At 47.5% G+C, this 136,614-nt stretch overlaps 2 protein-coding genes and 1 long non-coding RNA gene across 5 annotated transcripts in view; 2 read left to right on the plus strand and 1 right to left on the minus strand.

Moving 5' to 3' along the window:
- The window catches only part of LDLRAD3 (low density lipoprotein receptor class A domain containing 3), a 241,193-nt gene extending 227,960 nt beyond the window's left edge, over positions 1 to 13,233 (plus strand). For all 3 annotated transcript variants that reach the window (XM_043580969.1, XM_043580970.1, XM_043580972.1), the window contains 2 exons: positions 10,754 to 11,099; positions 12,783 to 13,233. In XM_043580969.1, coding sequence (XP_043436904.1) covers positions 10,754 to 11,099; positions 12,783 to 13,020 — 584 coding nt within the window. In that variant the 3' untranslated portion in view covers positions 13,021 to 13,233. The remainder of the gene's footprint in view (positions 1 to 10,753; positions 11,100 to 12,782) is intronic.
- Positions 13,234 to 49,555: 36,322 nt separating this feature from the next.
- Positions 49,556 to 65,173, minus strand: COMMD9 (COMM domain containing 9). Its single transcript, XM_043580973.1, has 6 exons — positions 65,088 to 65,173; positions 55,653 to 55,778; positions 53,825 to 53,964; positions 52,421 to 52,455; positions 51,414 to 51,517; positions 49,556 to 50,344 (listed from the first exon to the last, which is right to left on the minus strand). Exons 1-6 carry the CDS (start codon positions 65,136 to 65,138, stop codon positions 50,204 to 50,206), a joined length of 597 nt encoding a protein of 198 aa, XP_043436908.1. The 5' UTR covers positions 65,139 to 65,173; the 3' UTR covers positions 49,556 to 50,203.
- A 4,609-nt stretch (positions 65,174 to 69,782) lies between these two features.
- On the plus strand, positions 69,783 to 121,662 carry LOC122483710. Its single transcript, XR_006297454.1, has 2 exons — positions 69,783 to 70,073; positions 121,574 to 121,662. It is a non-coding gene; the product is annotated as an uncharacterized LOC122483710 (long non-coding RNA).
- The last annotated feature ends 14,952 nt before the right edge of the window (positions 121,663 to 136,614 follow it).

Raw genomic sequence — 136,614 nt, forward strand, 5'->3', positions numbered from 1 at the left:
CGGCATACAGAGCAGAGGGCATAGCAAGGGCAAAGGCCCTGGGGCAGGTGCGTGCTTGGTGTGTTCTGAAACCACAGAAAGGAGGCCACTGAGTCTGTAGCATAGAAGCTGGGAAGGGGCAAGAGTGGAGGCCATGGGGGAGATTCGGACTTTGTACTGAGTATGTGGGAAGCTGCTGGAAGGTATTGAGCAGAGGATTCACATGAACAAAGGCATTTAGCTTCTAGAAGGACCGCTGTGCAGCTAAGGGGGAAAAGGCTAGAGGGTAAGTGGGGGTGGGGCAGGGATGCCTGTGGCTGGGACAGGGGTGGCCGTGGTGGAAGGTATGAGACTAGGACCAGGACAAGGACCTGCCAGGGGCTGCTCTGTGCTTGTGAGGATCAGCTGTGTCTTGTGCTCCCCTTTGAGGAGTCCTTGTCCTGCCGGCTGGGACGCTGGGGTGGGAGCATCAGCCCCCCAGTTTATGCAAAACAGGTCTCCCTTCCCCCTGGGGTGTGGGGGCCCAAGTTGTTAGGATTTTCGGGAAATCTCCGGAAGTGGTGAACTCGTTCATGGTCAATAAAGCTCCTTCTTGGGAGCCCCTCTTGTAATGCTTCCGTTAGCAGCCATTTCCCCTAAATTATTCAGAAAGTTGTCTGCATTCGGAAGCTCCAAGGGCACACACTCAGCAGTTCCCTGGGTGATAAGGCCTCACGGGCAGGCGTAGCACCAGCGAGCTGATTTTGCGTGCAGACCCGGAGAGCAGACCCGGGGCGGCCCTGGGCCTTGTGCGCATTTGAATACGATCAGCTCCGGCAGACTTGTCTCCCTAGGTGTCAAGATGCCGGGGCGTCATATACCCCTCTGGACGTAAGCTCGCATTTCACGCTCAGCAGCAGCTGCACAGTCGAGGCTCCTGGTGCTTGGCCGGCATCAGTCAGTGATTGTGCTGCTGGGCCCCAACCAGCTGCGGCCTGGAGGTGGCGGCCACTGCTGCAGGAAGAGGGACCGGGGGCGGGGGGCCGGGGGCGGGGGGGGCGGCTAGGCGTTTGCTTTTCAGCTTCCACCTCTTAAGTTGGCAGCTGCAGCCACAGAACTTACCCCCGCCCGGCAACAGGGCCAGGGATGCCCCTATCTGATTTGTGAAGAGACAACTTCCAGAATGTTGGGAATGTGCTGTTTTGGAATACAATGAGTGTTCTGTCCATCCCAGGTAGCACCGAAGCTGATGAAGTGGTCACAGCCTCTTGTGGAGCATCGCGGTGAACGTTTGCCTAATAAGAAAGCCTCTGAGAAGTCCTATGCTATAATGACCAATCATAACTAGGGTTTGCTGAGTACTTACTGTGTGCCAGATACTGTTTTAAACTTTTTAAATGTATTTTCTCTTTGTGTCCCTAGTCAACCCTACGAGGTGGATTCTACTATGACCCTGTTTCACAGATGAGGGTTTTGAGGTGCAGAGAGGAGAAGTAACTTGACCTAGGTCGCACAGCTCAGAAGTGACAGAGCTGAGAATTGAATGTAAGCACTTGGGTTCCAGAGCCTGCGCTCTGAACAGCTGCCAAGAGACTAGTTGGATTTGTTCGATCCACTCACACCTGTTTGACCAAGGTCCCCGTTTTCACGGACTGTCTCTCGCCATCTCACTTACTCTGGAAGACTCTCCAGAATATGTGGACCAGAGTGTAGGGTGCAGTCTACATGGGAGCTCTTGGAGAAGGAAGACAACCCCACTGCTGGAGCACTGTGGTGGGGTGGCAAACGGGCAGGCGAAATGTGATGGATTTGGGCCTCAGACTCCTGAGTGCAAATGCTGGTTGTGCCAGCTGTTTGCTGTGTGACCCTCAGTACGTTACTTAACCCCTCTGGGCTTCAGTTTTCCCCTCTTGAAGATTGGCAAGCCCAGGCTTCACTCAGCTTCAGAGTTCCCCTCGTCGTCTTATTCACTGTTTGAGTCTCTCTATTAATGAGGAGATTGTGAATGATCGTGTTCCAACGTTAGTTTCCAGATAGGAAAAGGTACTCGGGGAGTACCTACTTCTTTACAAGATTGTGTGGCCCTGAGGAGGACTCCCAGGAGAGAGCCTGGCCCTGGGCCACCAGGACTGCCTCTTGAGAGCGTGTGAAAAATGAAAACGAGTCACGGGTGAAGAGCAGGGGTTTCGGACCCAGACGCCTGGGCTCTTCCCGGTTTCTCTGCTGGGAAGCTGTAATGGTAGTCGTGAATGATAACTGAAGCTTTGGACCAGTGGGCACGTTCCTTGACATCCCCGTGTTCCCATTTCCTCATCTATAAAATGGCCTGCTTCATAGGATGGCATACTTGTTTCCTGTGTTCACCGTAACAGACCCCCACAGACTGGATGGCTTAAAACAACAGAAATGCGTTCTCTCACTGTTCTGGAGGCCAGGGGCCTGGGGTTAAAGGATTGGCAGTGTTGGCTCTTTGTGGAGGCTCTGAGGGGAGTCTGTCCACGCCTCTCTCCTGGCTCCTGGTGGCTGCTGCAATTCCAGTCTGTCCTCGGCTGGGGCAACAGTGACTTCAGTCTCTGCCTCCATCTGTCCATGGCCTTCTCCCTTGTCTTGTTTTGTGTCGTCTCCTTTTCTCTGCTTATAAGGACACTCATCGTGGGATGAGAGCCCTTCTAATTCGGGATGATCTCATCTTGGGAGCTTTACCTTAATTATATCTACAGAGACCCTTATAGGGTCTCTAACTTACTCAACACTGTGTTGGGCACCAACTGTAGCATGGGGGACAGAAGCAAGCCTGGGCCCACCCTTGCAGCTCTCACGGTCTGCTCCGTCTACCTGAATGTTGTTGTTGCATCTTTGGTAATAGAAAAAAAAAAAAAAAGGCAGCCTAAATGTACATCTCATCAGCAGAGTGTTAAGTAAGTTGTGATGCGTGTATATAGTGGGATACTTCACAGCTACTCTTTAACAAAGGTGTGGGTGGGTGAGGAGAGATGCCCACATGCAGAAATATCTGGACAGCAGGAACGAAAGTATGTGTGGGCATCCAGAGAGAAGTTCTGAAGGATTTACACTGTGGGTCAAGAAACTAACAGCCAGGGGCGCCTGGGTGGCTCAGTGGGTTGAGCGACCGACTTCGGCTCAGGTCATGATCTCGCGGTCCGTGGGTTCGAGCCCCACGTCAGGCTCTGTGCCTGGAGCCTGCTTCAGATTCTGTGCCTCCCTCTCTCTCTGCCCCTGCCCCACTCATGCGCTGTCTCTCCCTGTCTCAGAAATAAATAAACATTAAAAAAAAAAAAAAAAAGGAAAGAAAGAAAAAGAAACTAACAGCCAGGGAGCGAAGTCCGAGCTGCTGCCTGTTTATGTAAATAAAATGTGATTGGGACACAACCGTCCTTATTCACCAGTGTATCCTCAGCGCTTTTGTGCTACACCAGTAGAGTAGTTGTGACTGAAACTATATGACCCACAAAGCATGAAATACTACTGTCCAGCCCTTGACAGAAAAAGTTTGCCAAGCCCTGGTTTACACCAAACTCTTCAACTGTTTTGTCCTAGTAGGTTTGGAGGGTGGGGGGTGTGTGTGTGAATATTTCCATTTTGCTTTTAATTTTAATGGATTTTTATAATCAGAAATAAAGCTCAGTTTAGAAGAAAAAGAAAAAAGCATAAGGGACACACCCTACCTGATTTTGAGACTCACTATAAAGCTCCAGTTATCAACATACTTAGTGGCATAAAGATTGGTATATGGTTCAGTCAAACAGAATAGAGAATCTAGAAGGAGACCTCGGCTTGTATGGCCAATTGATTTGCAACAAAGGTGCCAAGGTAATTCAGTTGGAAAGGGTAGGCTTTCAACAAATGGTTCTGGAACAATTGAATATCCAGAGGGAGGGGGGAAAAGAACATTGAACCATAAACAAAAATTAAGTTGCAGTGGATCAGAGATGTAAATGTGGGAGCTAAAGCTGTAAAATTTCTTCCCAGGCAAAGATTTCTTGGAGAGCACACAAAAAGCAGGAAACTTAAGAGAAATAATTAATACGGTAGACTTCATAAGACAAATTTTAAACACTTTCTCTTCAGAAAGGCACTGTAAAGGAAGAGACAAGCCACAGACGGGGGGAGAAAATATTTGCAAAACACATTTCTGGAAAAGGGATTGTGTCCCAAAATGGACAAAGGATTCTTACTCCTCACCAAGTAGCCAAACGACCAAATTTTAAAATAGGCAAGAGATGTAAATAGACACTTCAGCAAAGAAGAGCTGCATATGGTGAATCAGCACGGGAACAGAGGCTCAGCGGCGTCATTAGTCCCTGGGAAATGCAACCTAAAACCTCCGTGAGCTATAACTACACGCCTATCGGAATGGCTACAATTCAAGACTAGCCACATTAAGTCCTGGTGAGGATGCAGAGTGGCTGGGGGAAGGGAAAATGCTGTAGCCGCCCGGAGGAAACAGTGTGAGTTTCTTCTAAGAAGCCTACACTCCCCGTAGGACCCAGCAGCCTTACCCCTCAGGTATAAACCCAAGAAATACGAAAATATTTGTCAGCACAAAGACCTGCATTCCAGAAACCGGAAACCACCCAGTTCCCGCTCTCAACACAAATTGTGATCCCTGCGTGCAACAGAATGCTACTTGCATTTAAAAACATTTTTTTAATGTGTATTTATTTTTGAGAGAAAATCTCAGACAAAATCTGAAGCAGGCTCCAGGCTCTGAGCTGTCAGCACAGAGCCCGACGCGGGGCTCGATCTCAGGAACGGCGAGATCATGATCTGAGCTGAAGTCGGACGTTTAACTGACTGAGCCACCCAGGCACCCCAACTCCGCATTTTCAAAGAGGGAAGTACTAATACCCAGGAATATGGATGAATCTCAGAAGCATCATGCCAAGTGAAGGGAGCCAGATACAGCGGGCTATGTACTGTATAATTCCAGTTACATGACTTTCTGGAAAAAGCGAATCTCTTTGGACAGAACACAGATGCGTGTTTTCCAAGGGCGGTGAATTGACAACAGAGGAGCACAGAGAACTGGAGGGATGGAAAGATTCTGTATCTTGTTTGTGGTCGTGGTTATGCAGCTGTTTCACTTTGTTCAACTCTAACTGCACGTTTTGAAAGGGTGCATCTGAGTGTGTGTAAATTATATATACTTCGATCAACCTGACTTTTTAAAATATATAATCTGGAGGAAAGTATACTTTAAAAATAATTTTTTTTTATAAAAGGCACACAGGAGTTGATTTTTCAGGGGAGTGATAAAGAGTCGGCTTGAACAGGGCAGTGAACATTCCAACAGGGACTCTGGACTCCCGGGGGGTCAGGCGTGGATGCCATTCTCAGGGCGTGGTGAGCCAGTCAGGGGTCTCAAGTGAGGGAACAATGGTGAGGCATGAACCCCGAGGGGTCCGTACGTTACAGGGAGAGAAGGAAGGGAAACCAAGACGTACAGTCAGCGTAGGCAGTGACAAAGTTGGTTGACGGTAGGCATGGTTTTAGAACGGATAATAAATACAATACAAAGAGGAAGAAAGGGGTGAACAAATCTCTCTCACCTCTGCCCTCCATGCTGGGAGCTCCCAGCATTACCAATTCTGTGTGTCCTAGAAACGTTCCACACAGTCTTGCTCCTGGGTGGCTCAGTCGGTTGAACGTCCGACTTCGGCTCAGGTCATGATCTCATGGTTCTTGAGTTCGAGCCCCACATCAGGCTCTGTACTGACAGCTCAGAGCCTGCAGCCTGCTTCGGATTCTGTGTCTCCCTTCTCTCTCGACCCCTTCTCCGCTCATTCTCTGTCTCTGTCTCTGTCTCTCTCTCTCTCTCTCTCAAGAATGAAAATTTAAAAAAAAAAAATGTCCCATGCATTTTTTTTAAATGTGTATTTATTTTAGAGACAGAGTGTGAGCAGGGGAGGGGCAGAAAGAGAGGGAGACGCAGAATCCGAAGCAGGCTCCAGGCTCTGAGCTGTCGGCACAGAGTCCGACGAGGGGCTCGAACCCACGAACTGCGAGATCGTGACCTGAGCCGAAGTCGGCCCCTTAACCGACTGAGCCACCCAGGAGCCCCTCCATGCATTCTTTATTGAACTTTGCTTCTTTTCACGTATCAAGATATCTTTCAGATGGTTCCATATCAGTGTATGTAGAGCTGCCATGATCTTTTCTAGAGGTGTGGTATTGTATGGATATCACAACTAATGGTTCATTTAGCCCGGCCACAATTGATAGACATTTAGATCATTTCCGATATGTGTGCTATTACAAATGATGCATCCGTGAACACTCACATTAAAAAGTCATTTCTCATCTGTGTGAGTGTATCTGTCAGATAGACCCTAGAGAGCGGAATGGTTGCACCAAAGAATAAGTACGTTTTTATTTTGCTGTGTATTGCGAGCCCTGTCTCCACCTGGGATGCACCAGTTCACCCTCCCATCAACCGTGCATGGATAATTACACCTGTTTTCCCCAGACCTGGCCAGCAAAACGTGAAATCAGACTTTGCGTTGGCCAGTGTGCTAGGTGAGAAATTGCGTCTCCTGGGAAATCTGATTTGCGTCTGGAGGAAGGAATAGTTTAGAAGCAAAGAGACACCCAGTCACGAGCACCGGCTGCTTTCGTGCCTCCCTCAGGCCAGACAGCGCCTCTCCGTGAATTAGAAAGAGGCCCTCCTCCTCCGGACACCTGAGTGCCATCTGCCAGAAGACGGTGGTGATAACCGTACAAATCTGAGATGACTCTGCGGCGGAGACACCCCCTGGCGCTGGGGACAACACAGCCTGCTCTACCCCAGGCATGACGGGAGCTGCTGGCGGTTTTGAGAGCACCGTGGTCTCCGGGTAGTAACCAGATTGCCTGCAATTAATGTAGTGGAAACAGCGGATGCAGGACAGGAATTCCAGCTGACAGCGGAGCAGAGGGCATTGGCTTGAGGGACAGCCAGAATAAATGGAAACTTCATTATCCATGGATTATGCACTTAGAACTCAGGTCCCAGGCAACTCTGATATTAGTAATTTGGCCAGCGGGCTCATTAAGCTCTTAAGAAAAGTGAATCTAGTTAATGAATTAAAACAAGATGACATTTTACACACCGAGCAGAAACGAGACCGGGCACCACTGAGTTATGTAACATCGTAATTTCTCGAGTGAACGTGATTGCTGCTTCTCGCCTGCCAAAGTGGGCAGATCTGGAGAGAGCCTGCTTTCGGAGACACAAATGAGCCTAAGATCTGCAGTCTTTTCCCATTCATTTTAAAGCGCTCCCTCTTGTGTTCTTAAAACTTCAAGTGGTTACACGCAAGGTAGTGTTTTATTTATTTTTTTTTTAATTTTTTTTCAACGTTTTTTATTTATTTTTGGGACAGAGAGAGACAGAGCATGAACGGGGGAGGGGCAGAGAGAGAGGGAGACACAGAAGCGGAAACAGGCTCCAGGCTCCGAGCCGTCAGCCCAGAGCCTGACGCGGGGCTCGAACTCACGGACCGCGAGATCGTGACCTGGCTGAAGTCGGACGCTTAACCGACTGCGCCACCCAGGCGCCCCAAGGTAGTGTTTTAAAATCTCTGGACCCGTTTGCTTTCCTGAGGAAAATCCACCTGCTTTCGTGTTTTAGGAGACATATCGCCCTAAAAAGGAGCTCATTCAATTCTTACCCTCTCTTCCATTCTTACTGCCCCCCACACACACACACCCCTGCCAGAGCGAGGCTTCTCCAGCCTCTGCCTCTGGTCCAGAGAAGCTGGTGAGGAGAATGGAAAGAATCTGAACACTCAGAGTTAGCATTATCCAGTTGGGGATGATGACAAGTTCTGGGGGTGGATGGTGGTGAGAGTTGCACAGCTATGTGAATGTACTTAGTGCCAGTGAACGATGCCCTTGAAAAGGGTGAGAATGGCAAATTTTATAAGTTACATGCATATTTTACACAATAAAGAAGCAAGAAGAACTGGCATTAACTGAGGGCAAACACTTGCCAGGCACTTTACCTATATGTTGTATTTTACCTTCCCAGTAATCCAAGGATGTGGCTACTCTTTTTCCCACCACTGCCACTGCCGCCGTTTTAAACATGGAGGCAGCTGGGGCTCATGAAAGTGCAGTCAGTTGCTTCAGCAGCAGCCAGAAGTGATGTCCCCAGAGGGGCACCTGGGTGGCTCAGTCGGTTAAGCGTCCGACTTCGGCTCAGGTCATCATCTCACAGTTTGTGAGTTCAAGCCCCACGTCAGGCTCTGTGCTGACGGCTCAGAGCCTGGAGCCTGCTTCGGATTCTGTGTCTCCCTCTCTGTCTCTGCCCCTCCCCTGCTCAGGTTCTGTCTCTCTCTCACTCTCAAAAATAAATAAACATTAGAAAAAAAAATGTTAGAAGTGATGGCCCCAGGATTCAACCCCTCAGCTCTGTGCTTGACATCACAGAATGAAGAAGATATTTTCTTTCAAGCCTGAATTCTGAAACATACACACATAGAAGCCCCCACCCGGCTTTTAGTTATCTAAACTGAGAGCAGACAGTACTCCAGCAGCACCCCAGATGGTCACAGCTAATAGACTCGAGAAAAATCCCAAACTGCCTCCTTCCCTCAACTGTCTGCAGCACACGTCTGCGTGTCGTCTAGCGTGTTACTCGCATCTTTCTGTATAGTTAATCGTTGAAACAGCGACCTACAGGAACATCGTAGCTTTTCGTTCACGTTTGAGTGTGGCCAGAAAGATATGAACATAAAGCCTGGAGCTTGAGGAGGAAAATCTTCGTGTGTCTCAGATTAGGATTGTTTGGGGGAATCGAGACGTTTATATCAGGAAAGGAGAGAAGGTAGTGTGTTCCCCAGCACATGGTTGTTTTTGTTTTTTGTTTTTTTGTTTTCTTAATGTTCGTTTTTGAGAGAGAGAGGGAGACACAGAATCCGAAGCAGGCTCCAGGCTCCGAGCCGTCAGCACAGAGCCCGACGCGGGGCTCGAACCCACAAACTGCAAGGTCATGACCTGAGCCGAAGTCGGACGCTTAACCGACTGAGCCCTCCCACCCAGCGTGTGGTTTTTTGATGGAGAAGTATCTGGGTTCTAGGCCTGGACTCTTCTACTTGCATCGTATGTGAACTTAGACAAGTTAAATCACCTCTGAGCCACTCTGCCGTCTGGAAAATAGGAATCATAAAATACTGACAGCACCTGCCTTACCAGGGTGTGTGAATACACGTTTTTTTTCCGCTGAGCTGAAGGCATTTATTGAGTGCCTGCTCCGTGCCCGGCACCATCCCGCACACTGGGGATGCTGTGATGAACAGGACGGGCGTACATCTAGTGACAAGGGATTGGGAACGCTTGGCCCAGCTCCAGGACACAGGGCCCGGGCCACTGGGGTTGCTGCTCCCGCTGCTACTTTACGTCTACGTTTTGGCGCCTGTGGACCCACCAAAACCTCACTGCTTCAGAGGTTGGACGCGCACAGGGGGTGGTCACCAGATTTGCTCACTTGGGCTGTATTTAGACTATTCTTCCAGCTGGGCCACAACAGTGGTAGTCGTGGTTCTTCTGCAGAGACGAGGAGTCCCCAGCTTGAGACACCACTCTGGCTTCCTAGGGCCAGCCTGGACCTTGTCTTGTTGCCACATGTGTTCTGCTGACCGGAAAGCCCCTTACCTGAGAGTGTGAAGCATGGCTTGTTATACACTTGGAAAGGTGGCGGGGTGGGCCACCTGCCGGGGGTAGGACATGTACCAGACCGTTGTTTGCAGACTCCGAGGAAGTGTTTGCAGATTGCCTAGCGAGTCTGGTTAGGGGGCCACAGGACAGAGCTTTAGGGACAGGGCTCTGATGTCAGATCACTGGGCTCAGATCACACACTGCTGTCTTTTCCTAACCCTGTGACCCTCATTAGGGGACCCAACCCCTCTGAGCTTCCCTTTCCTCATCTGAAAAAGAAGGCGGTTACAGCATCTAATTCATGGACTTGCTGTGGAGGCAACTAGATAGAATAAAGCATGTGTCTGTATGTCTCGAACACGCACCCCCGTAGCACAATGTGTCACCTGTTCTGAGTGCTCGATCATTATTCACACATTCCGTGCTCCCGATTGCCCAGGGGATTGGTCACTCTTACTATCCCCATTTCACAGACGAGGAAATTACAGCACAGAGAGGTTGGCCACTTTCCAAGGGGCACATAGACAGTGAGTTCATTCATTTGTTGAATGAACGAACGAATGAGTTCCAAAGGGCACAGAGGCTGGGACCTGAACCTAGTCTGGCCCCAGGGTGCATGATGTCGGCCTGCGCCGTGCTGGCTCTCTATCTTGAAAGCTCCAGATACGGCCTGGTGTAAAATAAGCGCTCTGCAGACAGAGGGAACCCCAGCCAAACCGACCCCTGTTCCTCGTAGACGTGATGCTTCAAATTCCCAGGGGATTTCCAGCCCTGGGCAACCATTCATCTGTTTTCTGTCTCTATAAATTTGCCATTCCTGGACATCTCCTATAAATGGAATGATACGGCACGTGTGCGTCTGGCCTCTTTCGTCTGGCATAACGGTTTCGAGGTTCACCCGTGGTGTCACATGCATCAGTCCTTTTTATGGCCAAACAGTACCCCGTCGTGTGGGCATCCCGCATTTTGTTTATCCATTCGCCAGTCACTGGACACGATGGGGCGGTTTCCACGTTCCGGCTGTTGCGAATCGTGTTGCTCTGAACGTTTGCGTGCGCTTCCTGGGACTGACTCCGAAGCAGAAGGTGAGCCAGGTTGGTAACCTCCCTCCTCTTTTCTCCCCTCTGGGGTTTCGCAGAACCAGGCAGTGGGCAGGTGTTTGTGACCTCAGAGAACCAGCTCGTGTACTACCCCAGCATCACCTACGCCATCATCGGCAGCTCTGTCATCTTCGTGCTGGTGGTGGCCCTGCTGGCCCTGGTCCTGCACCACCAGCGGAAGAGGAACAACCTCATGACGCTTCCGGTGCACCGGCTGCAGCATCCCGTGCTGCTCTCCCGCCTGGTGGTCCTAGACCACCCCCACCACTGCAACGTCACCTACAACGTCAACAACGGCATCCAGTACGTGGCCAGCCAGGCCGAGCAGAACGCGTCGGAAGTGGGCTCCCCGCCCTCCTACTCAGAGGCCCTGCTGGACCAAAGGTGCGTGCTGGGTGGCAGAGCCTGGGGGAGGGAGGTCAGCGTGGGGAACGCGGGACAGGCGCACATACCTGGGTTCCGGGTGCCTGCCACGAGCCCGCGCTCAGCAGCAGACGCGACAGGAGTGTCTGGCCTTTACCGGGTCCTGGCAAGACAGTATCATCTCATTTACTCCTCTCTGCAAGCCACTGGGGGAGATTCATTATTTGCCTTAGTTTTACAGACGAGCACACGGAGCCTCTGGGATGTTAAGTTACTTGTCCGAGGACATAGATCTAGGATCCTGGCCAACTCAGCCACACCGATACATGTTCAGACCATGGGGCCTCACCCGCTACTCCAGAACAGGGCCAGTGGCCATATTAGAGGTGGTTCATACTGTTGACCCAATGAACGAACGGATGAATGAATGAATGAATGAGTTCCTTGCTTGCCTTCATTTATAAAATGAAAGGAGTAGAATAGAGCACTCTCAAGCTTTTTAAAACAACAGGACCCTCATTTCAAATGGAGTTGGACTAGAAAGCCCAACAGAGAAAGTCAAAAAGCAGAATTCTGTATGGAAGCAGGTGGTAGGCCTCCCCACCCTCCCTTCCCTTCTTGGGTGACCTCCAGGGTGTCCCCAAGAACCCATTTGGGAAGTTCACTTTGGCTCTCAGAGTCAAAGAAAGAAGAGTGCCCTCTTCCTCTGAGCCCAGGACTTACCCGGTGCGGCGAGAGGCCTTTTCAAGCTCTTGTGCCCGGGCTGACTGGGCTCCTCTCAGACCCACTCCAGTGGCAGCTCTCGTATTTTTTAAACTTTGTTTCTCCTTCTCATAAAAGATAACCGTCACTATAGCGGGCTGTGCTTAAGGACGTCGTTGCAAATAAGCGTCCGAGCCCAGGACCTCACTCACCACTCATAACCTCTTTATTTGGACCCTCCAATGCAGAGTAAAGTTTAAATTGCAGAATCTGGAGTCGGAACACCTGGGTTTCAATCCCAGAACTGCTGCTTACTAGTTATTTGTGGTCCTCTGCAAGTCACTTAATGCCCCCTTGCCTCAGTTTCCTCCCCAGTACAATGGCCTGTCCTTAGTGCGCTTGTGAGCACTAAATAAGGTAATGAAGGTAAGGCAGGGGGGCATGGTGTCTGACTCCCAGTGAGCACTGCAAAATAGACTCTTCCCTTAAGTTATCGCCCTGCAAGCTAGGTGTCATTATTACCCCTTCTGCAGAGCACCGAGCCATTGAGAAGATACCCTCTCGCCCAAGTCCACATCGCCAGTTCTTGACTTTCAGTAAGAACCCCAAATTCTGTGGACCGTCAGAGGTTCAGTCCTGGACCGCAGGGCCCCTCGCTGGTGGAGCCTAGTGTCCCCGCCAGGCCGCCCAGGACAAGGCAAGGGGATGCTTGGCATCCTCGGCCCCGGGGCCACCCAGAGGATGTGGCTTGGACACCTGCCCATGCAGCACGAGCCAGCCAGAGCACACTGACCTTTGTCCGTTCCCTTCGTCTTGTCGCAGACCAGGGGTCCTCCCAGAGCCCGGAGAGCCGCCCCACCTGAGGGACACATCAGCATCCCACAGACCGGGGTGGGGGGGGGGGGGGAAGGTGGGGCGACTGCCTTGCCTTGGCTCCTGACACGTCGCCCTCCCTCCCCTGTCCCCTGCCTCTCCCGCCCCATCCTGCCTTCTTCTTTGCAGACCCGCATGGTACGACCTTCCTCCGCCGCCCTACTCCTCCGACACTGAGTCTCTGAACCAAGCGGACCTGCCCCCTTACCGCTCGCGCTCCGGGAGTGCCGACAGCGCCAGCTCCCAGGCGGCCAGCAGCCTCCTGAGCACGGCAGACAGCGGCCACGGCCCGGGGCAGCCCGGCCCCCCGGAGAGCGCCGCGGGGCCCAGGGACTCCCCGCCCAGCCAGGGCACCGCAGAAGTATAAATCTGGCGCTTCCAAAGTCCATGTGGGTTAATCTGCTCTGACTTGGTACCATCCTAACAACTCAGCTCATGGGGAGCTCCTCAGGGTGCCTCGAGGAGGGATTTCGGGTGTCAGTGGTCTCTCCGTCCCCTTCCTACCCCCTCCCCCCACCCCACCCCAGATTTCAGGGATGTTCTTTAGAAGGAGACCTGGTGTTTTTCTGGCCTCTCGGGCTACACGATGTGTTGTGCCATCTTTTCTGGGAGGTCACTCGTCCTGCGGGGCCCAGGAGCGTGAGCTCACTTGCCACGTCATTGTGTCATTGTTGGAATGTTGCGGACAAGGCAACGTAAGTTTGCAGGCGGCCGGATAAAGCGGCGTTTGAGGAGTCCTGGGGAACGCAGCGCTCCTGTGCCGTGTTGGATGTCCAGAAGGGTGGGAGACACCAGCCCGAGTTCCCCGTGGCTGCTACCATATGGCTCCGTGGGAGGTTTGGGTCGGATGATCCTCCAGGAGGCCGTCGTGGATGGCTGCCCTGGGAAGAATCCAGGTGAGCACCAAAGCCTGCCTCACACTCTCCTGCGCGGCGCCCTAGGTTCGGCCGAGGCCGCGGCCAGAGGAAACAGCCATGAGTTACACCCTTCCGCAATCACCAGTGGCCTTTTGGTTCTCCGAGTGACTCTGAACCATTTACTTGATAGATTCAGGCTTTAAAACCTTCCCCAGGAATCCTCGTGTTGAGGGTTTTTCTCTGCAACGTCTGTCATCAGCCTCATCCCGGAACGGGCAGGGGGCCTCTGCCGTGAGTTCGTCCGAGTTCCCAGCTCTTCAAATGCAAGCTGCCGAGAGCCTGGGCCTGCTGAGGGCCACAGCCCTTCTCTGGCTTCTGGACCATCCCCTTCCTGGCTGTGACCTTCCCAGAGCCAAGGGCTGAGGACCCCAACTTGAATTGGCCAAAAATCTGATCTGGTCCCTGTAAACCACGCCCATCTGTGCCCATCCATGCAACTTTCAACACTAGCTTCCGACGTCACCTTAACACCCAGAAGTCATCTTACCTGTGCGTTTGGACTTGAGGACACTGTGGTTGATGACACACGTGAGAATGTTCAGGACCTCCCACCAGAGCTCCTGAGTCCCTGTGTTGCACACACTCCCCTTCCCAAGGCCCAGATACCAGCGTCCTGACTTAGGATTAGGGCTAGGGTCAGAGTCAGGGTCGGGCTTCTTCTGACTTGCCATAGTTTCTCCTCTAAAAGACGTGGACGGTAGATAATTTGGAGTCACGATTTGCCATTCGGACTTTTTTTGTTGTTTTTTAATCTCTTAGAAATGCATTTGAAACAGTGTGTTTGTTTTTTCCCTTCTAGTTAAGGGATTATTTATATGTGTATAGGAAAGCTGTCTCTTTGTTTCTTTTGTTTTTCCTTTAGTGAGGTCCAAAGAAAGATACAAAAAGGAGATCCCACCTTTGTCCCGCTGAGCCCTGACACCGGGTCACTGCAGACTGACCTGTGTGCCTGGCGTTCGTGCATTGTTGCACTTTGAGTTATTATTTATCAAGTTCTTGAAGGTTGCAGAAGGAGGGATGTCTTTCTCCCTCAGTTCAGAGTCTCTGTGTTTCTGCTAGTGTTTCTCTTTCTCTGTGCCCAGCTAGCTGCAGGGCCCACTCCCTGGAGATACAGTGGGTAGAAATGTAGGCGTTATTTGGCAAGAAACCACCCTGATGGGGCACAAAACTGGAACCAGGCGGAACCACTCCAGGCAGCGCTCACCCATTCAGGACTTCTTCCCGCAGCGGAAGAAATTTTCGGTAACCTCTTTGATGCTAATTTAAATGGAGCCTGCAGGAGTGGGGGACGAAGTAGCATTTAGTGATCCTGTTCTGTGGACTTTTTTGGGTTTTTTTTTTTTTTTTAACCATATCCAAAATATGTTACAGGAAAGCTAGCGACTTGGTGATTTCTTTCTTTCTAAGTTCAAGAAAAGGAGGCTAGTCGTTTCTGTCTTTCATTTTTTAAATAACACTTGAGTTACTTTCCAAGTACTCTGATAAAGAAAGAACTGGGGCGCCTGGGTGGCGCAGTCGGTTAAGCGTCCGACTTCAGCCAGGTCACGATCTCGCGGTCCGTGAGTTCGAGCCCCACGTCGGGCTCTGGGCTGATGGCTCAGAGCCTGGAGCCTGTTTCCGATTCTGTGTTTCCCTCTCTCTCTGCCTCTCCCCCGTTCATGCTCTGTCTCTCTCTGTCCCAAAAATAAACAAACGTTGAAAAAAAAAAAATTTAAAAAAAAAAAAAAAAAAAAAAAGAAAGAACTTAATGATGGTATCCAGAGTGTGGTAGGAACTCTGGCCGAACATTTCATCTCCTGTGAGTCAGAATGGCTTTATTTCTTCTCCCTTTGATGGGTCCATGCTCCTTTCTGGTATTTTGGAAGTTGTTTAGAAGAAAGGATTCTAATTTTAATTAATTGTGCAGTGAATTAATCTCACTCGCTTTTCTGCTTCCAGGCATCTTAGGAAAAACAAATGGTCTTAGTAGATAAGAAAACCTATTAATGTTGTTGTTTTTTTAAATAAACACAGGGACATTTTTATTATAGATTTGATTTTTTTAATGAATCTTTTTAAAAATATATAAATAGGGCACCAAAGCTACAGGGGTTTTTCCTGTTTTTCCCCCTACTCAAAATGGCAAATAAGTGGCCAGCAATATTTTTTAACTCATTTCCGTCCAGAATATTTTTTTATACATTGCCTAAATCTACACCAACCAGGAAACCGTCTCTGTGCTTTTTTCTCAGATGAGAGCAGCGAATTCTTTTTATTTTAGCATTAAAATTAGTGGCACTGTAATTGATAGCTTACCCCCTGATTCAGCCCCTACTCTGAAACTGACATCTTTTTCAAACATGCAGCAAAGTGGTTGATAAATAGTGTGTGATGTTCAGAGTTGATGCAAACTGGAAAGTTTGTGTGTGGTTGCCTTTTGTGTTTTGGTTACGTTTTGGTTTGGGTTTTTGTTTTTGTTTCTTAATTTTTATACTTTTAAATAAACTTGCAGTTTCATTCTTTCTGTTGGTGTGAATGGTTCTTAATCCACGTTTCTCCTCCATGGCAATATAACAAGTGCACGGTCACTTCTTTTGGCTTCTGCAGTGAATTTATGCCATAATAAAATGAGAAAAAAAGGAAGAGTATAGTGATGGGACCTCAAAATGTGATGTGGTTTATGGATTCCATAGCCCGTGTGGCTAAGGTGCAGAAGTGAAGTCATGGACACCGGTTAGTATCATCGGCCCATCAGAAGATGGGCATTAATTGCCATCACTGTGGTGCTGTTTGAGGGAAAAGGGCAAGTGACTGGGACAGCTGTAACAGAGGTTGACCGCATATTCAAGGGCACGCCACAGTTCTTGCACAGGTAGGCTGGTTGTTAGTTTTGAACCCCAAATGGCTCAGACTGGCCCTACCAGTGATGGTAACATCTTTGTGCTCTTTTAAAAAATTTTTTTTCTTAACATTTATTTATCTTTGAGAGAGAGAGAGGGAGACAGAGTGCAAGTGGAGGAGGGACAGAGAGAGAGGGAGACACAGAACCCAAAGCAGGCTTCAGGCTCTGAGCTTGACAGAGCCCAACGCAGGGCACAGAGCCCAACGCAGGGCTCAAACCCACGAACTGCTGAAGTCAAGACGCTTACCTGACTGAGCCACCCAGGCGCCCCATCTTTGTGCTTATCTAAGTCTCATTGTGGAACCCTGCGTTGATTGATTCTGCAGGGACAGTTTCCATGAGAAGTCAGGATGTCCAGGAGATCACCACCACCCAGGAACAGGAGTAACCCTGGCCTTGGCCATGATTGAAATCCACATGGATTTCTAAACACAGAATGTACAGAACCAAGCTTCAGATCACATATTGCGCCCCCCCCCCCAGGTGTCTCAAAAAGAAGACTAGGCTATCAGACAGTGATATCCCAAATATAGGCCAGGCCATATCCTGCCACACGTGATCTAGAGTAGACCTTCCCAAGCAGTATGCTCCAAAGATTTGTCAAGTTATTAACTCCTTCATCTCTCAGAGTACCATTGCTTATGGGTGCCAGGATGAAGAAATGATCGAGAAGCACTAAAATCTAGAGCAAAGATCAGGAAACTTGTGTGTGTAGGGCCAGATCACTAAATATTTCTGGCTCTGCATCCATATGGTCTTTGTAGGAATGACAAGAGCAGCCATAGACAACAAATAAGCAAATGGACATGGCTGTGTTCTAGGAAAACGATTTATGAAAATAGGTGGCTGGCTGGCTTTGGTCCATGGGCTGGAGTTTCCCAACCCCTGATATAAAAGAACATTCCCACACTGGGCTCATGGGTCCAAAGCACTGTAGAAAAGAAACAGTATGTTCATGGCCTGGACTGTTAGAATCCCCCAAATGGAACCAATCTTTAAAAAACTTAAAAAGAGGAGAACTTATGAAGCAGACAATTCAAGGACCTGTGAAATTAATGGTAATTGGCCCTGTAGGCTCTTTTCCAGTGAATAAGAAAATACGGGATTAAGGTGAGTACAGGCTTTCCCAATGAGGTCGGGGTGAATGCAGGGGTCCTGGTCAAAAAACAACTCTCGCTAGGGATTCTCTAACATGATCAGCTGACACAACTGTCTGTCTTTTAGAGAAAAGTCCATGAGAACAAGAAGTATTGTCCGTATTCACTACTTAGCTTGCCGCCCTGAGGCAGAGCAGTAGATTCAAAGGGAAAACTATAAAATAGAAGGGGCTTCAGATGACTTCAGTGGAGGTGTGGTAAGTGCATCCCGTGAGACCTTAGGAAGAACGTCAATGAGAAAATATGCTGAGTTGGGTAAGATCACGGGTTCACCTCCAGTAACCCCCAAGTGATAGAAATCCAATTCAGAGCAAGCTTAATTTTGTTACGTTTTAGAAGATACGTTAGTTAATGTAACTAAGTCCAAGGGTGTGGAACTGTTGGTTTCAGGCAGGGCTGGATCTCGTAACTCAACAGCTGTAATTAAGAATCAGTTTCTCCCTCTCAACTTCTGAACCCTGCCTTGCCCAGAATTGGCAGGCATCATGGCTTTACGTGAAAATTAGGGTCCCGGATGATCCAAGTTCGAAATCTCAGAAGAGATACTGTTTCTCCTAGAGTCTATAGAAATTCCCTTAAGTGGAGTTATGATTGGTCATCCTTGGTTGGTCGTAGGGCCACTAACGTGGGTGGAAATCAGTCTCTTGATTTATAGCCCTGCCAGAATTCCGTGAAACAGGAAAGGGATGATTCCCATACAGAAGGGGCTGGTAGTAAACAAAATACCAATATGTCTACTGTGAGCCTCGCTGACACAATTTCTAGTACACATAAGAAAATGCCTGTAACTACAAGCTTCGGGCAACATAGGAGCAGAGGTGGGTTTACAGTGAAAATTTCAGAACACAGCAGCCTTTCTCTAAACATAGGAGGCAAGGACAGCGTCAAGCTACAGGTATATTGGGCTTGGGTTAGGTGTGCTTTCTATGAGATGTTCTTCTGGAGTGGGTCACACGGATACAGCCGTGTAGGAGGGATTCTTCCCTAAAGAAGCCTGAGCGGTCTCATGGGCTCCAGAACTGTCCCCCAGACCACTGGAAGTACAGAAATGGTGCAATTACCCCTACCCAAGACTCCGCAACTTGCACAGGATTTTTAAGTTGATGGGTCAGAGATAACATCCCCGTTTTCCACCCTTGTTACGCGCCACAAAGACTCGGACTCCACTACACGTGCTGTTAACTGGGCTTTCCAGATTAATGCTTTTGTGTGCCTCCCTAAGAGCGAGGATGCATCCCATCTGGAGAACCACAGCTTGGACATCCTGGGACAGCTGGTGTTGCCGGAGCGGAGGGGCTGAATTCCCGTCGCAGTGGGGGCTTGAAGGGATGGCCGTGGGAGACTGGGATACAATATCGGGGGAAGCTTGTTTATTTTATCATGACCGATGCTTCACTTGGGCTGGGTTTGGGTCTGTGGGCTGCGCAAGGGTGATTCATGCTAAATTCCAGTACCAGGCAGTTACTGGGCTTTCAAGTTCATCCCGATAAATCATCCCGGCGAGCCAGCAGAGGAAAAGGCACATGAAGAAATCCTATGGACTTTTCACTAAAATGGAGCACACGTGAGCAGCATTTATGGGCCAGGCGTGGAAGTAATCACACCCCCCAGCTCACACCCCATTGCCCAGAGTTTGCTGGTCAGTCACACGACCACACCTACCCGTGGGGAGGCTGGGAAGGTAGATTGACTATGTGTCCTGGGAGAACCGGAAGTGGAATTTGGTGCCAAAGGTCACCAAAGGTACGTCTGTACACTTCCTTCTTCCCATAAAATACACTCACCCCTTCCCCAAAGAAGAAACCCAACCAGATTCTGAACCTGATCAGATTCAGTGTCCAGGATTAGTGAGAATTTCCGTTAGATCCAAATGTGGCTCCCCTGTTAGGACAGTTTCTCAACCCCACGTATCTTTTGTCATCTGACTTCTTAGACTGCCTCCCTTCAGCCTAAGGGTCAAAGTGCTTGAATAACTTTTTTTTAATGTTTGTTTATTTATTTTGAGAGAGAGCGTGAGTGGAGGAGGGACAGAGAGAGACACAGAATCCGAAGCAGGCTCCAGGCTCCGAGCCGTCAGCACAGAGCCCGACGCGGGGCTCGAACTCATGAACTGCGAGATCATGACCTGAGCCTGAAGTTGGACGCTTAACCGAACAGGCCACCCAGGTGCCCCTCAAAATGCTTGAATAACTTTCTTTTTTTTTTTTTTAATTTGTTAATGTTTTTATTTATTTTTGAGACAGAGAGACACAGAGCATGAGCAGGGGAGGGGCAGAGAGAGAGGGAGGCACAGAATCCGAAGCAGGCTCCATCAAAATGCTTGAATAACTTTCAAGTCACTTGGAATAAAAATAAAAACTGTGCTTTGCGGGCACCTTCGGCGGCCATTACCTATGTAACCTCATTTTCCACTATTCTCCGCTCTCTCACTCTGTTCCAGCTGCCTCGGCCCCTTTGCTGGCTCTTGAGCCCACCAGCCACACTCCCAGCTCAAGCCCTTTGCTCTTATGGTTCCCACTACCCGAAACACCCACCTCCAGATACGTGGCATATTGTTCCTCGTCAGTGTGACCTCATCCACTTACATTCTTAGTCTTGCCGTCTTGGGAACGTCAGCTGTGGCATTTTGAGACCCTTGGAAGAAAAATACCAGAGCTCTCTCCTGACCAAAATCTAGTTACCACCCAGTTGAGAGATTCCTAGGCCAAAACAGTACTTGGGAACCTGGGAAGGAGAATCGGGGAGTGTGTTTGAAAATTGTGGTATAGAAATGTAATTTGGGCCAATGCTAATGTGACCCAAGGGCCAAGAGGCGAGCCCATTTAAGAAAAACCTTGAAATGAGAAATAATGCACGGGACCGTGCAGAAGACTGTGCAGAACAGGACCTAGGGATTGAGATAGTACGTGAACGCATGGCCACAGGGGGCCTGCTCTTTCAGTGACCCCTGCATGATGTGTGACTCCTTTGCCAAGGAACTTGAACCAGACCTTCAGCTTGGAGTGTGTTCCAGTGTATCAGTCTGTGAATCAGCTAAAGGGCACGCAGATGTGCCTGGAAACTTCCTAGGACCACCATTTCCTGTTTGAAAATGAGGGCATCCTCAGTTCAGAGATGAGGAATTGACATCGAGCTCAAACAGGGAAAGGAGTTATAGAGATATTATAGAACGAAAAGAAGGAGATGGCTTCCTTCTAAGTGGAAAATAAACTACTTAAATAACTCATCCCTCCAGTTGGAAATCAGTTGCCAGGAAATGACTGAATGTGAGTGTTTTGACCCCACTTGCTGACTCGGCTTAAATCTAATAAGTGGCTCGTTCATGAAGATGATGTTTGTGTTTGCCCAATGCATATCAGCTGGGATCAGTCAGAGCCACCACAAGCATTATGGGAATAAGGGATTGAATATGGAAATTAGTGGTTTCACTGATGTGGGAAGAGCTGGCCGAACGGTGGCCTGGAAGGACCTCAGACATTTACTAGCGACCCCAGCCTCATCCAAGGACAGGTGCAGAAACCAGATCTTGCAAGGCAGGCCAAGAAGCCTCACATTAACTCCAAAATGGTCCTGCAACGAGTGAGCTCACAGAAGGACTGTAAAGCCGTGTGTCTGGTCACCCCAAGCCCCCAAGAATGATGATTCCTCTGTACTTCTGCCTTTCACACCTCACATGATCTCCTATCGTCCCCACATTTGCCCTGGAACCCGTTCAGGGAAGGGGATTCTGGGAAACATTCCCAGCCTTAGGTCAGAATGAAATCAACAAGCACTCAGCCCACTGGGGGGACCAGGATGTCAGGCCATGCATCGAGTTCCAGAACAGATCCTCCGTCCCCCCCGGTGAAATTTCTTATTATGTAGCAAATTGGTCCAATGAGTGCTGGACCTTAAGTTCTTTGTAATATATGAGGGAAGGGAATTTCACTTTTGCCCCTTAATTTTTCTAGGTATATCCAATCAGTGGAGTGTGTAGTTTTGAACAATGGCATGTAATTCCATCGTATTTTGGTATAATTTCTGGTAAGCTGTTTGGACAATTTGTGTTGGGAAATAGAAAAGGCTTTGCTTTGGAGTTACTGTTACTAATGATCTGTTTTTTTGTTTTTTGGTTTTTTTTAATTTTTTTTTTAATGTTTATTTATGTTTGAGACAGAGAGAGACAGAGCATGAGCAGGGAAGGGGCAGAGAGAGAGGGAGACACAGAATGTGAAGCAGGCTCCGGGCTCTGAGCTGTCAGCACAGAGCCCGACGTGGGGCTCGAACTCACGAACTGTGAAATCATGACCTGAGCTGAAGTCAGACGCCTAACTGACTGAGCCACCCAGGCGCCCCACTAATGATCTGTTTTGACCCTGAACAGAACTTCCTCCTGCCCACCGTGGGTACCAAGGAGACTCAAAACGGGACAGTTGTGAGTACTGGGTGAGCAGCTTCCTGCAGATGGGAGGAAGGTGCAATGCTTTCTCCCCTCAGGGCAATGGCTGATAGATTGACCACAGGTTTGGCTGTGAAGTCAGATGAGTTAGAAACAAAACAAAAACACACAAACAAACAAGTTGGAAAGGGGCTTCTGGCCCCTCCACGCCATGGTTTTCCCCTCTCCTGCTCACTAACACCTTCTCACTGAAGCAAACTTACTAGGTACGAGTCAGTCAGGTAAAAATATCAATTGGGCCATGTCAGCCAGGGGGCAGATTCCTCAAAGTGGGAACAAGAATTCAGAGGTTCCAGAAGGAAGAGTCAGCCTTGAAAAGGGAATGAACACCTACTCTCCCCCACCTTTCCTCTCCCCTCCTCCTCGTCCGTCTCTCTCCCTCCTTCTCTCTCCTTCCGGTCGTCTCTCCCACCCTCTGTCTTACTGAGTTTTGATGACAGGCCTCCTCATGCTCCTTGGAACAAGGAGGGTGGCTACGAGCCCTCAGAGCTTAACCCGCGGTCCCAGTCCACCCCCCGAAGGTCTGAGGTTTACATTTCCAGAATAGAATGTAACAGGGGGCTCTCGTTTGCGTTTTAGTTAATAGCCATGTTTTACTGTATCCCCCGTTTACGGGGGGAGCCTACACTTTGAAAAACTACCAGGCAGCTTGCATGGACTGTCAAAACTTCTATCCTGCTTTTATCTGGGGTCCTTGCCTCTGCGCTCAACCCTGAGTTTGCAAACCACAAGTCCGAGAGCAGTATTCAACCCATACGTATATTTTCATCGGCCTATAGGCTATTTTTTGTTTGTTTGTTTGTTTGCTTGTTTGACTCTGTTGCCCGTGATTAAGGTTCAGGCACTTGCACACAAATATCTGGAAGTGTGGCTTCTTTGAAAGAACCATAAGCTATGATAGCACTGGGCTCTCTTCCCACACGTCGAACCCGCCAGAGCCGAGGAGCGGCGGCCCCGATCACGCGGTCCCCACTTCTCATTAGTGTCTCCCATCCAACCCACTTCACTTGTTTAATCGCTTGCCTGGCCCGTGTCCTACTTGTTAGATCCTGGAGGGAGCGGGGCTGAGGAGCCGGCATCCAAATTTCTACCAGCAGTTTCTTTCTGGAAAGAGCAAGTGCCGGAGATTCAGACAATTGCCAGCTTTGCCACTAATTAGTCTTGTCACTTTCTGGGCCTCTGTTTTCCCTTCTGGAAAATGAAAGCCTAAGTTCCTACAAGGGACATTTGCCAAGCCCAGCACCTCTTCTTGTGTGGGTGGTAAAATATACATCACGTAATTTACCACTGTAACCGTTTCTAAACGCGCACTCCGGTGGCATTGTGTTCACATTGTTGTGAGGCCGTCACCACCGTCCGTCTCCAGAAAATCTCCGTTACCTCAAACTGAAACTCTGTATTCATTAAACTATAAGGACCCCTTCCCTGTTTTACCTTCTTCTCTGTGAATTTGACTATGTTAGGGACCTCATATATGTGGAATTGTACAGTATTTATCTTGCTGTGTCTAGTTTATTTCAGTCAATATAATGTCCTGAAGTGAAGGTTTACCCGTGTGGCAGCACGTGGCAGGATTTCCGACTTTTTACAAAATACTGATTTATTGGGGCGCCTGGGTGGCGCAGTCGGTTGAGCGTCCGACTTCAGCCAGGTCACGATCTCGCGGTCCGTGAGTTCGAGCCCCGCGTCGGGCTCTGGGCTGATGGCCCGGAGCCTGGAGCCTGCTTCCGATTCTGTGTCTCCCTCTCTCTCTGCCCCTCCCCCGTTCATGCTCTGTCTCTCTCTGTCTCAAAAATAAATAAATGTTAAAAAAAAAAATACTGATTTATTTATTGGGAAGTGCAAGTGGGGGAGGGGCAGAGAGAGAGGAGGACGGAGGATCCAAAGCAGGCTCCGTGCTGACAGCCGGGAGCCCGACGTGGGGCTTGAACTCACGCACCACGAGATCATGGCCTGAGCTGAAGTCGGACCGCTCAACCGATTCAGCGCCCCAGGTGCCCCTGGATTTCCAACATTTCAAGGCTCATTAGGATACCGTTCTATGGATCTACCACAGTTAGTTTATCATTCATCCGTCGACGGGCATTTGAGTTGTTTCCACCTTTTGGCTCTGGTGGCTGATGCTGTGTTCAGGGGAGTACGGGCGTATCTTTGAGTCACTGCCTTCATTTCTTTGGGGTATGTACCCACAGGTAGGGTTGGCCCACACCTTTTGCACATCCTTCCTGGGTTTGGGGAATTCCCTTCCTACGAGCCCCCTGCTTCCCCAGGGGAGAAGTGACTCATTTTCCCAAGCTCCTTGAGAACGAGGGCCCAGGCACGTGACCGAGTCTCAGCTACTAGGACCTTCGCTTGAAGACTTAAATTTGAACGAGAATAATGTGGGGGCACCTGGGTGGCTCAGTTGGTTAAGCGTCCAACTCTTAATTTCAGCTCAAGTCATGATCTCATGACCTCATGGGACTGAGCCCCACATCAGTCAGGCTGTGCTCTGGAATCTTTCTCTCCCTCTCTCTCTGCCTCTCCCCCACTAGCACTCTCTATCTCTTTTTCTCTGGAAATAAATAAATGAACATAAAAGAAAGAAGAAAGAAAGAAAGAAAGAAAGAAAGAAAGAAAGAAAGAAAGAAAGAATAATGTGCGAAGGAGGCATCATGCAGACAGAATCGGTTCTGAGGGTCACTGAAGCATGTCGGGCTTCAGGCCACAGCTGGAGCGAACATCTTAAAAGTGCTCAGTGTCACTGGCTCAGGCTGTGTTTCCTGGGCCAGAAGCCTCTGCAACAAAGCACTAGCATTATCGTTGGGGTGTTGTTCCCCTCCACAGCCCCAACCCTGATTTCGGTTCCTCCCCAAAACTCTCTAAGCCACGTACTCCGTGAATTCCTTTTCTCTTTAAACCAGCAAATGTATTATTTGCAGCTGCAATGGCAGGGAAGGAGCACTGGGTTTAGAGTCCACGGACCCGACCAGGTCAAATTTCAGCCCAGCTCCCACCCCTCAGCATGACTTGCCACAAGTCAACCTAACCAAAGCTCAGTTTCTTGTCTACAAAATGGCTGTAATCGTCTGTACTTCCTCAAGCAGCAGTGGAAAACCATGCCATCTTGCGAATGAAATCCCTCGTGAAGGGCAATAGTAACTTTAAATGGGAAGTCTTATCAATGGGACTTCGGTGGGCATCCAAGCTGCCCTTGCTTTTAAATGCTGGAGATTAGGGAAACCGCATGAAGCAGGCAACTTCAGGGCAAAGTCCTGAATGCATTTGCACCCGGGAGTCTGAATCAATCCGCTTAAGTGCCCTTTTGGAAACTGATTTAACAAGTTGGTAAAGGCAGGGAGAGGAGAGGTTTTTATTAGGCAGCACCTGATGATCCAAATGACCAAATGCAGAGCAATAGTGCCGAAGAGCATGATCATGAGCATGGTCATGATGATAGTTACATTTATGGGTCAGCAGTTTTGTGCCAGGCACTTTTGCTGTCGTTTACATTGGCTCATATAATCCTCTGAGTCAGGGGTTGGCATGCTGTAACCCACAGGCCATGTCTGGCCCACCATTTGTTGTGTAAATAAAGTTTTATTGGGACACAGCTACACCCATTCATTTGCCGTCTGTACGGCAGAGTGGAGTAGCTGCAACAGAGTTCATCTGGCCCCAGAGCCTTACAATATTTGCCATCTGGCTCTTCAGGGAAAAACGTGAGGATCCTTGCTCTAAATGAAGACCGAGAGATGGATATTCTTATTCCGCCCACTTTCCAGATTGGGAAACTGAGGGCCAGAGACATAAAGAGCTTGTTCTAAACCCCTAGACCCAGTAAGTCCTCAATTTCAGGTTTGAGTTCGAAGGCCAGGCTGCAACCATTAAGTTTTAAACTTCCAGTCACTTTATGGCAGTGATGTCTCCTTCCCATTCCCCATTCTGTCTTGGGGAAACTGGTGCATGACAGTCCCTGCCCGCCTCCTTCAAATAATGGCATCAGGCCTGGATTGAAATGTCCACTTTCTGCCTCCAGGCTCTCAATCAGAACTAGATGCTCCTTCCCCAGGGATCGCTCGCTGCATTACTGCTTTCAGAATCAATCCGTTCCCCGAAGGCACTGTTCTGCTAAATGGTAGGAAGTCTGTGTTAGTCCGGGGGCTGAATCCAAGAACCGGGAGAAACCCAGCTTTGCCAGGCAAGGCTGGCTTTGTGGCAAGTCTTCCTTCCAGAACGCACGTGGGCCAGGTTTCAGCGCATGTCACTTTGGTGTCCCTGCAGCACACCCTGCACGTTAGGGAACCGTGAGCCCCAGAGTCTGTTTTGGCATCTTGCTCTCATTCCCGCCTGAGTGCACAGCTTACTCGGGAGGGATCAGTCTCTGGCCACGAACTGTTGATGGCCACGACCATGTGCTGCCCTGGAGGGGGGCTCTCCGGCCTGGGCGCCCGGCCGCTGCCGGTCAGCCCAGGACCGAACAAGGACGGAGCCAGTGTGCAGCCGTGCACGGGGCTGAGCAGTCGCTGGCTGGTACCTACTCATTTCGGTGGCTTCCTCACCTCTGTGCTTTCCCGTCGACTTTGTCATGTCCGCTCTGGTGTCTGTGTGACTCATGAAACGTTTCAGGGGAGACAGGTGATAGGCAGCCGTGGGGGAAACCCTGGCAGCCGACTCTGCCTGGAAGGGGTGGGCCCATCCGTATGAAGCCCGCGAGAGTGGGCTTCCGGCTGCGCTCTGCTCAGGAGCCTCTTGCAGGCAAACGGACGCTGATGGGATGATTCGGTTTTCCAAATGAGATTCCCCCGGCCCTCGCCAGGGCTCAGGATTGGCTCATTTGTCAATGAGCCAGAGGGTGTGCCAGAGAGACACTTTGTCATGCACAATTCCCAAAGACAGACGAGCCCCATGCGGGTGCTGGCCTCCGCGTGCCCAGGGCGATTTCCACGTGCGAGACCCTCCTCTGTGCCTCAGCAACCCCGTCTGTAAAATGGGAAGGCAGCTGGCCGCCGGGGAGAATCCTCATTCCAGGGAGCCTGGGGCCCAGGAGACACGCATGGGCCGTGGCAGCACGGGCAGCAGGAAACTTCTGCCTCCAAAAGAGGGGCGGGGCCTTCTGCAGAGTCTCTCAATGGGCCTTGCATCTTGAATAAATTGCATGTTGGAATTTAATTTGGAATCCCTGCTGTTTCCTTGATGAACGCAAACCACACGGCAATTAGGGTGATGAAGCAGGCCGCTGCCCCTCCTGACAGGATCATCTGTCTGAGCAAGGAGGGAGGGGACGGCGGTTGGCAGGTCGCTGGCGGACCTGTGCCAGGTGAGTTCTGTGCATCTCCTCCCCAACCCCGCCGCCCCGAGAGAAAGGTCCCCGGGACCAGGGTTGTGTCTGCTGTCACGCAGCTCTGGGGACAGAGTAGAAGGAGGGGCTCGGGGGGACGTTCTTGGTTTGCGGCTCACGACCGCACTGTGGCCCCCTGCTAACACTGGAACAGTGGACTCTGCTCCTAACCCAAGTCTCAGACTCTCCCCTCCTCAGCCATCCCGGTGCGGCAGGAAAGGAGCACGTAGCCAGCACCTGGGATGTTCCAGGCCCTGGGCTGAGTGCTCCGAAGGCGTGATCTCGTTTAATCCGCTCGGCAACTACCTGAGATAGGCTCTCTCATCATCTTCATGTCACAGATGAGAATCCCGTGAGGCAGAAAGATTAAATATTGCACACAGCTCACAAGCGATGGTGGGAGGAAGGATTTGAACCTGATGGTCTCGGTCCAAGTTCACTTCCCACCCATGCATTCCCAAGGCTTCGGTCTTCCAGAGACTGGCCTGGTGTCCCCCAATCATTTGCTACTGCCTCCTGGATCCCTGCACCCCCGAGTGGCCCATTGAAAGAGGAATCTGCTCTCTCCCCACCCTCTTCACTGGTTCTTCCCCACAGGAGGAGGACTGCCTTACCTCATGGGTGAGTTCAGGAGACCCGGCCATCCAGGGAACCATGTGGAGCAGGTGCAGGGAGCATGCCCTGCCTTCCCCATCTTCAGGTGGAAAGCAGACTGTGCAAGGGTCAGTTCTAGAAGCCTGAGCCAGCGTTTGCTCCCCTGCTCCAGCTCCTTCAGCTTGGACCAGATGGAATATTTTGCCGAGGGATAGCAGGTCGAAGTGGTAGAAAGTCTCGTTTTGGCCTCAGGTCCGGGCTGCACCCTCTCAAAGCTGATTTTTGAGCCCCCTGTGCTCAGTTCTTTGTACCGATACAATACAGGCCAGAATTCAGGAAGGGAAGAGAGGGAGCGTCACCCTAAACCTAACCCCCACCTCACAGGCACCAGAGCTAACCACCCAGCTCCTAGGCTGGGGGTGCTACGGTACAGGAGCCTAGCCCAGAAACTGTCCCATGGGACCTAAGTAAAGCATATTAATCTGCTGAGTTCCCAGCATGCTCTGCTCCCTGATACTTCAAGCCCAAACCGTCAGCGGGAGGTGCAAGAAGGCGCAGGGAGCTCCCAGAGCTGGAAGCAGGGGGGGAACAGAAGAGATTCCACTGGAAAGGCCACATGTAGGCAATGGGTCCAGAGCAGTAGAACAAGTCGGTGGACCCCAGTTCAAATCCTGCCTCAACGCCTAGCTTGCCATGTGGCCTTTCGGAATTTAACTACCAGCTGGGTAAAGTGAGAATGCCAAGTAAGTAGCTCTCGTGGCATTAGGATTCTGTGAGTCTAGTGTGACTAATGGACATATGAGAGCCCAAAGCAATGGGTCAAGGGATCCTGAATGCTATGGATCCAGAAACAAATGGCAAGCATGTCTTGGGGCTCGCATTCAATCATTCCTTCCACAAACACACAGTAGAGGCCTGCAGTGTGCTGTCAGTGCCAGGAGGTTATGTGACGTCATGGAGCAAGAAAACTCCTGTTCCCACGAGACCACGGTTGAAGGGAGGAGACGGACAGGACACTGCATAGCCCGCCAGGCGTAGTCCAGGACGGGGAGCGCCACAAGAGCGTAAACGTGCATGGCTGGCTACGTGCAAATGCCAACCCTCTTGATTTTGCGGTGGTGATGAGGGTGGAGGCTTGACTGCTTGACTGAGACCAAAATACCACTTGCTCAAACAAGATGGATGTTTATTTCTCCCTGTGTGACAGTCCAAACATGAGGCCTCCGGGGCTGTTACGAACACTCCACGATTTCAGGGACTAGATGTTTTCTGTCTCGTGGCTCTGCCATCCCTGTGTGTTGCCCTCATCCACGTGGCTGAAGGCAATTTGCCACCATATCCGCTTCCCGGCCCACAGGGGGCAGGAAGAGGAGGAAAGGAGGGTGTGACCCAGAGGACACATCACTTCTGTTCACATTCTCTTGAGCAGAGCTTAATTGTAGGGACATACCCAGCTGTGAAAGAGTTTGGGGAGGGTCGTCTTCCTCTGGGCAGCCATGTGAAGAATGCAGCTAAAGGTCTGGATTCTACTACTATGTAGGGGAGAATGAAAAATGGAGAACAAGACATGGCTGCCATACTTGCTTTCCCTTCTTTTAAACCATGACCGAAACCACATGGAGGTGGCTTAGCCCAGCACGGGGTCATAGTCTCAGAAGACAGACCCCACACCGTCAGAGCCTGTAGACCGATTGGAAACCAGAGAACCTAGGACTGTCTTCGGTGCCTTTGTAGAAATAGGGAAGTCGGGAAATTAGCCACTCTGGGGATTTCAAACAAAGGGCAGTTAGCACAGGGAACTGGTTATATGGGTGATGGTAGAGCTGAGAAGCCAAACAACCCAGAGATTAGCAACTACTAGGAAGTCATTTCACTCCCAGGCTAGAAGGGAACAAGGGAGGGGCCCAATATCAGGAACCAACTGGCAGGAGACAAAGTCATGGTGGATGATGCCCAGTGGGACTTGGAACCACAGAAGGAAGGACTCTCCATCAAGAACTGGACCCAAGAGGAGTTGCAGCCACAGCTGGAGATGCCCCCTGGGGCAGAGTGAGAAAGGGAACTATGGCTTTTCCCCTTTTCCCACCTGTCAGTGCTGCCCACTGGCCAAAATTAGCTGGAAGACATTTGCAAGGAGGTTCTTGAAAATGTAATTCTGCACAGCATGGTGGGGAACAAGGGAAGAGTGGTGGATAGATTGGAGCATGAACATGTTTACACAGACTAGCACAAGGCCAGAAACACCTGAGGGACAGGCCTTAGAGTGCATTATTGGAACATCGTATTTTCTCCAGGCTAGAACTAATGAATATAGCAAAGTGGGTTTTGATTTCTATGGAATAAAATAGAAGCTGAAGTCCTGATTTCAGAAAGGGATACAGTGAAAGCAGAGGCTGATGGGCTTAGTGGCTTATCTCACAGATCTGGAGATCAGAGTCTTAGTCTTACTGAAGTGGTCTTACCAGGCTAAAGTCAAGGTGTTGAGAGGACCGCATTTCTGCTCGTGGCTCCAGAGGACAGTCTCTTCCTGGCCTTTTCTAGCTCCCTAGAGGTTGCTGCATTGTTCGTCTCATGGCTGCATTGCTCTGACCTCTGCTTCCATTGTCTTTGGAAAAGCTCATGCCCTCTCTGTCCATCCTTGGTGGAATCAGCGGCCTGGCAGGCCAGGGTTGGACAGGGGGAGCTCCCTAGAGACCCAAAGTGTGGATGGGATGATTGATGAAGGTGGTGCTCATGATAAAAATAGCTATGTGAGGTGAGTTCTGTTATTACCCCCAATTTTACAGAGGAGGGGACTGGGACTTAGTAAATATGGCCTGTCTCAAAGTGATACCACTACTAAGAGCCTGTTTGGTCACAACGCCTTCCCACCTCCTGGAATTCACTCTCCAAGACAAGAACATCAAAGAGCAACATACCTCCAAGGACTACAAAAGCCAGAGGAGGAATGTTCTGGGACCATTGATCCAAGTGATGCCTCCCGTGTCTAAAATCTGCTGCCTGTCCAGTCTCAGTGCAGTTAGAATGAGCTCAGGAGAGTCAACAGGCACACCACACACTTAACTTTGTCTCATAGTTCATTGATCACCCCCAATTCAAAAGCATTTATCATTATTAGATCCAGCCCTACCCCTGTGGTAATGGATTTTTTTTTTAAATAATGCAAATAGAAAACTACATCTTCCCCGTGGCTTCAACAGGTCAAAATCTGGAGGTCAGGGCCATTCATTTAACAAATATTTATTGTGCACCTACTGTGTATCAGGTACAGTTCTAGCTGCTGGAAATCCAGTACGAATATAAAAAAAAAAAAAAAGAAAAGAAATCCTTGCTCTCATGATCTGTATATTTATGGGAGACAAGATGTCATGATTCTAAAGGAACACAGGACCTGCTCAGTACATGGTTGTGAACGTTAGCGACCTTTAAGAGATGCTCCGAGAAGACTGGAGAAGCGGGTCGTAGCGAAACGAGCCTCTGTTGGCCAGCTCAAGCCCAAGTTCAAGTGGGCCATGCTGGTTTCCTCAATCTAGTGCAGTGGTTAGACATCCACACATCCGGATCCGAGTCCTGTCTTTCCTACGTACCCACGTACCCACTTTGAGAGCTTGGGTCCGTTACTTCACTCCGAATCTCATTTTCCTCACGTGTGACACAGGGATAATGATAGTGTCCCCACCAAACGGTTGTTGTAATGCAGGACACCTGACCCCATAGGAACCACTCAGCCACAGTGGTTGTCATTGTGGCATCTTTTTTTTTTTTTTTAATGTTTATTTATGTTGGAGAGAGAGTGCGAGCAGGGGAGGGGCAGAGAGAGGGAGACACAGAATCCGAAGCAGGCTCCAGGCTCTGAGCCGTCAGCACAGAGCCCGATGCCGGGCTTGAACTCGTGAACTGCGAGATCATGACCTGAGCCGAAGTCAGACGCTCAACCGACTGAGCCAGCCAGGCGCCCCTGGAGTCACTTAACACACATCAGAAGCAACGTGAGAAACTCCCCCCGGCTGGACTGGGACTCAGACACGCTGGCATTTTGCGGCTGCCCACGCGCCGCCTTCATGAGCCCTCCGGATGCGCTGTGCGCTGTGCCTGCCCGGCTCTCTTGTTAACCAAATACACAGCTGGCCCGGGAGCTGCCTGCCTGGAGCTGCCTTTCCCGCGGAGTCTGCTTCCATCTGGATAGCACAGGGAGCACAGAGAAGGGGCCACTTGCCAAGGCAGGAACAGCTGGGGCGGAGGCCGGGAGAGTCCTGGGCTGCAATCTGTTTGCCGCACGGTCGTTCGAGATGCATGGCTTTTGGCCGGGAACAAAATAGCTTCTCAGGATACAGCCAGCCACTCTCTGCCCTCCCTCCTCCTTGACACTCAGGGAGCGTGGAGCACGAGCCCAGTTTTGGCCAGTGAGCGGATCCGATGGCTGGGTTGTCCAGTTGGAGGAGAACTCAGAGTACAGAGGCCCCAACAGGACAAGGAGGGCCATTTCCACTTGCGGTGCATGGTTTCCTCCTGGTGCTTCTGACACCAGATGCTGGAAGACAGTGAACAGGAGGTGAGTGGGTGACGGCGTTCATTCGTTCCTTTAGTAAACGGCAGGCCCTCCTCTGAGCACCAGAACTAACTGCAGAAGAGGGAAGCTGCATAAGAGCACAGCCCAGGGGTCGCAAACTTCAAAGCGGCTCAGAACCACCTGGAGAGTTCTGATTCTGTAGGTCTGAGGGCAGCCCAAGAAGTGGCGTTTCCAACACGTTCCCAGGTGCTGCTGCCCCGGTACCACACGTTCAGAACCACTGACGCCCTGGAGAACTGCTGCCTGGGTTTGAGTGGAAACCAACTCGTCTGCTTAGCAGCTGTGAGACCTTTGACAGCTCGGCTTCTCAGGGAATCAGTTCCCTCACCTGCAGGGACATATGGGACGGTGACGACATTGGCCACCGCACAGGGTCCATGTGAGGGGTAAACAAGTTATGCACACAAAGCACTCAGAGCGGAGCCTGCCTTGTAGGAAGCAATTAACACAGATTAGCTTTTACGATCTGTAATGTTTAAACAACACTTTACATGGAGAGCTATCCCGTGTGCTTTTTGTAAGCAAAGAGAAGGTGAGTTAGGGAAGGTCCCTATGTATTTATGCGCATACATGTTTGCATATGATTTCGAGGGGCTCACACACCCCAGGAAGCTCATCCTCCTTAAAGCCCCTAGTGGACTAGAGGACAAGAACCACCAGCTTTTGAATCTCACAATGTTGCATGAAGCGTGGCAGGTAATTTATGTTCTAAATTACTTCATTTGGTCCCCCAGTCACTCTGTAAGGCAGCCGTCATTCCTGTTTTACAGGCGACGTAATCGAGGCTTAGAAAATGTGCCAAGGCAGCGTTGGAGACAGAATTTGCACCCAGACCTATCACACCGTCTGTCACAGCGCCACTCTTCACTTCCTTAGAGCTATTGTATCACCAATTTCTGCACAAGAAGATATTTAGTAACGTCCAAGCGCTCCGCCCTATAGGGTAGAAATTAAAGGTTGCTCTTGACCTCCGAGGAATCTAACCGAGGAACGAAGAAGAACATATCAACATGCAAAAGAGCACGTAATTAAAGGCTGAACAATGGACGTTCCGGAGGGTTTATGCGGTTCAGCAGATACTCGCTTGCTCTTCCCATTTCCCAGTCTCCCTTACAGTTCCAGCCAGCGAATGTGTTCGATATAAGTTCCTTCCAGGCTTGACCCGTCTAAACACGTCACATGATCGCTCCTTTTCCTCTTGTCTTGCAGCAGTGATTTCGGAAGCCACGTGTTCCAGGTGACATAGCTCAAGTTGGAAGAGGACCACCCAACTGGTGTCAGATTGAGATGGGAGGGAGAAATGGAACTCTGTGGGTTAAGCCACTGAAATTTCTGGTCACTGCTGTGTAAGCTAGTGTCCCCTAACTAGCCGAATGGGAGAGCCATAGCTGTATGCTGAAGAGTTGTGGGAATATTTGTGAGTCCTGAAATATTCGGGTGTTAAATTGGATGAAGGTCCCGTTCTAGACCAAGTGAGCCAGGATTTAGGGAACGGTCTTAGGAGTCTTTATTTTTAATAAGGTGACACTGCAGATTGGCCAATTTGGGGAGCCTGGCCCTATGGTCTGCTCAACATCCCCCAGTTAATCCCCCACAACAGAAGCAGCATCAGGTGACCATCCAGAAGGCAAGTTTTGGGGGGAGAAGGGCGTGCCTGGGAAAAATCCTGCCTCCACCTCCTTCTGGCTCTATCACTTTGGGCGATTAAAGTATCTACTTCAGGGGCACCTGGGTGGCTCAGTTGGTTGAGCAACCGACTTCGGTTCAGGTCCTGATCTCACAGTTCATGAGTTTGAGCCCCGCGTCAGGCTCTGTGCTGACAGCTCGGACCCTGGAGCCTGCCTCAGATTCTGTGTCTCCCCCTCTCTCTGCCCCTCCCCTGCTCATGCTCTGTGTCTCTCGGTCTCTCAATAATAAATAGACATTAAAAAAAATTTTTTTTAAGTACTTCATAGAGTTCTTGTGACAATTAAATGAATATTAGTCATCTATTACTGCACAACAAATTACCCCAAAATTTAGTGGTATGAAGCAACCACCATATCATCTCTCACAGTTTCCATGAGTCAGGAATTCAGAGGCGTTCCCCTGGGGATTTCCGGCTCAAGATCTCTCCTGAGGGTGCAGTCAGATGTTGGCTCACAATGCAAAATGTGGAGACTTGTGTGGCGCCAGAGGATCCAAGATGGCGCCCTCCTGGAGCTGCTTTCCACATAGTGATCCAGGACACCAAAGAGGAAGCTGCAATTCCTTCCTATATGGTCCCTTCCATCGTATGATTTCCTGGTCACACAGGTCAGCCCTGATCCGACGTGGGCGGGGGCTAAACAAGGGTAAGAATATCAGGAGATGAGGCTCACTGGGGGCCATGTGTAAGACTGAACAGCATGAGCATTTCAATTACTATCCAAAATGTCCCCAAAGGATGCCTGCCGTGTGAGTAGCATGCAATAAGCATTAGCTATTTTGTATTATTAACAGAATGATCAGTAACCTAGAACTTGCAGCCCCAGCTTCTCCTGCCATCTTACCGTTCTTCACTCATTCCTCAACAGCCCTCCAGAGTGAACCTCAACTGCATACCTGTCTGTGTGGCTGTCATGCCAGGCTAAGTGCTGAGCACTGGGCTCCCAGAGGGCAGGACTCCCATCTGGGTCCCTTGGGATCCCTGGGGTAGAAGTCCTGTCCTGGAGACATGGAGAGATGCTGGAATCCAGGAGAGAAGAGGTTGATTAATAATGAATTCTTAAATGGGGTTGTCACGTTTAACAAGGCTTCATGTTGAGTACCTTGCTTGAGAGCCATGGGGTAGGGGGAGGGGGGGCGTGCAGTGTCTGGAATGAGACAGCCTAGGGCAAACTCCAGTTCTCATTTTTATTAGTTGTGTGACTTGGGCAAGTTACTGAATTTCCCTGGATCTCAGTTTTCTCATCTGCCACAAATGAGAATAATAGGAGTTCTTTCTTCACGCGGTTGTTGTGTGAATTCAACATCCTAAGCACTTAAAGGGTTCAGAATAGCGTCTGGCTGACAGTTAGATGCTCAAAAATATGAGCTATTATTCTTCCTTCTCAAATCATCCAGGGATGGAGGTCAAGGACGAGACAAAGAGACAAGGAAATAAAGAGACTTGTGACCTGCTCAGACCCTTCCGTCCCTGACTCTTCAACAATTCCAAGGCAAAGCTGGTGTTCGAATGTCACTTTCGTTGCGGGACTTTCCCCCCGGACCCTCTAGCTCGGTTGAGAGGGCTGGTCACATGGGCAAGCTTGAGTGAGCGTGTGTCCCTGATGCTGTGAGCCACCAGGCCAGGGATGGGAGCATCCACCAGGCCAGGGCTGGGCACCCTCAGGGATGCCTGGCACAGTCTTGGCTGACTTCTTCTGTGGCTGGGCATCTGGTAGTGCTGTTACCCCTCCCTCCACGTTCTCTGCCTTTGTCTCTCTTCCCTAGTTCCTTTTGTTCATTTCCGACAAGCTCAGGGTTCCCCAGCGGATCCTGCCTTCCTTTGATGGGGGAGCAGCAAGCAGACGGGGCTGGGGCTCGGGGAGGGCTGCACGGGCGGGCGGAAGGAGTGAGGCAGGCAGGTGGAGGAAATCAAAGGGCTCCACATCAAAGGAGAGAGGGGCCGATCAGCTGGAGGATTCTCCGTCCTCTGAGACTGGATCTGCGCTCTAATTTGTGAATTTTAGGTAAGTTTCAGAAACCAAAACTAAAGGGGCTGCCGGACCTCCTGCCTAATGAAGGTGTTTGTTGAAAGGCTCTAGGGATGTGACCAAGATAGAGCGTTTGGCGGAGCTCTACAGAGAAGGGAGTGCAAGTTCTAGAAGGTGGGGACACCACCGTGAACTTGACACACAAGGTCCCTACCGTCCCAGAGCACACCCTCCACGGGGAGGAGACAGACAGCACAAGCCAGATATCTTCAGTGAGCGGCCACAGGATGAGGAAGTTGGGCTAGGCTGTCAGAGAAGCTTCTGTGAGCCGGCTGTGTTGGCCTGAGCTCTGTGAGCAGCTCGTGCGGGTCTGTGGGAGAGCATTCCAGAGAGGGATGAGCTGGTGCAAAGGGCCTTATGCGGAGGAGTTGGATGTGGTTCAGGGTGGCATGGGGGCTGGTCTGGTTGGAGCAGAGGGAGGGAAGGACAAGGGCCCCAGAGAAGGGGACAGGCTGGAGGCTGGGCCGAGTCGTTGCTGGGACAAGCCCCGCGGCTGGTTTAAGTGCAGGAGTGATGGCCCCTGATGGGTTTAAAGGGATCACTTGGCTACCAGGAAAGGCATGGGCTTCAGGGGGCAGCAGCGGAAGCGGGGAGGCCCGTTAGGGGAACTCATGAGGAGTCCTAATGAGAGATGCTCCCATCCCGATTTACAACGGATGGGACAGTGGAACTGAGGAAGTGGGCGGGTGGACCCGGAGACCTTGCTGGGCCCTGCATGTGGTGGGCGAGAGAAAGGACAAGTCCGTTAGACTTTGAGGCTTGGGACTTCAGTCCAGGGGGCTGCCCCTCTGCACAGGACCTGCCTCTGGGTTTTTTTTCCACCCTGCCAGCTAAGCAAGCAGTTGGAACCCCTGAATGACACATGAGAACCTCTGCTTACAGCTCTGGGGGACAGGCCGCCGAGGGCCCCCATCCCATGATGGCACAAGGTGTGGCTCTGAGGAAAGGCGCTGGTGGCAGCCTGTCCTGCACTGTCCACAACAGAAAAGGCTTTGGGGAGAGGCCCTGCCTCCAGGGGCCTTCCCCAACACGAGCAACCTTCTCCATCCTGGGTCTCGGCAGACGGCAGGTTTGGGCAGCTGGTGGCTGGCCTTGCTGGCCAGTACCTTCTCTCATCAGAGCAAAGCTTGGAAGTGAGAAGCTTTGCAGGGATGGGACAAAAGGGTATGGGGTCAAGGGCACCCGGAGTTCCGTGCTATTGTAGCCTCTGGGTCCTGGCAACCCCAGCCCTGCAGAGGGGTTATCCATGTGGCTTCAGCTCCTGGTCTGGATGGAGCATCGAGAAGCCTTGAAGAGTCTGTTCACCTGCAGCAAAGTCCAGAGGGTTCAGGTACCTGGAGGCAGGAAGTGCGAAGGACCTGGGGATCACCGTCCTCAAAGACCTGCTTCCTGCAGGGGGAGCGGCAGGGGGGCCACCCAAGACCACGGGAAGGTGCTATGGAGACAGGGGTCACTGTGCTGGCGGGGAGGGCGAGGAAGGAAGGGGAAGGGGCTGCATGCCTGCCACCAAGACCACCGGAGACTTGGTTCTCCTCGGGCAACTGTCTCCAGACTGAACTCTCCCCTCCCAGATACTCACTCAGCAGTATTCGAGATGCCAGCAATATAGCCAGGAGGAAAAATGAGGAAGGAAGGAGGAAAAGGAGGGAGAGTAGGAGGAGGGTGGATAAGGCTACAGACTGAATGTTTGTTTCCCCCAAATTCCTATGTTGAGAACGAATGCCCAAGGCGAGGGCATGAGGAGGTGGGGTCTCTGGGGGTGCTCAGCTCATGAAAGTGGAGCCCCCATGAACGGGAGCAGGGCCCTCATACCAGGGACCCCAGAGGGCCACCCCCCCCCCGCCCCTTCCACCGCAGGAGGACACCTTGAGGAGCCGGTCCTCTGTGAATCGGGAAGCAGACCCTCACCGGACACCGAATCGGCAGGCGTCTTGATCTTGGACGCCCAGCCTGCGGAACTGTGGGAAACAAATCTCCACGGTTGTAAGCCACCCAGTCCGCGGGTGGTGATAGCAGCCCCGAGCAGGCGGCGTCTGTTGCTACACAGTCTGTAACAGCAAAAGGCTGGTACCAACCCAGCTGTCCTTCCAGACCACAGAATTCCACGTGCCCTGAGACATGACTGTAGCGGTTCTGCTTCATACTGATAGAAAGAGGTCGTCAGGATAGATTATCGAGTGAATAAAAGCAGGGTATGCAGACTATGCATCTGTTGATTACATTTTGAACAAACTTTCTGTAAAGGACTAGACAGTAAATATTTTAGGCTTTGCAAACCACAGGCCACCTCGGTCTCATATTCTTCCTTGTTTTTTGTTTGGGTTGGTTTGGTTTTCTTATAATCCTTTAAAAATGTAAAAGCCAGGGGCGCCTGGGTAGCTCAGTTGGTTAAGCGTCCGACTTCGGCTCAGGTCATGATCTCGCGGTCCATGAGTTCGAGCCCCACGTCGGGCTCTGTGCTGACAGCTCAGAGCCTGGAGCCTGTTTCGGATTCTGTGTCTCCCTCTCTCTCTGACCCTCCCCCATTCATGCTCTGTCTCTCTCTGTCTCTAAAATAAGTAAATGTTAAAAAAAGTTTTTTTTTTTTTTTTTTTAAATAAAAAAATGTAAAAGCCAGGGGCACCTGGGAGGCTCAGTTGGTTAAGCGTCTAAGTCTTGATTTCGGCTCAGGTCACAGTCTCGCATTTCACGGAATTGAGCCCTGCATCCAGTTCCGTGCTGACAGCCAGGAGCCTGCTTAGGATTCTCTCTCCCTGTCCCTCCCCAGCTCGTGTGCACACACAGTTACTCCCCCCGCCCTCTCTAAAATAAAAAAGAAACATTGTTTTTTTTAATGTAAAAACTCTAATTCCCTCTCAGGTTGAACAAAAACAGGCTATGAGCTGGCCTTGGCCTTGGGAGGGAGCTGAGCTGAGGATTGCTGAGCCCCGGATGAAGGGGCAGGATGTTTGTAGGGGCAAAATCTATCTCTAGAAGGATAAGCAAGAAACTGACGCCATCCGTGCCCCTGGGGACTGGGTGTGGGAGGGTTTTCATCGTGTACACTTTTGTTCCTTTTGATATTTTTGATCATGTGATGTATTACCAGTTGAAAGATAAAATAAAATGAAACAAACCTTCCTCCCGGCTCCAGCCCTGCCCTCAGCAGCCTGGAATCACATATATCCCACTTGGAGGAGAGTGCCCTGTGACATGGGTCCCCCATTCTGCCACCAGGGCACACCCTGCCAGAGGCCGGCTGCGACCATTCCTGGCGCCCAGCATGGAAGTGGAGATACTCCCCCTCGTGGCAGATGGATCGCAGCGGGTTGATCAGAAACAAATCGGTGTTGGAGTTTGCCGCGGAGAAGCTCCCGCTGCTCGAGACTGTGGTTGGTGGAAAGGCACCCCGATACCCTCACTCCGTCCCCACTTCCCAGTGTGGGCAGTGCTGAGGCCGGAAGCTGTCCCCAGAGCCGCACACCCGGGCCTGTAAGCATTACTTCCTAGAGGGGCTGACGTGCGCTTGGAAACGCCTTCCCCGACCGACCCCGACCCTGACCCTGACCCTGACCCTGACCCCGACCCCGGCAGCTGCCTGGCGTGGGCTGGGCGCGTGGAGAAGCCTCAGCACAGAGCAACTTTGCAAGGAGCCAGCAGAGATGGGTTTGATCTGGCGCATGAACGTTGAGCAGAAGAGAAGCTGGGCCACCGGGACATCTTCAACTGGGGCAGTGGGGAGGGGGTGGTCGTAGGCAGGTCGCCCCCTCCCCTGCCGTCTAGAGAGGCTTCTCCTTCAGAGGGACCACAACCTCTGGGGGCTTTCTTGTGGTCTGGCCACACCTCGATTGCAACATGAGTGGGAAGAGGTTTTCTGGTCCCCAGAACACGTGCTTTTACTGAAGACAAACCATGTGCCAAGCACGGTGCTAAGCTCTGGGGCGGGAGCTAGATGGGGCTTGTTCCCTGCCTTCAGATCTCGTTTCGAGGACTTGCTCTCTTGCGAATTCTGATGCAGCCCGGCCTGAGTCAGCCATGCGGAGTCTGACCTCAACCTCGGTTTCTCCCTTCCCAGCCACACAGCAGCAAGGGCTGCCTGCTCTGATCGGGGCTTGCTCCCTTGGCTTCTTGGTCCAGAGTTTAATCCTTGTTATGGTTTAAAAAAAAAAAAATAGACATCACAGAATTGAAGCAGTCCCCAGGACCATGAAAATCATTTGTCCAATGTCCCCCTTGCCTCCACTTTTTTTTTTTTAACCTTCTTGGCCAATGCTCTTGTTGGCACCATGAAACCCATTCTGGCTTAACCCTTTCCACTTGATTGACCTCCATTGGTTGGTAAGGAAGCCAGAAAGTCAGCTCAAGCAAGGTGGTGAAGAAAGTGTAATGGGGGCCCTGGGGAGTTCAGAATGTCTGCTGAGGACAGTGGGGGAACCAATGGCAGACTAAAGCAGGACAGTGACACGGCGGATCTGCCATTTGTTTATTTCGTTTGCTTCACAGATATTAATTGAGCGCATACTCTGTGCGGGCCTGTCGTGGGCCCTGGGGGTATCAGGTTGAACAAGACAGACAAGCTTCTCACCCTCATGGTACATTCTAGTGGGGAGACAGACAACAAGTTAAACAAGCATACGCATACATGCATTAAATTAATAAGACTTTCTATTGGGGAGCAGGAAGGAAATAAGCAGGATTCTGGGATCGAGAATAAAAGGTAGAATCCTCTTTAGAGAAAGTAGCCCAGGAGAGTCTCTCTACAGAAGTGACTTTCTCGCTGAGCCCTAGAAGATGAGAAGGAGCCAGTCTCATGAACACTAGGGGAAAAACATTTCAGGCAGGGGTGGAGGAGCAGTGAGTGCAAAGGCCCTGCAGCAGGAAGAGATTCGGGGGCTCAGAGCTGATGGGGGGTTGGACAGGAGACCAAGAGGCAAAGGCTGACGGATGTCATCATGGGTAGAGACTACTGGGAAGCGGCTGGCCATGAACGAAGTTGGTGCAGGGATGGAGAGAAAGGGGTCCGTGAGAGACGGAACCAAGGGGATGCCAGTGGATGGGATGGGGGCAAGGATGCGCGTGGGCAGCATCGTGGGGACAGAGGAGGCCGTGGTGTCTCCCACAGTTCCAGTTAGAGCTGTTATTTACTGAGATGGAGAAGCCTAGGAAGAGGGGGATCGGCTTTGGAGGGTAAGACAAGATCACAGTGAAGGCTGGATTAGGGGAGGACAGGCCTCGGGCAAGGGAGCCCAGTTCGGGGCTGAGCTGGTATTCCAGGTGAGAGACTAGGATGGGGGGGGTGGCGACCCGTGGGGGGCGCTGACTGTGGGGACGGTGGGAAACGTCCTGTCCCTGCTCAACAAGCAAGGAGCTTTCTGCCTCTCCAAAGGCTGTGGACTCTGTCCAGCCAGAAGGAGGAGTTCTTTTTGGAGAAGGCTGAAGTGAAACCGGCATATGGAGAAGGGGGAGGCAGGTGACGTGGAAAATGGGGTCACGGGAGGGGCAAGGCAGGGGCTGCAGCAGTGTCGTGTCTCCCAAACACGGGATGCACACCACGGGCACCGGTGAGAAGGCCGTCCTGGGAGGGAGAAGGCCAGGCAGCCATGCCCAGGATGCCGGCTGACCAAGGGGCTCAGGGGGCAAATGCAGGATGACCCTTGGCTGTCAGGCGACCTTCCTCCAAGGTTTAGGACAGAGCATTCAGAGAGGCCGTGGGCGTAACACCTTCTGGGATGTCTGCCCTCGGTGCCACTGTTACATCCCCCTGGACAAGCTCTCTTCTCCTTGACCTCGCTGTCCTGTAGCACTGCCCCCTCCCAGCCTCGGAGGTTAGACAGTTAGGGACAGGGGGCTGGCCTGGCAGCCGTGGGGGAGAAGGTGGTGTATCTTCTTACGGGCTAAGGGCAGCGGCTGGTGCACCCCAGAGGTGGCCAGTCAACCCTGGACTCTGTCGGGCTCTTCACTCGCTCACCCGTTCATGCCTGCGTCCCCCCGACAAACACTGACCGAACATCTACAGTGGCAGGCAGTGCCCCGGATGCTGGGGACAAAACGGTGAGCGCCCTCCAGCCTGTGTCCTCTAGAAAAGGCGGATGAAGAACGGGGCAGCGCTGGCTACCAGCCCCCTCACTCCTTCCTTCCCCACCCTGCCCCCTCTTCCATTCTCGGTGCTCACATGTGTCCTGCTGTCACCCAGGACCCACTCCCTCCAGCCCCTGGACCTCATGCTGTTCATTCGGATTTAAACTCCTTTCCTTAGAGCGCCTGGTGGCTCAGTCGGTTGAGTGGCTGACTTTGGCTTGGGTCATGATCTTGGGGTTGATGAGTTCGAGCCTGGAACCTCTTTCGGATTCTGTGTGTCCCTCTCTCTCTGCCCCTCCCCCACTCATGCTGTCTCTGTCTCTCTGTCTCTCTCTCTCGCAAAATAAACATTAAAAAAATTTTAAACCCCTTTAATCTTGTTTCAAGAGACCAACACAGGGGGCAGAATATGAAGAAGGCTGAATGACATTTTCCTGAGTTCGGCGTTTAGTCTGAGAGCGTGAGAAAAGCCATTTACGAGTCTTAGGCAAGGGGATGGCATTGCATTTGTGTTTAGAAAGCACCTGCCGCAAGGAGGGGGAAGATGGGAGGTCAGGAGACAGGGTGCCAGCTCTGGAGGCGGGAAAGCAGGTAGGGGCCTTTTGGAACAATCGGGATGAGAGATGACAGGGCCCCTGGCCACTCCCAGCCCTCACAGCCGACCCACTCACTCCCAGTGGAGAACGGAGGAGCCTCCCCCATGCGGCAGCCCGCCCCCCCCACCCCCAGCTGCCCCGCACAAGCGGCAGGGTCGGGTCCAGTGGAGGAAGCTGCATGTTTGAAGTTTACCCAACATTGGTGGTGCCACATCCGCTTCCCAGACACCTTCATGTATAATTAATCCCCTCCAAGCTGTGTTGTCGGGAGAAATCACACTTAACCTTTCTTAGAGACAAGAAACCGAGACTTGGTTTCAGGTTCACCTGAATCTGAGTCCTCGCTCGGCCACCTGCCCAAGGAGTACAGCTAGAAATTCACATGGCACACGGCCCCGTGGGCTGAGGGCTGAACCTGTGGGCTTGCCTCTGACAAAAGGGTAGCGTTGTACCTACCAGGTCCCCGTGGGGCGGTGGAGGGTGGGGGATCCTGGTGTCCACCAGCCTGTGGTAGAAGCCAGGAAGAGTCAGTGGGTGCTTCTGAACCTGGCGGCTGGTGGGTCTGTCCTGCCCCACGTTCCTTCTATCCTTTGTCGCCCTAGGCCTGAGAGGGACGGTTCTGTAGGGGAAGGGGCCTGGGGGCTTCCTTGGCAGAAGTGTCTCCCCTTGCCGGGGTTCTGGGAGAGGCCTGCAGGCTCCCCCCACCTTGCCCACTCTTGCCTGGTCTTTGTTCGAGATGTCAGGCCTGGGAGGGACGATAAGGAGAGAAACTGCACCATCTGCTGGGCATCGTGGGCAAGCTCCAGCCACGCCCAGGTGACCAGCAGGTGGAAGCTTGCCTCCCGTGGAGGCGTTTGGGGGCAGAGGAGTCTTGAGTCACCAGAGTGGGCATGACAAGGGACGAGTGACCTCTTCTATAGGAGTAACCCAGGGGACAGAACCCCACTTCGGCGCGTGGCAGGAAGCTCTCAGTGCCAACAGGGGCTGCCTATGAGCTGTGCACTCAGGGGAAGGGGATACCATGAACAATGTGTGTGTGTGTTGGGGGGGGCGGGATACAATTACAACTGTCTTAATTACAATGTGATCTGGTAAGAGGAATGATGGGGAAATACAGGCAGGGTAAGCTGACTTCCTAGGCCTCTGTTAGGTGCTGCTCCTGAATCCTTACGGTGAATACTAGTTAAACCAGGGTTAAGGGGAGACATTCCAGACAGAGGACAGAGCGAGACCTGGGAGTGTGTGCTGGGGCCCGGGGCTGGCTGCTCCCTGCTTGTCCCTCCAGCAGTGGGAGAGAACTCCCCACCTTCCCTCTGCTGCCCCTTAGAAATGCTGGTCCTTGAACACAGTGGCAGGAGCTCCAAGTGCCAGCGTCTGCTCCTCGCTATCACCTCGACAGCGGATTTCGCCCTCCCCTCACCCCCACGGCTCCTATCCCTTCCTCCAAAACCGGTGTGCTTGGGAGACCGCCCGGGGCCGGCATCCCCGCGCCCACAGACCTGAAGCCGGCCAGGACTGGAAACATGGTGCAAGATGGGAGAATGGTCCTCCTTGGGGAATTAGGGCCCTGCCACCCAAGGTCCCTCTGCAGGTGTTTGAATGAACTGATCTGGGGTAAAAGGCAGCACGACTGAGTTAGACTTAGGAGGAGCAAGTCAAGTTGGTGTTGATTCCATCGGCCGGCATTCTAATCGATTCGATATAATTCAACCATCACTTACTAATACAGGTCAAATCCTGTGTAGGTTTGTGGAAGAAGGTGGGACATGAGGAAGCATTTATTACTGTGTGCTGGGTAGGCGCTGTGCTAGCTACTATGGAGACCGAGGCAAGGAGACATGGTCGTCATCCTCAAGAAGCACCCCCCATGACCACCATGAGCACCATGACCATAAACGCCCACAGAGCCTTTTGTTCTCTTCTCTTCCTCCATGAAACCTGCTGCCGGGAAAGCAATGGTAAATTAGGCTACATTGAGCATCTGAGCAGCTAAACACCCGGGCCTTCGGTTGTCTCTCACTGTCCTCTCTCTCCTTCTTACTGTAGTAACGAGCACCCCCCACTCCTTCCCGCCACATCCACCCCCAGTTTTGGCTAGACACGTGACTGCCCAGCCAGAAAAAGGATTTCTCAACCTACCCTGAAGCTAAGTATAGAGCATGTGATTATGACCAATGAAATATGAGTGGAAATATGTAGCGACTTTTGGGGTACGCCCTCCGCTCCCTCCTTCCCGGTTCCTGTGGGCTGGGATGCGAGCATGGAGTGTAGTGGTGAGCGGGCTTCACACCCAGGGCGAAGGCCAACACCTTCTGATTGGCGAAGCCACAAGATGGGGGGGGGGGGGACCCAGGTCTCCGGAGTAGAACTGTCCCATCTCTTCAAGCCTCTCCCAGCCCGGACTTCCACATGCAAGAGAGAAACTAAATTCTTTCACCCATGGAAGCAGCTTTTGTTGGAGCAGTCTCAAATCCACTTCCTACTACAGTGACTCCCCCTCCCAGAAGTTGAAGGAGCCAAAGGAATGCCTGGAGCAGAAGCTGTCTCAGAGTTCCTGAAATCCTAAGCAGAGGCCCTCTCCGGATCCAGTGTTTATAACAATGATCCCAGTGCCCTCTGATATCCCCGGGCATCAGTCAGTTCATTTATCATCCACTTGTTGGGACAGCATCGTATTTCATTGTGTGGCATATGTCTAAGGTCATATGGCTAGCGCAACATTGATGCCAATAGCCACGAAGGTCCCATTCATCAGTCAATGGGACCACTCCGTGGTTTACTGTGAATCTGTGAGGTGTGTTACCTGAGGAGTAGCTCATCTGCACTTACAGAAGAGGCATGAAAGCGTGTCAGACAAGAGCCCAGGGTTAATAGAAACTCTGATTCTCAGATTTGCCTTTAAGAGCTCTTGACATTTCCTCAAATTAAGAATGGTTTTCTCTCCTGGGAGATTAGGGTCCTTTGGCACAAGCCAGGGAATACTATTAAGAAACCTTTCTTTTCCCTTTCTTAAAGTAGTTGTGGAAAGGACAATTAAGCCGCAGAAATGCGAGCACTAGAGAAAACAGGAAGTTGGACAAAAGGCGGCATCATGCAGGTCAGGGGAAGTGTAGTGGTTACTAGCATTTGGAAGTCAGCGGTTACGGGTTCAAAATAGTTCTTGTTCATGTTCAACCACTGGAAAGCCTTCAAAATGCCAAGTAGTCAATGGTTTCCAGATGAAAGCGTTTTTCAAAAGTAATAAAAACTCTCTCACTTCTGATAACATCTCAGCTTACTGAGCGAAATAATGAAGGGCCTTTTACACCACACTGGACTCACTTCCTGGAAATTCATAAATACCAGGCCACAGAGCGTGACAAGTAACTACTAGACAAGATGGCCACTCGGTGTGTTTAGAGAACTGACTCGTGTGGGAAAGACCCAAATGTCTGGTCCCCATGTCAATGTCTTTGGACTGAAAAATCACCAGAGATGGAGGCAAAGAGGCCCCAGGTGGAAGTGGTAAGGCAGGGCTGGAGAGGCAGAGAGCGGCAAGCGGCCACATTAAGGCGGAGGTTCGGCTGTCTGTGGAGAATCCACGTGTTCTTTTCCCAGAATCGAAGCAGGGATGGAGAGACTATGGCCTCTGAGTTGAAAGACCCAGATTTGAGTTCTAACCTGGCCCTGGATGTCGCAAGCTGGCTCCTAGGTGGACGCACAACTACCCAAGGAGCAGATGTTCCGCCGACTGCAGAGGGCAATGTGAGGAGGCAGGAAGATGTCTGGGGAGATGCGTCAAGTGCCACACATTTTGCTCACTGTTCTTTTGTTTGTAAGTGCAAGTCAGCGTAGGCAAAAAATGGCATCTTTTGCTTCAGATGGTGGACAGTTCTCAGAGCGGATCACGAACACCCCATTTCCCTTCCTCACCGGTGTATGGAAGGACTGAAGTCCTCTGTCCTCATGGGGTTGGCTTGTCGCTTCTGGGAGGAAGCTTCAAGAGTGCGCCATCTGCCATATCCCCTCATCCTACCTCAGTGACTGTGTGGGGACAAAGTTTCCACTGTCCTTAGTGACTGTGGTGAGGAGAACACTTACTCCCTGTCCCCCCACTCTTCATCGGCTGGGTCGCAAAAATAAACTTGTTAACTTAAAAGCCCCTGCAACCTTGGGAGTGTTTGTTACTGCTGCATAACCTCCCTGTGACTGCATTTTATCTTCCGTATTCTTGACGCTCTGGCATTTGGGGCCTTGATCCTGGAGACTCTCCCTCCCTGTGCTAATTCCTACCTCCCCGGAGAACAAGACTTTGATACAAAAATCAACCAATCCACAGCCACACCGCGAGGTCTTTCACACAACTCTCCCACACCAAGCAATAGTCTCCCTGGCCCGAGTCACCCCAGGCCCAGGTACCACACAAGTAGGGACCACTTCTGTAGTCCAGGGCCCGCCGGAATTGTTCAAACTAGCCAATCCCGAGCTGACTTGATGGACCTATTCTGCCTTGCCCATTCCTCCCCGTGAAAACCCCAATAAAGTTTTGGGCCATGCTGTCCCCTTGCGTCCCTGCCTCCTGACCATCTCCGGTCTTTCCCCAGGTGGCCCTGTGTGATGTGCCACGCCTCCTGATTCTAGAGATCGCGTGCATAAACTTCGTCCTTCGTGACAATAGTTTCCAATCTTACCATTCCCGGTAAAAGGAAATCCTGGGTACATTTTAACACCAGGAGAGAGCAGGAGGCTGGGAGTGGCATCAGGCACACCGGCTTCTCCGGTCCTCTTCCCAACCTCTGGGTTCTGCTTTGCTCTGGGCTGGCCTCTCCCCTTGCAGATGGGCTTTCTCTGTGTGGAAGAAGGACCTTCCTGGCTTCACTACCAGCACCCAGAGGCGGGAGACGGTTTTTGCTGATTCCAGCAGAAAAAGCCAAAGAGAAAGCCTCAGGCCGGCCCAGTTCGAGTTATGTACAATCATGACAGAGTCTGTGGGCCAAGCACCTTGGTTAGGACTGAGCCACGCACTGCCCACTGTGCGCACCAGGTGGGTGGAAAGTGCTGGACAGCCGGAGGCACAGGCGGGGTGATAGGTCTAGCATTGCCCTTTTGTGGATGGAGTCTGGACACCCAAACCTCGCCGTGTTCTAAGGAAGGGACAGTTCACGGACTGCTACTCGTTACACAAAGTACTACTGGGAAATCAGACAAGCACGGAAGGAGGGAGCTTCCTTTGAGATCCACAGAAGCTAGGAGGTTTTTCTGAGATAGGATCAGACCCACTAGAAATACGGTATCCACAAACAATCCATCCTCCCTATCAGTGGAAAACAAACCCCATAAGTGAGCACATGAGGTGAAGGGTAGCAAACATTCATTGAATTTTCCGGTTATTTATTGAATGCCCTCCATATGGAATGCGCCCAGATGGTTCTGTTCAGGTCAACGTGACTAAAGGAACATCCAAAGGCCCAGACACCTACGCTGCTTCAAGTGATTTTGTTTTGGCTTCCCATGGGAGGTCCAGAGAACAGGGATTGGGAGAACACTGTGAGTCACAGGGACCAAAAGGGACACAGAGGGGTTGAATTCACAAGGCTGAATTCAACCTATGATCAGGGGCTCTCAATCTGGAAACAGTGGGCTGGCTTCCAGGGTCCATGAAGCCCTGTCACTGACTGTAAACCATGGAATATTCATTTCCTACAGAAAGGATCCACAGTCAATGGATACAGCCGCCACGAAGTCAAGAACTGCCATTTTAAGAGAAGTTTGCTCAACTTCCAGGAAACAGCAAAGAGGAGCTGGGGATTTTTTTCTTGACATTCCTAGTGTCTCAGCAGTGAGTTTTCTCATCTCTCCTTCAGTTCCAGCACTTTCCGAGTGGAGCCAAAGTCACAGACCTCCACCTCCCTTGCAGAGTCCCGTGTGGTAGACAGAAAGCGAGACAGATCTGGGCCCAGGTCCCAAGGAGGCCGCTTCCCGGCAGGCGACTGGACTTCACGGAGCGGATTTCCCCACTGGTGACATGTGCCGTCCATCAGCCCTGCCACAGCAGATGAAGCGATGGCAGCAGACAGCCGTCCACCTCCCTTTCCTTTAATAATCAGCGCTAACGTGACCGAGCCTTTCTTCACGAAAGCCCTGCAGAGTGGGTACTTCAGTATCCCCGTTTAGGTGGTCTGAGACCTGGAGGTCAAACACCTCGTCACTGAGGCAGAGCTGGCTTCCGACCCTGGCAGCCTGACGGGGCCCATCGTCTCTCCCCTGGGTTCCACCTGCCCCCACCCCGCATTCACACACTGCCCAGAAGCCGTCAAAACGGGCACTCGGCAGGCCGGGTGCTGCTGCCGTGGGGTGATGTGGATGGCGAGGCAGCAGCCTCACACAGGGGTCCCTGGGATGTGACAGGCACGTGCCAGGGATGGCTCAGCTCTAAGGGGCACATCCACGCTAGCTCTTAACGGGCAGATACTGTCAACCTCGCTTTCCTTTGCTCTGCATGACAGACAAACCGGGAACGTGGGAGGGTCCCAAGCCTGGTTTCAGGTCACGCCATGCCCACGGGCTTAGCTTGGGAATTGCAAAGTTGGGATCATCTTTACGAACATGAGGCAGCACTGGCCTGAGGCAACAACTCGGGCTGAGGACAGAAGCTTCGAGGAGCATGACTAGAGTCATGAAGTTTTCAGAACTGTTATTTATTTCCAGTCATTCCCACGTCTGTAGCCTGGAACGGCCAAGGAAGGGCCCTCTGGCTGTGCGAGGGAGGAGACGAGCAGCCATCTCAGACTCCCTACGCTGGAAGGAGGGCCGGCAGGGTTGAGGGGGCTCGGGAGGGCTCTGAGCGTAGGCCGGGGCGGAGCATACCGAGGTGGCCCCGCTCTGGGGACCCGGCCAGCTTCCCTAACGGAGGGGCGGAACTGCGGGTCACCGCCCTGTGTTCCAGGGCTGCCAACACGTGAGTCACACCTGCTGCTGGGAAGGAACTCGTTAGATGAGCTCCACAACGGGGCCCGGATTTTCCAAGCAGCCACACGCGAAGCTGCTGAGGCAGATGCCCCCTCACACGGCTCCGGCGGCGATTAAGTCTTCCGGCGACGGAGGCTTCTGCCTCGGAAAGAGGCGAAGATAATGAGTGAGGAGAACAGCGTGGGGGCGCGGCCACTTCCTCCCAATCCAGCGGTGCCTTCTGGATGGCAGCCCCCTCCCCGACCCAACCGGCCAGCCTGCCGTCGGCCGCAGCTGCTGCTACAGGGACGGCCGGGAGGCGCTCCGCCGCTGGCCGGCAGCTGGGACCCGGCAGTGGGGGCGACGGCTGGCTGGGGTCATTTGTTGGCCACGGCGGAAAGCTGGTCTCGGATGCGGCCCAGCCCGTCCAGCATAGTGTCCAGCGTTTCCTTACTCAGCTCCACGGTGACAGCTGAGACGGAGGGCTTGTCTCCACACAGACTAGGATCTTCCTGGATCTGCAAAGAGAACGTGGCCCAAGAGTCAGAGCCGCCCCTCTTCCCATCACCCTGCAGGTGAGCCCTGGACCTGGGAGCCCCACCCGGCTTTCCTGAACCTCTGAGGACAGGCCCTTGGCTCAGAGCTACACAGCGTCCTAGTCCTGGAGTTGTTTAGCACATGGGATTCCCAGAGGCTCGGGAAAGTTTCTGTCCATAAGGGGTGCTGAGGGAGATTATCGGAGAAGCCGAGGCTCACTCACCCCTTGGACCCCCGACTCTGGGCCGTCGAGTGAGAAGGCGCTGGGGGGCCCACACTGCTGCTCTACGCAGAGGGAGCCAGGGTACATGGGACTCCACCGGGGTGCAGAATAAATATTACAGCTTCTAGCTAGGGTTATCTGTTTCTTTAAGAACAAAAGAAAAGTCTACTAATATCTAAAGACTTAGTTGTTAGAGGCACCCCTACTTTTTCATTTTCTTACAGGTGTGATTTTCTGGGTGTGTGGTTAAGTGAACACAGCATCACTAAACAAACCCTAAAACGGACATGCGGTTTAAAAAGATTCCCGAAAGAACTGTAAAGTGAAGGTAACACCGAGGAGGCGAGAGTGTGCAAACAAGAAAACGAAGGGCTGACAGTTGTCTAACTGCTAACAGGAGCTCCCGCTCAGCCACGTTACAAACAGCAGCGGCCAAATCCACCGGACAGGCAGTTGCCTGAGAGGCACCAAAATTATCAAGAGGGCAGTCTGAAGTCTGATGGCACGCGCCCCCATGGAAGCTAAAGTTTCCCGTCAGTGTGTTAGGTAAACTTCAGGGATCAGCAAACGGTTTTTAAAACTTGTGCTTTGTGTCTGTCTTACCACTTTAAAATGTCTACTTTTGGTCTATGTTTTATTATGTCTGTAATATGTTAATACAGTAGTATTATGTATACTTGACAAATAAAGACTCCCTCTGGGTGCTAAATTTTTTCCTACGGGGTTACAGGTCCCAGAGCTTGGGGACTGGCATTTTCAATGGCATGCGGGGTGTCAAGTCGCTACGGCCCCTTCGTTCCTTCTCACGAGCACGGCGGCAGACGTACCTTCATCTGGAGCAGGCAGGTGGGGACGGCCATGCGGCTGATGCTGTCAGAGGAGGTTTTGATGTCCACTCTCCAGTCCAGGTCGACTAGGCGCGGCAGAGAGACTGTGAAGGAGACAGCCCGGCTCAGAGCTCACGCCCCTCGCCTTCCCAAGCCCTTACTCTGTGACAGCCAGCCCCGATGGCTGTGTCATGCTCCCGGGCCACAGAGCAAGTCTCTGAGGGAGGCAGAAGCCGGGGTTCAAGACCTCACAGGAAGTCACAGGCCTTCTTCGCTACCGTTCTGTGCTGCCTGTGCTTAGTACCGATTCGCGGTGGGCGCCCGTCCAGGCTTCTGCCGGCACACACGACCCTCCAGATGTCGGCACAGAACGAGAGACAACACAAGGCAGGGAAGATGAGGTTGGGCCTGAGTCTTAGGAGATGTGTCGCTTCGACAACAGTGGAGAGAGCTCTGGTTTGAGAGGGAGAGTCGGCTTGAAGCTGGGTTCCACCACTTCTCTAACCTCTGAGCCTGTTTCCTCATCTGTAAAGTGGGGATAACCTTAGCCTAGCTCCCAGGGGTGGGGGTGGGGGTGGGGGTGGGGGTGGGGGTGGGGGTGGGGGTGGGGAGGACCAAATGAGTTAATGCTAGAGTTTGTCAACACTGTGACTGGCTAGTAAGTACAGTAACCATTTATGACATACCTCTTTTATTTCAATCTTTCAAACTAATTCAATTTCCATTACTGTTTTTTTCCTAATGGAAATATAATAGTTTTAAGTACTTCACTTTCTGCTTTCCATATTTCCTTTTTTTATATAAACATCATACCCTTATTATATGAAGTTCACAATCAGAAAAAAAAAACGAAAAAGTGATTACGAAAAAGAAAAGCACAACACACAGTTCACCGGGACTAGGTTAATGCACACTGAGTTCTGGTTACCAACTCTGGCCGCCTGGCAGATGTAGAGCCGGGGCCAGAAAGGAAGGGTAGGGAGGAAGGTGGGTTTCTTGGTACTCACTCTGATTTGCTTGGGCTTCAGTTCGCCAAGTGGAGCTGTTTAAGAGGGAAAGATGAGGAAAAAATAATGGAAGAGGGATGAGAACCGATAACGAGAGAGGCCCGTGGACCTGGACCTCTACCCCTTCCGGGGTCTTTAAGCCTGTAATCACTTCCTGACGGGAAAGGACCACAGAAATGTTTGCCGCCAAGAAGCAGTTTTCTGTCTGTTTTACACAACTCAGTGATGTGAAGGCCATAGTGCTGTTAGTTTTCATAGCTTAGAAGGGCGTCTGGGTGGCTCAGTTGGTTAAGTTTTCATAGGTAGGGAAAAAGAAAAAAAGAAAAGGCTTATGCACGGCATTCGCGCTGCACTATCGTTCTCCGAGACAAAACAGGAAGGGTCAATCTGTTCTCCTGTACTGAGCACCCGCTCCACAAAGTAATGCATCTTCTGCAGACACACCCGAGCAGACCTGTCTAGGGCTACGGCAAAGAGCGCCACAGTGAGGTGCCAAGCACAGGCAAAATAAAACATGGTCACGTGTGAGGAAGTTTCTGAAAAAATAAAACCTTTGGCAATAGGCATTATCTATTATTACAATTCCGTTCAAGCCTACTGCTAACCAGCAGCTAATTGGTTCTGCTTAAATTGTATGTATCCAAAGGATTTTCCCAGAAAATATTTAGATAATTCACAAAAGAAACAAAAATGACTGACTAAACATATGAAAAAGAGGGGCGCCTGGGTGGCTCAGTCGGTTAAGCGTCCGACTTTGGCTCAGGTCATGATCTCGCGGTTCATGAGTTTGAGCCCCACACTGGGCTCTGTGCTGACAGCTCGGAGCCTGGAGCCTGCTTCGGATTCTGTGTCTCCCCCTCTCTCTCTGCCCTTCCCCTGCTCGCCCTCTCTCTTGCGCTCTCTGTCTCTCAAAAATAAAAAAAAAGTTAAAAAATAATTTTAAAAAACACATGAAAAAGACATTTGACATCACTAGTATCAAAGATACATAAACTGAAATGAGGTGCATTTGCCATCTGTAAACTGGGGGAAAACATGAAACAAATTCCCTCCGTGCTGATGAAGGCGTGGGGACGGGGCTCTTGTGTCCTGCTGGTGGAACACAGTTGGCGCAACCTTTCTAATGGCCAACTTGAGAATATAAAGCAAAGCCTCACTCTGGCCTTTAACCAATAAGGAAATGATTAAGCATGTGAGCAAAACTTCCACAGTAAAAATTTTCACTGAAGTGAAAGCTGCCATTAGCCTAAACATCCAACACTAGGGAATTTCTTAACTAAATTATACACAATTTCTCCACATGAAGAATACATTTAGTCATTAAAAATGACACTGAAGATAAATATTGCCCCGAAATATGATTATAAAAGCATTACAAGGAATTCTCAAGAAACGAGCACTTACATGTGTTCCAGGATGATTTTCGTCAGCAGGTTTTTGAGGTTTTGGTGGAAATTTTCAGGAAAGAGAGCCAGGATCGCCTCGGCAGAGGACAGGTCACGGAACACGGCCAGCCTGGTGAGGCGGTGCAGAGCCTGGAGCAGCTGCGGGACAGTGTGTGGTGACGGGGTGGGTGGGGGCGGGCCTGTGCTCCCTGAGGGCCTGCGACTCGCTGCCACAGTCACCTGAACGGTCCCATGGGTCCTGACGCCCATGGGCCTTGGCCCACCCCTACGTCCAGGTGCCTGACCTAGGAACCTGTCAACATGCCAGAAACTTCTGCTTGGGAACAAAGGGTTAATAAGCCCTCTTTCCTTGTGCACAGAATCTGACCTTCAGTTCACTTTCCAGCCTGTTCCCTGGTAACGCGAGAGAAGTGAAAAGTTAGCTGTGTTACTAGGCGACACTGCCTCAGGTCACTGCCTGGGGTCACTGCCTCGGGCCCAGGAGGTCCGCATGAACTCCCTGAGCTCGGCTTCCGGCTGCACGCTGCCTGCCCCAACCCGAAGCTGGGCGTACTGAATCGTTACGAGATACTGGCTCCCCAGGGGGCTGGCCTCTCAATCCAGGGTGCCCTTGTCCCTAGGCTGTCACCGAGGAGGGCAAAGAGAACAAATGGATCAGGTGGCTGTGCTGACTGCCCAGGGGTGCCTGACGCTGCCCCGCTAGGCTGCCGTGTTCCACTCTGTCCTTCCAACCAATTGGGCAGCCCAATGTGGCCTGCGGTCGTCTGGGAGCCTAACAGTGCTTAGCTGAAAGCAAGAATCCGGAGGGAACTAGGGCTTTTTCGGATGCCGCGGGAGGACCTGCAGCCGCAGAGGCACAACTGAGAGGTGCGGGGGCATTAGCCCTCCACTGATGAGGGTGCAAGTTAGTGGATCGATGCCCTCCAGGGTGGCAATTCAGGGCTGTGTTCCCCAGGGTTTCTTACAGGATCCCCCGATTGAGCGCTGTCACCCACAGCAGTAACCAGACATCAACGCAACCCTTCGCGGCTTTGCTCTCCTTCCCTGCTGGGTTTTCCCCACTCCCTCCCTCCTCCGTGCTTTCCAGACTCACTTCCCCAGGGAATTACGTGCAGCCAACTCTTCGCCTCAGGGTCTACTTTTGGGGAACCCAAACTAAGTCCAGCTCGCTTCAATAATCTGGCTTCTGCCTTTTACTGTTCTATCACTGACTTCAATGAACAGAGCTCTGGGTTAAAAATAGCAACAATAACAACAACAACAGAAGCAACAACATAGGTCTGTTTGGATGAACTCCTGTTTTAGAAACCTATCTGCCCTAAAAAGAGAAGGCTGTGAGTACTGCATGAACTCACTCTTCCTCTTGGCCACCCGCTGAGGTCAGGTGGGGGTCCAGGAGCATGTCCCCTGACTCATACTCAGGCCTTGGAGCCTCTGCCCAGTGATCCCGAAGAAGTCTGTCAAAGCTATCTGGCTGACAATCTAACAGCAGAGGCAGGTTACAGGGAAAGAAAATCACAGAAAGGCTGGCTTTGGTCCACACTGTCTAGGGAACAGGTCTAAAAAGGAAATGGCCGGGACCTCTGATTCTAGGTATAATTCTCCCATCCAGGCCTCATTTATCATAAGGAAGTGAAGGTTCAAAGACCTTCCTAAGTTCACTAGCATTAAAAAAAAAAAAAAAGAAATCTATTTTAAGTTTGTTATAATGTCAACAGACATTTCAGGGGAAATATTTCCTTAGATGTGGCAATGACTGGGACGTTAAGAAAGAGCCTAATGAGCTGAGAAGCCAGTGGCCAGAGGTCATTTCTGACCATACTTACCTGCTCTGCTTCCTCCTGGGTCACAGACAAGCTGGAACATGTCATATCCAAGAGTTTTTTTGAGCCAACGGCTGAACTGGAAAAGCTCTCTTGGCACAGCTGTCTGACAACATCTTTTGAGGAGGCCTATGAATTAAATCACAGGTGGGGGAAGAAACCAATTCAGACTCTGAACATACATGTTTTAGAGCATAATACTGTCCCAGTCATGGTGTGACACCTTTGAGACTCAAGATTTAAAGGTCCTTAGGACACTTCCATTTCTGGAAAGATGAAACAGATGTACTTTTCCTTAATTTTTCCTTAGAAGCATAAAGAAACCCATTGGGCACAATTAAAACCACATACAGAAAACAAACGCAAAATAACTCTGACAGCGGGGGTGGGGAGGCAGGGGGAGAGGGGAGGATCGGGACCTGCTGTGGAGTTCATGACCAAGAAATGACATGGTGGTGAGTTTACTGGATTCTCTTTTTGTTTGTAAACTGCAGACTTTGACCTGAAGAACAGGGCAACCCACAATGCCAACAGGTACACAAAAACAAAACCAAAAACTCCAACAAATACTTGCTCTCTCTGGCCAAAAAAGTTCAGCAAGATAGAAAACTTTTAAGTGATAACAGCTCTGGTGCAGCTGAACACCAGAGAAAAAACGATAGCCCCACTTCCGCCTATGTCAGCAAAGGCTGAGTGGGGAATGCAGACTTCCACCCTCTGCTGCTGCAATGCGGTGTCCCAACGCCCCCACCGGGGTGGTGTCAGAGAAGGCCAAGTAGGGAGCTGGGACCTTCATCCACACTGAATGACAGCAAGTCCCACCACCCCGTGGTATTAATAGTCACCACATGGAGCCAGGACTCCCACCCCTGCCCCGTGGTCACAAGGAACCCCCACTTTTGGGTGTCAGTAGGAGCCAAGTGCAGAACCTGGAGTTTTATCTCCTTCTGGTAGTGATGAGGTGGAAATCCTTTCCCCCTACCCAAGCAGTGTCAGAGAAAGCCAGCTAAAACAGAAGATTTAAATAAGATCCAGAATCTTAGAGTATAATACAAGAATGCCCAGCTTTCAACTGAAAACCATTCATCATGCCAAGAGCCAGAAAGATCAATGCAAAAAGATAATCATTAGATTGTCCACATCAAGATAAGAGATGTTAAAATTATCTGACAAAGATTTCAAAGCAGCCATGATAAAAGTGCTTCAACAAATACTTACAAACACACTTGAAACAAATTAAAAAGCCAGAAAATCCCAGCAAAGAGGGAAGATACAAATAAGAACAAAATGGAAATTTTAGAACTGAAAAAATACAATAACCAAAATTAAAAGTTTGGTAGATGGGCTCAGTACCAGAAAGGGACAGAGGAAAGAATCAGTAAACTGGAAGACAGAACACTCGACATTACCCAATCTGCACACAGAAAACAGACCGAAAATAATAACAGAGCCTCAGGGGTCTATGGGACTATACCAAAAAAATCTAACGTTATGTCACTGGAGTCTTAGAAGGGGAAGATAAAAGAGGGCAAGGCTGAAAAAGTACTTAAAGAAATAATGGCTTAAAACTTTCCAAGTAGGGGTGCCTGGGTGGCTCAGTCGGTTAAGTGTCCGACTTTGGCTCAGGTCATGATCTCACGGTTGGTGGGTTCGAGCCCCGCGTCAGGCTTTGTGCTGACAGCTCAGAGCCTGGAGCCTGCTTCGGATTCTGCATCTCCCTCTTGCTCTGCTCCTACCCCAACTCATGCTCTGTTTCTGTCTCAAAAATAAACAAACATAAAAAAAAAAAAATTAAAAAAAAAAAACTTTCCAAGTTTAGCTACAGACATAACTGTATACATTCAAGAACCGAAGCAAATTCTCAAGAGGATAAATCCAAAGAAACCTATACCAAGACGTATGTCCAGCAAAACTAAAGGCAAGGAAAAAAAATCTTGAAACCAGTGAGAGAGAAACAATATCTTATCTATATGGGATAATGAGAATAATAGCAGATTTCAAATCAGAAACCATGGAAGCAGGAAGGCAGTGGCACAACATTTTTCACAATATTTACAGATATTGGAAGAGAAATGATCAACCTGGAATCCTACACCAGCAAGAAATGTCCTTCAGAAAATGAAGAGGAAATCAAGACATTCTCAGATAAAGGAAAACTAAGAAAATCTGTCACAAGACAAAAGAAGTTCTCTTAACAGAAAGGAAACAGTAAAAGGAACCTGAGAACATCAGGAAGAAAGAACACAACAAACAAAAATAAGGGTAAACACAATAGACTTTCCTTGTCTTGAATTTCTAAATTCTGTTTGAAGGATGAAGCAAAACTTATACCACTGTCCAATGTGGCTCTAAATGTATGCAGAGGAAATAACTTAAAGGCAATTATATTATAAACAAGGGAAGGGACTTGAAGGAAGATAGGGTCTCCACACTTCATCTCTAACTGGTAACATGAGGACACTGATAGATTGTGATTTATGTATATAAATGTAACGAGAGGAACCACTAAAAAGATTAGAAAGAGAAATATATTTTAAAATGTTATAGATAAGAGGGAATGCCAAAAATGTGTTCAAATAGCCACAGGAAAGCAGGAAAATAGTAAAAAGAAACCAAAGAACATAAAAGAGCAGATAAAGAAACACAAAAAATTAAATGGCAGACTTAAATTCTAACATTCGATAATTATATGAGCTGTAAATGATAAATTAAATATGAGCTACAAATATGACTCAATTAAATGCTGTCTATTAGAAATGCTCTTCAAATATGATAGAGACAGATTAAAAGCATGGGAAAAGATATATCATGCAAATATTAATGAAATAAAATCAAGACTGGCTACATTAATATCAGACAAAGTAGACTTCACAGCAAAGAAAATTACCAGAGACAGAAAGGGACATTATATAATGATAAAAGGTTTCCATCTCCTAAGAAAACATCCTAAATATGTATGCACCCAGGAAGAGAGCTAGAAAACACAAGAAGAAACAACAGATAGAACGGACAGGAGGGATAGACAGATCCACAAATGCAGTTGGAGACTTCAACAACTGTCTTTCAACAACTGATAGAACTAGACAGATATTCAACAAAGACATAGAACATTTCAGCAACACCATCAATCAATCTAATCAACATGTATGGAACACTACCCAGCAAGAGAATATACATTCTTTTCAAGTGCCCACTGAACATATACCAAGATACATCATATTCTGAGCCATAAAACAGACCTCGACAAATGTGAAAGAACTGAAATCGTATAGAGTGTGTTCTTGGTGACCACAATGGAATCAAAGTAGAAATCACTAACAAAAAGATGTCAAGAAAATATCCAAACAGTTGGAAACTTAATCTACAGATCAGAAAGGAGCACAAGGGAAATTTTAAAAATTATACTAAATGCGTAAAAACGAGAAACAAAACCAAAATTTGGGGGACACAGTCACGACAATGTTGAGAGCAAAATTTACAGCATTAAATGCATATATTAGAAAAGAGGAAAGTTCTCAAATCAATAATCTAAATTCCCACCTCAAGAACAAAGAAAAAGAAAAGCACAATAACCCCAAAGGAAGAAGGAAGGAAACAACAAAGAGCAGAAACCAATGAAATTGAAAACAGAAAAAAAAAAAAAAAAAAAAAGAGAGAAATCAATGAAACAAAGAACTAGGTCTTTGAAAATATCAATAAAGTTGGCAAACTTTTAGCAAGCCTGACAAAGTTAAACAGAGAAGAGACCTAAATTACCACATTCAGGAATGAAGCAGGACGTAGCACTACAGATTCTAAAGATTTCAAAAGGAAAATAAGAGAATAATTGCAAACAACTCTATACATATAAATTTGGCAGCTTAGATAAAGTGGATAAATTCCTCAAAAAAACACAAACTACCACAATCCCCCCAATATGAAACAGATAATTTGGATAGCCCTATAATGATTAAGGAAACTGAATTCATAATTTAAAACTCCCCAAGAAGAAATCTCCAGGCCCAGATGGTTTCACTGGAGAATTCCTTTTTTTTTTTACATTTTTTTTTAATGTTTATTTTATTTTTGAGAGAGAGAGAGAGCGAGCGAGCACAGGGGCAGGGCAGAGAGAGGGAGACCAAGAGTCCCAAGCAGGCTCTGTGCTGACAGCAGAGAACCCGATGCAGGGCCTGAACCCATGAACCTGAGATCTTAACCTGACCCGAAGTCGGACGTTTAACTGACTGAGCCACCCTGCCATCACTTGCTGGAGAACTCTAACAAATGTTTAAAAAGAATTAACTAATTCTACACAATCTTTTCTAGGAAACAAAAAAGGATACCATATTAACCAGCTCAAGAAGAAAATCACATGATATTAATCAATGCAGAAAAGGCAGCTGACAAAATTCAACACCCATTCTTTTTTTTTTTTAAGTTTTATTTTGTTTTGAGAGAGAGAGAGAGAGAGAGCACACAAGCAGGGGAGGGGCAGGGAGAGAGGGAGAGAGAGAATCCCAAGCAGACTCCATGCTCAGTGCAGAGCCCGATGTGGGGCTCAAACCCACAAACTGCAAGAGCATGACCTGAGCCAGAACCAAGAGTCAGTGATTTAACTGACTGAGCCACCCAGGTGCTCCTCAACATCCATTCCTGATGAAAACTCTCATAAAATTAGAAATAGAGAGGACTTTCCATAACTTGATATACAGCATCTACAAAAAACTGAGAGATAGCATTATACTTAATGGTGAAAATCTAAAGTCAGGAACAAGCCAAGGATGTCTGCTGTTACCACTCATTTTCAACACAGTGCTGAAAATTCTAGCCACTGAAATAAGTTAAGAAAAAGAAATAAAAGATCAGAAACGTAGAAACAAAGTTGTCCCTATTTGCAGATAACAGGACTGTCTACACAGAAAGTCCCAAGGAGTGTACAAAAAAACCTACTAGAATCAGTGAGTTCAGCATGTTTGCAAATAGGAGATACGCATAAAAAATCAGCTGTATTTCTACATGCTAGCAATGAACATGTAAACACTGGAATTAAAACTACAATATCAGTGGGGCGCCTGGTTGGCTTGGTCGGTTGGGCTTCCGACTTCAGCTCAGGTCATGATCTCGCAGTCTGTGAGTTAGAGCCCCGCGTAGGGCTCTGTGGTGACAGCTCAGAGCCTGGGGCCCGTTTCGTATTCTGTGTCTCCCTCTCTCTCTGCCCCTCCCCTGCTCATGCTCTGTCTGTCTCTCTCTGTCAAAAATAAATAAACATTAAAAAAACAAAAAAACAAAAAAACCCCAAAAAACTACAGTATCAGGAGCACCTGGCTGGCTCAGTCGGAAGAGCATGCAACCCTTGATCTTGGGGATTGTGAGTTCGAGCCCCACACTGAGTGCTGAGATTACTAAAAACAAAATAAATAAACTTAAAAAAATAAATAGAAATAAAAATACACATCATTTGCAACTGCTCAAAAAAAGGAAAATACTTGGTGTAAATCTAGCAAAACATGTACAGGACTTGTATGCTAAAAATTACCCAACACAGATTAAAGAAATCAAAGATCTAAATAAGTGGGGAGCTATACTATAGATTGGAAGATTCAACACACTAAAGATGTCAATTCTCCCCTAACTGATATACAGGTTTAACACAATTCTTACGAAAATCTCAGCAGGTTTTTAAAAATATAGACAAAATCATTCTAATATTTATACAGGAAGGCAAAGAAACTACAATAGCTAAAACAATTTTGATAAAGAATGAAGTAGGACAAATCAGCCACTCTGATTTTGAGACTTATTACATAGCCACAGTAATCAAGACCATGTGGTATCATCGGAGGAATAAACAAATAGATAAATGAAACAAAACAGAGAATTCTGAAATAAATTACACAAATTTACCCAACTGATTCTTTTTTTTTTTTTTTAAGTTTATTTTTATTTTGAGAGTGATCGAGAGCAAGCAGGGGAGGGACACAGAGAAAGGGAGACAGAATCCCAATAGGCTCTGCACTGTCAGTGCAGAACCCAACGTAGAGCTCGAACCCCTGAACAGTGAGATCATGACCTGAGCTGAAATCAAGAATTGGATGCTCAACGGACTGAACCAACCAGGTGCCCCCCAACTGATTGTTGCCAAAGTAGCAAAAGCAAGTAAATATAGGAAGGGCAGCATTTTCAACAAGTGTACCAGAACAACTGGCCATTCACAGGCAATAAATAAATAAGTAAATCTCAAACTGTCTTACACATGTTATGCAAAATTAACTCAGCGTGGATTATGTACTTAAATGGAAAACGCAAAACTATAAAACTTTTAGAAAAAAGAGGAGAAACTTTGGAGACCTATGGCTTGGCAAAGAGTTCTTAGCCATGACACCAAAAGCACAGTTGGTAAAAGGGAAAATTGTTGACAAGTTGTACTTCACCAAAACTAAAACTTTTGCTCTGTGAAAGCTCCTGTTATGGGCTGAATGGTGTCTCCCTAAAATTCGTATGTCAAAGTCCCAAATCCCAGTACCGCAAAATGTGATCTCATTTAGAAACAGAATTGTTGTAGATGTAATTAGTTAAGATGAAGTCATTAGTTAAGATGAAAACCCTAATCCAACAGGACCCGAGTCCTTATTTTAAAAAGGGAAATGTAGACACAGAGATGCAAAAAGGGAGAACACTCTATGAAGATGAGTGCAGAGATTTACAAGCTAAGGTATATGGAATGTTGCCAGAAACTAGGAACTAGGCATGAAACAAACTGGTCCCCACAGCCCTCAGAAGTAACCAATCTGGCCAACACCTGGCCTCCAGAACTGTGAGACAATAAACTCCTGTTGTTTAACCGCGACATCTGTGGTACTTTGTTATGGCAAACCAAGCAAGTTAATACACCCCTATGAAGAGGATGAAAAGATAGCTACAGACTAGGAGGAAATATTTGCAAACCACGTATCTGACAAAGAACCAGTATCTAAAATGCATAATCTCAAAACTCAAAAGTAAAAAAGCAAACAATGCAATTAGGATATGGGCAAAAGACATAAAGAGATATGTCACTGAAGAAGATATACAGATGGTAAACAAGCATGTGAAAAGATGTCCAGTATCACTAATCATAAAAAATAAGCAAATTAAAACCACAACGAGATGGCGCCTGGGTGGTCCAGTTGGTTAAGCGACTGACTCTCGATTTTGGCTCACGTCATGATCTTATGACCAAGAGACTGAGCCACGCAATGGGCTCGGCAGGTGTGCAGCCTGCTTGGGATTCTCTCTCTCCCTCTCTCCCGCTTGTGTATGCGCACGCGTGTGCTCTCCCTCTCAAAATAAATAAAAAAACATTAAAAAAAACCCACCATGAGATACAAATACACACCCATCAGAATGGCTCAAGTAACATGCAGTGATGACAACGAATGCTGCCAGGATGGGGAGAAACAGGATCCCTGATCTGTTGCTGGTGAGAATACAAAGTGGTACAGCCCCTCTGGAGAACAGTTTGGCAGTTCCTTAAAGCATAAAAAAACCAAAAAACCCCAACGAACCATGCAGCTACCAAATGGCCCAGCAACTGTATTCCTGGGCATCTATTTCAGACAAATAAAGACGTGTTTTCATATAAAAACCTGTACACCAATGTTTATAGCAGCTTTATTTGTAGTACCAAAAAATCGAAAACAATCTAAACGTCGTATCACGGAATACTCCTCAACGATAAAAAGAAAAGAACTATTGCTACAACGTGGATGAATCTCTAGAGAAAAGGGCTAAGTGAAAAAGCCAATTGCAAAATGTTATGTATTAAATGATTCCATTTATGTAACGTGCGAAATGACAAAATTATAGAAAGGAAGAATGCCAGAGGGCAAGGAGAAGGCAAGGGCAGAGGGGAAGTGGATATGGCTATAAAAGGGCAACACGAAGGATCCTGTGATGATGGCAATGTTTTGTATCTTGCCTGTATCAAAGTCAATATCTTGGTTGTGATATCATACTATAGTTTTGCAAGATGTTACTGATAGGGGGAACTGGGTAAAGGGTAAATGGGATCTTTCCGTACTGCCTTTTAGAACTACATGTAAATCTATAATTACCTCAAAATAAAAATTCAAAGTGATTTTTTAAAAAAGAAAATACATAGAATAACAGGAATGAAAATGGATTAACTATTGCTACATATTGGCAAGAAAAAAACAGCCAGGAACAGAAAAACCAAATGCTGTATTATTCCTTTCATGTGAAGCTCAAACATGGGCAATATTAAATTGATTTTAAAAGTAAGGACAGTGGCTACCACTGGGTTGGTGAGGGTAGCAATTATGGAACAACGGAGAGATTTGTGCAGTACTGGTAATGTTTTGTTTTTGACCAAAGTGATGGTTACATAGGTCTGATTAATCCCTGAGATGTGCACTTTTCTGTGTGTTACACATTAATGATAATTTTTTAAAGTTTATTAAAGAAAAAAAAGTCCACACAGATGAATACGTAACGGGTGGTCAGAACAGCCACAATAAGGGTTGAAAGGAGAGCCATAGGTTTCCAATCCTAGCTTTGTTACTTCACTCGTTAATTCATATAACAGCTATGTATTGAACACATCCGTGTGCCAGGAGTTGAGGATACTTGTTGGGGATACATTTGTGAATAACATAGAGCAGATGCTTTTAGGGAAGGAAAATACAAATGAGCACTGAAGAGACTGTTAAGACAAAGGAGGGACCACTGCATGGACCAATCAATGACGATGCTGTGCCATGAACTGCTTAGTATTAACTCAGCCTTCTTCATCTGGAGTTAAAAAAAAAAAAAAGAAAAAAAGAAAAAAATCCCGATTGGATCTTACATTCTGTAAGAAAGGCAGAAAAGTGTCTACAAGGGACGATAAGGCCGCCCTTTCTTCCACAGGCGAAGTCAGAGTTAAACAAGTAATTCCAATCCATCATTTCATTTGGTTTTAAGTAGCCTCACAATCTTTCAAATAATCCTCCGGGGAGTGTTTTGGCCCTTACGCCGGTCAAAGGAACTACAGAAAACCCGCGATTCAGGAAAACAGAACGCACGCTTCGCTCAGGGGGCTGTGCGGACGCAGAGGAGAGAGATTTCCCAACTACAGAGCGAAGGAGGGCTGCGGGCTGAAATGGGGAACTCGTAGTGAGGGTCTAGCACTTACCACCTCAATACACCAATCCCGAAAGCCAGCCCCAGAGACTCTTAGTAGGGGGCACTTGTACAGCGCCTGCACGTCCGTTATCTGATTTGTCTCCCCACCATCCAGTCGGGGCGGCATTAATTTCGTGCTCACTTCCAAAAAACCTCGGAAAGGCGCAACTGCGGGGTCACCCAAAGAGGCAGTGGCAGAGTCGAGGCTCCAAATCAGGGTTCCTTTAGTCTTCCCTCTCCTTCCCAAGTCCCGGGGACAAAGACCCGCCTCGCGCTGTCCCCACCCCTCCAGTTTACCTTCAGCAGGCTCTGGAGCGCGGCGAAGTTCTCCACCGTCAACGCGGCCATCTTCCCCGAGTCACCTGACGGTGACACGCGGAGAAGCTCGTCACGTGGCTCCGAGGCCGCCGCAGAGCATGCCGGGGGCTGTAGTCCTTCAGGGGTGGAGGCTGCCGCGGTGGTGGCGCTGCGGGATGGGGAGGGGCCAATAGGATGCGACCACCGGATGGCTCCGCCTGGGGACCCTAGGACAGTGGAGTTTGGAGGGCGCAGGCGCGGGATGATTTTCCCTCGTGGACATTTGCCTGGCTTGGCTACTTACCAGGTCAGGGAAAACTGATTTTCCCTGACCCCTGTGGGTGGGCTGGCTGCTTTGGGGGATGCCCTTGCAGGTGGTATTCACACCCATGTGTAGTCCCCTCCCACACTGTACCAGGATTGGTCTGTGTGGTCAATATCAGGTGGCAGAAGTGATGGGATGTCACTTCTAAGATTATTTATAGAAGACTGTAGCTTTTGGGTACTCTTCTGTCTACTTTTTCTTGACTCTCTTGCTCTGGGGAAAGTAAGCTGTCATGCTGGGAGCAGTCCTCTGGAGAGGTCCATGTGGCAAAGAACTGAAGCCTCTGGCCGGTAGCCAGCAAGAAACTACAGCCTGCCAACAACTTCATTACTGAGTTTAGAAGCAGCTTCAGTAGCCTTGGTGGAGCTCTGAGACGACAGCAGTCTTGGCCAACATTTTGACTACAACCTCGTGAGAGATTCAGAACCAGAACTACCCAGCTAAGCCACTCCTGGATTTCTGGTCTTCAAGAACTGTATGATTATAAATGTTTGTTGTTTTAAACCACTAAGTTTGGTAATCTGTTTGGTAAGCAATAATAACTAACACATGGAGGCAATGAAGCATAGTGGCTTTAGAATTCCATCTAAGTCTGAATCCCAACTCTGCATGTTATTAACTGTACCTTGAGCAAATTCTGGAAATTCCGTGAGCCTCGGTTTCCACATCTCTTAAATGATGTTGATCACACCTACCTCAGAAAGCAGAGCTGACTGATAGGTGTTACCCCATGGAGGGCATCCCGCTCTCCTTGCCCCCTTGCGGGCAGGTATGATATGAAGAGATCCCATGGGCTCCAGTAAGTAAAAGGCGGGGCTTACAACCCTGCACCCTGTCATCCCGTTTTGGTAGAGCTGCGCAGACAGCCACTACCATGATAAATTTAAAGGTTTGTCTATGGTCTGGAGAGCTTCCAGAAATTCCTAAACCATAAATGTCTCCATGGGAAAGAACAGGATAGAATGGCAAGAGTTTCTTTCCATAATTTGGTCCCACTACTTGGTATTTTCCCCATTCTACATATGAGGAAACTAAGGTACAGAGAAGTTAAGTAACTTGTCCAAGGTCACACAGCTAAGTAGTGGCAGAACCCAGATTGAAACTTGAGCAGTTGGGCTCCAGAGTCTGTGCTGTTAACTCCCAAGCTGTACATGCCTCATTGTCTTCTCATAGCTGAAAACTCATGCTTCTTCTGTCTGGATGTCTGATTACCTTTCCAGGAGGGCAAGAGCAATCTCAGGGTGTTCCTGGACAATCAGCCCAGTGGTGTGATGAGAGACGAGATGATGAGTGGAAGGGGTACCTTTGGAAAAAGACTCAGGTTCAATTCCTGGCTCCTGTGTGCTTCTGGCAAGTTATTTCATCTCTCTGAACCTCAGTTTCCTCATCTGTAAAATGCGAACAGCAATTAAAATACCTTTTGACCATTAAGGGTAACTCAAGGATGACTTATACCCCAAGGAGGGAGGAATTATTCATTCGGAGACTCCATTTTAGCCATTGGCAACTCTAAAGAGCAGAGCATTCCTGTGCTATGAGAATGGGTTGCCAGTAGTGATCACCCACCCGTTTCCCCAAGAACAAGGGATTTCCTGGGCCACAACACTCACAGTGCTAACACTGGGACAGTCCTGGGCAAACAAGGCTAGTTGGTCACCCTCGTTTGAGCCCTGAGCCTTTGAGGGAAATCATCCTTGTAGAATGTGTCCTGTCTCCTCCAGTGGGGCTAATGTGAAGAGAGCAGTATGGATGCAGTGTTTTTTAATAGAAGGTGATTAGGGGTAAGGATCTTAGGCTGAAAGTTCTTTCTTTCTTTCTTTCTTTCTTTCTTTCTTTCTTTCTTTCTTTCTTTCTTCCTTCCTTCCTCCCTCCCTCCCTCCCTCCCTCTCTCTCTCTCTCTCTCTCTCTTTCTTTCTTCTTTCTTTCTTTCTTTCTTTCTTTCTTTCTTTCTTTCTTTCTTTCTTTCTTTCCTAATAGCCTTATTGAGATATAAATCACATATGCAATTTACCCACCTAAAGCGTACAATTCAGAGGATTTGGGTATATTCACACGGTTGTGTAACCATCACACAATGCAAGAACATATTTACCACCTAGAAGAAAAAACACACTCTTTAGCTAGCATCCCGCCTTCTCTCCCCACTACACCCCAGCCCCAGGGAACCACTAATCTCCTTTCCTCTCTATCTGCCTGTTCTGGACATTTCATATAAAACGGAATCACACGTGACTGTTTTTATCAATTTCTTCCACTTAGCCTGTTTTCAAGGATCGTCCATATTGTGTAGCGTGTATCAATACTTCATTCCTTTTGATTGCTGAGTAATTTCCATTGTATGGTGAGATCACATTTTGTTTACCCATTCACCGAGTGATGGGTATTTGGCTCATTTCTGCCTTTTGGCTCTCATGAGTACTGCTGCTGCGAGCACTCTTGAGCAAGCTTTTGCATCGGTTCCTATTTTCCTTTCTCTTGGGGTGTATACCCAGGAGTGAAATTCCTGGGTCACAGAGTCACTCTGGGTTTAACTTTTTGGGGAACTGCCAGACCGTTTCCCAGAGTGGTTGCACCATTTATGTTCTCATCAGCGGCATCTGAGGGTTCCAATTTCCCCACGTCCTCACCGCCGCTGGTTGTTATCCGTCTGTCTGGTTATAGCCGTCCTGTGGTTGTGAGGTGGTGTGATGAGCAAGCTTGCTTCCAGTTGAAATGTGCATGGCAAGCGCATGTGTCATTGAGGCGACTGATGGTCATTTGAGGTGACGGATGGAGTTCATGGAGGTTTAAGACCCCAGTCTACCCTTGGGTCCTGCCACCAAGTCCGGGCTGCCTTCTTCATTAGAGGAATGCCTGCAGGAGGCAGATTAGGCCGAGGGGCCTGTGGCCCTTTAGGGAGAGCCCCTCATTTCCCTGGTTTCCCTTTTCCTCGCCCCCATTTCATGGACTGAGATGAGGGTGTGTGTCCGTGGAGAGAAGGAGCTAAGGGGTGGCTTACCCTTTTTGGTCTTAGGCCACCTGCTCTGAGTCAAAGACTGGTTGTGAGGTGCCCCGATCAGCTCGCTGGGAGACTGCAGGCAAACTGGGGACAGAAGACCTGAAAATGACAGGTGCACACTGGGGTGGACGTGCTGTCTGTGTCCGGATCAGGCAACACAAGCTGCGTGATGTGGGGTCCCTTTGCACTAACAGTGTCTTAGTTTATGCAGTATTTCAAAATCGGGAAACGTGACCTCAAAATCCAGGTTTCTGGCTTTTCTCTAAACCTTGACTGGCCTCGCCACGCTGCTCCCACCTTGCCACGTTGCAGCACTTGGCTGGAGCTGAGCCCCAGTTGCCCCCCGAAGATGGGCATGGGCTGTCTCTGCATCCCCGCTGTCCCCACTGCTCCCTGTTATGTCACACTTGGCCCTCCGCACACGTTGTCACCGGCCTCACCCCTGCCCAGGAGTATTCGTTAATGCCCAGCTTCCCTCAGCGACCTAGTGGGGTAAAGTTAGGCCACAGTCGATGGCAAGACTGGGTTTGTACTTGAGATCCTGGAGTTCCCGCTATCTGTGTCCTCATCATGAGTCCAAGCAAGCTGCAGGTGTGGACATCTAATTTCCCATTCACGCTTCTCAAGTGATTTGTACGGACTAAGCGCTGTTCTAAGAGCTTCGCGTGCGTAAACTCATTCAGTCCTCACAGGGACCCAAGAATAATCCCAGTTTACAAGTGAGAAAACTAAGGGTCAGAAATCAAACTCACAATCCATGGGTAATTAGCGGCAGACCAAGGATTGGGACGCAGGGGCAAATGAGGTCATCTTGTGAGCTCGCTCACGATACAGTGCCTGGTCCATTAGGGGCAGTCAGCGGAGGCTGCCGCATGATGAGTCACCTGGCCTTGCCACTGCTCTCCGCTCCCCAGCTGGGCGGCCCTGGCCAGGTGCCCTTCAGCGAAGCCGGGAGTTGGAGTAGATGACATATGTGTTTGGAGAGATGATGTCTGATTCTCTTCGGCTCTAACTTGTGGTGAGTCTCTGACAGCTAGCGAGAGAAGAGGGGAGGGAGACGAGAGGGGCATTTGGCAATTTGTGATGCCTGGAAGACTAGCGTGTACCCGGTCGCTCACTCCCGAGGGGGTGTCCCCTGTCCTCCCACTTGAGAACGCCGTGAGCTGGGAGTCCAAAGTTCCCCTCCCGGCTCTGACGAGCCTGGTGGGTATGATTAGTGAAGTCCAGAGCGCATCAGGCTGGGAGGGCACTGTGGCCTCGTTTCTCACCCTCCGTCCCCAGGAGCAACACAGAAATGGCTGGTAACACACGGCATTGTCCTCACACACAGGGCCTCTTTGTTTCCCCTGATACACAGAGAGGAGGCTGTAACAATGGCCTTGAATGGCACTCTGCTCTCCTTTCTCCAATGTTATACTCGGGTTTTTTTCAGTTCTGGAATCAGCTAGACAATTATTTCCTGCGGGAGGTATCAGCTTTTCATCTTTTCCGTCTGCTTCTCTGTCAGTCCTCAGGCCCCAGCTCAGTGGGGACGGAGTGGAGAGCTAGACCCAGAGAGAGCGGGGCCCATCCAAATGTCACCTTTGCAGGAGGCTGGAAGGTGGTGGTACTTCACCTCTCCCCTGCAAGGTGGGACCCGCCCTAGAGGAAGGAGCCAGACCAGGTAAGGGGAGAGATGGGCTGAAAGCTGCTGATGGGGAGCAGGGCCTGGGGGCAATGGCTGAGGGGGATGGGTTTCTGTTTTTAAGATGCCCTGTTTGCTAGAGAGCCACTGGCTGCTGGTAAACAAACACAAAAGCAAAAGCAACTGAGGTCAAGTTAACAGTCTCCCAGTTAGGGAAACACTCAGCCTGTCTGATGCTTATTCAATGCCTCTGATGTCTTGGGGTGACAAAAAACTTTAGGGTCCATGTAGACCTATTGAAAGGACTGTTCCCTTAATGATAGCTGCCATTATTAAGCTCTTACTATATGTACTGTATTTGCATACATATTACCGAATGTATCTTACCGTATTGATAACAATTATAGCAAGCACTTATACAACGTGTTTTCCGTTCTTGCTTGATTCAAGCCCAGCACTCTGGTCCTAGAGTCTGTGTTTTTCATCACATGCTTCTTATATAATATTCTTTACACCAAATCAAGGTTATTCCAAGGTTTCACTTTGAGAGGCAGTCGTGTGTAATGATAACTATGTGTATCGAGTCCTTTGCCCTCTGACAGGCAGCGTTCCAAGTGTTTTGCCTCTGTGTCCTCATTTATTCCACATGGTAACACTATCGGATGGGTACTTTTGTTACCTCCATTTTGTTGACGAGGCCGTTGAAGTACAGAGAAGTCAAGTAACTCTCCCAGGGTCACACAGCTGTCAAGTGGCAGAGCCTGGATTTGAACTCAGTTCTCTCTGGAGAGTTATGTGGATCTAAAGCCTGCCCAGCCCTGTGGCTGGTTTGGAGTTAGTGTCCTCCTCTGGGTCATGAGTTATAGAGAGTGGCATTTTGTCCCTGGCTTTGTAGAAAATCTGTACTTATGTCATTGGCTTGAGGAATACAGAAGATCTTAAATGGCTTGTCTGTTGTGGTTAGCTTTTGCCTTGCTTGACTGCCCAGTGGAACTGCCCAATGGGGACAGGGAAGGAATTTGGAGTGATAATTGCTCAACAAATGCCATCTTCTCCTTTGCCAGAGACTGGGCTCAGTTGCCATATGTGTAGGAGGATGTATGTTAAATAAACAGGACTCACAGGGTACAGTCAGGAAGCCAACTTTATTTTGGCCTGTTCCTGCCCCTCAATTTTTCTGTGCTGTCCCCAGGATGAAAATTAGGGCAGGGCCATGCCTCTTCTGACTACCTTTCTAGTTCCCACACTGACTCAGTTCGGTAACGGATTATGTTCGGGTGTGTGGAATAACCCAGCCCTTCAAACTCTGTTCCAAGTGGAGACTCTCTTCCTCCTCCAGCTGGGGCCTGGAGCAGGGAGCGGGAGTACAAGGTGGGTTTCCTGCTTCCCACCTATGCTTCTGTCTGTCTGGCTGAAGATTCTGACCCTTGGCGGGGACAGGAGGGGAGGAGAGGAGGGGGAGGAGGAGCAGGGAGATGCTTCTTGGTTAATCCTGCGGTTATCTGGATGGGCCCGGTGGCTGTTTACACCTGATTCGTTACCTCTTGGCACAATTTTGTAGATACTTCCGAGAACACCCTCCATCCTTGTTTTCGAGATTTTCTAAACTGCTGGTCCCTAAGACTCTTTCTCCTGTCCCCTAGTGCCTGAGCTATGCTTATTAGTTTGGTGGGGCAGCCAAAACAGACACCACAGACTGGGTGTTTTAAACAACAGACAGTTCTGGGCGCAGGAAGTTGGAGATCAAGCTGTCAGCAGGCTTGGTTTCTTCTGAGGTCTCTCTCGTCAGTTTGGACATGGCCATGTTCTTCCTGTTCTTCACGTGCTCTTCCCTTTGTGTACATGCATCCCTGGCGTCTCTCCGTGTGTGTGTCCAAATCTCTTCTTTTTTTTTTTTTTTTAATTTTTTTTCAACGTTTATTTATTTTTGGGACAGAGAGAGACAGAGCATGAACGGGGGAGGGGCAGAGAGAGAGGGAGACACAGAATCGGAAACAGGCTCCAAGCTCTGAGCCATCAGCCCAGAGCCTGACGCAGGGCTCGAACTCACGGACCACAAGATCGTGACCTGGCTGAAGTCGGACGCTTAACCGACTGCGCCACCCAGGCGCCCCCAAATCTCTTCTTCTTATGAAGACACCGATCAGATTGGATTAGGGTCCACGCTAAAGGCCTCATTTTAACTCAACCACCTCTCTTAAAGCCTTGTCTCCAAATACACTTACATTCTGAGGTACCGGGAGTCTGGGGGCACACAATCCAGCCACAACAGGTGCTGTCAGCTTTTGTCCCTGGAGGAGCTGGCACTCCTCCTGGTGGCCCTCTCAGAGAGGATCTACACACCCCATGAGGTCACCTATTGCACACCTCTGGCTTATCAGAAATACCTAAAGCCTCCAGGCCCCCCCACTCCAGCTGGCCACCCCATCTCTCTTCACTTTGGGCTTCCAAAGCATGATGCCGACGCTGGACCTCAGAGACGCTCAAGCTCCAGGGATACGGTGCTTTCGAGATCGCTCTTGGGAGGTGGGAGGTGGGTGGTTGGGACTTGGAGCATACCTATTGCTCATTCCAAAATTCCTCCTCTGTACTCCCACAGTTTCCTCCTCCAGCCCTCCTTGGCGGGCTGGGCATGGTCCAATAAGGGGGAAACTGGTTCCTTTAGTAAGTCCTGCATGACGGGCCACAGCTCCCTTGGAATGTGTCACCTAATGTGTCTTCAGCACAAAGTGAGACTCAAATAGCCTTCCCATCCTGCTACCCCTACGACATCTCATTTAATTTTCATGAAGAACCCTATGGGAAAGATAATAGTGTCCGCATCTAGCTGAAGGAGGAGACTCTAGAGCTGAGAATGGTGCAGGAACTCCCCCAGGGTAGGCTCTCGAGCCAGTGGGGGGTGGGAAGCGGAGATCCGCTTCGACCTGCTTTACCGTCCCTTCCTTAGGCCTTCACCACCAGGCTTCTTAGAGCTTTTGACTGCTGGACTTTGTTCTGTGCTGGGAAGAATTTCCCTCTTAGCAGAATGTTACAAAGGTAAAAAAAGGTACAATCCCTGCCTGTGTTCCAGTTTGAATGCAGGGGCTGGGGCCAGGGACAGCAGCAGGCCCAGTGTGAGATGGGCTGCCTGTACCAAAGGGATCTGCTTGAACCCTCCACCCCTCCCCAGCATGACTTGATCCGTGGAGCAATGACATAGCACTGGAATATCTTTCTCTGTGCACCAAAGCAAAATTGCATTCTGAAATCTTATTTTTTTTATTTTGTTTTTTTTAAATTTACATCCAGATTAGTTAGCATATAGTGCAACAGTGATTTCAGGAGTAGATTCCTTAATGCCCCTTACCCTTTTAGCCCATCCCCCCTCCCACACCCCCTCCAGCAACCCTCAGTTTGTTCTCCATATTTATGAGCCTCTTCTGTTTTGTCCCCCTCCCTGTTTTTATTCTTGCTTCCCTTCCCTTATGTTCATCTATTTTGTATCGCAAAGTCCTCATATGAGTGAAGTCATATGAGAGTCTGGGGCCCCGGGGACTGGACGGGGATGTGCCAGGGCTGCAGCTGACTTAGACCAGGAAAGAAAGAGGGAACAATATTTTTTTTTTTATCCGCTCAGCAATCATTTAGCGAACACTTATTACGCTTAAGGTTTTTTTGCGGGCACTCTTCCAGGAAGGCACGGGTCGTTGAATGGGCCCTGGAAAAAGTGAGGTCTGAGATTCTGTTTGGGTTCTCAGAGGAAGGTGAGGCACTGGAAGGAGAATGTTTCCGGTTGAGGGAAGGGAGGCTTGGAAAAGTGTGATGTGACTGGAGACCTGCACTTGGTTTTGAATTATCAGGCATCAAGGGTAGAGGGTGCAGGAATCAGGCCAGGGCAAAGGAGGAAGGTGGGAGCTGCCAGATTATTACTTGAGGCTGGACAGGGAAGCTGGACCCAGATGGGGACACAGCAGAGCTTTAAGTAGAGAGGGAGACTTGAAAGGGGTTGCCTTTTAGAGAGAGGGCTCTGATGGGGGCAGGATGGGGGCACACTGGAGCATCAGAGGTGTCAAGATCTAGGGAGTTGGGCAAGGGAGGACGAAGAGCTGGACCAAAGCCCTGGCATCTGGAATGTTCCTCTGGTTTCTGAGTTGGCCCACTTGCCATTCATTACCAAGGTGTGTGTGTGTGTGTGTGTGTGTGTGTGTGAAGAGGGCAGCTGGGCTGGGATTGGAGCTGGCTGAAGATGCTTTTTAGCAGGAGGAAGTAGAGCATGGAAGTTGTTCTTTCTTTCAACAAATAGGTACTCGGGGCCATGAACTGAGAGCTGGGAAGAGGGAAGCAGAGGGGACACATTCCATTCCTCTCAGAGCTCACAGCCCAAGTGAAGGAACAATTCAAATGTAATGTAGCAGAAAGACTGTAAAAGGCAATTGGGGGAGGGCTGGGGAAATTTGGGTACTGGCCAAGCATTTGGCGACATCAGAGAATGATTCATTTCTAAAAGTGTGATTATGGCGTTGTATTTTAGGTGGGAGAATACTTCTCAGCTTTCTTCCTTTTTTGGAGGTGCAAGTTGAATTGTTTAGGGGTGAAAGTTCAAGATGTCCATAATTTACTTGGAAATAAAATAAGGACACAAACAAAGAGAGAGAAAATATGGTAAAATGTTACCAGTTGTTGTGAGTGTGTGAGAGTTCATGGTACTGTGATACATGATTCTTTCCTTGGCTTTTGGTTTTTTCGTGTGGAAACTTTCAAAATAAAAATTTAAAAATACAAAGTAGCAAGTGTGTTGATGGGGAGTAAGGGTGCTGGGGGAACACAAAAGAGGGCCCCTAATTGGAATTGGATGGGTGAGAAAAGCTTCCCAAAGAAAATAGCATCTAAGAGTGGAGAGATGGAACGGTTGATGGACAGGGGGATAGGGAAGCACTTTGGGGAGAATTTAAGAGGCAGCATGTGCGAATGCTTGGTAGCCGGTTTTGTTAGATGAACAACAAAAAAAGACATTCAATGTGACTGTAGAATGTGAGTCAAGGAGTGACCAAGAGGTGAGAAGGGAAGGTGTCATGAGGTGTGTGTGCATAAGTTTGGACTTTGAGCTGACATTAGCGTAAGCAGGGGGTGCATTTCAGAGAGGTGACGCTACTGTGTATTGAGCTGTTGGGTCTGGCAGCCATTGTTGGAAGCACTTCACCCGTCTTAGTTCACTTAATCCTCACTGACTTCCAGGCACCTAGAAATCAGCACCTCTATCTTACAGATTAAGACAAACTGAGGCCCAGAGCAGCGAAGTAGCTGCTGAAGGTCACAAATATGGAAGATCCAGGATGGGAACCCAGGCAGCCTGGCTCCAGAGCATGCTTTCAACCCACTAGGCCACCCCACCTCTCAGGGCCAGGCTGTTCTCTGCAGAGAAAGAGTTGGAGGAGAGCAGGACTCGAGGCAGGGAGACCACTTAGGAGGCAGTTGCGCAAGCCCGGACGAGTGGCGAAGGTGACTTGCACTGATAGAGTAACCGTGGAGATGGAGGAAATGGACAGGACAGAGCTATTCGGGAGCGAGGTCGACAGGACTTGGTGATCAAACGGTTGTGTGCAGGGGAAGTCAAAGATGGCGTCCAGCCCACACCCCACCGAGAACCTGCCCCACTTTGGCATGACACCGGGGACCTGGTCAGAGGGTGTGGAGCTATCCTCTTCCCAGCACACGGAGAGGGTTAGCAGATCCGTAAGATCACCTCCATCTGCGAGGGGCAGCCTACTGGCCATCCGACTCACATTTCTCTTGTCCTGGCCTCTGCTAATTTTGTCACCTGCAACTGCTGTAATCTGTAGGTCATTCCCGGACCCTAAGTTTCCTGGCACAGTTAAGCCACAGCCCCTGGTAGCTTTCCTAAGTGCCTCCTAGCCCACCCAGCACAGCGTTGGCTGCGAATGACACAAGGTGGACGCCTGTGCTGTTTCACCAGGAGCCCCTGATCCTTGGGCCCCCTTCACAGGGCTCAGCCAGGACGACAAATTAAACAAATATTGAAAAACAATAAAAAGAAAAACACTTGGCCGTGTCCTTCTAATGCTTATTGATTTTTAAGATCTTCTCAGGCATGAAAACAAGATTCACCATTGTCATCTTGCCATTGGATTCCTGTTAGTTGCAAGAGTGGCTTATCGATCAGGGTGGGGGTACCCAGCAGGGCCAGTATGGGCCTGTCCCCTGTCCAGGTCATCAACCCCAGAGACGGAGCTCAGCTGGCAGGGAATGGTACCCACTCCAAGTGAAGGGCATTATGGCCTGGGAGGGGCCTCATGGCATCTGGAAAGCCACTGAGGCCACTTTCGATTTCATGCCAATCTCTGGGGGCCTTGTTGTTTTCCCTTGCAAAAGACCCCAAGAATTCAAGGTTATTTTATATGTGTACATCAAAAATGACACGACTACCGCATGAATTCATGCATAGAGAACACGGGTCTGCAGAGTAAAACATGAGCACTTCTGTAGATACTGCCCCCCATGTCTCTCTCCCGGGGAATTGCTCATTTGACAGTAAATATTTATTTGGCCGCTGCTGTGTGTATGTCCAGTTCTAGCTGTTGGCAATACAGCAGCGCACAAAATGAAAAAAATCCCTGCTCTCCCGGGAGCTTACGTTCCAGGGAACACTGTGAGGGGCTTTGGGTGCAGGCTTCCTGTCTACGTCTGTGTCTCACCTGTGCCCTGAGTTCATGTTGTGCACGTGATTCTGTGAGTGGCTTCTTCACCAACAGTGTGCCTTGAAGCCCATTCCATGTTAGCCTAAATGGACCTGCCTCATCTTTGATAGCTATTTAATGGTCTTCTGCAGGATAATCCTTTGCAGATAGGCACACGGGTTGTTCTAATATTTTTCGCCAATAGGGCTGCAGCAAACTTTCTTCTGCATATGCTGTTGTAGACATGAGAGTCTGCACACATACTGTGTAACCACGGGCAAGTTAATGAACCTCTCTGTGCCTCCGTTTCTTCATGTATAAACCGAAGGTAATAACAGTGCCTCCCTCTGTTCAAGAAGGAAATGCAAACCACAGAGAGGTGCCATTTCACTCCCGCTAGGATGTCTATAATCAAAAAGACAGATAATAGCGAGTGGTTGACTGGAGAAGATAGGAAGAAATTGGAACCTTTGTGTACTGCGGATGGGAACGTAAAATGGTGCAACCACTTTGGGAAAAAGTTTGGCAGCTCCCGAGAAGGTAAAGCAGACAATTACACCTTAGGACCCAAACAATTGCATGCAAATATTCATAGCAGCCAAAAGGTAGAAACAACCCAAATTCCCACTAACTGATGAATGGATAGACAAGATGTGATATATCTATGCATTGAACGTTATTTGTCATTAAAAAGACATGAAATGCAACATGAGCGAGTCTTGAAAGCATGCTAACTGAAGGAAGCCAGTTACAAAAGAGCACATTGTATATTTCACTGATAGGAAATGTCCAGAAGAGGCAGATGTACAGAGACAGAAAGTAGTCTGATGGTTGCCAGGGGGCTGAGGGGTTGAGGCAATGGAGAATGACTCCTAACAGGTACAGGGTTTCTTTTTGGAGTGATGAAAATGTTCTAAAATTATAATAATGGTTGCACAACTCTGTGAATATGCTAAAAAGTATTAAACTGTACGTTTTATTTTATGTTTATTTTTGAGAGACAGAGAGAGAGAGAGAAAAAGAGAGAGCGCATGCGCATGAGTGGGGGAGGGGCAGAGAGAGAGAGGGAGACACAGAATCTGAAACAGGCTCCAGGCTCTGAGCGGTCAGCACAGAGCCGAGGCGGGGCTCAAACTCGGGAATGGCGAGATTGTGACCTAGGCCTAAATCAGACGCTTAACCGACTGAGCCACTCAGGCATCCCTGAACAGTACATTTTAAGTGGGTAAATTGTATGGCATATGAATTGTATCTCAATAGAGCTGTTATTTAAAAATAATGACAATAATAATACCTCCCTTGTAGGTTGTAAGGATGAAATGAGACGGCATAAGGATGCGTAGAACAGTACCTGGCATCCAGAAGCTCTAAGGGTCCGCCCTTCTGTTGTTGCTTCTGGAGAATGGGTTCCCAGAAACAGAACTGTTGAGCATTTTTTTAATTTTAATTTTTTAGTTTTCCGAGATTGCAAAGTTGCCCTCTTCAAAGCTGTCTTCACCCGTCCACTCTCAGAAGCAGTGTGTGAGTGCCCGTTTTTCTCTTTTCTTCTTCTTTTCAAAGAAGCCACCACCGGAGGCGGGGTGGGGGGGGGCGGAAGGGCTGGAAGAATACATATCAGTTTTAACTCTGGTTTTCTTCAGGTGTTGGGATCATGTGTGGATTTTCTTTTCTTTTCCCATATTGTTTGTCTGAATTTTCTCATATTTTCAAAAACAGAACATGAAAACGGCATGATTTCCTTCTTTTCATGGCTGAGTAATATTCCACTGATTTATATCCCACATCTTCTTTATCCCCTCGTCTACAGATGGCCACAAGGGTTGTTTCCACATCTTGGCTATTGTAAATAATGCTACAATGAACATAGGGGCACGTATATTCTTTCGAACTAGTGTTTTTGTTTTCTTTGGGTAAATACCGAGTAGTGGAATTCTGAGTCATATGTTAATTCTTTTTTTAAGTTTTTGAGGAACCTCCAGACTGTTTTCCACAGTGGCTGCACCAGTTCGCAATCCCACCAATAGTGCCTGAGTGTCCCCCTTTCTCCACATCCTCACCCACACTTGTTGTTTCTTGTGTTTTTTATTTTAGCCATTCTGACAGGCGTTAAGTGAGATCTCGCGGTGGTTTTAATTTGCATTTACCTGATGATTTGTGATCTTTTCATGGATGGACCTAAGGGGATATATAATGCTAAGTGAAATAAATCAATCAGAAAAAGACAAATAGCATATGATTTCACTCATGTGGAAGTTAAGAAAGAAAACAAATGAACAAGTAAATATTAAAAACAGGCAAAAAACCCAGACTCTTAAATACATAGGACAAATTGGTGGTTGCCAGAGGGACAGTGGATATGGGGATGTGTGAAATAAATAAAGGGTATTAAGAGTACACTTACCATGATGAGCACTGAGAAATGTACAGAATTGTGGAATCATTATATTGTACACCTGTAAAATATAACGCTGTGTGTTAATTATACACGAATAAATATTTGTGTTGAGTTTTTATTTTTAAGTAATCTCTACACTCAATGTGGGGCTCGAACCCACAACCCCAGGATCAAGACTTGCATGGTCTACCAACTGAGCCAGGCAGGAGCCCCCCAAAATATTTTGTATTGTATATATATATATATATATAATTTTAGAGAGACAGAGTGCGAGTGGCAAAGAGAGGCAAAAGGAGAGAGAGAGATTATCTTAAGCAGTCTCCACGCTCAGCGTGGAGCCCAATGCAGGGCTCAAACCCAAGAACCATGAGATCATGGTCTGAGCCCAAATCAAGAGTTGGACGTTTAACTGACTGAGCCACCAGGCTCCGCAAAAAATATTTTTTAATTTACAAATCCGGAACAGGTCATAATTATAAAACATTTTTAAAGTAAAAGTATGTTCTATCTCCCTTTCAGCATCAGATTTTGCCCTTTGCAGGCTTTAGTGGTTAAGATGGGAGACCTTATACTCATCCACCCTAAAAAAACACAGCTCCTTCCCGTTGGGAAGGTTTTGTTGCAACAGCCAGAGGACAGTAACACAGGGAAGCATAGAAATGGAAGTGATTAGCCCAGGCCTGCGCTTTCTCGGTTGATGGTACCAAAAAAAACCATACCTGTGGGTCATTTGCACCCTTACCAGACACTGGACACCAAAGTTTGCAAATACCTCATATGCCTTGTCATTGAACCCTCACAAAGATCCTATGGCATCGGGACCGTTGCAAAAAAAGGAGTTGGAGAAATGAAGCGATTGCCCAAATGCACTGCTAGTAAATGGTAGACATGGGGAAAGATGCCTTTAGTAGTGAGTTCAGTGAGTCACACACCTGGATCTTTTATTACCTCATTTAGAAGTAAGTTTGCCTTTTTAATTTATTTGAACTTGTATAGACAGAAAAATAAATAGCTAAATAAAGGCTTAAGTTAAAATTTGTTTTTAAATAAAAAAAAATTAAAAAAAAATAATAAAAGTAAGGATGCAGTTAAGGCAACCTTCAGGGGAGGCAGGTTCAGTAGTCTGGTGATGTCCTTAGGACACCTGTCCTTTCCAACTCTCTTTCTGCCATCTTCCTGTTGTTTTCATCTTCAGGGAGAAATAGGGCAGTAGGAGGAATATCTAGACAGAGCAGGGTTCAGAGAGAGAGAGAGAGAGAGAGAGAGTCAGTTTCTCTTTGGGGCTTTCTTCTTAGAGTGAAGTAACTTCTTCCAGAAGCCCATCCCCACTCCTTCCAGCAAACTTTTCCCACAGGAACAATCTGTCTCATAAGCTGACCCTAGGTCACTTATCTGTCCCTGAGCCAAGCACGGCCAAAGGGAATGGAATTACCTCTTGACCAATTTGGCCTATCCCCTGGAGTTTGTGTTGGGTGGGTCATTGTTCCTTGAGGAAGGGAGGCCCCTGAGCAAAATTAGGAGTGTGTTTGGAAGGGAAAAGGGTAAGTGGATGTTGAAGAGTTCGGTGGAGGACCCAACAGTATCCAACATGCGGAGAGACTTACGTTGTCGAAGTCGAGAGTGTCTGTTTCTAGTTACCGCACTGCTCTGCATGCTGGCCAATGCTTCCATGGCTAGAAATTGGTTTTTTAAAGCTGAAGCTTATAAATCACCCACATCTTCCCCTTCTCTCTGCCTGAGGGTCCCATCCTCTATGATGGGAGACTTGGAAGTTTGATTTAGGGCAGATCGCTGGGAGTGAAGTAGTGGGTTTTTTAAGTATCCCAGAGGCAACTAGGTAATTTCCATCTTGGGGATCTCTAGCCTGGGACACTGTCACTTCACATTCCCATTGGGGCTCTCAGGAAAGGTCTCCTCTTGGCAGCTTCTGGGACTGACTTCATCAATAGGACTGTGTCAGTTTGTGGATTTAGAGGGTTTTAGGAAGAGGTACTTGGCCTCCCTTCATGGGAATCAGATTTTTAGCTAATGTGATAGATTGGAGTATTAGTCAGCAATTTTTCATTCACTTCCCTTGCAGCTTAGGACACAGTATATTTCTTGTCCCACTGACTTTGGGCTTGGTCATTGATACGTTTTAGCCAGTGGAAGATGAATGGATGTGACTCTCGCAGAGGCTTTAAATAGCGTGTGCACTGCTCGGCTTCCCTTGTGTAACTACCATGAGAAGAGCACACTTTGGATAGCCACTGCCCCTTCTCTCTGGCCTCCAACGATGAGCCACATGGAGCAGACCCAAACTCAAACTGAAGCAGAGTCACCCTAGCCAACCTGCAGACCTGTGTGCAGGAAAAATTAATGCTTGTTTTCATAAGCCACACGCCTTTATTCCGGAGCCGTGCTGCAGCCGAGCTGACTGCTACAAGGGGTATTTCTGAATGCTGCCCGAAGGGTCTGGAGGGTGTGGCACACACGTAGGACAGGCTGTGAGAACATGTCCCATCAAAGCACCTCCTGGAATAGCATGTGTTGGATATAGCTCAGGGAGAGAATGAGCTGGAGATATTGGAGTAAGCTTCTTGGAACAGCCCAAATTCTAAGAACTTTTATAAACTGTTCTCTGGCCCCTTCTCAACAAAATAACTTCATGGCCAAGAAATTGCTAAACCACGTGTTTCATCATCAGTGTTCAAATATAGTAGAATGTAGAGGAAAGAGTGCTCGACATTGTGTGGTTCTGCACCACAGTTCAGCTCATGTGTAGCCCATGACTTTGGGCAAGTCATTGAATCCCTCGCTGTCCTCACCTGCAAGCTGGGGGTGGTTATAAGAATAAAATGATCATGCACATCTATGGTTTTCAAATTGTACTTCTAGTGGGTGAATTTTTTCTAACAAAATCAATATACAAAACTAATAACTGTTTTTAAATATTTATTATTTGGCACCAAGTTTTTCATTGTCGGCAGAACCTGCTGGGTTCTCAGAGCCCTTAGGATTCCCCACAACCCAGTTTGAAAACAACTTATATAGTGAAACCACTCTACAAACATCCATGGCGGTGGTAGTGGTGATGGTGGTGGTGATGGCACATGATTCCAGTCTCCCAAAAGGTTTCCCTGCTGTCTCTTCCTCCCAGATTTCTCCCACTGACTGTAATCTGAAAGCCAAAATGAAAGATTTGTGTGTGTGTATGTGTGTTTTGACACACTTTGAAGCTTGAAGGGATGAAAAGACTCAACCACCCTCAACAAATCAACCATAATTACAACATAGTCACTGCTGCAGTGACTCAGTGTCTATGCAATCACCTGTGGTTATCCCTCTAGTCACATGGCTGTTTTTCAACCCCGTGTCGCTATTTGAGCAAAGTCAACCTGACCTGGAAATCTGTTGTGTCCTCTCAGAGGAACACACGTTCATCCTGTGGCTCCATATAATGCTGGGCTTCTTTATTCTCACATGCTGCAAATTGTGCCCCATGTTACTCTGTATCCAAGGACATGTTCAGCTTACAAGCCTGTCTGACAGTGTAATAAGTGAAATTGGTTGTTACAAAAATAGATCTTACCCTTAGATCGTAATTTGTCAGCACACCTGTCAAGGGCTTCTGTGTGTCCAGCCTGTTGCTTCAGAACCACTGCCTTAAGGATATTTCTTCTTTTAAACTCACTTCCCTGGGCCCTATCAGTCATTCACATTTTAATAAGAAATCAGTTCCTCAGATTCATTCTTAGGAGTATGAGATGAGTATGGAGTACAGTGTCCTAGTTTGGGTCCCCCAGAGTCAGACCCTGAGACAAGGATTCACATGCAAGTAGTTTACTTGCAAGGTGAAGGGAGCACTATTACAAGAGAAGGGAATTGAAGTGAGCAAGGGAAAGCAACAAGTAATGGGTTTGTTGTCATTCAAACTACTGTGTGGGTGACTGAAGACAAATCCCACTAGGAAACCCATGGAACACACATCTTACAGTTATTCCACCCAAGAGGAAAGGGAGCCGGGGCATTTACACACCAACTTCCTTGGTTGCTGGGTAAGAATTGCTCCCAGGGCACTAATTTCCTGACTTTTCCAGCCATATGCATGAGGAGAGTGCACCCTGGTGGCCAGAAAATGTCCTTAGGTAAAGAGATGCATCTAAATGCTAAGGCTTGCACACAAGCTTGCTGGCTACAGTCCACCCCTTGTGCCATTCAGATCTACCCCTGTCATCGTTCAAGTTCTTTCTGTTCTGTCACTGATTCTTCAAGATGATGGCCAGTCATACTTCCTTTAAAGTAAACTAAAAGACTAAAAACAGAAAATCTGTGGGACAAATTCCCATGCTAAGGGAACTGAGGTCCTCACTGCTACAGGTGTTCCTGTGGCCACAAATCATCATCATCCACTCTTGCCCTTCTACCCTATTCTCATTCCCTTCATCCCCACGGGCACTTCTGTTGCTCAAAGTTGCTTGTACATTAAGGCAATCCAGACCTCCATCCTTGAAGGATCTGAGCCTTGGATTATTGTGTCTTTGACAAGCTGTGGTTACTGCAGTTGCCCATTCACAGTTATCACTACACATGGAAGCACCACAGGGTGCCTTCCCTCTCTGAGTTCTGGACATACTTCTCCCTCCCTTCACTAGGTTCCTTATAATAATTGAGATTGACAGCTTTGCTAGACAGCTTTGACTGCGTTCTTTGCACGCTGGCTTACTAGCAGTTACGTACCCCAAATGGCCAGGCATCAGCTATAGTTTTGGTTTAGTGTGCCTTTTATTGTGTCCCGGGTAGAAACATTCTCTTCCCCTTGCACCAGGACCTAGCATATCCTGAAGTTGGGAGAATGAGAAGTATAAATTCTCTAAGTGGGTCACTGGGAATGATGGTGAGAGAAGCTACTTCTACTTCAACTCCTTGGTATCCAAACCCATGTAGCCCAAGGGATTGGAGACACAGCACCATATGGTGACCAATGGTTAAAAGTATACGCTACATCTTGGGGCGCCTGGGTGGCGCAGTCGGTTGAGCGTCCGACTTCAGCTCAGGTCACGATCTCACGGTTCGTGAGTTCGAGCCCCGTGTCAGGCTCTGGGCTGATGGCTCAGAGCCTGGAGCCTGTTTCTGATTCTGTGTCTCCCTCTCTTTCTGCCCCTCCCCCATTCATGCTCTGTCTCTCTCTGTCCCAAAAATAAAAATAAACAATGAAAAAAAAATTAAAAAAAAAAAGTATACGCTACATCTTAAAGCGCCTCGCTCCGCAAAGGGTCATCTCCTGAGTCACATCTTACCTGCATTTTTACGAAGTCATTCTAATCGTACATTAGGCGAACAGCTTCTGGGTGATGTGGTATGAAGTGGAACCAGTAGATCCCATGGTTCTTATGATACATTCTTTGCTATAAAATGAGTCTTTTGGCAAGGCAATGTCCTGCAGATCCATGACAATAAATCAGACATTCTGCGAGCCCTCAGACAGTAGAGCTAGCTGAGGCACTGCAGCCAGGAAAGGCAAATCCATACCTGAAACACATGGTCAATTCCAGTACCCCTGCCCTATCAGGACCTTGACTTGAGCATTGGAGACTTGCCGGGGCTATGAATTCCACATGCTTTGCAAGTTTGCTGTTCACACAGTCAGATCCTGTGCTTGGTTTTAAGCACATCTGCTGTCTGGCTACAGGAGAGCTCTTTTTAAGGGCTTTAATGAGGGCTTTCTGGCTTTTACACCGTAACTTGAGCTGATAGCTGGATGATTTTAGCCTCTCATTCTCTTTCAGTGTTCCTGCTGCACTTAACCTCTAAGCAACCAAGCAACCCCACAGTCCTTATAATCACCACCCCTCCCTTTAAAAAAAAATAAAAGGCTTCATACCCAATGTGGAGCCCAACACAGGGCTTGAACTCACCACCCTGAGATCAAGACCTGAGCTGAGATGGAGAGTTGGATGCTCAACCAGCTGAGCCATCCAGAGGTCTCAATAATTACGGTTGATCTCCCGTATACTGCCAATCTTATTGCATTCTTCTTCCCCTGTGTCCCAACCCAATTCTAAGACTACCCACAGTCTTAGTTCTTGTGATGCTAACAGACCTCACCTGACACCAGCAGCTGGTCCTTGTTCCCATCTGTGACGCAATTTCCAGAGACACTGCTTCTTAGAAGAACTTCTGGTACCAAGAAGACCTTGAAACAAGGATTTCAGTGCCCATAGTTCATGTAGAAAATGAAGGAAGCACAAGCAGGGAGTGAGGAAGTGAGACAAGCAAGGGAAGGCCAGTAAATGTCACATTATCAAGCAAGTTACCACAATGAGCCTAATCCCTGCTGGGGGACACTGGAAAACGGGATACAATGCAATCCTTAGACTTATCCCGCCTGAGTGGCAAGGGAGCTGGGTTACTTACTTATACCAGCTTTGGTCAGTTGTTGGTTGAAGGCCGCCCGGCAGTCGTGGTGGTGGGGTTAACTACTGAGCCCTTCCAGCCTACCTTGCACATGTGCAAGATGAACTCTGGTAGCTGGAGAAAGCCCTTAGGTAAAAGGATGCAGATGCTGGGGCACTGCAAACCAGAACAGCGCGCCCTGAAATGTTACCACCCAAGAGAATGTGGGGAGGACACCAACAATATCAATAACAGGCTTGCGGTGGGGGGGGGGGGAGGGGGGTGGCGCGGGAAGACAGCTTGAGAATGTGGCGCGGCAAGGATGGTAGGACAAATCAAAGAGCACCCAGATTGTCCTCGTTCTCATGTTTTAGTGCTAGTCTCATTCCAAGGGGTGGCTGCTTGCCACAGCTGTTTTTAGCAAAAGCCTTAAAGGAATAGGAGAAGAAACACATATCATTCCTTGGTGACAAATCTAGCACTGACATGACATGTTCACAGCTGCAGGCATGCATGTCTGACTCGGATGGGGGAGGGCTGGGGAAGCGAATGTCTTAGGGGACAGGACAATTGCTTAGCCCCTGATGGGCCCAGTCAGAGAGGCAAGGGCCTCCCTACCTGGCCTTCTCTTGAGTTGGTAGGCTAGGCTCGGTTGAATTTTATATTACCTCAATGAACCCCTAGAAATTATCGTTTTAAAAAACACCCCCTGTAGAATGCAAATTGGTGCAGCCACTCTGGAAAGCGGTGTGGAGGTTCCTCAGAAAATTAAAAATAGACCTACCCTATGACCCAGCAATAGCACTGCTAGGAATTTACCCAAAGGATACAGGAGTACTGATGCATAGGGGCACTTGTACCCCAATGTTCATAGCAGCACTCTCAACAATAGCCAAATTATGGAAAGAACCTAAATGTCCATCAACTGACGAATGGATAAAGAAATTGTGGTTTATATACACAATGGAGTACTATATGGCAACGAGAAAGAACGAAATATGGCCCTTTGTAGCAACGTGGATGGAACTGGAGAGTGTGATGCTAAGTGAAATAAGCCATACAGAGAAAGACAGATACCATATGGTTTCACTCTTATGTGGATCCTGAGAAACTTAACAAAAACCCATGGAGGAGGAGAAGGAAAAAAAAAAAGAGGTTGGAGTGGGAGAGAGCCAAAGCATAAGAGACTCTTAAAAACTGAGAATAAACTGAGGGTTGATGGAGGGTGGGAGGGAGGGGAGGGTGGGTGATGGGTATTGAGGAGGGCACCTTTTGGGATGAGCACTGGGTGCTGTATGGAAACCAATTTGACAATAAATTTCATATATTGAAAAAAAAAAACAAACCCCTGTATAGATCACCTCATTCAAGATGTCACGTTCTCTCTGGGCTAAAGAGAAATGGAATATTTGGGGAAAGATAGACATGGCAGTTTCTCCTGGCAGAGAAAGGTCTTCTTACAGTGGGGCTTTCGCTGAGCGTGTTTTACTTCCTTGCTCTGATAGATCGCAGTGGTGGACAGTGTTGGAATTTGGGGAAACCCATCAACCTCCCTCCTCACTGAGTTCTAACCAGTGGAAGTGTAGACACAAGGAGTCAAAGCACCAACTTATGAATACCAAAAGGCTGGAGACGATCTGGATGTCCATTAACAGGTGAAAGGGTAAATAAACACAGTAGAACCATAAAATGGAGTACTATGCGGCTAAAAAAGGGAACGAATATGCTCTGAGTAGTCACAGGGAAGAACTCAAAAAAATGGCAAGAAATGAGGGAGGGTAACATAAGTGTGCAGTGTCCTATGTATACGTAAAGTTTGGAAGGAGTCACGAGAAAATCCTAGTAGGTTGAGCTTGGGCGATGGGCACGGGGCAGGTAGGGGTCTGGGTGGGAGGCAGACTTTTCGCTGAACACCATTTTGGGAAAACATGTACATTATTATCTGCATATGGCTAGAGACCTAGAAAATGACTCAGAAGGGGAGGACTTAGACGGATGGATTAAAACGGTTGTTTTGCCCTTCCTCGTAAGTCACCTGGCTGTCTCTTGTCATGACTTTGGCAAAGGGAGAAGGAAAGAGTGGTGAGTGGGAAAATACGAGGAGGTACAAGAGAAAGAGGGAGAACGGGGGGCGTACTTTTCATGAAGGTGGAGAGTTACAGTCTGCCCCTGTTGAGACCGGGCCGGGGGTGTGCTCCCCACATCTCAGTTCACTGGCTAGGCTTTACGCTGAGTAGGTGCTCAGAAATACAGCTGCGAGGGTCTGAGCTTGCCAGGACCCTGAATAATCTGTTGGCACAGCACTTTGTTGCCACCCACTTGGGAGGCAGTGCAGGGTGATGGTGAAGAGCATGGGATCCAGCGGTCAGAATAAAACTGTGTTCTCGGCTCTGCCACTAGGTAGATGTGTGGGCGTGAGTGTCTAATCCATCCCTACCTCGCTTGTAAAACAAGAAAAGTACGCGCCCCCACCTCCCTGTTACGAAGACTCACACACAGAGTGCATGGGATGGCACCTGGCACATTATCGGTGCTCAAGAGCTTCTGGTGTTTATTTCTGCCAGTTTAGTCACTTATTTTGCGGGAAGTAGCACAGGTCCTGACTCTGCACGTAAGACTGAACAGAGCCTACACTTTCTTGCGGGGGCAGCGCGCCGCTCCCCGACCTCGCTGGCTGATGCTTCCCTACAAGCAGCCGCTTGTCCTCTCCAGAGTTGGAGGGCCCGGTGTGGGGCTCTCCAGAAGAGCTACCTGCTGGCAGATGTGCCCTCTAGGATGCCAGAGGTGACGCCAGATGTTGACATGCAGCTGTGCTCACAGAGCACCCTATCAATGTTTATTCCCTGTATAATTGCCAAGTAAATGGCTCAATGTTATTGTGGAAATGACTCTAAAAGTTAATGGCTCCTCTAATAGGAGAACCCTCTTCCCTCCTCCCATTTCCCAACTGCACCGGGTCCTCAGTTCTCAGCCTTTTTTCTGTCTCCTGGAAAGGAGTGATGGACCGGACTACATCCTAGGTGAGAAATTTATTTGGAGCTCTGGTTGTGATGATCGGGTCTTAGTTGGGGCAAGAAGAAGGTGTTAGCCGTGCTGCTGGAGGGATCCCTCGATTAATTTTGTTATGTTTTTACCCCGCCTTGTGAAAGAAGTTTTAAGCCACAGCAATGTCCAAGGTTCAAAGAGTTAAGTGTGTTTCAGGTTTTAAAAGTGTTTCATACTTCGCGGCTAGTTTTGTCCTGGTCCCCATGTTCTGGTCAGAGGCAAGCTTTGCTTTGTTGTGTTGCCAAATACAGTCTCTTTTTGAAGCAGCAGGTGAGCCGATAACAGACAAGCCTGCCCCTTGGACGTGATCAGGCAGAGAAAGCTGTGCTCAGAGCAGGGCAGAGCAGAGCCTGGGGACCAGACATCTGGCTTATCGGCTTCACCTCATCCCCAGTGCCTTTCCTGTATGAAGAATCCAAACACGTCAAAATAGGGGCCCAGCAGCAGCGAAGCGCCATTGACCTTACCTACAATGCCAATGAAACGTACCTCGAGGAAGAATACTAGATAGAGTATGGACACTCTGGCCAACTCAGCAACTAGAGATTGCAGGGTAGGGCCCCGCGATTCCTGCCATTCTCCTCCGTGCACTACACTCCAGGCAGCGTGCCCAAGGTGGTTCCGTGCAGTGGTCCAGATCATGGGCTCGGAAATGGGTCTGCCTGAGTTCAAGTCCCAGCTGTGCTGCCTACTAGCAGTTGAGTGGTTTTGGCTCAATCACTTGACTCCTCTGTGCCTCAATTTCTCTTCTGCAAAATGGCAATCATAATAGCAGCTACTCCGTGGGGTTGCGGTGAGGGTAAATGACTTAACGTGGGTCAAGTGCCTGTTTCATAGTAAGTGATAGAGAAGTTTGGTCTCAAACACTCTGTGATGAGTCTTTTTTTTTTTTCTTTTCCTGTTTAGTACTTGGCACTAAAGAGTACTTAATTCGGTTGAACCGTGTGGTTGGCAAGAAGGCAGAAATAATCTCCCTGTAAATGACTTACGGTGGATGTCACTGGGCCCCTTGGGCTTGGGCTTTTGCGTCCGCAGGAGCAGTCTCTGTTTTGGCCTTGCAATAGTCCTGATCTTGGCACCTCACTAAGTTCCCCAGAAGAACCTCCTTACACATCAGTGAGCAAGGTGGACTTTACTGACAGTATTCTGGTGAGGTGAGGAGGGGCTGAGGGGAGGGATATCGCGGTGCGCAGACACGCACACACTTGCGCACACACACCACCGTGAACAACTTTCACGTCTCCTTTAGGATTTGTTCCCTCTAAAGTCCCCGCTTGGCTACACTTTGGTGATTTCCGTCGGTGCCCTTTTCCCCACACCAGCCTCCAGTGTTGTTCTCCTCTCTCTGCCTCTGGGGAACTTTAAGTTCCTGACTCTTTGTAGGAAGCAGAGCTGTTTGGCCCTGCCCCAGCGTCAGCACACACCCTCTCAGATACACGATGGCCCAACATCGCCAACTTGACTCATTTGACGTATCAAGATGGCGCATCAAAGCACCTTGCACACCTCCCAATGCCCAGACCCATGTTGAGTCCCTCCTGCTCTGTTATTTACTAACTCCGTGATGGTGGGTAAGTTACTCAACTTCTCTGAGGCCCAGGTGACTCATCTGCAAAATGAAGGTAACGATGGGGCTTCAGGGGCTGTTGTGAACAAAGTGAAATCATGCCTGCAAAACACAGAACAGTGCCTGGTGGTTCATAGTCGTGCAATCTATGCTTTTGGAATAAATAATAGCCTCATCTCTCACAAAACCTAAGTGGGATTTCTCCCAGCAAAAGATGGGTATCCATAACTTTTTATGAGATGTGTATAAGGCACGACGGGACATAAAAGAATAAACACGTGGGTCTAACCAGATGACGCTGGGAAATTTTGCAGGCTACTTCATCACTCTGCACATTACTTTCCTCCACTGTAAAATGGGGATAATAATAGTACCTATTTATATGGCTGTTGGGAGCATTAAATGAGATAATGCATGTAAAAATAGAGCCTCGTCCAATTTAAAAGTTTAGAAAACTGTAGCTATTACTATTAAAAGTTTATGCCTTGATTTGAACTTCTAGGATAGGGAGATATATCTGTCTCCTTCCCTGGCATAAAATTCAAATTTGCAAAGTTCAGATGTATTCAGGAAATCCCAGTGCTATTTAACTGAATGCTTTAGTCAAGACAGAAATTGATTAATTCAAGCAGATAGCTTTGGCTTTAGAAATTTTAAATCACTACGCAATTCATAAACTTACTAATGGGTCTCTCTTGATATTTCATTTTGGAGATCTCAAATTCTTTCCGGTCTGTTAGCTTTGTAGTAGTTTCCTTTCATCGGCTACACATTAAGAATTAATTTGGGGTACGAGCTAATAGCTCAGTAGTTCTGACCGGTGTTCCCTTTGATTTTGTGTAAACTGTGAGCAATTGGCCATATTCCACGAGCCACTAGATGGAATATGCATGAGCAGAGTTTAGTGTTGGGATCAAATAAGGCTTGCAACAAACTTAATGTGATGTTGTAAAGGATATGCAAAATCAATATTACGCCGTGGGGTAATTAGACATAAATGCAGTTCACACAGATGACTGTGGTTACCTTGCTCCCAGACAAGTCCTTCCGGGATTAGCTACCAGAGGAAGAGGATGGGTTTGGAGCAGAAAGCAACTTTGGGACCCCTCGGAATTCTTCTGAACGCAGAGCATCCAGATGGCTGTCCTTTGGGATAGGACCTGGGTGACCAGGAAGCTTGTTGAATGGTGAATGCAACCTCATCCTCGTTCTTATAGGGGTTTGGCTGCAAGGAAAGTTTATTAGGCTAGGCCAGGGGACAGTAAACTTTTTCTGTGAAGACCCAGATAATAAATACTGTAGGCACTGAGGGTCATATGGTCTGTGTTGGCAATGATGCACCTCTGCCATTGTAGTGCAAAAGCAGCCATAGTATATTGATAAACTAACAGATCTGGTTATGTTTCAAGAAAACTATTTATTTATTTATTTGTTAGTTTGTTTTTAATGTTAATTTTTTGAGAAAGAAAGAGACAGAGCATGAGTGGGGGAGGGGCAGAGAGAGGGAGACACAGAATCTGAAACAGGCTCTAGGATCTGAGCTGTCAGCACAAAGTCTGATGTGGGGCTCAATCTTATGAATGTGAGATCATGATCTGAGACGAAGTCAGACACTTAACCCCAACTGAGTCACCCAGCTGCCCCTTAATAAAACTTTATTTAAAGAAACAGGTGACGGGCTGGACTTAGCCCATAGGCTGTAGTTCATGGAGTCCTGGTCTAGGCCAAGGTTCTGAATGGGAAACTGGAGAAGAGTATCAAAACCACCACTTCCTTGAGGCAGGCTAGCATCTGGGTTGATGGATGAAATAGGGGTGTGGGAAATTGGGGCTGGGGGAAATTTCAAAACCTGTTTTCTTTTCCCTTCCTTTATAGGGCTTGCCTATCCTAATGTAAGCAATTGGCTAGAAAGGTGGTGCGGAATGGGTAAGAGTGTGGGAACTTACCGGGATCAGGTTTCAACCCTGTCCTGATTTAGCTGTGTGACCTTGGTTTATTTTTACCCCTCAGAGCCCATCTGTAAAACTGGGATTATAGAACCCGTCTCATAAAGTTATGAGGATTAAATGAACTGTGTTTTGTAAAGTGCTTAGCACACACTAAATAGCCGATGTAGTATATCTGAACACCGTATTTTATGGGCAACTTAGGGAAGCCTCAAGAGTCGTTTGGCTTTGGGGAATTTTCTTCCACCTCTCATACAGACTTTATTATTATTATTTTTTACTTTATTTATTTATTTTGAGAGGGAGAGGGAGAGAGAGCGTGAACGGGGAAGGAGGAGAGATAGAGGAAGAGAGAAAATCCCAGGCAGGCTCCCTAATGTCAGCACAGAACCCTACTCGGGGGGTCCATGTCATGAGCCATGAGATCACGACCTGAGCCAAAAATCAAGAGCAGGACGCTTAACTGACTGAGTCGCCCAGGTCCCCCTCTCATACAGACTTGAGAATATGACTCCCCAGAAGCTGGGTCTGTGTTCAGCGGTATTTGATTAGTTCCCTGATACCCCCATGGGGCGGAAATGCTGAGTCATAGGTTGCATGTGCTCAGCTTTGGTAGATATGAAATTGCTTAGTAGACGTTAAGTAGTTTTCCAAAATGGCTATGCCTCTTCACAGTTCCGTGAGCCTTGTTATAAGAGCTCCAATTGTTTATCATTCTGGTTTCTGGTGGTTTTCACTGGCGTCTTCCAAGGAAGTCATGAGTTTGTGCACATGGCATCTACTTATTTGTCATATGAATATCCCATTTTTTGAAGCGCCTGTTTGAATGCCACGTTTTCTTACTGGTTTGTAGGGGTTCTTTCTACAGTCTGGATCGGAGAACTTCAGCCTTTACAGATGTTTTCTGACAGAGCCTCTGATTTTAATACAATGCTATCTATCAATCTTTGTTTTACTGTCTTAAGTTCAAGAACTTAATTAGTTGGTACTATTTAAAAAAAAATTTTTTTAATGTTTATTTATTCTGGAGAAAGAGAGAGACATTGTGTGACCAGGGAAGGGGTGGAGCGAGAGGGAAACACAGAATCCAAAGCAGGCTTCTGGCTCTGAGCTGTCAGCACAGAGCCCGATGCGAGGCTCGAACTCACAAACTGTGAGATCACGGCCCGAGGCAAAGTCAGTTGCTTAACCAACTGAACCACCCAGGTGCCCCTTGGTGCTATTTACATTCCATTGCTTGTAATACTTCACATAGCTGATCAATACACACCAGTTAGAACCACTGGACTAGCTAGCTAATTTCTTTTAATCCTGAGATTTGATGAATCCATGAAACCCAACCAGTTGGTATTCATTTGGATTCATTTTCAACACACCTGAAAAGGATGGTCATGGATGCGTGGAACTCTGAATCACTGTGTACCCTGAGGGCAGGAAGTCTGCGACGGGGCAGGATTTCAGGGGTGAGGTGAAGTGCTACAGTGAAATGGAAGCTGAACGACCATGCAGTGTGGCCAGGGAGATGTCCCGGGTATCCGGAAAAGTGAAAAGGAATTAAGATGGGGTGAATCATAGGATAGAAGGGAGGGAAGGGAGATGAAAGGAAAAGACAGAGATTTGGTAGCAAATGTCAGAGACTCAAATATAACAAAAGAAGGTGCTCGTGGGAGGTTGGCCTTGAGAGGTGGTCTTCTTAAATTTTCCCATTTTTTTTTTTTTTAAATTTTTTTTTCAACGTTTATTTATTTTTGGACAGAGAGAGACAGAGCATGAACGGGGGAGGGGCAGAGAGAGAGGGAGACACAGAATCGGAAACAGGCTCCAGGCTCTGAGCCATCAGCCCAGAGCCTGACGCGGGGCTCGAACTCACGGACTGTGAGATCGTGACCTGGCTGAAGTCGGACGCTTAACCGACTGCGCCACCCAGGCGCCCCTTTTTTTTTTTTTTTTTTTTTAATTTTTTTTTTTTTTAAATTTTCCCATTTTTTTAATTAGAAGGTCCTAATAGTCCAAGTCATGTAGCAATGATTTCTCTTTTTCTCTTTCTCTTTTTATTTTTTCTTTATTGTCTTTTTCTTTCTTTCTTTGTTTCTTTGTTTCTTTCTTTCCTCTCTCCCTCTCCCTCCCTTCCTTCCTTTCTTATAATAGAGGCACTTCATACCCACCACTTTTTTCCCCTTCCTGATGGGAAATAAAATGGGTTATTAACTTTCGAATAGGTGCCATATAAGTTATAAAGGAAATTTAGAAGTGGGAGCCAGCAATGTGAAGAATATATATCCTATGTCAAAATTATAGAACTAGCCCAGCCTGAATCTTTCCTTTTCTTTGAGGGTTCTGTGTCAATTGTATTGGGAGGTCTATTCTATCAGCAAGAACTCTTGTTTGCAAGTGACTGAAAACCCAACTTGAAGCCTTCTGTGATAAAAGGAAAGTTTTGACTCTCGTAACTGAAAAATCTAGAGTGCATGCTGGCCTCAGTTCAGGCTTTTTCTAGCAGCTTAGATGATGTCACCAAGGATTGGGATTTTTCTCCGTTACTTGGCTCTACGTTCACTACTGCTGACTTCATCCTTTGCTTATATGCATGGCCACTGCCACTCCCTGGTAGCTTCCCACTCCCTCCTCGTAAGAGCAAAATAACTAAAGCAATTGTAACCCTCCTTCGGCACTAAACACAGAAATACAAGGAACCTCTTCTAATGTCGCCACTGAAAACCTGGGATTCATAACCTCTCATTGGCCCACAACGGGGGTCACGTGCCCGTGCCTCATCCAATCACCTGGCCAAGAGACAAAGGCAAGCTATCTTTATTAGACAAGATCCAACCTGGAGTTGGGTGTGGGCTTGGTCCCGCCCAAACTGAGAGGCGGGCAAGTGAATTCTCTAATAACAGGAAGGCCGCTGATGCGGGGAAGTATCAAACAAGGGCCATCATACCTAGCAAGGGAACTTGGAGCGTTGGGGGAGCTTTGTAAACAAAGAGCAGCTGTGTGATTTAGGAGCCAAAAAGCAACAAAGTGCAGCTTCCTGAACTAACTGCCGGAGTCAGGAGACCTTGCTTGCATTTTGACTCCGACACTTAATAATTAAGTTTCTGAGTCTCCGATCCCTTATCTATCCAGTGTGAAAAGGATTCCAGTCCTCTTGTTGTTGGAGGACTAAACGAGAGAATATTTTCAGACAGGCTTTGGGCCGTATAAAAAATACGTGGAGATGAATGAATGTACGGGTTTCACCATACGGGAATAAACAGATCCCAGACGCAGTGTTGCCATTGAAAGGTGTACTTCTGAAGCTAATATTCGTGCAAAGTAAAATTTTGGTTGGGCCATCAATAATAACGATCAGATCAAAGTGTTGATTGCGATACAGATACTAACCACGAGCGTCTATCAAGGGGGTCCTGTGTACCAGGCACCGTTCTGAGCATGTTTTTCACTTCATCCTCAAATAACCTTCGGAGTTCAGCGCTGTTATATCCCCATTTTACAACTTGCCCAACATCCCCAGATAGCAATGGGGATTCCGATCCGTATCCTCAGAATCTGAACTCTGAACCACTATGCTATCCACAGCTAAGGGTGGTAAAATCTACCGCTCTGCAAGTCAAGTGGAGCCAAATTAACCAACACCATTCTGTGCACGAACACAGCAAGCGAATATGAAACAGCGTTAAATAGACTCAGTAGCCTGTGAAAAGAAAACCTAAATAGAAGCATTTATTATGTTGGTACTTTTCCTCGTGGTGACTCGGTTCTCAAGCTTTGACCTGCGGCCGTGTGGACACAACCCAAGGCGAAAGCATGTAATTTGTGGGATTACGGCTCGTTGGAGTAGAAAGAGTTTGGAGTTAAAAGACTAGGAGGACAGGGACAGCTCAGTTACCAGCTAGAACCCCTTCACATATCTTATGTTCTTATGTATAGAGTGGAGATGGTATCTGCTCCAGGGAGTGGGCATGGGGCCAAAATTTTCAAATCCTTTGAAAGCTGTCAAGCACTATATTTAATACATTTATTACTTTTCTTTAAAAAAAATTTTTTTTAACATTTGTTCATTTTTGAAAGGCAGAGAGAGACAGAGCGCAAATGGGGGAGGGGCAGAGAGAGAGGAAGAGACAGATTCTGAAGCAGGCTCCAGGCTCTGAGCTGTCAGCACAGAGCCCGACGCGGGGCTCGAACTCACGGACCATGAGATCATGACCTGAGCCGAAGTCAGCCGCTTAACCGACTGAGCCACCCAGGCGCCCCATTTATTACTTTTCTTATTAAAAATGCTTCCAGAGACCACTTGAGCTATCAATGAATTATGTTCCATGGGAACAGCATTTAAAACTTACCTGTATTTCCATGGTATTGTGCTTTTCAATTTCCTTTCAGTCTGGCTCTCCTAAGTGGTCTGATTTCTTTCTATGGAGCTGTCTGAATCAGCCCCCGGTATGACATAATGGGTTCCTTTACCTACTTTGGGGACTCACCGGAAGTCAGCGTAAGTTGATGCTTTATGGAGGTCCTTGAGGGATAATGGGCCTCCTGTATAAACACACAAAGCTCTAACCCCTCACGGCCCAACTTCTGCTTAGCCCCCTTGTTATCAGAAAAAACAGCCCTGGGGGTTGGACCTACTCCGTTAAGACAGGAAAAGGTTCCAAAATCAAGCATATTCAGCAAGCACCCTATACAGGAAGCTCATCAGAGGCAGTTTTGTGTGTTAGAAAAAAATCTCCTTGACAGAAGACCTGGGTCCTAGTTGTACCCGACCACTAACATGCTGTGTTGCCCCAGGCAAGGTATGAAACTTCTCTGGGCCTTAAATCTTCCAAGTACAAAAAAAAGGTGATGAAATAGGGATCTTTAAGACCCATTGGGTGCCAAGTTATGATGGTTCCTTCCATATGTCAATTACCTTGCTGTTGGTCTCTAAGATTTAACACTCCCTGCCCTGTGGTTCACCTCTTTGCATACGCACTAGCTCTGGGAGCTTCTCATGTTACTGAACTTCTGTGAGCATGAATTTCCTCATCTGTTACTGGCTCTACCTTGGAAAGGGTGTGAGGATTAGAGTTATGTATGCTGCATGCATAAGGACGGTGTGTGTGTGTGTGCATGTGTGTGTGTGTGCGTGTGTGCGTGTGCGTGTACTGGTTCACAGTGGGGGCTTTGGAGTTAGATTAGGAGGACTCCATCCTTGTTTAGCCTTGTTCTTAGTCACATGGAGCAAAACCTTTGTTTTGTCATCGGTAAAATGGAGATAGTAATAGGACCCTCTTCATGGGGTTGTTGTGTAGATTAGATGAGATACTGCACACAGCATGCTTAGTACATAGTGGATAATCTGGAAAGGGTAATTGCTTATTGTAATTTCTTATAATGATTTTTACTCGGTGTTTAGAATAAAACAAGTTTCTTTTTTATTCGGTGTTTAGAATAAAGCAAGTTCCTTTTGCTTTTTACTGTTCGTGTTATGCAATTTTTCAAAAGTAATTCTTTGAGTTTCAGTGCTGCTGCCTGCTTTTAGTTATTTCTCTAAAATTACAAAGGTAAAGGGGCACCTGGGTGGCTCAGTCAGTTAAGCATCTGACTTCGGCTGGGGTCATCATCTCACAGCTTGTGAGTTCGAGCCCCACATCAGGCTCTGCGCTGACAGCTCGGAGGCTGGAGCCTGCTTCGGATTCTGTGTCTCCCTCTCTCTCTCTGCCACTCCCCCGCTCACACTCTGTCTCTCTCTCTCAAAAAATAAACATTAAAAAATTTAAAAAAATAAAATTACAAAGGTAAAACACACCTGTTTTTAAAAACACATTTGATTTTCTAACCATTAGAGTAAGATGCTTTCAGTTAAAGTAACAGATTTATATAAGAAAGAGCATTTCTTGTCCCTTGTCATTGTAAAGTCCTCTCAACCTTAATACAGAACTCAAAAATGTTCTCAAAGATGATTTTCTTCCTCTCTCTACCTTCTTCCTTTTTGGGGGACCATGAGATGGTAAAACAATGTCAAGTCATGGCCATAGATGGGGGCCAATAGATCTAGGGGCTGTCTGCTTCCTCCTCCACATTTTATAGAAAGAGAAAAGTCTCTCTAAGTGGCTCTTTCCGAAAAGCAAGAAAGTTGTTTTCCCGTAAGCCTCTAACAAAAGTCCTTTCAAGCCTCATTTGCCCAGATTGGGTCATGAACTCATTCTTGAAAGAAATTGCGCCCATCAAGGTTGGGCATCACTAACGTGCTTAACGCAATCCAGATCCAGATGTACCCGTGGAGCTGCCTGAGTGTCTACACAGCACACCCAAGAACTCGGGAGGGGCGTGTGCCCCCAAGGAACCTGCACCGTGACCAAGTGGTAAAACCAGAACACTCACTGCAGTCCACAACCTATTTTAATCCTTTGTGTTGTTTGTAAGTCCCTGTATTAGTCTGCTAGGTCTGTCGTAACAAAATGCCACAGACCGGGTGGCTCAAACAACAGAAATTAATCTCCTCACAGTTCTGGAAGCAAAAAATATGAGATGAAGGTGTTGGCAGGTTTGGTTTCTTCTGAGGCCTCCCTCCTTGGTTTTAAGATGGCTGCCTTCTTGCTATTTCTTCTTCTGTCTCTGTGTGTTTGGCCTGAATCTCTTCTTCTCATAAGGACACCAGTCATGTTGGATTAGAGGCCATCCTGGAAACCTTATTTACCTTAATTACCTTTTAAAGGCTCTATCTCCAAATTTAGTCACATTCTGAGGTACTAGGGGTTAGGATCTCACTCAGTATGTGAGTTTTAGGGAACACAATTCAGCCCATAACAGTTCTCAACTTCCAAGACTACTCCTTAGAATAACTTTCTTTGTGGTCTGGTACGTATCTATACTTTATAATTGTTCTCAAAACGTTCTTTGTAATGAACCTATGCTGACATTGCCTCAGAAATTAAGGCAACCATTTTATCCATGAGAGTCTCTCAATAGTCAGGAAATCTTTCGTGTGCCTGACAATTTCACTTTAGATAAGTTTTAAGGCAGGTGTAACCACTAATTTAAGTACCTATTTTTAAAAAGTATCTCAGTACCACCTCACGCCGGTCAGAGTGGCTAAAATGAACAAATCAGGAGACTATAGATGCTGGCGAGGAAGTGGAGAAATGGGAACCCTCTTGCACTGTTGGTGGGAATGCAAACTGGTGCAGCCACTCTGGAAAACAGTGAAACTTTTTAATTTCAAAAAATTAAAAAGAGATCTACCCTATGACCCAGCAATAGCACTGCTAGGAATTTACCCAAGGGATACAGAAATGCTGATGCATAGGGGCACTTGTACCCCAAGGTTTATAGCAGCATTTTCAACAAGAGCCAAATTATGGAAAGAGCCTAAATGTCCATCAACTGATGAATGGATAAAGAAGATGTGGTTTGTATATACAATGGAATACTACTGGGCAATGAGAAAGAATGAAATCTGGCCACTTGTAGCAACGTGGAGCGAACTGGAGAGTGTTATGCTAAGTGAAATAAGTCAGGCAGAGAAAGACAGATATCATATGTTTTCACTCATATGTGGATCCTGAGAAACTTAACAGAGAGCCATGGGGGAGGGGATGGGGGGGAAATTACCAAGAGGGAGGGAGGCAAACTATAAGAGACTCTTAAATAATGAGAACAAACTGAGGGTTGATGGGGGATGAGGGAGAAGGGAAAGTGGGTGATGGGCATTGAGGAGGGCACCTGTTGGGCTGAGCACTGGGTGTTGTATGGAAACCAATTTGACAATAAATTATATTTAATATTAAAAAATAAAAAGTATCTCAGTAAAATGCCCATGTGAATATACTCCACATAAGTACTCGGTGAATCTCTCAAAATGAACTGGTAATAAATATAACCCTAGAACACTGAATGATTTAACCTAATGATTTAGAGCGAACTATGGCAGCTATTATTTTCATCTGCCTATCACACTTTGGTCATACCTTTTCTTTTGGTTTCTTTGGGGGAATTCCTTCTCTACTTCAAGTGACCTTTGGGTATTAAACTGTCAAATCATTGCCCACTACCACCACTATTCTGACCCCATCTTGGGGTTAAACATGTGGTTGCACCCTTGGGACATGGTGATTAGTTGAGCAACTGAAAACATGGCCCGAATCGGGATTTACCGGAATGTTAGGAATTAGAGAGCAAGAATAGCCATCCTGTTGTGGGTCGAATTGTGTCTCCCTCAAAAGATATGTTGAAGTCTTAGCCCCTGTTACCTGTGAATGGGACCCTATTCAGAAAGGATCTTTGCAGATATAATTAAATTAATATGAAGTCATACTTGGGTAGGATGGGCCCTAATCCAATATGATTGGTACCCTCTAAGAAGAGCAGAAGAGACACAGAGACACATGAGGAGAATACCATGTGACAGTGGAAGCAAAGATTGGAGTGATATTACAGCCAAGAAACACCAAGCATTGCTGGAAGCAGTAGGACTTAGGAGAAAGACATGGGACATTCTCCCCTGAGCCTTCCTCTAGAGAGAGCATGTCCTTGTAGACACCTTGATTTTAGACTTCTGGTCACCAGGACTGTGGAAAATGAAATTTCTTTTATTTTAAGGAATCTAGTTTGTAGTACTTTATCGCAGCAGCCCCAGAAAACTGAGACACCCCCCCAACCCCCATTCTCTTAAATAGCAAGTGGAAGCTGAGAATTCTGGGTGGCTACCATCCCCAGCCTGTGGAGGAAGAGTAAGGCCAAAATAAAGAGATAAACAGAGACGAGAGATGGACCTGTAAGGAGTAAGTTTCATCTCTTGGCCTGGTTCCCACAGCCACTCTTTATTGTGCTACCTGTGACCTACCTCAGAGCTTCTCAACCAGGCAGCAAAGGCAAGAGGGTTGTAGGTATCCTGAGAGATTGGTCTCTACAGGCTCTTGAGTGGTCAAGCTGGGATGAGGTGAGCAGACTGCCTCCAACTGCAACCAGAGTCAGCCCAAGTTAGTATTATCCCATGCACTCTGCACATGTTGTCATTTTCTATCTATACTATGACAGGAGAATGTTGGGAAGCATTAACCTACTCCATAGCCTTCCCAGGGACATGGACCAGAAAGTTCCTGTTTTTGCGGACACTAGTTTGCCCTGGTTTCCAGCACATGCACTTAAAATGGTCCCGGTTAATTTGACATCATCAGCTATAAATCTGCTTAGCATTTGGAAAATGTCTACTAAAAACTATTTGGGCTAAAATTTAATAGGCTGCAACAACCACAAAGGGTGGCAAAGATGTGGAGCACCTGAAGGTCTTGTACCGTCGTTGGTGGAGGTATAAAATGGTACAACCATGCTGGAAAACTGTTTGGCAGTTAATTCACTCTTAGGTATACACCCAAGAGAAGTGGTCATATATGTCTGCAAAAAGACTTGAACAGCAAAGTCCACGGAAGAATTACTCCTAGTGGTCAGTAGCAGCCCAAATGCCCCAGAAACAAGATAATAAATATATAAATTATGGTATATTTAAATAATGGAATTCTGTTCAGTTAGCAGAAAAGACAGGATCCCTGGAGCACACAAGAATATAGATGAATCACATATATTGTGTTGTGTTACAAAGGCCAGACACAGAAGACTATAGGCTGCATAATTCCATGTATGTGATGTTAAAGAAAAGCCCAAGCTTGTCAATGTTTACAGAAGTCCAAACAATGGTTACTTCTAAGGGGAAGGGAGTGGGCAATGGGCTAGAAAGCTGTGTGTGGGAACCTTATGAGGTGCCAGAAATGTTCTAGATCTTGATCTGGGTAGTGGTTACATGGGTGTGTATATTTGTTTAAAAAAAAAAAATCATCAAGTTGGGCACTTGAAATTAGTGTGCTTTATTTCAGGTGTGTTATTACTCAAAAATTTCTAAAATATACTGAGTTTTGAGTCTATAAAACATGGTTATTTAATATTATAAGTCTTTTTAGCCTCTTCTTTTCCTAATTTACCTGAAAACAAGTACATATTTCTTGTTAGAATTTTAGAAAATACAAAGAGCTTAAAGTCATTCACATTCCTACTACTTACAAAATATCGTTGACTTTTGATATGTATCTTTTCATTCTCTCTCTTTTTTTAAGTTTATTTATTTATTTTGAGAGAGAGAGAAAGTAAGAGCAAGAGTGAGAGAGAAAGAAAGAAAGAAAGAAAGAAAGAAAGAAAGCAAAAGAAAGAAAGAAAGAAAGAAAGAAAGACAGAAAGAAAGCAAAAGAAAGAAAGAAAGAAAGGAAGAAAGAGAGAGAAAGAAAGAATCCCAAGCAGGCTCCATGCTGTCAGCACAGAGCCCAATGTGGGGCTCAAACTCATGAACTGTGAAATCATAACCTGAGCTGAAATCAAGAGTCAGTCACTCAACTAACTAAGCCACCCAAGTGCCCCATCCGTTCTCTTTTAAATCAAGGAAAAATCTGATTATAGGGTACCAATTGTTTTGTTACTTTTATTTAACCTATTAAGAAACATTTTTTTTTTATATCAGTAAGTATTCTCCAGCAGCAGCTTTTTTCAAGAAGGCGTAATACACCAACACATTCCTTTGCCATGATTTGTTTACCTCATTTTTAATTTTTTATTATTTTTAGTTTTTTAACTCCTTTTTTATTGATATTCATTCTGATCGCTTTCCATGTTCTGACATTATAACCCCCTCTAGAATGCATATCCTCTTAGTGGTCTTGACATATATCGGGGATTATTTTCCTAGGATGCCTTCCCATGAGCCCATTGTTGAAGTCGGCCAAAATGATGAGACTTTTTTTTTCAGAGGTAAACATCTTTAGTACTTTTGATGTGAATTCCAAATTGCTTTCCAAAAAAAAATGTATTAATTTACACCACCAGCAATGATGTGTACTGTCTTATTTTACTTATTTGAAATCTCATACTCGCAAAAGTAGGAAAGTACTGTGAACCTCCACATCCCTATTGCCCAGCTTCGCTAATCACCATTTCACTGTCCTTATTTAATCTCTTGTGCTCTTCCTCACCCATCTTAATCCCAACAGACCCTCCTTTATAATCCTTCTGCTTTGGAAGTGAAGTTCCAAAACATAGGAAGCATCCCTTCTTACATGCTGTGTGACCTTGGGCAGGTTTCTTAATCTCTCTGAGTCATAGTTTCCCTTATCTGTAAAATGCAGAAAAAACACAGGATTATTATAAGAATGAAATACAAATTATCTACCCAAAGCTTTTGGTTTAGTTTTTGGCTTCACATGGGATTATATGTATTTGAATCCTCTGATTTCTTGCTATTCCTGAAATTGGAGTTAAAGGATGAGATACCCACAGAAATAAATATTAATAATAGTAATTTTATAAGTATTAACAAAAATAGTACCAGTATGACTGAAAATCTTCATGAATGCCAACATCAGCATTTTTACATCCTCCTCCTTCCTCCTGTCCAAAACATTCTCCTCTGCACCAAAACACAGGCACAACTCAACCACCCAAAACCAGAGATTTGCCCCAGTGGAAGCTGGAGCAGTTGCTGGTTCTCCTCCATATGACCTTGACATCTAGTGAGCAAAGAGAGAAGTGGTTGACAATATCCTCTGGCTTTAAATGAGCCTGGGTCTGAGACCCAGCTCCTCTGCTGTGTAACCCAAGTGATTTTCTTAACCCTCCATACCTAATCCATACCAAATTGTCTTTATTTTTCTTAAATTTATTTATTTGAGAGAGCGCAATTGGGAGAGGGGAAGAGAGAGAAGGAGAGAGAGAGTTCCAAGAAGGCTCCACACTGCCAGTGCAGAGCCTGATGTGGGGCTCGAACCTGTGAAGCCGTGAGATTGTGACCTGAGCCAACATCAAGAATTGGACGCTTAACCAACTGAGCCACCCAGACACCCCCTCCATGCCTAATTTTCTGAGCCTAAATCCATTATTTCCTAATTACCTCCTCAATCCATCCGTTTTTCTCCATCCCCCCTGACTCCCCGACTTTGGTCCACCACCATGTCTTATCTACACCACAAGGAGTCTCCTGGCTTCTCTTTCTCCTTCCATTCTTGCTTTCTGTATTCCATAGTGGTAGCTTTAGCTTGGAGTGACAGAAAATCCAAAATAACATGGTTTAAATTCAATTACGATGGTGATTGCTTTTCCCACATAGAAATTTATGTAGCCCACTGCACACCCATTAGAATATCTAAAAATTTTAAAAGTGACCTTCCCATTCACTGCTCGTGGGAATATAAAATACTATCCCCACTTTGAAAAATTGGCTGTTTCTCACATTGCTAAACAGACATCTACCATATGATGCAGCCATTCCACGGCTAGCTATTTACCCAGAGAAGCGAATTATATGCCTGCACAAAGATTTAAACATAGATGTCCATACCAGCTCTGTGCACAATAGCCCCAAACAGTAAACAACCCAAATGTCCATCCGCTGGTCAATGGATTAAACAAACCGTTACATCCATTCAATAGAATACTACTCAGCAGTAAAAAGGAAGGAATTGGATGAATCCCAAAATAATCATGCTGAATGAAAGAAGTCAGACAAAAAAAGGGTACGTACTCTATGATTTCATTATATAAAGTTCTAGAAAATGAAAACTAGTCTATAGTGGCAGAAAGCAGATCGGTCAGTGGTTGTCTCATATTGGGAGTACAGGGAAGGGTGAACTGCCAAGGGGCATGGAAAAATCTTTTGGGCATAATAGAAATATTCTCAATCTTAGTCATTACACGAATGTATACAAATGTCAGATATACCAAATTGTATGCTTCAAATGGATGGAGGAATTTTTTGTATATAAAAACTGTATGTAAGTTAGACCTCGATAAATTAAAAAGTCAAAGGAGCAGTCTGAGACTGGTAAGCTCTCCACCATGTCAGGAACCTGGGATCCTTTATCTCATTACCCCTCCATGCATGGCTTCTTCCTCATGTCCAAGATGGCAGCATCTGGTTTCCCGGCTGCAGGATGGAGGAAGGGACAAAGAGGAGGGCAAAGAGCATGTGCAGCTTGTCTCTTAAAAGAGGGTCTTAGAAGCTCCTCCCCGCTGACAACTCAGCTTATATACCATTGGCCATAATTTAGTCACATGGACATACCTAGTTACAAAGGAGGCTGGGAAATGTAGTCTTTATCTCAGACGGTCACATGTATATAGAGGAAGGGGAAAATAGAAATAAAGGGACAGTTAGTGGACTTAGTATCTTACGCAGCTGCTTGTTTGTATCTTGTCTTCAAAATGTGCATCTGATCATAGTACCCTCTCTGCTTAAAGCTCTGCAGTGACTTTCCACTGGCCTCAGAATAAAGGCCAAACTCCTTGCACGGCCTCCCTAAACCAGCCTGATCTGGTCCCTGCCAACTTTCGACCTTACTCTCTTTGGTTGAGGAGCTCCGGCCAGTATTTACTGCCTTTAGCCCCTCTAGCACATCAGCAGGGCTTCATTCACTGTTTCCCTCCGCTTGGAACACGTTACCCTCACTCTTTGCCTAGTGAACCACCGTATCCTTCAGCTCTGGTTCATCCTGACTCCTCAGCTTAGGGCAAATTCCTCATTTGTTTTACACTTACCTTTCCTAGATGGTGCCTCTCAAGGTTTGTAATTTTATATTTGTGTGACAACATGATCACAACCTTTCGCACACGCTAGACTGTGAGCTCCTTTCTGTTCACCTCTGTATATGAGTACCTAACAAGGCTGAGCGAGCTAAATACACTTTTACCGAGTGTGTAAACGAATGAATGAATGCACTTTATCCAGTGCTGTTGCTCGAAGTGAAGTCCCTGAGGAGAAGTTTTGTAGTTTCACTGAGCCCTGATTACCTTTGTTAGGTGTCGATTTGAAAAGGCTTAATAGTATTTTCTTCGGTCGTTTGCTCTGTACGTCCACCCTAAATGATCACTTGAGTCGCCATCGATGTGTTGAGGGGAGATCTTTCCATAAATGTCTGCTTGGGTGGCAGGGGGTATGTGTATGGGGGAGGTGATGTGAAATGAGTAAAGTTTGTGGAAATAAAAGTTACTGTACAGTTCATTACCTCCCGTCTCCTGGGGTAGGGGTGGGAGTTCGGGGGAATTGGAACTGAGGGTAGGAACAGGGGTGGTGGGCAGAGGGCTTGGGGGAGGGCAGCAATACATGCTGTCATATATTTACATTGTTCCTTTAACTGGGGAGGTGAGGCTCTGTTGACCCACTTGAGGGACAAAGTATTCTCAAGTACGTGGTATTTATTTAGAATGCAGATACAGTATGGTCTGCTTCAGTGGGAGCCTTGACAGCATAATTATAGGATATTAGATATTAATAGATTCAGAAAAACAGGTTCTTTGTAGTGCAACTGTGGTCAGCCAACTGTATAATAAGCAAAAGTGAAAATCACTTTCCTCACAAATGTTTTCTGATTCAAAGTTCCCTTGATTCACAAAGTTTTCCCACAGTTAATCCAATTAGTGGATTTTCTTATAATTTTGAAGTGGAAATGCTCTGCCTTAATCTTGCATACACCCCAAAACATAGTCAAAGAATAACCAGAAGACTTGAGATACAAACAGAGGATGCGCAGGGAGCTGGGAGCTGGGGACGTGGCCATGTGCTTCTTGGTGCAAACGCCAGTCTGGAAACGCCTTCCGGGGGGTGCTACATGAGCTACCTCGGACCCAGTGCGTCCCAGGCGTGTCTCGTTTTGTACCTCTGTGACCATTTTTGCCGTATCTGCCTGCCAGCCAGGCCTTGCGTACTTAATAAGATGGATTCTATTTTCCAAACTTAAAGGGATTTTTCTGTTTGGCTCTTTGCTGTATCCCCTCATTGGCTAATACAGTGCCCGGTAGGTTCTCAAAGGGTGTTTGTTAAATGAACAGATGTCATCCTCAACAGAAAAACACGTATTTCTCTCAGCTGTGTTATCCGTGTTTGGCTATGACAACAACTAAAAATGTTCATTTGCTTCCCACGTAACACCTCTTGCAGGTCACGGCCGTTTACTATGTACCATACTTTTCTAAGCCACGGAGCAGTGATCACTGCAGGAGTGGCCTCCTTTCATCACTGACTTACTGTCTTACCAGCTAGGCAACTCCATTCTTAAAGGTTCTGTCCACCTCTGTGTGCCCAACGCCTGGCACAGTGTGAGGCACATAACAGGTATAATAAAGCAAACATCTGTGAATGAATGAGCGATTTCATGTGCACCTCTAGCACATAAACCATTATCCCCATTGTCATACAGAGGAAGAAAAAATTCAGGCACTGAGGTGTTCAGTATCTGTAAAAAAATTTCTTTTCTAATGTCTATTTATTTTTAAGAGAGACAGAGTGCGAGGGGGGAGGGACAGTGAGAGAGAGAGAGAGAGAGAGAGACAGAGTCTGAAACAGGCTCCAGGCTCCGAGCTGTCAGCACAGAGCCTGATAAAGGGCTCGAACCCACCGACCGTGATATCATGACCTGAGCCAAAGTCAGAAGCTCAACCGACTGAGCTACCCAGGTGCCCCCGACGTGTTCAGTATCTTGGCCAAGGTTGCAGAGCTGGTAACTGAAGGAGCGAGGATCTGATCTTAGGCAGCTTAACTCAGGAACTCTTCTTTTTTAAATATTATATTAGATTATTGGATATTCTCTGGTCCAGTCTGAGCCACCAACCTTGTCAATTTTAGTTAGACCAATCAAGAAGGATGTGTATTCTTAACTTTCTTAAAATTTATTTATTTATTTTGAGAGAGAGAGCCCGAGCAGGTGAGGGGCAGAGACAGAATCTTAAGCAGTCTACACAGAGCCGGATGCAGACCTGGAATTTGCAAACTATGAGATCATGACCTGAGTTGAAATCAAGAATTAGACGCTCAACTGACGGAGCCACCCAGGCACCCTTATTTTTAACTTTTTTATCATCCACTTCTTAAGATGATTTTCCCTCTAAACAGCTTTCAGAACATGCTCACTTGTGATGGTTGATGATTTTGGGCATCAACTTGACTGGGCCACTGGGTCCCTGGATATTTGGGCCAACACTAGTCTGTATGTGTCAGTGATGGTGTTTTTTGGATGAAATTAACATTGGAATTGGTAGACTGAGTAAAGCCGATTGCCTTCCTGAATGTGAGCGGGCCTCATCCAATCAGTCAAAGGCCTGAATAGAACAAAAAAGGGCTGAGTTAGAGAGAACCTGCTCTCTCTGCCTGACTGTCTTTGGGCCAGGACATTCATCTTCTCTTACTTCAGACTCACGCCGGAACCGTACCATTGGCTTTCCCAGTTTTCCAGCTTGCTGATTAGAAATACTGGGATTTCTCAACCTCCGTAACTACATAAGGCAATACATCATACATGTATAGATGATACTTACATATTCATTTTGTTACTTACCAGCTCATAAACTTCCAATATTTGTCTGATATCCCAGGATAAAGTATGAGGTCTTTGGCTTGTGTGTCAGCTAGAATTAGGTCTGCTGCATACTAAAATAGACCCTAAATAACAGTGGCTTAAATAGTACAGTTTATTTCTCTCTTGTGTAACCATTATGTATGAAACTGGTAGAGTCATCAGGGACCTTAGCTCCTTCCTCCCCCTTCCATCAGCCTTAGCAGTCAGTCTCATGATCTAAGACGTCTGCTAAGGCTCCAACCATTGTGTCCACACTCCAGAATTTGCACGTAGGACTCACCCTTAGGTCCCACCGGTCTTAACGAAATCAGAACTTAGTCACATGGTTTCAATCCAGCTACCAGGAAGGCTGAGGAGTATCGTGCATCCTGAGCAAATAAATTAGATGTTTTATTAAAAAGGAAGAAGGAAAGAGATCTGGTAATCTCCACCTTAGCCTGGCATTGAAAGGCTTTTTCAATCAAGTATCAACCCAGTTTTCCAGATTTCCTTCACCTACTAGCTGTGCGGAACACCCTGTCCCCATCAAATTCCTTTGCTCACTGTCTGTGAAACACACCTAGTACTTTGTCGCCCTGTCTCTGTTTACTCAGCCCTCTTGGAATGCCTCTTGCGTCATCTCCAAGCCACACCTTTGTTGCCCTGAGACTTCCCCCTTTCTGCTTGAATCTGAGATGGTTTCTTTTGAAGCTGAACTCTTTCAGCAATGACTATGTATTTGAATTGTTCAGGTATCCACACTCTTCTACTTCAGATGGCTCTGCTTTTGGTGACTTGAACGGCATAAGTATTTCGTTGTTGATTTTTTACACCTTTAGGTCCTGTCTCCCGCCAGCATCCCTCATTCTAGATTCTTCGAGGACAGGAGCCCCTCACACAATGAACATTCATTGGCCTCTTACCTCACATTCAAGCACTGTGCTCAGTGTTGGGGAGTTAGTGGTGAATAAGAGATGGGGCTTCTCTGCCAAGCCCTGAGACTTCCCTGAAGTCTTATTTAAAAACGTGCAAATATAGGGGCTCCTGGCTGGCTCAGTCGGAGGAACGTGTGACTCTTGACTTCTGGGTTGTGAGTTCAAGCCCCGCCTTGGGTGTAGAGATTACTAAAAGAATTTTAAAATAACCTGAAAAAAAAAATTAAAACTTGCACACGTTAAGTACTTGGCAAATTTCTGTTGTGTTGTTGAGTGATAAGAGCTGACATTTCTTTAAATGATTATTGCTTATGTTCAAAAAAGTATTATTGAGTAATGATAATTACTCAATAAAAGGCACGATGCTAGCCTTTCACATGTATTCATTTCATTTCTTTATTACAACAGCTATGAGACAGACACTGTTAACTTTTACAAATAAAAATGAAGCCCAGAGAGGTTACATTGCTTATTTAAAGTCACACAGCTCGGAAGGGGTGGAGCTAGGATTTAATTAAGGCTGCTTAATTCCAGAGCCCAGGCTCTTAGTCAATTCTGTTAAGAAGATAGCTAGAAAGTAAGGGTTATCTCATGATTTGAAGATTTTGTGGCAATATTTTAATTTTTTTTAATGTTTATTCATTTTTTGATAGAGAGAGACAGAGCGTGAGTGGGGGAGGGGCAGACAGAGAGGGAGACACCAAATCTGAAGCAGGCTCCAGCCTCTGAGCTGTCAGCACGGAGCCCGACGCGAGGCTCGAACTCACGGACCGTGAGATCATGACCTGAGCTGAAGTCAGATGCTCAACCGACTGAGCCACCCAGGCGCCCCTTGTGGCATTATTTTAAATACTCATCCACAATTTGGGTATTTACCTGTCGCCTTGTCCCAACCAGAAACTTCCCTAGGTTGGAATGCCCTTTCCCTGAGGAGGGTCCCCCAGGCTGGGAATCCTACCACTCCCCTTTGGAGTCTTAGCTGCCCACCGCAGGTCCCCTCTCTTCCCTTTTGATGATCAAATCCTACACTGTACACAATAAAAACGATTCCTCACTTTTATGTCTCATGGTCCCTAAGTTGCTTTGCTATCACCCCTTCTGCCTTGACAGGACATAAGTGAGTAGAGGCTGGAGTCTGGAAGCCTCCAGCTGAATCAGGCCCACTGACTGGTTGTGTTTTGCGCAGCCTAGTGTTTAATAATGCTTTTCACATCTGTCATCAGCATTTACAAATTAGGAGACATCATGCAAAACTGGATGTTTGGCTTCTTTGGAAAAACTGCTTCCAGTTTCTGGACACACGGTGTCTGCATGCCCACGGGCCTGGGCTGCCAGGTTCAATGAAGGCTGTGTCTTCTGAGCTGGCACAGTGTTCTCCTCCCTGTTACCCGGGCACCAACAACCAGATTGACGTTTCTTTCCAGTCTGCCGCGAATAATGCTACCCACTCGAAGCGCGGGCCCATACACACTCCCCGTCAGATGCTGCATTAAGTCCTGTACTTCCCATCACCTCCGTCACCTTGGGAAGAGGGGCTGCTACGGTGCCCCCTTTGTAGATGAGGCCATTAAGGCCCACACTAATAGCAGTGGAAGGGCTGGGACTCACCCAGGCATTCTGGCTCCAGTCTTTGCCTTTAAGCCCTCCACTGCCATCCCTCCACCTAGCATGGGGATTTGTGGCCCTGCTCTGAAGGGAGAGGAAAGCAAGAGGGGACTGGTCCCTGTCCCTCATGCAGCCTCACGCTGACACACTGGAAACACAAACCCACAGAGCTGATGTCCTATAGGAATAGCAGGCAAGCAGGGAAAGGCTCTGAACGAAGTTGGGCCTGCACCGGAGGAAATCAGGGCAGTGAAAGGAAGCCAGGTGAGTACCTGGGGGGTCTTCGAGGCCATCTCCGAGCCGGGTGTGGTGGACGGCTCTCCTGATCTCCGATTCCATCCCTCTGGGAAAATAGAGTTAATTGCTCCTATGAAGCCTCCGTCCAACTGTCACTTGAAACGTTAGCCCAGAAACAAGTGTAATCCATAGCAGTCCCGCCGCTCCCAGGGGGGTGGGGGCCGATGGAATCTGATGCCGGCCTGAGCAAGCATCTTGGCCTGCACGCTGGTGTCCTCTGTGGCATCCCAGCCTGCCTGAGCCCCCCTGGGCTTCGGAGGGAGTCCTCAGGAAGGTGAATGGAGCCTACGGCGCAGACAGGAATTGCGGGCGGCAGGTTACCTACCTGCCTGTCGGCCTCCAGAAACTCAGCCCTTTCCAAGGGCTCTGAGGCAGAGGCAGGCGGAGTGTGGCTGGTTCGACCCACCAGGGACGAGCATCTCTGCAGCTGTTCGTTGAGCACTTCTGTGTGCCAGGTGCTGTGGATGCAGAGATGGCTAAGCCTGTGGCGCAGTTAGAGTGACCGAAGGTCCGTAGTGCTCTAGAAGGTAAAGAACACAGGCCTCGCGGGGTTCACTGGGACATGTGATCACAGCGAACAGAGCCTTGAAGACCACTCATGGCTCCGGACAACTGACGTGGGCAAGTTCACCTCTGAGCCTGTTTCTTGCTGTGTAAATGGGGACGATAACACTCCTGAGTTCTTACCTCTCTAGAATGTTGTGAAGATTGTACCAGCTAATGCGGCTGAGATGCCCCCAACCCCCCATACACACACACAAGGGAAGGGCTGGAGGCTCAGCCCTTGGGCTGTGGGGACTGAGTGGCTTTGTGAGCTGCGATGCCAGTGGGGCTTTGCAGGGCGAGCGCTAGTGCTTAACGGCTCTGGAAAATCGAGGGAATTACAGAGGCTGAAGGTGGGGAAGAGAAAGAGGAGAAATAAAGAGACAACTGGAAGAGGAAAGAAATTTGGGGGTGGGGTGGAGGTGGGAGGAGAAAGAGAATGGAAAATCGTCTAAGTTACTACTGGCGGTGTGCACGGTGATTCCAAGACCGCGTGCCCCTCTTCGCCTGAGGTCTTCAGTGGAAAGACCATCGCCCGTGAATCCTCGATAAGGCACATCTTTTGGGAGGGTGCCACAGACTCAAGGTGGGCAGGCGGTGAGAGCTGAGGCCACGCCCTCAGGAAGGCCGTTGGAGTTCACGAATTGCAAGTTCTCAGCCTTGTGCGGACCACAGGGAAGGCACCACAAATGTTAGCTCCTGCCATTACTGAGATTGTTCTCACGGAGGGCCAGGTTCAGCCTACCAACCAACCTGGAAATACAAAGCTGAAAACCTGGGGGGATGGACAGGAGGAAAAAAATGGCCCCATGAGAACAAAGGGGAGTTGTGCTATAACACACCATTCCTAGAAAAGCCTAGGCGGCCACAGAGCCAACCTCAGGAAATCCCCGACCAGGCCAGCTTCCTGCAGCTCCAAGACTGCCCCTGTCCTACCTCAGTAAGACTGCAGTGGCACTCTTAACTCCCAGATGGGTTGTTTGCAGAATGAGAAGAATGTTAATTAATCCTGTTATCTGAGCTGAATGCTTTCTGGTTTAATTTCTCTGATAAAACCGCCCTGAATGGAGAGCTCTCAGAATACCAAAGGAGGCCTTTTTATGAGATTCCTGAGGTGCAGTGAGATCTGGAAGGAGTGGGGGTGGGGTGGGGAATAAACTTTCTGCCTGGGAACCTTGGGTGCAGCATCGACTCTTTCAGTGTTCTGACTGGAGACCCTTACCATACAGCCTTACCTCCCCATTAAACATGGCCATGCTTCAGAAAGCAATGGGGGACTACGAATTCATTAAAAGAAAAGAAAGAAGAAAGAAAGAAAGAAAGAAAGAAAGAAAGAAAGAAAGAAAGAAAGAAAGAAAAGAAAAGAAAGTAAAGAAGGAAGGAAGGAAGGAAGGAAAAATGGAGCACCTTGTTCAAAATCTATAAGGGAGTACATGTAGAAAATGCAAAATTCAGAATATGGTGTTAACTAGAATTTTTATTCCAGATTTAATAGTCAGTAAGTGTTGTGTGCTTACATGTGTCAGGGACTATCAGTATCGCTTTACAGGTGTTATGTCTGTGATTTATTCTGCATCACTTCAGCATAGACCGTGTGATACTTATGTATATTATCTGAAGTGACACCCCAGGGCAGCACCCCAGAGGCAGATGCCTCTGATCAGGCATCCTTGCTCCAAGAGTGGTCAGCTCGTGTTGGGTGAGAAAAGTCTAATTCCCGAAGGGGTCATTTTAAGTGCTTCAGTTATGTTTACCTCTGAGAAACGCCAAATTTATTTATTTATTTATTTATTTATTTATTTATTTATTTATTATTTATTTATTTTGCCAATTTACAAGCTAAGTGTCAGAAGTGGGTTTTCACGGGTGAAGTTAGCAACACGTACAATGGATGTTAGAAAGGGGCTCTCAGTTATTATCAGTGAGTGTTATTCGAGATCCCCTGCCTTTGTGCGAAAAGTATATAAGAATATAAGAATTCAAGTCTTGACCCCTACAGGATCCTCTATCTATTTCAAGAATTTCTTGGTTGCTTGAGATGGACTGTAAGAGTTCCACAATCCTGCCTCTTTCGAATATTTGAAAGCCCCTTTCAAATATTAAAAACAAGAGGGGCGCCTGGGTGGCTCAGTCGGTTAAGCGTCCGACTTCAGCTCAGGTCACGATCTCACAGTCTGTGAGTTCGAGCCCCGTGTCGGGCTCCGTGCTGACAGCTCAGAGCCTGGAGCCTGCTTCCCATTCTGTGTCTCCCTCTCTCTCTGCCCCTCCCCTGCTCATGCTCTGTCTTTCTCTGTCTCAAAAATAAATAAACATTTAAAAAAAAAAACCAAAAACCAAAAAACAAGACAGCCGGCCCAAAATGGAGTTTCTTAGGCCAACTGCCTCCCCCATGACCAAACCAAGACTTAACTTATTATAGTTTCAGCTCTACCCAGAAATGGAATCCTAAACGAGTCAATCGGGGATCTCCTGGTCAGTACTAGTGCTCTGCCTGACAGACCCCTGAAATCTCCTAAAGGAAAGTAACCTTGCAATAACCAATCCACTTTTTTTTTTTTTTTGGCCTAGTGTAATTTCTGTAGTCCTGCTTCCTTCTGCCTATAAAAGTTTCTCCATTTCATATAGCTCCTTGGAACCCTTTTCTATCTGCTAGATTAGATGCTGGCTGAGTTGAGTTGATTTTGCTCAAATAAACTCTTAAAATTTGTAATAGGCCCCACTTTATCTTTTAACACATGCAAGGTGGTGGGTGGTCTGAACAGCCAAAAGGGACAACAAAGAGAGACTTCAACTGGGCACATAGCACAGGTTGCAGGAGCCACGTTACTCCTGCCACTACTAAGAGGTTAGCAAATGCGGGTGGTGTAGGGGAGGACAATATTTTCCTCTATCTTATTAGGTTTATTATCTGGGGACTGTGAATTAAACTGACAAAAGACAGATTAACAGGAAAAAAGGGTTTATTTTGTATGCACAGGGGTGTGAGGACTCACAGAAAAGAATGAAAACCCCAAAAAGTGGTTAAGCGTAGGAGCTTATATACCCCCCCTTTTTTTAAGAGAGAGAGAGAACATGGGCAGGAGAGAGGAGTAGAGGGAGAGAGAGAGAGAGAGAGAGAGAGAGAGAGAGAGAGAGAGAAAGGATCTTAAGGAGGCTCCATGGATGATCGCACAACCCAGGGATCATGACCTGAGCTGAAATCAAGAGTCAGATGCTCACTCAACCAAGCCAACCAGGTGTCCCTTCACATACCATTTTTAAAAAGGGTGGTAAGCTATGGGGAGATGATAAGACAAAGGAAAGAGGATTTGAACTTCTAGAAGTGGCTAATTGTGCAAAGGTAAACAAACATATGGGTGGCACGAAGGGAAGACAATGATTGTTTAGGAAGGTTTGCAATGCACGTTCAAGTTTTACAAAAATTCTGCGACACAGGCACCGTCATGACCTCCACTTACTGCTGAGGGAACAGGTCTACAGAGATTGAGTCACTCGGCTAAGGACACAGAGTCAGATATAAATCGGGTCATTTGATTCAAAAGCCTGTGTGCTTTCCACCACGCAAAAATAAGATTTATGATTTTTTCTCGATTTTACACATATCACCCGCTCACAGGAATATTGGGAAGCATACGAATGTGAAAGATAGCTAATTGTACCACTTATGCACATTTAGTTGAGATTGTACAGTGCTCATAGTTTTGCGTCCTGCATACTTAACATGTTCTAAATATTTCTTCATATCATTAACAATTAGTCATTCAAGTCATTTTTAAGGCAACCACAATATCCCATCCTATGACTGTGTCACATCACCCGTTGTCAGACATGTAACTTTGTTCTGATTTTTTACACCATCAAGGGCAAGATGGCCATCTACGGAGATAATCTCTCATTTACATTTCTTACTATGTCTTGGCGGGGGAGCAGATTCCTGGGAAGGAAATTTCTGGGTTAAAGGGCAAGAATGTTTAATGGACATTACGAGGCATTAAAATAGCACACTTTGCCTTTGTAAATAAGGATTACTTTCTAAGACTCAGTTTAAAAATCAAGGTAAAATGGTGAGCATTTTGGCTAAGAACGACTAACCGGCCATCAGGTTTATTTAGTACTACTTTTCTAACCAGTAGGGGGCAGCACAAACAAATACCAGCGGAGAGTCTCCTTGGCCATGAATTTGACATTTGTGTGGCATTTGTCGCCAAACTTCCTTTGTTAAATTTAGGAACAACAAAGCCACCAAATTTACAAGCAAGAGCCAGAAAGGAAAATCTAGTTTACTTGAAAGATTTGCAGCTTTCAGGAATGTTCCAGAAGATTGATACAGATGGCAAAGGGCTGGAGGGAAAAGGCTCTTTCTGAGACATAGGCTTGCACGGAAGGCTAGGAAAGCAGGTCAGGGTGGGAGCAGCAGCATGAAGAATGGTTCTTGTCAGTGGAGCTGGTCAGTGGGCATTTCACGCCAGGCAAGAGGTGCCTGCAGGCTGGGAAGTGAGTTTATCTTGCCCAACAGGATAGCCAGAGGAAGAAGGAGGCACGTGACCGCCAGCCTTTGGAACAGCAGGCACAAGGTCAGTGATGCAAGGAAGGAAGAGTTAATGAATCACAGAGAAATTTGCTGTGTCAAACTGATGACAAGGGGTGGGTAAGCGTCAGTAAGAAATGGAGTGCAATGTACCTGGGGCCGGGGTTGTTAACCTAGGCATTGTGTGCCGTGGACAGCATCTTCAGGAATTCTGTGCATACTCTGAATTTTTGCCGGATTTATACAGAAAGACACACAGGTTTTTCCAGGGGTGGGGAGGGGATGAATCTCTAGCTTGAGGGAGTCTACAACCTCCCCCCAAAATTAGGAACAAGTGATCTGTGTGTATTCCCTCCATTTCTAGGATCAAAGGCAACTCTCTCCCCAGAGCCAAACTTCTTCTGCCCTGTTCCAAAGGGACATCTCACCCTGCAAGTGGCAGAATAGCCTGCCTGGATGGAGCGGTGGAGTCCCCCGGGCTAACACGTGGGTTGTGATGGAGGCTTAGCAGGAGGGTGGCTGCATCAGGGGACAGAGACTAATGCTCAGGGAGAAGTTCTATGGCACAGCAGAAAGCAGGGAGCGTCCAGGTGAATCTATCAGGGCATTATTTCTGTTTAGAGACATTCTCTCTCTTCTAAAAGTTCAATTCCTCCCCCCGGAGCCTGGCAGTCCCCAGGGCTGTTTACAACTGTTGCTGGAAGAGGCTTATTGGCTCAGTAGGAGTTTCATGCCGGAGCCCAGTGATCTCTTTGTCATAGCCAGATTCTTCTGAAGGATTAAAAAAATAGGTGCTTGTTATGGCATTGTCCAAAGTGGCAGAAATCTGAGCACAATCTGAGGGTTCACCAATGGTGCTACTGCTGTGATCTGCTTTTCACCCACATTTTACTTCTGGCCAAGGTGCAGGTTTTCCACACCAAGCAATTCTCTAGCTCTGTGGACACCAACGAGGTGCCCTACACGGCAATTGAAGCCTGACACTAATTACCCAGAGTTAGTCCGGATCACACAGGGTAAGCGCCCGGTCCCAAAAGACTGCCCCCCTCACTTCAGATGCCAATCACAAGTAATGGTTGACCTACCACTTTGCCCACACTTCCGTCTGATCTGGCTACGGATTGGGGGTTCCCGGGACACACTCTTCAGGTTTGATAATTTGCTATAAGGACTCACAGAATCCAGGAAAACATGTTAATTGCAGCTACCAGTGTATTATAAACAATATTATAAAGGCTACAAATGAACAGCCAGATGAAGTGCCTAGGGCCAGGTCTGGAGGGATCCTGAACACATTAGTCTCTGTTCCCATGGAGTTTGGGGTACATCGCTCTCCTGGGAGTTTGGGGTGCATGGATGTGCTTACCAGCCCAAATAGTCTCCAAGCTCCTTAATATGGGGTTTTTATGGAGGTTCCTAGACATAGGCACAATTGATAGAATCATTTGCCAGTGATTAATTCAGTCCCCAGCTTCCCTCCCCTCCGTGGAGGTGGGGTTGGGGGTGGGAACAGGGTTGAAAGTTTCAAGCTTCAAATAACAGGGTTGGTTCCTCTGGCAACCAGCCCCCGCTTCCTGAAATTATCTAGGGGCCCACTAAGGGTCACCTCATTAGCATAAACTCAGGTAATGCCAGGGTGCCTCTGTGGCTGAGTCAGTTGAGCATCTGACTCTTGATTTCAGCTCCAGTCATGACCCCAGGGTTGTGGGATTTAGCCCCACATTGGTCTCCTCACTGAGCGTGAGCCTGCTTAAGATTCTCTCTCTCCCTCTAACCCCTCCCTCAGCTCGTGCGCACTCTCTCTTTCTGAAATAAAAGAAAAAGAAAAAGACTTTGTGATGAATAATAAAAATGCTCCTCTCAGCCCATTACTCAGGAAATTCCAAGAGTTTTATTTATTTATTAAAAAAAATGTTTTAATGTTTATTCATTTTTGAGAGAAAGGGGGAGAGAGAGCGAGCGAGAGAGAGAGAGAGCGAGAGCGTGCTCCAGCCGGGGAGGGGCTGAAAGAGTGGGAGACACAGAAGCCAAAGCAGGCTCCAGGCTCTGAGCTGTCAGCACACAGCCCGATGCAGGGCTCCAACTCATGAACCTTGAGATCGTGATCTGAGACGAAGTTGGACACTTAACCGACTGAGCCACCCAGCACTCCCCAAGGGTTTTAGAAGCTCTGTGCCAGGAACCAGGGAGGAAGACAAAATATATATTTCTTAATATATCACAAGAGCACAAAATAATGAAGTTATAGAACAAGTTTATCTGCATTATGAAATATTAGATAGCTTTTTAAAAAAATGTAAGATCTATATGCTGTGACCTATGAAGTAAGTGTTCATGACATTTTCTTAAGTGAAAGGTTGGAGTGTAGTATATAAGGCAGAGAAGGGCAAACATTTTCTGTAAAGGGCCAAATAGCAAATATTTCAGGCTCTGCCATTGCAGTGCAAAAGCAGCTGTAGACCATATGTAACCAAATAGGCTTGTCTGTGTTTCAATAAAACTTTATTTATAAAAGCAGGCAGTGAGTCAGAGCAGTCACGGTTCACCATGATTTGCTGACACTTGACACAGGGTCTTTGAAAAGGGTTTTTTGAAAAGAACCCTTGTATGTTCTGTACATGTTTTGTAAAGATAGGCTCCAAACTGTTAATACCGGTCACCTTGAAGGGAAAAGTGGTGAAATGGGGAGCAGGAAAATTATTCATTTTTTTCTTTATTCGGTTCTCTTTTGTGTGACTTGAAATGGAACACATGTATTGCTTTTGGAATTTCTTTTTCAGATTCCTAAAATGACATAACAAAGCATTTGGATTTTTCAACTGTACGGGAGTGCCTCTGCCCGTATCATCTTGGAATAGTTTTGATTTGATTCAAAGAGGTTTTAGTTGACCGCAAGCTCCAGACAAACTTGCAATTTCTTAAACCTAGTGCAGTTTGAAAAGGGATAATGAAAATGTGATTTTATGATAAATAAAGGAGACGGTCTCAATGTTCTTTGTACCAGGCAAGTCACATGCAGGGCTATCTTTTGAGTTTGGGATGCTGGGTTGTAAGGCAGGTATGGACAATCTAGATTATTGCTTGGAGACAGAGCCGGGAAAGGTGCAGGGTGTGGAAGTTCTGTGAAGAGGAGCACGGTTAGCCTGGAGAAGAGTGCATGGGCATGGGGGAGGCGATAACCTTCACCTAGTGGAGAGTGGAAAGGACCCGCTCACCCAAGCTCCAGCATCTGTACCTGAACCACTGTGACCCATCATCTCCTGTCAAGCAGAGGAGGGTCCAGCCACCAGGGGTACTGAGTGAGGGCAGGCTAGATGTTTCTTACGTGGCCCTTCCTGACGTACTTCGGAACATGCTGGCCTCTGCAGCACTGGGGGTTAGCCGCCATGGTGGTTCAGCACTTGAGCTTTGGGGTAGAAAGACCTGGGTTTGCAGTTGGCCTTGCCTGTGGAGGGCCCAGCCACCTTGTGGAAAGTTTCTGAACTTCTCTGAGCCTTTGATTTTCTGCTGTAAAGGAGAAAGAGTTAATAATAATAATGATAATGATGATGATGATAATAATAATAATAATAATAATACCTATTTCATAGGGTTACCATGAGAACCAAATGAGTCAATACACAGCATTTCCCATGATGCCTGACACAACAAATAAGTGCTTACTAACTGTTAATAGTTTGTTGTCATGGTTATTATTGCTCGGGTTGTTACTACGACAACTGCCAGATTACTTTTAGTTTCCTCCTGAAGTTGTGTTTGACAGGCCTGCCTCCTTAACCTTACAGCTTTTTACCCCACACTCCATGGTCTTCTTTGGCAAAATCAAGCTGATTAGCGCTTGGCTGCTTGGCTTTCTCTGGGTCTCAGTCTTCTCATCTAGAAAAGAGATTTCATCGTACTGTTGTGCCTCTCCGGTAAGGCAGGCGATTATGAAAGATGCCAGGGATATGTACCCAGAGAGCACAGAGAAGGTGGCAGAACACCCAAAGCCTGGAGCTCCGCACCTCACCTTTCTGCACACCACGCTCCTGCTCTTCTGATCACGTAGGTTTCTTCCTTTACAGAACATACGGGCACTTCTGTCCGTGTGCCCATCTGGGCTGGTAATGTTCTGACATACTCCTGGTGTCATTAAAGCATCATTTCCCATGTATGCGTCACAGCCACAGCTGAAAGCAGGAGCTTGGAGAGCTGGGATCTGTCCTATGTATTCTCAAGTGATAACTATTAATAAGAGATGTATTAAAAACTAGTAATAGATGCTGAACTCAAGGAGATTGCTGTGCATCAGATATGGGCCTAGATGCCTTCACATCGAATTAAAATTTAATAATATCACAGCACCCTGCAAGGCAGCTACCAATGTTCCCGCTTCATTGATGAAAAACGGGGTTCAGGAAAGTACTTAAGCAGCTTCAGTGATTAAGTACCGTCCGAGCACATTAAGAGGCAGACTCTTTCTTTCTCTTTCAGTGCTACACAGAGCATCGGTACACAGTAGATGCAGGGTGAACAGGAAGGAAAGTACCTTCAGTGCCCCTCTCTGATGAATCGGAGATTTTAAAAATTGTTCTTTCTTTTTTTTTAATTGTTCGAGTTTATTTATTTATTTTGAGAGACAGAGAGTGAGCAAGCGAGGGGCAGAGAGAGAGAGAGAGGGATAGAGAGAATCCCAAGCAGGCTCCACACCATCAGCATGGAGCCCGATGCTGGGCTCAAACGCACAAACTGTGAGATCATGAGCTTGGCTGAAACCAAGAGTCAAACGCTTAACCGACTAAGCCACCCAGGGGCCACTAAAAGTTGTTGCTTCTAAAAGCATTCGAGTTAAAGTGAACACACACACACACATACACACACACACACACACACACACACACTGTGTGAGTGTGCACTTGGCCCTTTCTGGCATCTGTTTCTCAAACAGGCGGAGAGCTCACCGGGAACTGAGCCAGGGGCAGTGAGGGAGGGGAAGCAGGAGGCCCCAGCAGGGCCCAGGTTTCCTGCAGGGAAATCCAGGGGCTGAGTGTCCCTGCTTCCTTCTGGCCAATTGTTCGTGGGAAGGAAGGCTAGGGCCTCCTGTTCTTTCTCCAGAATCCCATGATGCCCGCTCTTAAGCAAGCAAGAAGAAGTCACCCCCTCACCCTGCCCCAGAGCTCTCCACATCTTCCCCTACTTAGGGGGCTGTGGGGATGGGGTGCAGCTTCCTTCATTTCTTCCTTGATGGCAAGGACATGAAGCTTTAGCCTATCATTTTCTTAACAGCTCATTTTCTGAACCCTACAGCACCTAAGGCATCTTGGGGTGGCCCAGATGTAACTGGGCTCATTCTTTCCTCCAATAATCGAAAAAAAAATACTCTGAGACCTGCCCATCCGCACAGAGGACTCAGCAAAGGAGAGAGACCAGCACCATCTTGGATCGCCTGCCGCCTGCCTCCTCCCCATCACCTCTAGCCCCATCCTCACTGATGCTGGGGGCTTCCTTCAGCTCTGTGCACCACTTGGCCCCCAGGGTAAGGAAGGTTCATGTAGTTCTCCCTCAGTTTTACTTCCTGTATTTTTCTGGGCTAACAGACTTACATCACAAAGCAAACACACTCATCTGAATTATTAATAAAGTCGTTACAAGCACAAATCCTCAAGTCAAACTGCCCAGGTTTGTATCCCAGTTGTGCCTCCTACCAGCTGTGTGGTTCCCTGTGTCTCATTTGTAAAAAGGAGATAATAAATAATACCAATGGGATTATTGTGGAGATTAAATGACCCGGTACTTGTAGGGGGCTCAGAACCATGCCTGGTGAATAGTTAGCACCAGATGATCAGCTATGAAATAATTGCCAGAGTGTCTAGGATGTCTCTGACTTTGACCGGGTCAGTTTCGTGTTGCTGGGGTCTCTGCCCTGCCCTGACCCTGGGGAGCGACTGTTTTTTTTTTCTTCCCTTACAGGATTCCAGGGCCTGTCCAACATGTGTACGTCTCGAGTTGCAAGGGGAAAACAGAGAATTCTTGTTACTTAATTATGGAGACCACTTTCCGCTTCCTTTATTTCAGCTTCCTCATTGTGGTCTGAGCTCTTTTATGTTGTTCAATCTCCATATTTTTCTGAACAAAAGATCAGTCCACTCCTCCCCTCTCTCACTCCTGGGACAATAGCGAATATCCCTAAATGTGCACACAATGCAGAAACAGCCGTGGCCAGTAGTTTAAAAATACTTTGGGACGCCTGGGTGGCTCATTCAGTTAAGCATCCGACTCTTGATTTCAGCTCTGGTCATGATCTCGCAGTTTGTGGGATCGAGTCCCGTGTCAGGCTCTGCACTGACCTCCCTCCCCCCACCTGCTTGGAATTCTCTCTCTCCCTGTATCTCTCTGTCCCCTCCCCAAAATAAATAAGTACACATTTGAAATAATAATAATAATAATAATAATAAAATACTTTTGCCTTTGTAGGGAAAGGAAACTTTTCCTCCACTCTCTCAGATTCCAAGACTCAGGACTGTGAACTAAGCTGACAAGTAACAGAAGAACAGGAGAAAAGCACACACCTTTTATTCCATGTTAATATTTTTACGTAGCATGGGGATCTTCATAGAAAAGAAATGAAAATCTCAAAGAAGCAGTGTGATTAGGGGGCTTAGTTGCCACTTTAACATTTAAGGGCAATAAATCTCCGAAAAGGGGTTAGACGAGGGAAAGGGCTTTGGGCCTCTGGGGGTGGCAACTTGTTGGACAATGACTAGGAAATAAATGGGGGAAACTGAGGCAAGATAAGGGCTGTTTATTGTGCAGGCTCATCTCAGGGTCAGCTCTCCATCTTGGGCAATGAGAATGTTCTTTACTTCCTGGTACCAGGAGGGCATCTTTCGCAGGGGAAATTTATGCCCTGCTTTTAGGCAGAGAGGGGTACTGGAGTGTGAACGAAGAAGAGGCATTTCTGCTGACTCTGCGGAAATTTCCATGAGGAAGGATTCTGAAGCATCCGCTGCCCTCCAGGGAGGGTGGAGAGCAAGAAGATGAGAGAGAACGTGACTTAGGTCACATATTAGGGGCTGCTGGGAATCCTGGTCAAGCTGCCGAATCTCCTGAGAATTTACCCTGGAGAAAAGGGGGTCAATTAGGAACGGTGCCCTGTAATCCAGGCGGAGACAGTGAGGGCCTGGGTGGAGGAAGTGTGCGTCTGTGGAGAGGCGATTGCAAGAGGGTCTTAAAAGTGAACATAAACCTATAAATCTTGACGTGCGATTGGTTGTGAATCGGGGGGATAACTTTAAAAAAGAAGTTTAACTTTTGGAACTTGTTAAAACTGGAGGTATTTTAGAGCTAGAAGGGCTCCCCTCACACACACACACATATTTTACAGACGAAAAGTTGGATCCAACAACTTGCCTGCAGCAGTAAATCATGTTAATTCTAGGTCTCAGAGCCAGGAGTTAGATCTCTGGATCCTCTAGCTGGATCCCCAATTTCTCCTGTTCCTTCCATGCAAATAAGAGGCCAATGCCAACCCTGGGCTTCAGTAAATGGCACTCAGATAATCACTAGGGCTTGTACATCGTTGGCCCATCTCGATCACTAGGACACTAGTTTTAGGAAGACAAACACTTACATCAGGTTTCTCAGCCTCAGCATTTATTGACATTGTGGGCCAGATGGTTCTTCATTGTGGGTTGTAGGACCTTGCCATTAGATGCCATTGGCAACCTCACCCTTTCTTCCCACCCCCAGGTGTGAGAGTTAAAAATGCTTCTAGGGGTGCCTGGTGGCTCAGTTGGTTAAACTTCCCATTCTTGATTTCGGCTCAGGTCAAGATCTCACGGTTCGTGGGTTCGAGCCCCACATCGGACTCTACACTGCCAGCACAGAGCCTGCTTGGGATTTTCTGTCTCCTTCTCTCTCTGCTGCACACCAACTCCCCACCCCCCTGCTCATGCTCTCTCTCTCAAAAAAGAAATAAGAATAAACATTAAAAAAATGTTTCTAGACGTTGTTGAATGTCCCAGGCAGGGTGGAGGTGGGGGTACAAAATTGCTCCTGGGTGACAACCAAGGCCTTATATCAGTGTGCTTACAGTGAGTTTCAGCATTGCATGGGCCAAAAAACCTAAAATCTTAAAAGATGAAGCTCTTAGATCATTCATTGAGAAAGAAATGATTCCTATTTTCCAAATAACCATTAGAAAGGTGATTTGTTCATTCATTCAACAATAGGGATTGTGTATATACTGTGTGCCAGGAGCTATGGAAGTCTTTAGAGAGATGGGGGTAAATGCTATGGCTTTAAAGAGTTGACAGGCAAAAGCAGTGATGTGAAAATAAATGCTCACCTCTAGGACAGAAAGAGTCCCACAGGGAGTGGGAGAAGGGGGAGAAGCCGGGCAAGACATGGGCCGTCAGATGGGATAGCATCTTGCTGTACACATCAACCTATAAACTGAGCCCCGGAGAGCCTGGGCTTTGAAGTCAGATGCACCTGTGTCTGAACCTCGGCTTAGTATGACTTGGGCAAATTGTTTTCTTAACCTCAGTTTCCTTATCTGTCAAATGGAGATAATAACAATACTCGGTTCATGGTTGTTTTGAAGATTTCAGTGAGATAATGCATGTAAAGCTCTCAGCACAGAGCTCAGGACCTGGTAAGCACTCAACAATGCTAGAGAAGTTTCACTAATCATTTTGGTTATGCTATTCTATGATTATTTCGTTTTACAGAATTTTCTTAAGGAGGCTCCACACCCAATGTGGGGCTTGAACTCACGACCTTGAGATCAGGAGTCGCATACGCTACCGACTGAGCCAGCCAGGCACCCCTATTAGTTTATACTTAAGAACAACGTTGTGCTCTAGGCAGAAAAGCACATCCGTCATCCCCAAGGAGAGGAGTAAGTCATCGGGGCAGTTATTTTAGCTTCAGCCACCTGATGGACTCTTATTTATGGCTTCTTCGTTGTACGTATGCTTGGTTTTGAGGTGTCTTACCAATAGTATTACTAAGTCCTTCATTTCCTATATGCACAAAAGCAGTGAGATTGTTGAACGTGCCACTTAAGAGATGTATCTGCTCATAATGGAAATGAGAGCAAAGATTATTTTTTTAAAGTTGAAAGTGAGAAAATGCAAAATTCTCCATGTGCGTTTGAGGCAAAGCATTGGAGAGTGGGGATGACGATACATATAAAGTGCTTAGAAACAACCTTTGCACATAGTAAGCACCCAAGAAGTATCTTCCATTACCACCACCACCACCACCACCATCATCATCATCATCATGCGGAACAAGGAGGGAATCATATAGTATATGGAAGATTTTGAGCTGATGCACTCTGCAGTTACAGCCAGAGGCAAGGACAACTGCAAAGCAAATTGGAGAAAATCCCAAGGATGTGGCTACAGCTGAGCATCAGCCTTGGCGACCTCATGCAAATTTAGGACCCTGCTGGGGATTGGAGAACACAAGGGCTTAGCTTATGGGAAGTGGAAATTGCCATTGGGCGATGTTTGTTGCAAACCATGGAGGTCCCATGGATTTAAGGTTCATTTAAATGTGTCCCTTGGGTGATCGGGCTCTGGATCCCATAAGGTCTCTGAGACACTCAGGGACACCATCTGGGGAAGAAGGGTCATTTGCCTAAACAGATTTCCAAATTGCGAAGGAGAAGAATGTATGAGAGCAGCCAGGAGCGTGGTGGCTTTGCACGTGGATACTGCAAATGTAAACTCTTATTGGACACCTCAGACTGATAAATTTTATATCAACCACTCACCTTTGTTGAGCATGTATGATGCGCCCAGACTGTGTTCTAAGTATATCTCATGGACGTTCACCCAAACTCTAAGAGCGAGATACTGTTGTGTTCCCATTTTACAGATGTGGAATCTGAGGTGCAACTTGCTTAAGGGATCCAGCCAGTCAATTTTGCAAGCAAGAGGTGAATCAGGCAGTCTGCCTCCAAAGCGCATGCTTTGATTTAGAAAGAAGCACATCATTGACCCTTGAGCGGGTGGTTTCTGCAAAGCGCTGGGATGGCAGCCAGACTGTCAGGGCTTACCGGAGTCAAGGGAGGTGAGAGAAGGGAGGCCTCCATGTATATATCACTTCCGGGAGTTTGGCAGTAATAGGCGAGAAAGAACTAGAATTACAGCTACAGGGAGCAGCCGACCATGTGCAGGCTTGTTTTTTTTCTTCTCCCCAAGGTGATTGAAGACACATTGGAAAGAAGGAGAGGGTGCTGGTGGAGGGGAAGAAGATAAAGATGTTGAAGAGGAAGGCAAGATGTTGCGAATAAACATCTGGGAAGGGAGAGCACTCGGGGCTAGAGAGCAGAGGGTTTGAAGTCGGGCTGAATTTGGAAGAGATGTTTTGGGTTTTACTTGTTAGTGATCCCCTGATGAATCATGGTTTAAATTTTCCGTTATCTGGACTCACCTTGTCCTGAAAGCCCACATTCTCCTGGTGTGGATGGTCCGTTATCTAATTTTAGGAGAAGTGGGTGTGTGTCCCACAGCTGCTACTCGATAGCTGTGTGTTCTTTGACAAATAAGTCTCTTCTTGTCTCTGAGCCTCAATTTCCCCATCTGTGGAGTGGCGGAGGCCAACTACAGGTCCTGGGTCCTTCCACCTGCAACGGGATGAACTTCCGATATGAACAGAAAAATATCCTGCCATTTTAGGGAAGAGATTAATTCCCTTATTGTGTGATTTTTGTTTGGGTGGGAGAAGCAACCACAGTCGCTTCCCTCTGCAGGAGAGCGGGTGATTTGACCAGAACTTAAAGTGGGTCTGCATTATTTATAAATGTGTGTAATGTTCATTCAAATGGATTAATTTGTTACCAAGATTCTAAAGGCATCATTCTAAATACTATAAAAACGTATGTCCTTCACTAGCCATATACATACCTGAGCCTCGGGTATGCTCTCTCGTTGCTGGAGAGAAGTGCACTGTCATTTGAATACACAAGTCCACCCACTGGGAGTGGGATTGCCAATCTCCCTAAGAGCCTAGTTCTCAGGAAGGAGGACAAAAGGGTGTACTTTCGTTGCCAGCCACCTGTTGTTAACAGCATTTAATGAGTAGAATTTCCCCCACCAGAACTATAATTCGACAGATGCATAGAGTGCCTACTGTGTGTCAGGCACCAAACAGGAAAATGGGGACCGTAGATATCAGTCTTGCTGATCAAAGCCTGTAACCACAATAAAAACACAAAACAGGAAACCATGACAAGTATCTGACTATCTGGTGTGCAGCCATTTGGAACACAAGGGGTGCAGCGCGTCAGCTAGAGGTGTGTGTGTGTGTGTGGTCAGTATGGAATAATAAATAGGTGATATAATAGGGTAGAAGTGTTCGCAGCAGGCACCCAGGAGAGGCCTGCACAATTACGCCTTTATCTCGTTATGGATAGATTATTGCTCAAGAATACTTATACCTACTGATCCCGCAGCTCCGACAACACACACACACACACACACACACACACACACACACGCTTCTACCTCTACAGCACCTTGGTGTGTACTATGGCCCTAAGCCAGCCCTTTGATTCGAGATGCAGGTAGCATTCTATAGAAGCAGTTCTCACAGTGTGGTCTGGGGACCTTTGAAGTTGCCCTCAGAACCTTTGCAGTCACAAGGGGCCCCTGGCTCAGAGGGGCCCCGTGTTCAATGTAATTATTGCTCTGCTGTGGCTGTCTTGAAATTCTCACTAACTTTTGGACAAGGGACCCCCACGTTTTCAGTTGCACTGGGATTATGTAGCTGGTCTTCGTTGTTTGAGATCCTTTCATGGGGCTCATGAGCTCAAAACTATTTTAATAATGATAATGATACATTATTTGCCTCCTTTTTTCTCATTCTTAACACAAGAACACGGTGGAATTTTCTGGCAGCTAGATGACGTTTCCAGCAGCTACTGCAACAGACTGAATGCAGAAGCAGATCTGAGGACCCAGCTCTTTTCTCTGAAGCCAGGCATGAAGGAGATTGACAGAAATGAAAAACAATGCTAACCCTTTCACTGCACATCATTTGCTTTTGGAAAATATAGTCAGTTTTCATAAAAATCGTGGTGTGCAATGGGTTTTTTTTAATTGTTTTTTTTGTTGTTGTTTTTGTTTGTTTGTTTGTTTTTTTGTTTTTTATTTTTGGGACAGAGAGAGACAGAGCATGAACAGGCGAGGGGCAGAGAGAGAGGGAGACACAGAATCGGAAACAGGCTCCAGGCTCTGAGCCATCAGCCCAGAGCCCGACGTGGGGCTCGAACTCACGGACCTCGAGATCGTGACCTGGCTGAAGTCGGACGCTTAACCGACTGCGCCACCCAGGCGCCCCTTTAAATTGTTTTGAAACGAATTAACTAATGACGTTTTTTTTCTCAGTTTTAGTTTTTAACACATTAAATCTCAACAGATAAAACTCACAAAAAACAAAGTTTTGGAAGATTATCAATAAATTCTAAGAGTGTGAAGGGTGGGCCCCCGGCTAGCCTAGCTGGTAGAGTGAGTGACTCTTTAATCTTGGGGTTGTGAGTTTGGTGCAGTGATTACTTAAAAATAAAATCTTAAAGAAAGAGTATAAAGAGGTTTGGAGTTCAAAAGATTTGAAAGCCACAGCTCTATGGATATTTACTACTTCTGTTGGAGGAAAGAAACTATTGAGGAAATGTGATCGGAAGGTATAGTTTATCTTTGTTTATACTTGTTGTATTAGTCAGGGTCCTCCAGAGAAACAGAACCAACAGGAGAGATATATCTATATATCTGTGTCTATATGTTTATATCTATATCTGTATCTGTATCTATATCTATATATCTATCTAAAAATGGAGATTTGTTATAGGAATCGGTTCATACAACTTATGGAAGCTGAGAATTCCCACGATCGGCTGTCTGCAAACTGGAGACCCAGGAAAGTTGGTGGTGTAATTCATTACGAGCCCAAAGGCCTGAGAAGCAGGAAGGGCAATCACATAAAGCCCAGTCTGAGTCTGAAGTCGAAGCAGGAGAACCAGTGTCCAAGGGCACGAGAAGATCCCAGTGCAGGCAGAGAGCAAATTCACCCTTCCTTTGCCTTTTGTTAGATTCATACCCTCAATGGATTGGATGAGGCCCACCCACGTTGGTAAAGATGATCTTCTTTACTGGGTGCACCAATTCAAATGCTAATCTCTTCCAGAACACCTTCACAGACACACTCAGAAGCGTTTCGCCAGCTATCTGGGCATCCCTTACCCAGTCAAGGTGATGCACAAAATTAACTGTCACACTCGTTCGTTGATGTAAGTACATCAATGTCTATTAAAAAATGAGGCAGACACAATCTGTTCCTTACCGTTGCGCTTCTGCAGAGTTTCCCAAAGTGTCATCCAACACAAGTCACTTGCTTTACTTGCTTTTCTCTTCCATAAAAGTTTCAGGGGCTCCCGGGTGACTCAGTCGATTAAGTGTCTGACTTCGACTCAGGTCCATGATCTCATGGTTCGTGAGTTCAAGCCCTGCATTGGGCTCTGTGCTAGCCTGGAGCCTGCTTCAGATTCTGTGTCTCCCTCTCTCTCTCTCTCTGCCCCTCCCCTACTCGTGCTCTGTCTCTCAATAAATAAAAACATTAAAAAAATTTTTTTTAATTAAAAAAAAAATAGTTTCAGACTGGCTGGTTCTGGGTTACATCTGGCCACTGGAGTGTTCCAAAATGGAAGAGCTGCTTCAAGAGACAGTGAACACCTCTTCCCTCAAAGGGTCCAGGCAGAACCCAGCTGTTCACCTCCAGATGGGTTGCTGCCCCTGCTTCCTATGGGTGCTGGAGAAGGTTTGGCGTGAGGCACAGTTGACCTCTGAGGTCCCTTGCCCTTCTGGCATGTTAGATGAGAAAGTCCTTTGCCTTACCAAGTTCAAATTCCCTGGTTGAAGTGATCATGAATGGGCCCATATCTTAAGAGGAAGACAGAGAGAGAGAGAGGACATTTTGTCAGCATCAAAGCAGTGGTGCAGTCACTAGAGATTCCAATCTTCCTTATGAGACCGAGGTACCAGCTGTAGCCTGAAGAGAGAACTTTCTCCCAGGGACGTGTGCGAGAGAGAACGGGGTTGATGGGACAGAGTGGGAATAGGAATTGTGTGTTCACATTCTGATGACTCTGACTCACCGAGGTTGACATTTAAAAAAATTTTTTTTAATGTTTATTTAATTTTGAGAAAGACAGAGTGTGAGTGGGGGAGGGGCAGAGAGAGAGAGAGAGACAGACAGACAGACAGAATCTGAGGCAGGCTCCAAGCTGTCAGCACAGAGCCCGGCACAGGGCTCAAACTCATAAACCATGAGATCATGACCTGGGCCAAAGTCAGCCACTTAACCAACTGAGCCACCCAGGCACCCCGAGGTTGACATTTTTTTAAGTCACTGATATCTCTCTTCCCTGTTTGGGGCCCCCTTTCCTTCACTTTTAGCACCAAAGTCCTGACAGGCTTTTTCCCCACTTGCCTTTTGAAAATCCATCTTATAAAGGAATGCTAAGGTGCTTGGCTGTTAATAGTTTAACACATTACCCTTGGAAAAGAAACAAGGAGATCCTGGAGATAATATCTCTACCCCGAGGAACAAATCTCCTTAAGCAGGAAATTTTAGATGCTGGGCAGGCTGTCCAGACATTTGGGGGAAAGAACCATGCCTATTGCTTTCAAGGGGTAATCAATTATGTCTGTCCTCCCTTCCTCTCTGCATCCGCCTTTCCTTATTCACTCCCGCTTTTCCTCTTCCATACAAGCCTCTGTTATATCTGAGGAGTAGCCTAGGTATTGGGATTCGGAGATGAATAACTTGGCGTCACTGACGACTTCACCAGTGAGTGGAGACAGGGGAGCAGATCATGCGATGCACTGAGACAATGCTGTAAGGGAGGCTGTCCTCACTGCCAGTGCAGCTTGCCTGGGGTGCAGGGGAAGGATGATCCCTTGACCTGACTCGTGGAGGGGGGGGGGCAAGGATGATCCCTTGACCTGGCTCGTGGAGGGGGATGTGGGTGTTTATCAGAGAGCAAGGGGCTCCAGGCCCAGGGAGGTGAAGTGAGGTGCCCGAGTTCACACTGGTTATGTTGCTGGACCAACACTGAACCTGGTCTGGCTCCACAGCCTGCACCCTTGACCTGTATGTGGTACTGCCTTTGCCCAAACCGCCAGCCATTCAGTGTGGCCTGGCATAGGGTGAGGTGGGGGGAGAGAGTGGCCAGGAACGAGGCCATGGTCAAGGTTTCACACAGCATCCCTTTAGTCGTCCAGGGAAACAGAAACGCACGGTAAACATTTATGGACCAGAGAAAAGTAAGGCCCAACTCTTTGAGGAGTTGTTAACTTATATTCATGTCCCGAGATGATATTCATTGAATGCCTGCCCTGCGTCTGGACAGCTATCACTCCCTCCCTCTCGAGCTCACGCCTCACATCTTCACAGTCTCCATGGCATAGGTGGGGACAGTCTTACTGAGCTAAGCAGGATTCACCGTTGAGGGCTCATTGTTATTTCCACCGGAGCTGTATGTAGCTCTTCGTCACTTCCTTCGAAGACCTTTTGCCCCTTCTGACAAATAACCCCACGCGTCTTTTCTTTCCTCTTTTCCTTCCTCTTGCTCCCTGCGTCCAGGTTCAGAAGGAATGTGAATTGACCCCTGGGGAAGGTTTCCTGCAGTGGGGAGGATGGCCCGGCCCCTACACCAGCCAAACAAGCAGGAGTTGACCCATCGGTGCCATGCACTCCTTGCTACAGGGTTTTGGTCCCCGTTACCTGCCTGACGCTGGCCGACAGCCTCTGTTCCACAAGCAGAGGCTCAGGAGAATGGCCCACCCCTCCCGCAAGAATGCAAACAATCAGCTGTGAATTTCCAGTGGGACGAACAGGAACCCATTCAGCCAGGAAATCTAAATTGAACAGCATTAAGTCACTCAAGCTCCCTGGCCCCGCTTAACTTCCAGGACTGTAGATGATGCCGTGTTCCTGTTTGCGACCGTTTTCACAGCTGGTCTCCGGAGGGTATCTCACTTGTAAATGAGGTACTCTGTCTGTGCAGGCGGCACTCTGTGGTGGGTCAGCCCAAGGACCAGGGAGCCAGACAGTCTGGGTTTGAATCCCATGTCTTTCACTTGCTGTGTGGACAGGTTTCCCATCTCTGGAAACTATGTCTCAGTTTCCTCATCTATGAAATGGGAATCATAACAGTACCAGCCCCATGCTGTTGTTTCATGGTATTATGAGAATTAAGCGAGTTGATACTAGTGATGTGCTTAGAACTACGCAGGGCAAACACTTTTAAGGGTTCAAGTAATGAAATAAATATGTTTCATTATCCAGCTACGGGTGGTACTTGCCCCTGTCTCCTTCCTTCAGGACGTCTGTCGTTCGACAGAGGGCACGGATTTAGGGAAGAGGCTACGAGCAGGGATTTAAGAATTAAACCGCCTCCGTTCAGATCCTCCTTCACCTCTTAATGGTGGGTTGTCACCTAATCTCTCTGCTCCTCAGTTTCCTCGTCTGTAAAATGGGGGCTCTAATTGTACCTATTTCTCAGGAGGGGCATGGGGAACGAATTCTGTCAAGTTCTCAGTGTAGTTATCTGGCACAAGTAAGTGCTCAATAAACTTTAGCTGTTATTGTCAGGCACTCCAAAACAAGTGGCTTATAAATGCACCAATTTCGAGCGCACAAACAACAATAATGCCAAAGCAAACGCCCCGAGAAAGTGTGGCCAGAGCCTCGAGGCAGCCCCTGGGGGCTGGCCGTGTGCGAGCTGACAACGACAACGAGCGTGGCGGCTTGGCAAGGCGTGGAAGAACCCAGCCGCTCTGCATCTGAGCCCTGGCTCTCCTCCTTGAGAGAGGTGTGGCGTCGTGGGGCCGGTTACCATCTACAAACCTCAATTTGTTTCCTTCCTCCCTCCCTTCCTTCCGTTAATAAATATTTATTGAGTGTCTACTCAGCAGAGGCACAGTGCTGAGTGCTGGGTATTCCCCCAGTGCACAGGCCGCTGGCGGACCACGGGCAGAGCGTGTGCTGGCCTGGGGGCCTGCTGCTGAGTGTGTGCGCAGTCAACACGTGGCTAGTGCGAATTTGCTATCAAATACCCTTACTTCGCCTCTTTCTCTGGTCTCATCAGCCTTTCTTATGAAGAAGGTGACTGGTTCTGACTCTTTTCTCCGGCCCAGACGAGGTGCTTAGGCAGGTCAGGAGAACGATCGTTCAAGGTTACTCGTTTTGTTTCTGCGGTGGAAAGTGAAGCAGGGATCTTTTCCCCTGTAAATTTAGGAATATTATCAGTAGATTAGTCATCCAAGAAATTAAAAATCAGAAAGCAGAGTCTGCTGAGTAGACTCAATTAAGATCTCCCCTTGATCTTATTTAGTCCTGGGCCCCTTTCAAAGCAAATTTGACTGGCATGCAATCCTTCCGTCTAGGACAAAATTTCCCCAGTTAGGTTCTGTAGAACGCCATATCCTCAAACTGTTGATAGGAAATGAAAAAGGAATGAAATTATTGAATTTCTTTCCTGCAGACCGCCTGCACTTTCTCAATACACTGATGCGTATTATGCTCTCGTATGTAGTACTTCCCGAGATGATTTGGCTAAGGAGCCTTTCTCCTGCAGCAATAGCTACATCTTGTAATATTGCCTTTCCTCAGAGACCAGTCTAAGAAATGCCCATCCGTGAGATCTCATGGGCCGGTCTGTGCTCCTGTCAGACCAGAACTGGCCCATTTAATGCTAGAGAACGAACAGAGAGTTCTTTGTGAAGGGCGGCCATCCACTTACCGGCTTGGCTCTCTTTGACGGAGGGAGACCCTCAAGCGCTGCGAGGAACCGTTGTCCTGGGGGACAGGGCATCTTTGCTCCATCCGCTTTCGGCTACTGCGGAGTTCTCCTTATTTCCTATGGCCAGCAGAAAACCTCTCTGCAGTTGGTGGTTTGGATGAGAATATTTATCTTCCCCAAACAGCTATGCAACTTCCTCTCCTCCAGTTGGGAGGTCAAGCTGACCAGGAGAGGAGGGAAGCGCTTACAATGGGAAATAAAACCTTGTAGTTATTTTTACTCCTGACAAGTGTGTGACCTTGAGAAAGGACTAAACCATTCGTGTGAGCCTTGATTTCCTCATCTGTAAAATGGCAATAATAATAATAGTGCTCCTGTCATGTGTTGTCTGAGGAGCGAGATACTGCCTTCAAAGCACCTGGCACTGTATCAGCGGAACATACGTCTGCAGTTAATATTAATGTCGATTGTAATTGTTGTTAGTGTTGATTCCGCATTTGTGTTTTCCTGTGCGTGTGTGTGTTTGAGAGAGAGAGAGAGAAAAGAAGAAGAAGAAGAAGAAGAAGAAGAAGAAGAAGGGGGAGGGGGAGGAGGAGAAGGAAGAGGAGGTAGAAGGGGAGGGGAGGGGGAGGAGAAGGAGAAGGGAAGAAGGAGGAGGAGGGGAAAGAGGAAGAGGAAGAAGGGAGGGAAGAGAAAAGCAGGTGCAACGCTTAGGGTATAAAAGGGATTCCATCTTGCAAAGGAATATTTACATTAAAATGGAAAATGAATAAATTTCCTGCTAATGCTGAGTCTTTCACCTAAAGAGATCATTTATCAATGTGATCCTAGGTCGACTCCTAGAAACCAATATTGCTGGTTATAGATTAACTCGTATCTTAGTTTATACATTAGTCTCTAGAGAATCTTATTAGTAGGAGTCAATCCCAAAAAGCTTACTTTGCATGGGATGTGCCTTGTGAATATACCATGGTACCCAGAACACCAAACTCATGGATAGGGTTGTGTGCTGGGTTCTGACTCTAAGGAAAGTGGTCTAGATTGCCTCAAGGGGTTTTTCATGAGGCCTCTTGATCATAGCCTAGATGAACTATCCTGGCCAGGACTCTTTCTCTTTCTCTCCCTGCCTCCTTCTTTCTCCTCTTCCCATAGCTTCCCCTCCCTCTCCTGCCCTCCCCTCGCTCACAGACAGGAATGAATAAGCCTAAACCCATTCTTGCTTATTCCATTTGTCTTTGTATATATCCAATGCAGACTACAGTCTTAGGGTCATTATGTTAATGTGGTTATGCTCTTTATTTTTATTTTATCTGTTTTCGACACGGGGAGGATATGAATGTCATGTTTTAAGGTTACCATTTTGCTTCCATGTTCTTGGACCACTAGTTGAAGTCTCCCTTACATTCAAGAGCATTTTTTAATACAACGGTATGTTGTGTTGTAGTAATATAATAAACATTTGAGTGTATAGAAAGGCTAAGACATATGTGAACCAAATTGGGAGTCAAAGATAATATTGGGCTTTCCCATAAAGGAACCAGGATTATTTATCTAGGGAAACAAACATTATGGACAAGAAACACACAAAGATCTTTTATGTTGAATGCAGTACTTCATTACTTTTCTTTAGCCAATGAACATATCGTACAAGAGTGTGGCAAGCACTATACACATATTTCACATAACTCTCATAAATCTCACTTAAACCTTACAAAATCCCTGAAAACCAAGTTGTGTCTGCAACTGGGATTCCAATGGATTAAGGAATTGCCCCCAAACAGTACCACTCGGTCTAAACCAAAGTGGGGGCTTCTTCCCCGAAGGAACTATTCCTTGTCTACAAGGTTGTGCCTATACTAGGATGACTGTCCTGATCCAGACATGTGTTGCAAAGGACAGCCTTACCCGTGCCCTGTACTATCTCAAATGAAGGGGTCAGGGCCTTTCACAAAAACAAGTACAAGCTGGGTTTCATGGGACCTGGGGCCAAGAAGAGTCTTCTCACCAGCCCTCCCTGACCTCTCTCTATCTGTGTGTGTGTGTGTGTGTGTGTGTGTGTGTGTGCATATGCAACTCTTCTATTGTGAGGTCCTCATGATCTGAGGATCTACTGTGAGGTCCTCATGATCTGAGGACTCATTTATCCATTCCTTCAACAAGTGTTTGTGGAATTCTTATGTGACATGGAGATCACCGATAACCTTGACAGTGGTTTCATCAGAATGGAGAGGATGAAAGCCTGATTGGAGAGAGTCAAAGAAAGAACAAGAGAAGGAATAGTAGGGACAGTGAATATGGAAAGCTCAAGGTGTTTTGCTCTATGTAAACAAAGATGGTGGGAGTGGAGGGATGTCCCACACACCCCATGAAAAGATGAGGAATGTGGGGGATGGGGTCTGGTGCACAGTGGAGGGTTTAGCCTCAGGTTCAACTCCAGCAATAGTAGGGAGGCAGAATAGGGCTGCGAATCCTGGCAAGTGGATTGGTTCGGCAGTGGCAGCATGCATGTCTTGGCTTGGGGGCTGCTAGAGCA

Source organism: Prionailurus bengalensis, chromosome D1, assembly GCF_016509475.1.
Source record: "Prionailurus bengalensis isolate Pbe53 chromosome D1, Fcat_Pben_1.1_paternal_pri, whole genome shotgun sequence".
NCBI lineage: Eukaryota > Metazoa > Chordata > Mammalia > Carnivora > Felidae > Prionailurus > Prionailurus bengalensis.

Coding starts and splice junctions, on each gene's coding strand:
- COMMD9 (XM_043580973.1), bottom strand. CDS start 65,138: ATGGCCGCGTTGACGGTGGAGAACTTCGCCGCGCTCCAGAGCCTGCTG. Junction 53,965..55,652: donor CCCAGGAGGAAGCAGAGCAG/GTAAGTATGGTC, acceptor ACTGTCCCGCAG/CTGCTCCAGGCTCTGCACCG. Junction 51,518..52,420: donor TGAAGCCCAAGCAAATCAGA/GTGAGTACCAAG, acceptor TCTCCTTCACAG/TCTCTCTGCCGCGCCTAGTC.